The sequence below is a fragment of the Mobula hypostoma genome, chromosome 14 (genome assembly GCF_963921235.1).
Source record: "Mobula hypostoma chromosome 14, sMobHyp1.1, whole genome shotgun sequence".
NCBI classification, from domain to species: Eukaryota; Metazoa; Chordata; class Chondrichthyes; order Myliobatiformes; family Myliobatidae; genus Mobula; species Mobula hypostoma.
This window is the reverse complement of record NC_086110.1, coordinates 26,983,908-27,128,086: the sequence shown is the minus strand read 5'-3', so window position 1 is coordinate 27,128,086 and position 144,179 is coordinate 26,983,908. Positions and strand designations below refer to the sequence as shown.

The window sequence follows — 144,179 nt, the reverse complement described above, 5'->3', positions numbered from 1 at the left end:
TTTATGCAATGTTTGGTGCTAATCCACACTATTTTACACTAGAAATCCATTTTTTAAACTGCCATGCTACTTTGTCTCTTCCCAACCACCCCCACAATTAACATGGATATCCACTTAAAGATTATTGAGCCTTTTTTGGGTACAAGCATATCAAGAATCAGATTTTGAGCATACATTTTTTGAAAGCGATCAAATTGATTGCTATACCCTAACATCTCTTATAGTTGTTTAGCCTAGCCTTTTTAAAAATATGTTTTAGTTGTTTAAATCAAGGATGCCCACAGGTGAAGCAGATGAGAACAGGTAGAGCTACACTTGCAGTTTCAATTTAAATTTAATGTTTACGCCTTTTCACCTATATTAGCAAAACTGTGGCTGAATGATTCATTTGTTAGTTTTGATAATACTCTCTCTTTTGCGTCAGTAGGCTGTAAGTTCAAGTCTAACTCTAGAGATTTGAGCACAAAAATTATGCTGGCACCTCAGAGGTAATTCAGGGAGTGCTGCACTGTTGGAGATGCCATCTTTCAGATGAAATGTTAAGCTGGGGCCCCATTGGCCTCTGAAGTGTGTATACAAATCTTGCAGCATTATTTCGAAGTTGAGAAGAAACAGTCTTCCCTGGCCAATATGTACCTTCTCAATTGAATCATTAACATCTTCCAGTTTCTGGATACTTGCTGTGCACAAATTAGCTATCAAGTTTTCAAATGCAATATGATATTGATGGACGTTGTGCCACATAAACAGAGGCCTTAAAAAGACTACTTTTAAATATATGAAGGGTTTTTTCTAGTTTTTAAAATTTAAAATTAAAACACTATTCCATTGTATTGGCTAATGGAAGATGTTGTATTCTGTAATTCGCCAATGATGGTGATTGGCAATCTGAGCCTGAAAGAACAGCAAAGCTAGCAGATTCTTGGCTCCAAATTGCACCCAGATTTTTGATCCAGCCCAAAATAGATACACTTGGCATATCAGAATTCCAGAACTGTTCCATGGAGGAAGCACTCTTCATTGTAATATAAGAAAATAAATGCTGTGTGGGCTTGGAGGATTTATAAAAAGTTATCATCACATGGTTCACACGTTTTGTATTATTTTCTTGCAGATCAATTTTGTTATGAAATCGTCTACTTTCTAAATATGGGAAATTGTAGTAAAATATGCCAAATACAAATCAGTTAACTTTTCAGAATTAGCATATCTACTATAAATTACTTAATCTTATAAATAATGTAATAAAATCAAATGAAAGTGAAATTTTGAGAAGTCTTATATACTAAGGCTTGCTTCACCTTTAATGGAAAGCTTCCTGCAGAAAACATTTCATAGCTCAGCATCCAAAATGCTTTGTATGATTCTTTCTAAAATTGAAGTAACTGCAATCAAATGAAAATCCCACTTGAGCATTTTTTAATGACATTTGCAGTGAAGGTACCTTTTCTGTACAATTCTGTTCCATACCAATGGAACTCAGTAGTCTTCCACTTTAGACCAAATACATGTCTTTCTACTCCACATGGATATCCTTCAGAAATGAGTCACATGGCTTACTTGCATTGAATCAAAAATGTTTTCATTACAACAGTGAAAAATTGTTAAATACAACAGATTGTTCTCAACTGACATCACTAACTGCATTGCACAAAAGTAATGCATGTGCAGTATGCGAACTGTCAGTGTTTGAAATCTACAAACTGAAGTCTTCAAAGCCTTTAGCACCTAAACATAAAGGGCCTGAAATTCCACAGGGGTTCCCTCAATCTCCTGTTATAACTTCAGTAGCTACAGCAGGAGATCAAGACAGCCCCTGCAGAATTTCAGCACCAGATTATTATTTTTCATTCCTGCTGACTGCTTCTGTAACACTTCCTAAAATAACATGCTATATTTTTAGTATGCTCATTGAAAGCATATAAAACATATTCACCATAGCATACCACACATCTACTGTAGTTCACTTTACTCTTCTCATTAAGCGGTTTTGCCCTGATATCCGTCGAAGTCTTCCTTTAGTTCAGTGAGAGACCTACAGATCTCCCAAATAAAAATAAGAAAACAGTCATATTGGATCTCTGCCTCTTCCTTCAACATCTGATTTGATTTATAAGGGCAGAACCTCAATTTGGTTGCTTCAAATGACAAAGCAAATAATGTCCAATAGCAGTGACTCCCTGAGTAGGCAGATTCAACTGTTCGTTGTTGAACGGTTTCGGATATCTTCTGGGGAAGGTATGAGCTGTAAAAAAAAAGGATGGATTACACCTGAACCTGAGGGGGACCAATGCCCTTGTGGGCAGGTTTGCTAGAACTATTGGGGATAGTTTAAACTATTTTGGTTGGGAGATGGGAACTGGAGTGATTGGGCTGAGGATGGGACGGTTGGTATATAAGTTGATGCAATGTGTTGTCAGACTGTGAGGAAGGGCAGGCAGATGATAGAGCAAAATTACTTTCGGTCAGATAAGTTGAAGAGTAACATGCGGGCAAAATCAGCAGGGGTGATGAAAACAGGACTATTGTGTACATTTATATTTAAATGTACACAATATACAGAGTAAGGTAGATGATCTTGTAGCACAGTTAGAGATTGGCAGGTATGACATTGTGGTATCATCAAGTTGTGGGTGAAAGATCGAGGTGGGGTCTTAATATTCAAGGATGCACATTGTATCGAAAGGACAGGCAGGTAGGCAGTGGGAGTGGGGAGGATCAGTTGGTAGAAAATCAAATCAAATCCTTCAAAAGAGATGATATAGGATTGGAAGATGTAGAAACTTGGTGAGTAGATTTAAGGCACTGCAAGGGTAAAAAACCATGACGAGAGGTATATACGAGCCTCTGAACACTAGCCAGGATGTGGGAGACAAATTATAACAGGAGAAAGAAAAGGCATGTGAAAAAAAAAGGAAATGTTACAATAGTCATGGGGGACTTCCATATGCAGGTAGACTGGGAAAAATCAGATCGGTGCTGGATCCCAAGAATGGGTATATGTAGAGTGCGCATGAGATGGCTCTTTGGAGCAGCTTGTGGCTAAGCCCACTAGGGGAAAGGCAATTCTGGATTGGGTGTTGTGTAATGAACAAAATTTGATTACAGAGCTTAAGGTAAACAAACCCTTAGGAGGCAGTGATCAGAATATGTTAGAAATCATCCTGCAGTTTGAGAGGGAGAAGCTAAAGTCAGGTGTATCAGTATTACAGAAGAATAAAGGGAATTACAGAGGCATGAGAGAGGAGCTGGCCAAAATTGATTGGAATAGGGCACTAGCAGGGGTGACGGCAGAACAACAATGGCTGGAATTTCTGGGGGCAATTCGGAAGGCACAGGAAAGAAACATCCCAAAGATGAAGTAGTATTCTAAAAGGAGGATGAGACAACTATGGCTGAGAAGGGAAGAAAAAGCAGCATAAAAGCAAAATAGAGGACATATTGCTAAAATTAGTGGGTAGTTAGAGGATTGGAAAATTTTTAAACACTAACAGCAGGCAATTTAAAAACCCATAAGGAGAGAAAAGATGAAGTATAAAGTTAAGCTAGCCAATAATATAATAGAGGAAAAAAGTATTTTTTCAGATAAATAAAGAGTAAGGGAGGCAGACTACTGGAAAATGATTTTGGAGAAGTCGTAATGGGGGACAAAGAAATAGTGGATGAACTGAATAAATATCTTGCTTCAGTCTTCACTGTGTAAGACACTAGCAGTATGCCAGAAATTCGATGAGTGTCAGAGGGCAGAGGTGAGTGTAATTGTTGTTACTAAGGAGAAGGTGCTTGGGAAGCTGATAGGTCTGAAGGTAGAGAAGTCACCTGGACCAAATGGACTATACCACAGGTTTCTGAAGAGATTGTGGAGGCATTAGTAATGACCTTTCAAGAATCACTAAGTCTCCAGGCAACTAGAAGGTAAGAAATGTCACTCCACTCTTTAAGAAGGGAGGGAGGCAGAAGAAAGAAAATTATAGTATAGACCAATTAGTTTGATTTCAGCGGTTGGGAAGATTTGGAGTCCCATTTTTAGGGATGAGATTTTAGGGTACCTGGAGGTACATGACAAAATAGGCCAAAGTCCTTGAGGGGAAATTTTCCTGACAAATCTGTTAGAATGCTTTGAGGAAATAACAGGCAGGATAGGCAAATAGAGTCAGTGGATGTTGTTTAATTGGATTTCCAGAAGGCCTTTGACAAGGTGCCACACTTGAGGGTGCTGAACAAGGTAAGAGCCCGTATAACAGGAAAGATACGAGCATGGATAGAAGATTGGCTGACTGGCAAGAGGCAAAGAGTGTGAATAAAAGGGGCCCTTTCTGATTGACTGCCGGTGACAAGTGGTGTTCCACAGGATTCAATGTTAGAACCCTGTATTTCATATGTCAATGTTTGGATGGCAGAATTGATGGCGTTACAACCAAGTTTGTGGATTATACAAAGATAGATGAAGGAGCAGCTAGTGTTGAGGAAGCAGGAAGAGTGCAGAAGAATTTAGACAGATTGGGAGACTGGGCAAAGAAGTGGCAGATGGAATATAGCGAAGGGAAGTGTATGGTCATCACTTTGGCAGAAGGAATAAAGCCATTGATTATTTTCTAAATGGGGAGAAAATTCAAAAATCAGAGGTGCAAAGAGGCTTGGGAGTCCTTTTGGAGGATTCCCTAAAGGGTAACTTGCAGGTTGAGTTGGTGGTAAGCAAGGCAAATGCAATATTAGCATTCATTTTGAGAGGACTGGGATACAAGAGCAAGGGTGTAATGCTCAGACTTTATAAGGCATTGGTCAGACTGCACTTGGAGTATTCTGAGCAGTTTTTGTCCCCTTATGTAGGAAAGGATAAGCTGCCATTGGAGAATGTTGAGGGAAGGTTCATGAGAATTATCCAGGGAATGAAAGGGTTAACACATGTTGAGCATTTGACGGCTCTGAGCCTGTACTCACTGGAGTTTAGAAGAATAAGATGGGTTCTCATTGAAACCTGTTGAATATTGAAAGCCTAGATAGAGTGGATGTGGCAAGGATGTTATAGCAGGACTGGGGGCACAACCTCAGATTAGAGAGACATTCATCTAGAACAAAGAAGGGTCATGAATCTGTGAATTCTTGGCCATAGAACCCTGTGGAGGCCAAGTTATTGATTATGTTTAACGCAGAGGTTGATAGGTTCTTGATTAGACAGAATGTCAAAGGTTATGGAGAGAAGGCAGGAGAATGGGGTTGAGAAAGATAAAAATACAGCCATAACGGAATGGACACGATAGGCCAATAGGCCTAATTCTGCTCCTATGTCTTCAGATGTCAAGCAATGTAAATAAATTAAGATAATGTTTAAGCTTGTATCAGTTGGTAAAAGCATAAACAATATAATAAATTAGCAAAGGAGAGTAAGGTGGTTAGTTAACAAGAACCCTGTGAGTGCACTGGAAAGTTAAGCATTGTGACTATTGTTCAGTAGCCCAACTTGGAAGAACCTAGCTATTTGATCCAGCATGCGTGAAATAGGAAATGTATAACTGCATATCTCATCAGTCAGGATCAGGTATAAATGTTTGTAAACCTAGTAGCCAGGGAATGAAGGAACCTAGAATAGTCACTCAGCACACTCTAAATCAAAATCTAGGCAGTCAGTTTTCCTGTTCTGATCTGGAATTGTGGTATTTGCTCATGTAGTGTCTTGGCGCTGTGTAGCTGAAGTGCTGTGAACTAACTATTTCCAGTAACAGATTCCCTTACCAATATGATTGCCCTTGAAAATTTAGTAACTAATATTTTCTATTACCTATACTGTTAGCGTGATAACAAAGTGATCCCAAGTTACCTAAGCAATCAAACCCAGTTTTAGAAGACTGAATTATTCATAATTACTGGACTAAAGTTGAGTAAAGGATATTCTTTGGTATATTCTCATGTATTTGATGCATTCAAATTAGCCTCACGAATCAACTGGTTTACTTGTTGGAGAAGACAGCATGTTCAGACCACAAGGCGAATTAAGTCTTGCCGACAGTGAGGAGATGCATGTCCTTTTTTCTCTTGTTGGTTGATTTCACTCAAGCGATAAGAGGCAAAACAATTAAATGAGCAACAGTCTGCAATCAAATAGCAGAGAGGGATCATTTATCTTCATCTCTATTAGAACAATGGCTAGAAAGCCAAGACAAAGAAAATACTGTAATCATCTTAAGTCTGAGGTAGAAACCTGGAAATGTTGAACTGTGCCATTTTATTCATGAACACCAAAAGAACCTGCTGTGATACTAATGCTTCACTGCTCCATTTTCAAGAATAAAAGACCAGAAAAAATGAGATTTTCGAAGAATGGCAGGTATCACAGTGTTTGGAACATGCCCTGTTAATTTGGTCTGCTTTTGTGGAGACTTAACATGGGCCAATCCAAGGTGAAAACTGAAGGATGATGAACAGATTGTTCTGTAAGTAATAATCCTGTCCTTTAATGGTGAACAGTAGCTCAAGTACTCACTGGAAATAACCAGTCCAAGGGCAATCAACTGAAGTAAACTGCAAAAGCACTGAGCACTGGTAAGTCCCTACTGACCACCCAGTTACCTTTGGCAACCATTTGGCAAACCCAAAACCTATTTGGCCAGTGGACCAAACTTAGGTACAAAGAGTTGTGTATACAGATGCATTTTAGGGCTTCCAGTCATCGATCAAAACTGATCCAGGTGTGTCATCAAACTGAATGTGAATTCAGCATGAATTAATGTTAAGGACATAATCCTTAGGCCACCTATGACAATAAATTCTACAGATACAATCCACTCTGGCTAAAGATGTTCCTCCTCATCACTGGTCTAAAGGGGCGTCCTTCTTTTCTGAGGCAGTGCCCTCCAGTCACAGACTCTTCCACTATTGGAACCATCCTCTCCACGTCTGCTTATCTGGACCTTTCAATATTTCATATGTTTCATCCAGATCCTCCTTATTTGACTAAACCCCAGCAAGTGCAGGCTCAGAGACATCAAACACTGCTCATTGCTAGGATCATTCTTGTAAACTTCCAGCACATTCTTCCTTAGATATGGGCTCAAAATGCTGACAATACTCCAGAAGTGGTCTGACCAATCTCTTATATAGCCTCAGCATTGCATCCCCGCTTTTATATTCCAGTTCCCTCGAAATTAATGGTAACACTGAATTTGCCTTCCTTACTACTGACTCAACTCACCCTACAAGGTAACTTCTGGGAAATCCTGCATAAGGACTCCCAAGCCTCTTTCCACCTTCAATTTCTGAATATGCTTCTCATTTATAAAATAGTTTATGCTTCTTCCTCTCACTTAATGTCAGCAAGACCAAAGTGCTGATTATTGAAGGAGGAAACCAGAGATCCATGAGCCAGTCCTCTTCAGGGGATCAGAGGTAGAGAGAGTCAGGTTAAATTCATCAGCATTACCATTTCAGAGGATCTGACCTGCATCCAGCATGTAACTGCCATTACAAAGAAGACACGGCTGCGCCTCTAATTTCTTAGACATTTGCACATTTTCGGCATGCTTTGACAAACCTCTACGGGTGTGTGGCGGTGTGCATACTGACTGGTTGCATTAAGGCCTGGTATGGAAACACCGGTCTCCAAGGAGAAGAGAGCTTGGCCTTGACGGTAGTGTGCTTGATGATGGATGCTGCTTTCCTGCATCAGCACTCCATGTCGATGTGCTTAATGATGGGGAGGGCTCTACCCATGATGGACTGGGCTGTGTCCTACTTTTTGTAGGATTGTATGCTCAACGGCCTAAGTCGCATACCACCAAGTTCAGGAACGGGTATTTGTCATGTGTGGTGTTTCATTGATCCTATTCTGTTTCTTGCTATTTACTGTGAATGTCTGTAAGAAAATGAATCTCAGGGTAGTGAATGTACTTTGATAATAAATTTATTTTACACTTTGAATTTGATCCCTTCTACCAAAGTGTTATACTTCCCTACCTGACACTTCTTAGCCCATACTCCCAATCCGCTGAAGCCCTTCTGCAGGCTCTTTGTTTCCTCAACACTACCTGCCCCTTCACCTACCTTTGTATCATTTGCAAGCACAGCCACAACGCCATCAATTCTGTTAACCAGATCATTAACATATAACGTGAAAAGCACTGGACCCAACACCTACCCTTAGGAAAACCACTAGTCATCAGCAGTCGGACAGATAAAGCCCCCTTTATTCCCTTGCTTAGCCTTCTGCCAGTCAGCTAATCTTCTATCCATGCTACTAGCTATCCTCCAATACCATGGACTCCAAACTTATTTAGCAGCCTCATGTGTGGCATCTTGTTCAACAGCCTTCTAAAAGTGTCCTTTGGCTATTTTCCTGTACTTTCTCAAATAATTCCAAAAGATTTGTCAGGCAAAATCTCCCCTTTAGGAAACCATGCTGAATTTGGCCTATTTTATCATGTGCTTCCAAAAAGTCTGAAACCTTAAGCTTAATAATGGACTCTATATTGTTACCAACCACTGAAGTCAGGCTGACTGGCCTTTCATTTCCTGTCTTCTGCCTCCTGCCCTCCTTAAAGAGTGGACTAACATTCGCGATTTTTCAGTATTCTGACTCTAATGATTCTTGAAAGGTTACCGCTAATGCCTCCACAATCTCTTCAGCTCCCTCTGTCAGAACCCCGGAGTAAATCCAGTTCAGGTGGCTTATTCATCTTATGACCTTTCAGGTTCCCAAGCACCTTTTTCTTAATTATAGTGACTACATTCACATCTGCCCCCTAACTCTCTCGAGAACACTGTCATTATATCTGATTCCACCAGCAGCTTGTTTCAGATATGTAACCACCCTCTGTGTGAAAAAAACAACTTACCCATCCAGTATCCTATAAAATCCCTCCTGCTCATCTTAAACCTATGCCCTCTGGATTTTGATATTCCAGCTATTGACATTAACCAGGACTCCCTTGACCTTCCTCAAAGCCTTTGACTCTGGAACATAGGTCTTATCAAATGAGCCACATCTGCCACTTACAGCCACGATGGCTTTCTCCAAGCTCAAGGCTTTCTAATGAACCACTGCTGTTTGCCCTCTTTACAGCCATTGGCCAAATACTAATCATCTTTCCACCCTTAACCTTGGTCTCAGCATCCAAGTCACCCTGACTGCTTCATCCACTTCCCCTGTTCCCTCTTCCTGTCTCTCCCCAGAAACCTCAGGATAATGTGGAGCCAACCACCTAGGGCTGTTCATTGACAGGTTACAGTTTCTCAAAACACTGTTAGAGTTCATAATACTCCAGTTGACGGAGATGGATACCGCCTGTCATAGCAGGAACATCTCACTAGGCTATTATTATCAATTAACAGGGAGTGGCTGCAAGTTTTGGAGGGAGGAGAGAAGATATTAATAGTCGCTCTTCTTCACTTAATAATTGTGAGGGTGCAACTGGACACAGATCTAACTCATTCTTCCCCCTCCCCATCTCTTCATTAGTCCAATTATGGAACTATAGTATATATAGACAGAAAATTGCAATGATTGGCTAACAAAACAAATGCGCATCTGAATCGAGGACTAACCTGGATTTCGTGCTTTAGTTTTTTTTTCCTTTTTCTGAAACTTATCACTTAGCTGCTTCTCCACAATGTTGGTCAGAATATTTTTTTTAGACAATTATCAGTATTATGGAATGAGAAGGAACAAGGTATTCTACTATCCTCCTGCCGAAGGGTCAGCAGCTAACCCAAGGAATGGGGTTAAGTTCAGGGATGCGCTGCCTCATAGGGACAGCTGATAAGAAAACTACACATATTAAGAAGTCCAAGTGTGCAACTGTTTGTGAAATGTCTGTTCCAGTGTGTTTGCTAAATTGACATGTAATTCTGCGGTATGAAAATATGGAAATATAATAACGGATCACTTCTCTCAAAGGTTAAACATAATGCGTGACAGTATAATGGTGTAACTAGCAAAACTGCTGTTGTGCAGCTACAGCAGCACAGGTTTAATTCTGACCTTTGGTGCTGATTGGGTGGGGATTGCATGCTCTCCCTGTGATGAAATGGATTTCCTCTGAGTATTTTGGTATCGTTTCACATCCCAGAGAAGTGCAAGCTGATTGGCCACTGTGAATTTCCCCTGTTGTGTTAGTGTACAATAGAAACTAGGGGTGGTGGGGGTAGGGAGGGGGTTGACGAGACCATGGGGAGAATAAAAAAGTGTGATTCATGTAAGATTGGTGTAAATGGGTGGTTAAGGCCAGCTGGGCCGAAAGGCTTATTTATATACTAGATCTATGTTTCTATACAATGTACCAAGATGGAGTCGTCGCTATTTGTTTACAATGCTATCAACCCTGCTACAGGAAGACAAAGTTCATAAAACCAGTAAGGAGGTATTTGCCTGTTTTCTACTTTGTAATTTACTAATGAATCTGCTTCTATCAATCTTACAGGCATTGCATTTCATGTTATAATGCAAAGCAAACAATTATCTTTCTCTTACATTGTGGTTCTTTGTCTAATTACCTTAAGTCTTTGTCATCTAATTATTCATCCTTCTGCCGATGAAAATAACTTCTCTGTATTTACTTGAACGAAATTCATCATAATTTTGAACATCTTTGCCAATCTCCTCCTAACTTTTTCTGCTCTAAGAATACTGGTAATACTGAATGATCTGAGCCAGGTAATTCATGTATTAGTGCATCCTTTCTTTTCTAGCACATGGACTTATGTTCTGCACAATGAGCTTAGATGGAATGGTCTGACTTGTGCATAATCTCTCCCAAGGACTGTAGTACAGAACAGAGAGAAAGAGTCTGGAATGTTCCTCATCAATCCATTACAGGTGGCTGATTTTGACAGTTGGCAATATTAACATTAGAACAATACTGGAAGACTTTTTGTCTTATGGTGCTTGAAATGGTGCAAGATGCAGACTTATCCAGGGTCTACAATGCATCCTTAAAAAAATCCTCCTTTTTGGAGCTCCCACCGTGGCTGCTCCTAACGGAATTAGGAATTACTTTTTGAATCAGATTAAGTTTCAGTACTTTTAAAATGTTAAATGTTGCTTGGGTAAAATATGTTGACTTGGATCTACAAAGGTTTAGAAATTTTGAAATTAAGTTAGATTGGGATCACAAAGCTACCCGATTGCTACTGCAGTATTAGGATGGGACCGTAGATGATTCATTTTCTAACACATCTTAAAAAGATCATGAGTCTCAGTACTTCAAGTTATGAGATAAATCAGTTCCCAGTAGTGAGTACTAATCTATGAACCCTTGTCTGAACACTGACTGTATTTGGATATTGACTGAGAATACGATTGCATCTGGTTGCAATACTCTTCGTCCTTAGGATTTAGGTTGCCACTGCTTACTGTTTAGGCTCTTACTGATACTTAGCCTCTTGCATGAAACATAAGAAAATTGCTTAGTGTCTTGGAACTATTGTGTCAGCACTCGACTTTTTCAGGAAAGTTGCATTAGGATGTTTTCAAAGGGCATCTCATATTAATGGAATCCCAGGATTTACATTCTCCACTAAAATGAATTTTGCTGAGTTAAGTTGCTGAAAGGATATTTGACTTGCTATTAAATTCTGTTGAATGATACATTCTTCACATCCAAACCATTCGTTTTTTCCTACCTTTTCCTCCTGAATATAAATCTGAAAATAACTTCTAACATCAAATCTGCTTACAGATAAAGAAACTCAAGGTATATGGGGTTCTTGGGTTATATAAGGGGTCCATTCCTGAGAACTATCCATGAACTGAACTTGCAACTTGTCAGAAACAACTTCCCCCAAAATACTAATGTGAAATGTTTCCCCTTGATAGCCATTAGGGACTGATTTGCAAAGAGTAGACTGGAGAAATTCATCAGAGGTGATAAGGGTTGTTACCAACAAGTAAATTGCCACAGATGGCTGTGGAAGCCAAGTAATTGGACATATTTGAAGTGGAGGTTGATAGGTTCTTGGTTAGTAAGACACCAAAGGTTATGGGGATAAGGCAGGAGAATGGGGTTGAGAGGGAAAATAAATCAGCAATGATCAAATGGTGGAGCAGACTCGATTGGCTGAAATGCCCAAATCCATTCCTTTGTCTTATGGTTTTATGAGTTGTGGCAAACATTTGACTGACTACAGCCTGGGCGAAGTGAGTTGATCCACTGAAGAAAGAAAACTATCAGCATTTTAATCAAAGAAAGTGTGCATGAATGAGAATGACTGGGTTCTTAAAGTCTGATCCCACCTGACAGAGTTTGGAGAAGGCGTTGCCTTTCATTTCTTATGGTTGTTTCCTTATGAAGAGATTCAGGGACTATACCTGAAAGCAGGGTCTGGGAGATTTTGCATAAAGTTAGATTACCATGCATCAGGTCTTCTGTAACCTGGAGCTCCCTGTACTCCACGTGCTGGAAATCTGAAATAGGAACAAAGATTGCTGCAAACTCTCAGCAGGCCAGGCAGCTCCTATGGATTCCTTTACTTTCATTTGTATTACTTCCACAGATGCTGCCTATCTTGCTGAGAGTTGCCAAAATATTTTGTTTTTATTTCTGCTTATAGACACTCAATTTATGCACTCAGCCACACAGTATTAAATCATGTGGTATGGATGGTCACAACAAATCCTGATATATAGTACAATTCTTACCGGTGGTCTATTTCACAAACAAAGTCAACAGCATAGGAAACCACAGGAGAAAATATCATCCTCCTCCAAGTTTAATTTTCCAAAGCCATGTACTGATGTTGCCTTTTCTCAGAAACCCATTTTAAAGATTGCTACCTATCTGAAACTCACAGTAACCAACACCATACTGACCCTGATTAACCTGCAAGTAGTTTTACTGAAAGCCCATTGTAGACCACCCCCTGCTGCACCACACTCCATTGTTCTCACCATCCTCATTCCCTTCCATCGAGTATTAAAAGTTCACGATGAGACCCTGGAAAGCATAAATCACTTTCCATTTTCATAAGCCATCTCTCAGCAGAATCAGAATCAGGTTTAATATCATCAACATATGTTGTGAAATTTGTTAACTTTATGGCAGCAGTACAATGAAGTATTTGGTAAATAAATGTAGAGGAAAAACTGAATTACATTAAGTATATATATAGAGTGTGTGCCTTCAGGCTTCTGCACCTCCTTCCTGATTGTAACAATGAGAAGAGAGCATGTCTTGGGTGATGGGGGTCCTTAACGATGGATGCCGCCTTTCTAAGGTGCCACACCTTGAAGATGTCTTGAATACTAGGGAGGCTGGTAACCATGATGGAGCTGACTAATATTACAAGTTTCTGCAACTTACATCAATCTTCTGCAGATAGCAGAGATAAACTTCTCCAGTCTCCAGTGCACCATCACCAACCTTGAAATGGAGGAACAGTGTGTTTAAAGGTCCAGACCAAAAACCCAGCGCTGAACTCAAAGTCTACACAACAGTGATCACTTCAACTGCTTATTCTTCTGAGATGTGGAGTACTTATAGGAGGTATCTCAAAGCAAAGTTGGCTTTGCACAATCTTCCAAAACCATCAGCAGGAAAAGGGAACCAGCATCGATACCATTACCCAGACAAACATTAAATCTCTGATTATAGATCCAGTGGGAACGTCATATTCGATTATTAGATTATGAAGACACGCAGTCCTCTTTTATTGTTATTTAGTAATGCATGCATTAAGAAATGATACAATGTTCCTGCAGTATGATATCACAGAAACACAAGACAAACCAAGACTAAAAACTGACTGAAACCACATAATTATAACATATAGTTACAACAGTGCAAAGCAATACCGTAATTTGATAAAGAACAGACCATGGGCACGGTAAAAGAAAAGTCTCAAAGTCTCTCGAAAGTCCCATCATCTCACGCAGACGGTAGAAGGAAGAAAAACTCTCCTTGCTATGAACCTCCAGCGCCGCAAATTTGCCGATGCAGCACCCTGGAAGCACCCGACCACAGCTGACTCTTGAGTCTGTCCAAAGACTTTGAGCCTCCGACCAGCCCTCCGACACTGAGCACCGAGCACCATCTCTGCCGAGCGCTTCGACCCCGGCCCCGGCAACAGGCAATAGGCAAAGCCGAGGATTTGGGGCCTTCCCCTCCAGAGATTCTCGATCGCACAGTAGCAGCGGCAGTGAAGCAGGCATTTCAGAAGTTTCTCCAGATGTTCCTCCGTGCTTCGCACAGCTGTCTCCAACAAATCAGGATTGTGCACGGTACCTACTTAACAAATACCGATATCATTTCGGAGCAGCCGCGCGCACTGCGTCGTGCCGCCATCTTCTCCTCCCCTTTTGTCCTCCCCATATTGTGTGCATGCTCTATACTGGACTCCATAAACGGGCACTTTATTTCAAGCTCTGTCATGGCTAGACGCTGAAAATATTTCGAAGATGTTCTCAAAGTCTCCTTGAAAAGAAAATGTGACTCTCTTACCTCCCTGACCGGGGAGCCCAGCAATAAAATGGCAGAAGGAGCATTCTTGCTTCATCATGCACTTCCTGTCCAGCTTTGGCAGAACGTGCTGGTCTCACACTGACCTGACCTTATCAGTTACCTTAGAACCCACATGACTGAAATAGAAGCAGGCCACAAGGATATTCCAAAGAGACAATTACATGTCACTACAACTGAAGAGTTATCATAATAAAACTACAAACATATGCAAAACTGCAAAACCTGCGAAATATTTACACACAACCAAAATTAATATACCGATAAACACTATTCACCAACAACAGTTTTAGCAGGAGGTACAGATGTCTGAAATCCCACACCACCAGGTCCAAAAGCAGCTACTTCTCTTCAGCCAGTTGGTTCCTGAATCAACCAGCACAACCCTAATCACTTGAGTTTAGCAACACTGATCACTTTTATCACTCAAAATGAACTTGTTTTGTTCTAATTGGGTTCTTTCTCGTGTATCATGCAGGTTTTCCTTGTGAATGCTACTTATATGAGGTACGTGGCTGTGATGTTGTTACAGGTAGGTTTTTCTTTACACCTGTGCATACATGTACTTGAGTATATAACAATAAACTTGACTTTCACATGGTGTAACATATGAGTTGAAAGGGCTAGTTACTCGAGTTGTCACATAAATGGACCAACAGAAATAATAATTTGCTTTGGTAAGTAACATTTTCAGCCAGATCCTGTAGACTACTTCCAGTTGTTATGAACAGAAGCACAGACACTGAGGTGACACAACTGCACTAGTCCTAGCCATCCGCACATACACTGAAAATGGAACTGACATACTTACTGACCAATTCAGAGGGCAAAATCTTTTAGCTCAATACCCTGCTGATCAATCCTGTGCAGGGTCTGAGACCTACATTTCCACTGAGTTTCCACAGCAAAGGAGAAGGCATGCTTTATGTTAAAATTTATTTGGTTTTAACGTTTTTTAAAAATTATTTATGTGTTTTAAGGTGTTTTCAGTTAACTTTATTATTTTATTAGTTCTAAGTTATTCCGTTTACTAGATTTTAAATATATTTTGTTGTCAGAAATATTTGAACATTTATAAATCATTTATAACCTTAAAACAAGCAAAGCACTACCTACAGTTTTGCAAATTCAGGAGAAGAGCCTGTTATGCTTTGGGACAGACAGTGCTAGAGCAGTAGACCCGTTTCCTCCGCACCAGGCTAATGCAAGCATGGAAGGGCTGCCATTGGTGATTTCCAGCCCGTGGAAATTGAGCTAGCATCTACTTCTGATCTGCTTTTGAGCAAAAATTAATTTTGTAAAAGACAAAGGACTTCATACACTAACTGCGCATTTCCACCAATTTCTAGTCGTATTTTAGATTTTTTTTTGTGCTTTTCTTTCATATCTATTGGATACCTTTAGTTTATTCACTAATCTAAAAAGTTTTTCTCTACGAATGATAGTCAGGCAAGCAATACCGCTGTTGCAGTAGATACACATCATCCCATTACAAGTGTGTTCAAACAAGGGCTACATTTAAATTCGGAGTTGGTTCTATAGACTTTTAGAGGGTAAGAAAGATTTATGACGAATTGTACAATGTCTCATTAACTTGTTGCCAAAAACAATGAATTGCAAATATCTCATGAAATATCTTTTGGAATGTACTGTATAAAAATAGATCACGGCATTAATTCTATTAACATCTTTGCAAAGTCTGCTAGATTTGCTGATCGTTTCCTGTATTTTCTACTTTTATTTCTGATGACTTTTTTGCCTTTGAAAGAATCCACCATCCATTTAAATCTAAATTAGAATTCTAATTGATTAAGCTAACACATGGTTTATTCGAAAACCTATTGATGCAGGCAAAAGAATTTTTTTTAACGTTGTTCTTGAGGATAATATATTAAAGTTACATCTCTTTAACCACATTTTCATTTTAGTTTGATAATTTGACTGAGCCTTTATTAAACATGATCTTACGTATATGGATAAAAGTTGTAAAATAGAGAAAATTTGAGAAAGCACTCTATAGTCAATTGTATTTTCCTTGATTGAGCATTAGTTACATTTTCACTTTGAAACCCCCAGAAGATCATTTCCTCCCCCTAGAAAAGGTAGAAAGTTTCTTTCTACTAAATTCATAGATGAAATTGAAAATGCTTGCTGATTCATATTTAGTCAACATGTCTTGTCTTGTCCTGTTCATACTGCACCAACCGCCGCCGCTGGGCTATAAACGTGCAGGAGCAATGTGTGGTTAAGTGCCTTGCTCAAGGACACAACACGCTGCCTCGGCTGAGGCTCGAACTCACGACCTTCAGATCACTAGTCCAACACCTTAGCCATGCACCAACTACAACATGGCAACCTACAACAAGGAATCTAAAAATATAATTTTGTTAAAAATATAATAACTGTTACAATAATTTCCACTGTTGCAGTTCCATTTATATGATGCAAATTGTTATGAAAGAAAACTTTGATACATGCTATTTTTACTGTATTCTACAAGTTTTATATTTGACAGGTTTTTATATGTGAACAGAACCAATGACGTTTCTTTCTGCTTTTCCACCATTACTCTTACTATAACCCAGTGATTCATCCCTGGGGTTCTCCTCTTTCTTACCTCTAGTTAGCCCTCCACATCTGAAAGTATGGTGATAATTTTTAGATAAAGACTGTCTTGTTACTGTTTCTCTCAATCCTTTCAAAATGTCTAAACTATGAGATGGCATTTTGATGCTAACTAATTGGAAAATCCAGCAAAATATACAAAAGCCTTACCCTGTTCTTCTTCCTTGACAACAATCTGACACTCAACTGGACTATGGAATACTGCTGCATTTGGTGCTGAAATTAGTTTCTGGGGTCACTTAAGACTACTTAATTTCCAGTCCCATTTAGCTATTGCCCTGCTTTGATTTACATACTACTGATTCCCATACTTCTTTCCTTCAGGTGTCTGTGACAACACAATAGTAGCCAGCTTCCTTTTACACCATTTACAGATGCAAGGTATCTGAAACTGCCAACCACGTTTCAAGTTACAGAAGTCTTGATCGTTCATTTGTTGACCTACATTGGCAAGTAATGAAAGAATATAACAGAAAGTTTGACATCTAGGGGAAATTTTTAAAAGAACCAGATAGAGAGATTTAGGAAGGGAATTCTGGAGTTTAGGCCTTTGGCTGTAAGCTCTAGAAACCTTAACCTAAATCTCTAACCAGTTCCCTTAATTATTTTTTCTAAATGGCAAATTTACCATCATGACCAATCTTTTGGTCGTTTACCTTAATAGTTCCTTGTAAATTCTGTTTGTTATAATCTGAGGAAGCACCTCAGACATTTTACAGTATGGAAAGTGAGTGATAAACACAATTCATTGTTGTCATTGTTCTCCAGACTTTGAAACTGCTTAATAAAATAACAGTGTAAAAGACACTTCAGAAACTGCTTGATGTTTATGACTAACTGAACTGTTCTTCTGAATGGGGCAAGTAACCACATGGGTTGAGTTGTATATGGTGAGGAAGGTTGTCAAATGATCTCAGAATCCAGATCAGTTGAAAATTTGGGTAGATGAATGGCAGATATAATTTAATCCAGACAAGTGTGAGGTGTTGCAGTCTGAAAGGTCAAATGAGGAAGGTATACTGTAATTGGCAGGAACCTTAGGAACACTATATGCTGAGAGATCTTGCTGTACAAGTCTATTGTAGTAAAGGATCAAGCTTGCCTTCGTCAGTCAGGACACTGAGTATAAAAGCCTCTGCATCCGATACATCATTCTCCACAACTTTCACTATCTTCAATGGGATCCTATCACCAAACACATCCTTCCCACCCACCCCCACTTTCCACAGGGATCACTCCCTCCATGTTTCCCTTGTCCATTCATCCCTCCTGGGACATATCCCTGCAAGTGCCAGAAATGCTACATCTGTCCATTCACCTCCTCCCTTACCTTTACTCGGGGTGGCAAATAGTCCTCCCAGGAGAGACAACACTTCATCTGCAAATCTGTTGGGTCATCTCTAGATTGATGAGACATAAACTGGGGGATCGCTTTTTTGAGCACCCCTGCTCCATCTGCCAAAAGCAGAATTTCCCAGGGGCCAACCATTTTAATTCCCCATTCCCATTCCCATTCTGACATGTCGATCCATGGCCTCCTCATTTGCCACGATGAGGCCTCTTTCAGGGCAGAGAAGGAACACCTCATAGTCCATCTAGATAGACTCCAACCTGATGGTATGAACATTAATTTAATCTTCTGGTAATTTGTCCTTCCCCTTCTCTCTTCTATTCCCCAGTGTGGCCTTTTACCTCTTCTCCCCTTTCTCACATGGTGCACTCTTCTCTCGTATCACATTCCTTCTTCTCCAGCCCTTTACCTTCCCTACCCACATGGTTTCACCTATCACCATCTAGCAATTCCTCCTTCCCCGTTCCCACATTTTTATTCTGGCATCTTCCCTCTTCCTTCCCTGTCCTGGATCGAAACGTCGACTGTTTATTCATTTCCATAGATGCTGCCTGATCTGCTGAGTTCCTCCAGCATTTTGTGTGTGGTGCTCTGGATTTTCAACATCTGCAGAATCTCTTGTGTTACTCAGTACAAAATTTGGAAAGTTATGATCCAGCAGTAAGAAGCTTTAGTTAGGCCACATTTGCAGTACTGTGCACATTTTGGGTTATTGCAGTACAGGAAAGATGTGGAGGCTTTGGAGAGAGTACTGAAGATGTTTAACAGGATGTTGCCTGAAAAAGAGAGTATTACCTAAAGGAAAGGTTGGACAAACTTGGATTCTTTTAGTGGTACTATCAGAGGATGAAGGCTGACCTGATGTAAGTTTATAAAATTATGGGGGCAGAAACAGAGTGGGTAGTCAGTCTTCTTCCTCAAGAGTAGAAGGGTCGAATATTAGAGTCATAGATTTAAGGTGAGAGGAGAAAAGTTTAACGGAGATGTGTGAAGCAAATGTTTAAAATAGTGAATGGTAGGTGCCTGGAACACACAACAATGGGAGATGGTAGACACAATAGATGTGTTGAAGAGGAATTTAGACAGGTATATTAAATATTAAATATTCCTGGATTTTGTTGCTTCAGGTGTGATAGAATCAGAGGGACAAGAGAGGGAGGTGTTGCACTGCTTGTCAGAGAAAATATTACAGCGGTGCTTTGGCAGGATAGATTAGAGGACTCGTCTAGGGAGGCTATTTGGGTGGAATTGAGGAATGGGAATGGTGTAGTAACGCTTATAGGGATGTATTATAGACCACCTAATGGGGAGCGAAAATTGGAGGAGCAAATTTGTAAGGAGACAGCAGATATTTGTAGTAAGCACAAGGTTGTGACTGTGGGAGATTTTATGTTTCCACACATAGACTGGGAAACCCATTCTGTAAAAGGGCTGGATGGTTTGGAGTTGTAAAATGTGTGCAAGATGTTTTTTTTGAAGCAATACATGGAGGTACCAACTAGAGAAGGGGCAGTGTTGGATCTCCTGTTAGGGAATGAGATAGGTCAGGTAACGGAGGTATGTGTTGTGGAGCACTTTGGGTCCAGTGATCACAATGCCATTAGTTTCAATATAGTTATGGAGAAGGATAGGACTGGACCCAGGGTTGAGACTTTTGATTGGAGAAAGGCTAACTTTGAGGAGATGCGAAAGGATTTATAAGGAGTGGATTGGGACAAATTGTTTTATGGGAAGGACGTAATAGAGAAATGGAGGTCATTTAAAGGTGAAATTTTGAGGGTACAGAATCTTTATGTTCCTGTTAGGTTGAAAGAAAAAGTTAAAAGTTTGAGAGAACCATGGTTTTCAAGGGATATTGGAAACTTGGTTCAGAAAAAGAGAGAGATCTACAATAAATATAGGCAGCTTGGAGTAAATGAGGTGCTCGAGGAATATAAAGAATGAAAAAGAATCTTAAGAAAGAAATTAGAAAAGCTAAAAGAAGATATGAGGTTGCTTTGGCAAGTAAGGTGAAAATAAATCCAAAGGGTTTCTACAGTTATATTAATAGCAAAAGGATGGTGAGGGATAAAATTGGTCCCTTAGAGAATCACAGTGGACAGCTATGTGTGGAACCAAAAAGAGATGGGGGAGATTTTGAACAATTTCTTTTCTTCGGTATTCACTAAGGAGAAAGATATTGAATTGTGTAAGGTAAGGGAAACAGGTAGGGAAGTTATGGAAACTATGATGATTAAACAAGAGGAAGTATTGGCGCTTTTAAAGAATATAAAAGTGGATAAGTCTCCAGGTCCTGACAGGATATTCCCTCGGACCTTGAGGGAAGTTAGTGTAGAAATAGCAGGGGCTCTGACAGAAATATTTCAAATGTCATTAGAAACGGGGATGGTGCCAGAGGATTGGCGTATTTCTCATGTTGTTTCATTGTTTACGAAGGGTTCTAAGAGTAAACCTAGCAATTATCGGCCTGTAAGTTTGACTTCAGTGGTGGGCAAATTAATGGAAAGTATTCTTAGAGATGGCATATATAATTATCTGGATAGACAGGATCTGATTAGGAACAGTCAACATGGATTTGTGCGTGGAAGGTCATGTTTGAGAAATCTTATTGAATTTTTTGAAGAGGTTACTAGGAAAGTTGACGAGGGTAAAGCAATGGATGTTGTCTATTTGGACTTCAGTAAGGCCTTTGACAAGGTTCCACACGGAAGGTTAGTTAGGAAGGTTCAATCATTAGGTATTAATATTGAAATAGTAAAATGGATTCTTCAGTGGCTGGATGGGAGACGCCAGAGAGTGGTGGTGGATAACTGTTTGTCAGATTGGAGGCCGGTGTCTAGTGGTGTGCCTCAGGGATCTGTACTAGGTCCAATGTTGTTTGTCACATATATTAATGATCTAGATGATGGGGTGGTAAATTGGATTAGTAAGTATGCAGATGATACTAAGATAGGTGGAGTTGTGGAGCATGAAGTAGGTTTTCAAAACTTGCAGAGTGATTTAGGCCAGTTAGAAGAGTGGGCTGAAAGATGGCAGATGGAGTTTAATGCTGATAAATATGAGATGCTACATTTTGGTAGGACTAATCAAAATACGACATACATGGTAAACGGTAGGGCATTGAAGAATGCAGTAGAACAGAGGGATCTAGGAATAATGGTGCATAGTTCCCTGAAGGTGGAATCTTATGTGGATAGGGTGGTGAAGAACGCTTTTGGTATGCTGGCCTTTATAAATCAGAGCATTGAGTATAGGAGTTGGGATGTAATGTTGAAATTGTACAAGGCATTGGTAAGGCCAAATTTGGAGTATTGTGTACAGTTCTGGTCACCGAATTATAGGAAAGATGTCAACAAAATTGAGAGAGTACAGAGAAGATTTACTAGAATGTTATCTGGGTTTCATCTCCTAAGATACAGAGAAAGGTTAAACAAGTTGGGTCTTTATTCTTTGGAGTGTAGAAGGTTGAGGGGGGATTTGATAGAGGTATTTAAAATTATGAGGGGGATAGATAGAGTTGATGTGGATAGGCTTTTTCCATTGAGAGTAGGGGAGATTCAAACAAGAGGACAGGAGTTGAGAGTTAGGGGGCAAAAGTTTAGGGGTAACACGAGGGGGAACTTCTTTACTCAGAGAGTGGTAGCTGTGTGGAGCGAGATCCCAGCAGAAGTGGTTGAGGCAGGTTCGATATTGTCATTTAAAGTTAAATTGGATAGCCATATGGACAGGAAAGGAATGGAGGGTTATGGGCTGAGTGCAGGTTGGTGGGACTAGGTGAGAGGAAGAGTTCGTCACGGACTAGAAGGGCCAAGATGGCGTGTTTCTGTGCTGTAATTGTTATATGGTTATATGAACAGACAGTAAATAGAGAGATATAGACTTTCAGCAGGAAGATGAGATTATTTTAGTTTGACCTCATGCTCAATGCCAACATGGCGTACTGAAGGGCCTCTTGCTGCACTGTTCTATATTCTCCTTGTACATGACCTATCTCATTTAAGTTCACGGCCTTCACATTCTATGTAAAATAAAGTTTTCAGCATAGACTGAAAATAAAGACTGTCAAGAGCATATTTCAGAGGAACTTCTGATTGGCCAGCTTTTTAATCTGAACACTTGTAGAATAGGGGTAAGTAAGAGTCATTTTCCTTTTGCACAAAGTAATAAGAGCAGCAGTTATCGCCTGTAGCCTCCAGCAAATGGCAAAAGGAAATTAGAAAAGTCCAATGAAGCTAAGAAGTAATTAATCATTATACAGTGCAGCCTGTCAAAACCCAGGGTCTTTCAGCTGATAATGCTGCCCAGCACAATTTAGGCTCATAGAAATAATATTTTTTCTCCTCTGGCAAAACAAAATGACCACAGTTAGCACAAATGCTGCCAGCTATTTATATCTGTCTACTCATTGTGAACAACATATCAAATACTTCCTTATTTTCTAAAAATTTTAATAATAGTGGCAACTGGTAAAGGTAACCCCTTAATGTCAAGCTGCTTTGTGTAAAGGTGAAACAGACATGACCATTCAATTATTCTTATAATTTACTTGATGTGAAGACCAGTCAATCCCAAAAAAACTTTTCATTCTCATATCACAGAATAAAGTCACAACTGGGCAACATACCATATGTAATAAAGTCAAAACATCTTAGTGTATCGTCTTCCAGTTATGTAGGTACTAATTGACATTTATGTCATACTTAATACATTGAAGTCAAATTTCCTCAGCAAAATTTGATACTTATGCTATTTTTTTCAACACTGAGAACAGTTTTAGCTAATTTGTTTGCATATTGTGTGTAAAAGCTAAATAACTGGTTTTTAAAAATCCTCCAGCCACACCAAGGCTAGGATAAGCAAACATTACACTTACACATTTAAATGGAAGATGAAAGGCAGCCATCTGCCCTTTAGCAGTCAGGAACCCTTATCTACTGACCAGAGTTTTTTCTGATTTGAGAAAGTACAAGTGACCTGCACTAAGTGGCTTGTTCAAAGAATATTTTTAAGATAATACAATCAAAATGGCTGTCACTTAAATTATTCGGACAAATATGATATCTTGGTGATCCCAACACCTGAGCCCCCATCAAACACTAATCTAAAATACACCTTGTTTGTATGTTAGATTGTCACATGAAAAGAGTACCAACTTCACTCAACATGATATTGAAGAAATTCTTTTTCCATTTTGTATACAAACAACAAGCATAGCAAATTCAGTGTTTTATTTGTGCTATATAAAATGAAGATACAAGCCAAAAATCTCTGTCATATTAAAACAAACTGTAGTTTTGGTTACATGGTGTATTTTTAATGTCCAAGTGACATAAAATAGTACATTTTATGTTTCATCATTTTTCTAGTACTTACCAAAGATGAAAATAATTAACTTAATCACTTATCTGGGTTATGAAAAAATGGCAAGTCTTTGCTCCATTTTGTTGTCTGTGAATTTGTAATGGCCACGCACACACCAATATTATTTATTTATTTATTTATAATAAATGTTTTTTGCAGTTGTATAGTTTTTGCCTTCTGTTGACATTAGTTGTTTGTCAGTCTTTGTGTGTAGTTTTTTCATTGATTTTATTGTAGTTCTTTGTTCTACTAGGAATGCCTGCAAGAAAATGAATCTCAGGGTAGTGCATGGTGACATATGCATACTTTGGTAATAAATTTACTTTGAACTTTAACATTGACATTATATTCAATCATAACAGTTTTGTCCTAAACACATTCCTCATATAAATACTTATTGACTTTACATGGAATAATCCCTGTTTATTCAGGTTATCAGGATATAAAGGAAATATGGGATTAATAATGGCAGGGTTTATTCCTTGCATTAAAGAAAATATTGTGAAAACTGAGCTATTTATTTTCTCTAAGTTCAACACAAGTTTCATTAGGGCTGAGTTTCTTCAATGAAAGTTATAGACTCGTGAACAAGTGGCAAAATATACAGAAGTTGATATCAATGTAGGAAATGTTGAAAAAAGTATATTCTTTATTCATTCTGATAATATAATCTCCATAAACTACATTAATTATAATAAATAGGTTTGGCCCTTTTTGCTGGAAAATTTCTTAACTTGATCCAAAGTAAGAGTGCAAGTTTACTAGCTTGGTGAGAGTACTGGCTGATTGGTAGCAGGCAGTGAGTGGAAATAAAAGATCCTTTTCTGGTTGGCTGCCAGTGACCAGTGGTGTTCTGCAGGGGTGTTGGGGCCACTTCTTTTTATGCTGTATCTCAATGATTTAGATGATGGAGTAGATAGTTTTGTTGCCAAATTTGCAGATGATATGAAGATTAATGGAGAGGTTGGTAGTGTTGAGGAAATAGGAAGGCTGCAGAAGAACTTAGATAGATTAGGAGAATGGGCAAGAAAGTGGCAAATTAAATACAATGTTGGAAAATGCATGATCAAGCACTTTGGTAGAAGAAATAAATGTGTGGACAATTTTCTAAATGGGGAGAAAATTCAAAACTCCGAGATGCAAAGGGACTTGGGAGTCCTTGTGCAGAACACCCTAAAGGTTAACCTGCAGGTTGAGTCAGAAGGCAAATGCAATATTAGCATTCATTTCAAGAATTCTAGAATATAAGAGCAGGGATATGATGCTGAGGCTTTATAAGACACTGGTGAGGACTCATCTTAAGTACTGTGAACAGTTTGAGGCTCCTTATCTAAGAGAAGATGTGCTGGCATTGAAGAGGATTCAGAGGAGGTTCACAAGGATGATTCTGGGAATGAAAGGGTTATCATATGAGGAACGTTTGATAGCTCTGGGCCTGTACTTGCTGGAATTTAGAAGGATGAAGGGGGATCTCATTCAAACCTTTCAAATGTTGAAAGGCCTGGACAGAGTGGATGTGGAAAGGATGTTTCCCGCCTAGGACAAAAGTCTAGGTCGGGAGTCTCGGACAAGAGGGCGTAGACTCAGGATAGAGAGACGCCCATTTAAAACAGAGATGCCAAAAAATTTCTTTAGCCAGAGGGTGGTGAATTTGTGACCTCCGTTACCAAAGGCAGCTGTAGAGGCCAGGTCATTGGGTGTATTTAAGGCTGAGATTGATTGGTAACAGCATCAAAGGTAATGGTGAGAAGGCCGGGGAGTGGGGCTGGGGTTAAGGGAGGGGGAAGGATCAGCTTTGATTGAATGGTGGAGCAAACTTGATGGACCAAATGGCTTAATTCTGATCCTATGTCTTACGGTCTTCCAATAATTTATAATTCTTCAAATTAGAGAAAAAATAATATGCAATAATTAAAGAATTATCACCTTGACATCAAATATTATACCAATAGTCTGAAGGTACATTTTCATCAATACCATCTATGTATAAATCTTACGAATGCAAATACTTTTCTTGTTTCACATTTGCAAGGATTATTAATTTCAGTTGATATTTTAATTATCCTTTGCAAATTATATAGTAAACCATTTAAAATATTAACATACCTCACTTCCAAGACTTTAAAATAACTTTTAGACACTGACAAGAACTGATTGAATTTTCATTCCCTAAATCTTGCCTTTCGTGATGCGAGTGCTGTAATCTGAAGTAAAAGGATCGTCAGAACAGCTGTGTTTCTAATAGCAGTAAAGTGAATCCAATCATGTTCCAGTGGATCAAACTGTAAGCATTTGAAAGGGCTAGGGATTGGGAGCATGAAGTTTAAAGATTTAGGAGAAGTTGGAAGGTGACAAGAGTTAAGCCACTTAAAGATCAATGAAGTAAAAAAAGATGTAAACAGAATTCCAGCAAGAATGATAACAGCAGATGAAGAGGGAGAAGACAAGGGTGATAAATTTCTTCAAGACAGAATTTCATTGTTTCCAACTAAATAATTCTTTCATGTCTTCGAAGATGGATGTTAAAAATAGCATAACAGAAGGTTAAACCTACAAAAGACATAAGTTATAAAATACAACATGATCAAAGCCATGATTTTCAGACATATATGTTCACAAATGATGATAAATCAGTCCCAGAAGAACTGTAAGAAATGTACAAATGTAACTAGAAGAAGGAGAAAGTCAAGGGTTGGGAAAAGGAGAGGGAAGAAAAGAGTGGAAACAAATGTTGAAGTTAATTCTAATGATGCAGTGCACAGGTCAAATGATTTAGTCTTCCAGAAGAAAATCAGACAATAATGTAGAAAAACTCTGCAGCAACTGGAATAAGGAGGCAATTGTTGGTTTGACAGCAGGGAACTGCTGTGATAATTTGATCTGTGCTCTGTTAATAAATCACTGCACCATTTCTTCTAGTTTAGTATCTGTTTATGCTTCTACAAATTGAAACCCCACTGGCTATGCACTGCAGAACAACATTCAGCGCAATAACACATAGGCTTGTCGATTAGTTCAAGGTGGAGAAAGATTAGTCGACCATCCCAAATCTACAGTTACTCCTTCATATTTTGTCTTTCCCTGCTGAGGTAAAGGGGCTTAAACATATGTAAGTAATAAGGTAACAGCCCTCCATCTCCTAAGGGTTGACTCAAAGGAATGCAGAACAAAACCTATAAAAATATAATAGACAGCAAGGTAGAGTAGACTTGCAGAACACAAGACCACATCTGCACAGCTACTTGGTGATGCGAGAATGTAATGCTTCAATGAATGTTAGTTTTGATAAGTAGTAGTGCCCTTTTTTTGATCTCAAAATATATTGTTCGATATTACAACTTGCAATATATAGATGTGCCAAGAGATATAAAGCCTAAAAAATTAAGGGAGCATGGTTGATCTGACACTAAAATACCCTGAGCTGTTAAAATAGACAAAGTAATAATCATGTTTGAGAACAAATATTGAGAGTGCACATGTGTAAGCAGAGAGTTCGGACTAATATTTTTACAATCAATAAAATATCAGTAGACGTACATAAAAAAACTCATCTGAGTTTTTGCTTACTGCACTGATACCCCTTTCTCTTACACTAAGACTTCAGATCAAAAGATTTCCTCATCAATTGTTTCTCGGAATCAGAATCAGGTTTAAAATAACTGGCATATGTTGTGAAATTTGGTGCTTCGTGCTGGCAGGAGGTTGCAATACATGAGAACAAAAACTATACATTACAATAAGATACATAAACACAAATTAAATTAAGTAAGTTGTGCATTAAGAGAGCGAAAAATTACTGAGGTAGTGTAGTTGGGTTCGTTGTCCGTTCAGCAAACTGATGGCGGAGGGGAGGAAGCTGTTCCTGAAATGTTGTGTCTTCATGCTGTACCTCCTCCTTGATGGTAGCAATGAGATGAGGGTTTATAAAGGGTGTTGGGAGTCCTTAATGATCCTTTTTGAGGCATCGCCTTTGAAAGGTGTTCTGGATGCAGTGGAAGCTAATGCCCAAGATAAAGCTGACAGAGATAACATCTTTCTGCAGCTTTTCCCAATGTCTATAGAAATTTGCTACATACCAATTCCCCTCAAATTCCTAATGAAATCTAGTTGCTGTCATGCCTTCTATGTAGTTGCATCAATATGTTGGGCCCAGATAGGTCCTCAGAGATACTGACACCCAGGAACTTGAAACTTGATCTACAGTATCTTACTCCTCTACGCCTCCTCATCACCATCTGAAATTCTGCCAACAACAGTTGTGTTGTCAAATTTTTAGATGGTGCTTGAGCTGTGACTGGCCACACATTCATGGGTGCAGAGAAAGTAGAGCAGTGAGCTTAGCATGCATCTTTGAGGCGAGCCAGTGTTGATTGTCAGTTAGGAGGAGATATTAGTTCTGATCCGCACAGAATCCGCAAGATGTTATTTTGTCTCCTGGTGAGGAAGTCAAGGACCCAGTTGCAGAGGGAGATACAGAGGCCCAGGTTTTGAAGCTTGTTGATTAAAACTGAGGATATGATTGTGTTGACTGCTGAGCTGTAGTCAATGAAGAGCAGCCTGACGTAGGTAGTACAATTGCCCGGTGATCCAAGGCCGAGAGGAGAGCGAGTGAAATTGCATCCGCTGTAGATTTATTGTAGTGATAGGCAAATTGCATTGGGTCCAGATCCTTGCTTAGGCAGGAGTTGATTTTAGCTGTGGCCAATCTCTCAAAGTACTTCAACGCAATTGATGTGAGTGCCACTGGGTGATAGTTGTTGAGACAGATCACCCTGTTTTCTTGGGCACTGGTGTGATTATCACCTTTTTTTGAAGCAGATGGGAATGTCCGATTGCAGCAGTGAGAGATTGAAGATGTCAAGCTCGCCTGACCTGGAACAGCTAGTGGTCAAATGTCGTCCTTTTTATCTGCCAAGGGAGTTTTCCACCATCACCCTGGTAGCTGTGTACATTGCACCTCAGGCCAGCGTCAGACATGCACTAGAAGAGCTAAGCTCTGAAATCAGCAGGCCTGAACAGTGCACCCTGATGCTTACCCTATCATTGTGGGGGATTTCAAGCAGGCTAGCTTGAAGAAGTCTCTGAACAATAACCACCAACATATCATCAGTGGAATCAGAGGAGCCAACATACTTGACCACCATTATACAATCACCTGGCTATACTTCTACTCTCAGCATATAGGCAGAGACTAAAGTTTGCAGCACAACTGGTGAGAACCAAGGTGTGGTCAGGGGAGGCAGAGGAGTGCTTAAAGGATTGCTTTGAGTCGGTGGACTGGACCATATTCAGGGATTCATCTTCAAGTCTGAACAAATACACCACAGTTGTCACTGATTTCATCAAAACCTGTGTGTATAAGTATGTGCCTTCACAAGATATACCCAAATCAAAAGCCATGGATGAATCAATAGATTAGTTCCCTGCTGAGGGCTAAATCTGTGGCATGCAAGACTGGTGATCCAGTACCATACAAGTAGTTCAGGAATGACCTGTCGAAAGCTAACCTTAGAGAGTAAAACAATTCTGATTGAGGCTAGAGGTGGAATCAGATGCATGTCAGCGTTTGCAGGGTTTGAAGGCCATTACTTCCTACAAAGTAATACCTAACATTATGAATGGCTGTGTTACTTCACTCCCAGATGAGCTCAGCATCTTTTATGCACACTTTGAAAGGGAGAATAAAACTACATCTACATGAATCCCTGCAGCATCTGGTGATCATGTGATCTCTGTCTCAAAGGTTGACATCAGAACACCTTTCAAGAGGGTGAATCCTCACTAGGTGTCAGGGCCTGATGGTGTACCTGGTAGGGATCTGAAAACCTGTGCCAACCAACTGGTGAGAGTATTCCATAATATCTTCAATCTCTCACTGCTGTAGTCAGCACAGTTCAAATGCCATCTATAAATTTGCTGATGTGAAAGCTATTGTTGGTAGAATTTCAGACGGTGACAATAAGGCATACAATAACGAGGTAGATCAGCCGGCTGAGTGGTGTCACAGTAACAACCTTGCACTCAATGTCAGTAAGACCAAGATTGTGGGTTTCAGGCCATCTTCAAAAGGCAATGTTCAGTAATAATTCAGGCCAGCATCTAGGACATCTTCAAAAGGCAATGCCTCAAAATGGTGATATCCATGATTAAGCACCCCCATCATCCAGGACATGCCCCCTTCTCATTGCTCATATCAAGATGGTAGTACATGAGTTCAAAGACACACTCAACATTTCAGAAACAGTTTCTTCCCTTCTAAATGAACAATGAACCCATGAACATTTCCTCAGCATTTTGTTTACTCTTGCACTACTTATTTAATTTCAATTTTATATAGTCATTATAATTTATAGTTTTTATTACTATGTATTGCAATATACTCTTGCCGCAAAGCAACAAATTTCATGATATACTGTACGCTGGTGATATTAAATCTGATTCAGATTCTGATTTTGGTGTCCTTGGAACACTCCTGCCAATTAGTTGGCACAGGTTCTCAGAGCCCTACCAGGCCTGACGCCTTGCAAGGATTCATCCACTTGAAAGACGTTCTGACTTCAGCCTCTGAGACAGAGATCACATGCTCACCAGATGTGGTAGGAATTTGCATAGGTGTAGTCCTATTCTCTCTTTCAAAGTGTACATAAAAGGCGATGAGTTCATCTGAAGTGAAGCATCACAACCATTTGTGATGTTAGGTTTCAATTTGTGGGAAGTAATGGCTTGAAAAGTATGCCAAAGCTAATGTGCGTCCAACTCCGTCTCGACAAAAATCAGAATTTTTTCTTTTGCTCTTAAAATAGCCTTCCATAGGTTGTACCTGGACTTCTTGACTTCATCCATCTTGAATGCCACAGATCTAGTCCTCAGCAGACAACGAATTGTCTGGTTTATTCACAGCTGGTTTGGGTATGTCGGGTATGTCTGGTATGTTCTCAAAGGCACACACTCATCCACACAGGTCTTGGAGAAGTCAGTGACAACTGTGGCATTCAGACTCGAACCCCCGAATACAGTCTACCAACTCAAAGCAATCTTTTAAGTGCTTCTCTACCTTCCTTGACTAGACCTTCTTGGTCCTCACCACTGGTGCTGTGGTCTTTAGTCTCTGCCTATAGGCCGGGAGTACAAGTATAGTCAGGTGATTGGACTTTTCAAAATCCTGGTGTGGGATGACATAGTAAGTGTTCTTTATGGTGGTGTAGCTGTGGCCAAGTGCGTTTGCTCCTCTACAGGTGACATGTTGGTGGTAGTTGTTCAGAGACTTCTTCAAACCAGTCTGGTTGAAATCTCCCACAATGACAGGGAAAACATCAGGGTGCGCAGTTTCATTCCTGCTGATTCCATTGGCCAGCACCTCCAGTGCCTGACTAATTATGGCGTGAAGTGGAACGTACATCTCAATGGGATGATGGCTGAAAACTCCCTCGGCAGATAAAATGGATGACATTAGCCTGCTAGATGTTCCAGGTTGGGTGAGCAGCACTAAGACATGACAGATGCCACACTTGTGCACCATCATGAGTTAACCTTAAAGCATACTTCATCTCCTCTGCTTTTAAAAGACTTTGTCCTGTCTTTGTGGAGAATGGTGAAGCTATCAGGCTGCAGGTGTGAGCCATGATTTCATAAAACAGAGTACACAGCAGTCAATGATGCCTCTCTGGTACAGCAAACTTGCTCTGAGTTCTTCAATTTTATTTTCCAGAGGCTATACATTCACCAGCAGGATAGTCGGGAGTGGAAGTCTAAGGCCTCTACATTTCAATCATACTTGTAGATTGGCGTGACATCCCCACTTCCATTTTCTTAAAGAGGAACTGCTATCCAAAGTTCATTGACTTTGAGTATCAATATCTTAAAACAATGCTGCGTATGGAAGTACCCATGGAGGCTGTGGATTTCAGATGTAGTAGTCCTATATGGGAATACTTAATGACTCCCATCAGAGTGGCATGCAAAGAGTTGCCACTTAATGATATACAAATGGGTTTGTAATTATCTGATGCAATTACAAAGGATTCTAGTTAATTAGGCTATATCATCAGGGCAGCTGCTATTTGGGACAACTCTTAAACAATAACTAATCAGGAGAATAGCCAGGTTTCCCTTCATTTATTTGGGATAGTATGCTGCTTAATTGGGACAGGAGACTGTTGCCAAACAGTTTCTAACTTGTGAGGCCATTAGATACTACATTGTGCTTAAACTGAACAGATCTTAAATAGTGTCAGTTGTATGTGTTTGCATTCAAAAAGCATTGTTTTTTTTCACTGGTTGTTAGTGAGAAATAAATAGCAAGACAACTCAGAACTGTTTTCCTCACTATGGTTTCAAGCATTGAGGCTTGGAGATGCCAGAAATGGCCGAGATTGAAAATGAAATGATTTCACTACTTCAGCAAATTAGTAGCTATGAAAAATTTGAAGGTATTGGCAATTATCTTGAATGTTACAATGAAAACGAAGATTTAGGGGATGCAGTTGTTGAAGGCATTGTATGAAGGCAGACCATTATCTGCACTAGGTGTCTGCGCTGATTTTGTTCATTTACAGTCCATCAAAAGAACATGGCAATGCAGTATACCATCAATAACTATTAGAAACTAATACACTGTTTCATAGTACTGCAGTGTTTTGAAGTGTTCTAATTTGTTCTGTATTTCATTTAAATACATAATTTGTTATTCAGTTAAATGGTAGTGTGTCTTTTTTATATCTTTTTAACCATTTCCATGAAAATTCGGCTAATTGGGACAGCCACTAAATTGGGCCAAAATGTACTGGTCCTGATGTGTCCCAGTTAATGGGAATTGACTGTATTTTCAATGGTATATATTTAATAGACATGCATTTTCTGTATACATTGAATGAGTTTTCAAATGCTTTTATTAAAATAGAAGATGAAATATACATCATTTAGCTTCTACAACTCCATTGTAAAAAGTTCTTAGTCATTAAAACAAGTTACATGATAGAGATGTGAAATAGTCTAGACTATACAGTACTGATATTTAGAAGTGTTCTTTTACATAAATATGATGACATAGTACTTGAAAACATATCAATGAAGATAGCAGTCTATGTTGGACATCTTGACCATTTCCTGAAGAGTTAATTGCTATACTCCTGGCAATGAATGAAAGTTGTTGTATCTAGTGATTAATCTGTTTACTTAAGTCACTCTAGAAGCAATATAATCCAGACAAAATGATTTTCTTGTTGGAGCTTAATGAATTAATTTTGTCATCAAGAAACAAGAGGACTAATGATTTAATGGACAAGGTGTTAAATCAAATGCCTGCTAGGAGGAGAGCTCTTTGTTTTGTACCCTATTAGAACATACACGAAATAAACACTGACAACATGTTGCTAGGTAAACAAGCAGAACATGATTGATGGTGACAATATGTGGCAAAAATCAATAGAAAATATTGGTCTCCCTTTCAAACACTCCCCACGTGAAGAAACACAAGTAGGAAAACTTTTAACTGTAGCTGTGTTCCCTCAGTTCAGTACTAATTCTATCATCTGTTTAAGGATCAATTCCTTTCAAATGTGCGTTCCTCTAAATTGAATAGTTACCCCTTCTTAATGTTGACTGCATTCTTTGCAGTATTGGGAAACTGAATCCAAAGACAGTTTCACACACTAATGATGATAAATAGCGGAATTTTGAATTATATTACAAGGTCACTTTTTTCATCAGTGTTTCACTGTGAGATCAGTTTTCATAGGAGCAGGCACACAAAATTGAGTGAGCGATTCTATGTCATTAACAACCCAGAGAACTCTCAAGGCTATCATTGTTCCTGTACTCGATTTGTTGAATGATAAAGAACTGTTAATGAAAATTAAGCACACAAACACATCAATCCTGTCTGAGCCAAGAAAATCCTCAGGCATTTTGTTCTGAATGTATGTTTCAAACCCATTGAGCAGGTAAAGAAAAATTAGCTTAGAGTGGCTAGTTTTTTTGCATTATCAGTGGTCATTTTATTTTACTTTGTAACCTATGACAACATGCTCTCTGCAGCTTTCAAATGTTATTTTGCACGACAAAAAGATGTAGGAAGCTCACTTATGCTTAACAAATTGTTGTTATTGTAAACCACGTAGTAAATTTAAGTGTGCCTACGAAACAATACAGTGAAGTCACGCATAATGAATTTGGTATGAACAGGTTTAAAGTAAAACTAGTTGGTCATGGACTGGTAAATAATTACTATAAACATAGCTAAAATCAGGGTTCATTGTACATAATAAATAAATTGATAAAGCAGCATTCATTCAAGTTTATGTTGGAGGGATAAAACTTACTACATTTTGAATCTATCTTTTTTAGCTCTAATTCCGAACAGGACTAAGTTGATATATTCACACAATTACACTGATTATTGAATATCTTTTGCTATAAATTTCACCTAGGGACAAAAATATCTTAAAGTTATCAACTGTGCAGATATCACTGAGCTGCAAAATCTTTCTTCTCTTTGTGTATATGAATTTGTGCTTATTGCCATGTAGTTTTAAAATAACAAAAAGAGTTTAGAAAATTGTAAACACAGGAGATTCTTCAGATTCTGGAAACTGAAAAAATTCTGGAGAAACCCAGCAGCCCAGACTACATCTATGGAAAGGAATAAAGAGTTGATGTTTTGGGCGAGTCTGTGTATCTTTATTGAACTATTTGTATTCAATTGTAGGAGGTTATGTCTTTCTAATGCCTGAACAGAGGACAAGCTAGTATTATTCTTTAGTTAATATCCATTTGGTTAGGATAAAAGTTTGCATTCACTCATTTTCAGATAAGGTTCTTCATTAGTCTGGGTTGACCATCGATATTGTGTCCCAGCTGTCTATGTGATATGCAAGCTTGTATGAAAGATAGGGCAGTACGATATGGAAAACAAACTGTTGCCCATGCAGCAAGATCTCCCTCTCCATGCAACTGATAAAACCAAAGGAACAGCAGAGATCAATAAAGTTTGGCACCAGTGGCTTGCAGGAGTTGCTAGTCAGTGTTGAACTCAATGTAGGATTTCAGCTCTGGATTTTTCCTTGAGGTTTACTTCTGAAGCCTTCCCCATGAGTGGGTATAACCACAAGGCAGCAGAGTTTTCCTCCTCCTTGGTGAGCTGCCAACCATGGCTGACGGGTCATGTCAGCCCAAAGTGACTGAATTTAAGGCGCCAGCAATCCACCTATGCCCCTTCTCCTGTCAATAGTAACAGTTCCGCTGGGTTTCATACCTAAACCACATGTGAAGGCCAGGAGCTGAATTTGGTTGTCAGAGGTTATTGAGACACATGCCATTGGGAGTATTTAATAGGTACTGGGAACTTATCCCCACTACCTCCCCCATTTATGACAACCTTAAAGAACTGTTCTCAGATAAACACTCACGCATAGAGTTTCCTTTTTGCCCTTCTTGTACCATTTTGTTCTCTGGATCTAGCATAATTGGCTCAAATGTACTTAATTAAAAAGACATATATTTCTACTTTCACAAAACAGAAAAAAAAACAAATAAAATAAATTCCATTACATTTGTGCCACTGCTAACAGGAGTATTTTTATGCTTGTTTCACAAAAAGTAGGACTAATAAGTTCAGAAATTAACCCAAAACAATCTGTGTTAAAACTGCCAATTACAGGGAAGCACTGTAGCTCCTGCTGAGTTTTATTAGTCAAATGTAAAATTAACAACAGTTGAGAACTATAATAGTTAGTTAGATTGGTTCCAACACAAACTTCCAATTTGAGGTCAGGTGGATACTCAATAAAATTTTATTGCTAAGGTCATAAGTAGTACTGTGTGGATAACTGCAAGCAAACCTGGCTTTTAAAAATGTTTCATGTTATCAACAGACAAGATTGTATATGCCTTGATAATTTGTATAGAACTACAAATGAAACAAGCAGTCTATATATTTCAATATAAACGATGCTTGGGGCAACCAAACCTCGATTTAATATTTTGAATTAAGTAAGCATTATGAAATTAATTCTATGATGGAATTTGATCTGCTATACTAATTGTCACGGGGAATAATAAATGTTTAATTTTCAAAATGGTATGCAACCAACTGGAAGAGTTTATAAAGATTTTAAGTTATACTCTAGTAAAATTTACCCTGCAGATCTACAAACTTTTTTGAAAAACTCTTTTAGCACAACTTCAGAGGTGCTTTAGAGCAGATCAAGAGGAGATTAGGTTATACTATCAGAGATTAGCTTTATTTTTCTACATAACAGAGGCTTTTGGGTTTTGTTATTCAATTTGCCCCTCAGGCCTGGGGATAATGCCATTAGAACCATTTTGCAGGCAGCAGGGTCCTGTAAATGAGGCCCTGATTTAAGTAGCTTCAAGCTGTGTGAGTGTCAAAGTTCTTGCCTGTTTACAGGTGACATCATAAGAACCTCGAATTGTAGCATGCCCTTATAGTGATCATCAATGCATTCATTAAAATAAACCCTTATTTTTGGACAATCATTCTACATTTCATTTATTACAGTACATACTGTCAGTACTTCTTTTCCTGCTGTAGTATGCAACCAAGGAGAAAAAAATGAGGGTTTTAAAACAGGAGGCCAGGAGCTACCCCTGAAATTATCAATTCTATTTATGCTTTGACAATAGGCTGGATATTTATACTAATAAAATGACAGAAGTTGGAATGTTTGTTAGACATCAGAAGTAATTTTAAACATGATCAGGAGTGTTTATTTCCTTTAGAAGAGTTTAAAAGCAATGGCAAAATTAGGCAATAGTAAGAATGTATATTTACAAGATTTTTAAATAGCATCTTGTTCATTTGATGTGAGTTCAAAATTTGAAGTTTAGTACTTAGATTTCTAGTTTAATACTCTGCCCAATGTTGCAAATTAAAAACAAAATCAATCACGTTTCCACAAATAAAGACCATCAACAAGAAAAAAAATCATGACCTCACATTTCTGGTCATCACATTAAAGCTACTCAATGGGCAAACAACTAATTCTGTCTATTCACAAATGGGAGAAGTTACACGTATTTGCTGATTTGCTGCCAAGTACAAGATATGCTTAGCACATAGCTTGTTGCTGCATTTTAATAAAAATCACATACATAATTCATGGCCATTTAACGCATGCAAGCATCGGAAGCTGGGAATCCTCTGTTGTCATTCCAGAAGTCACAAGTTCCTTACAGTATAAACTAAGGAGCAGACAGCCTGAATAGACCTCCTAACAGTCTTGTTTGTGTAAGCAATCTGACCATCCTGACCATCCTTCCCTTCCTCAACCTTTCACAGTAAAGGCTTCTATTCTTGAGACAGCTTTTCAAACCACCAGCTTTATTCTTGGAGAAATGCTACTTTTGTGTTCTTAGTTGTGTTAATAGGCAGATTTGAATTGGCTCCTGTAGACTCATAAGGAGTGAAGCAATGAAAACTACCCACCCTATGGATACCCATGTTCCCTGACAGATAAAATGTGATGTGCTGCTATGGGTGTCTAACAGAAGGTCTTTGTCCCACAAATGCAAATGAATTGGAGGAAAAAAGTAATCTCAGACAATGAGCAGCATGAAGAATCCATAGAGACTAGACAGCCTTTTAACCGACTGTGGCTATATTGTTTGGCTATGTTTCTTACATTCCTTCTAGTATACATAATACTTCACTTTGACAACAGCTGCATATTGTAAACCCATTTATTTATTAGGCATTCAATTTAAAGCATTTACATTTTGTCAGTTGATACACTTTGTATCCTTCAGCATCAAACACTTGGCTTCAATGGTTAGAACTTTCACACATTTGATCAAACCAAAAGCCTGGAAGTGAAAAGCATATTGGCAGCAAGGATATAAAAATAAAGATAAAACTCCATAAATAAGGCTCCACCAAGAAATGTAGTTAAACCAGTTTTTAACTTCCATTATGTAATTAATGTAGATACATTTTGGATCGAAATAAACATTAATTAATTGGATCGAAGTGTGACTTTTATCCATTGCTCTCAAATGCTAATAAAATTATATGTTGTTGTTAGTTATATTAGAAAATATATCACAGAACTTTCATGCTCTTTCTTCTGGGTTGCTAGGACATTTGATTTAAAAAAGACACTTAGTTTAGCACCATCAAGCAAAATCCAATAGGTTACACTCCTAATCCCTAACTATGATCATGTATTATCAATGATGATAGCTTCATAAAAGATTGTGGCTATTTACTTAGCTTGGCCTAGATCAACCTTTAAAGTGCTAAATATTTATTTGTAATTCTTTAGCCAAATTGGTTCCATTTTTTAAGTCAATTTAGAAATCTTGACTTTGTCATCCCCAGTCCCACCACTCCCAAATTATACCAAATTGATATACGTCACTTTTTAACTCTGCAAACATTGCTCTTTATTAAACTTTATCTCTACTACTAAATTACTCTTTGAAATCCATCTCACTCATAAAGCTTTTCCAGCCCAAACCACTTGGTCATGCTCTCCAATGTTATGAATTAATGTTACGATCCAGATGCCTTTTAAAATTATTAATAAGTTGTGTAAAGTAATTAATACTTTTTAAATTATTTTTAAACTAGCCTACATAACTAAGGCTGAAATATGAGAATGTGAGTACCCTTTGACCTCCAAATTGGTATTTGTGACATTTGCATCCACACTTGTAAACAGATCACATTAGATATTGTAACAGTAGACATCATATTGCAAGATGACTTAATACACAAGCAGTGACCGCAAACTAGAATTTTGCATGTGACTAGGGCAGAGTTAATGCCAATCAGCAAGAAAGGGCCATTTATAGTGATCTTTGAATACTACCTGGTTAGTTGCTTTTAATCTTTCCTGGCTGTCCTGCTAAGGACTTGGCTCTATCTATTGTTGTGCTACATTAATCAAGTCTAGATGAAGTAAAGTGGCAGATGTTGAAAGGCATTTGGATAAACGGAAGTCATCTCCTCCCAGGCAGGACTGCATAGTGGGCATATATCTGCAATGTGCCATCTGCTCCAGCTATGTATTAAATCTGGGAGCAGATTAAGGGCAACATTGCTACCAACTACCAAAGATGAAGATCAACATTAACATGAAGATGAACTTTTGTGTGTTTGGCTCCTTCAAGTTGAAGCAAGAGTTATTGGAGTTTTCTTGGAGTTTGTCAACATCTATTATGCAAGACAGGGAGTTGAAACATTCATTTTAAAGAACAAATTACATTTTGTCTTTTTCTATATAACAGCCTCTAAAGCATAGAGAATGAATTGTTTTGTTGAGATGACAGACATTTCCATAGCATTTCCCCATACTGTTGTTGCATGCACGCACACAGCTCTATATGGGCACCATATCTCAAATCTGCCATAAATCAAATCAAAATGGCTTCCTCTTTTTCAACGGAAACACGAGGAATTCTGCAGATGCTGGAAACTCAAGCAACACACATCAAAGTTGCTGGTGAACGCAGCAGGTCAGGCAGCATCTCTAGGAAGAGGTACAGTCGACGTTTCAGGCCGAGACCCTTCGTCAGGACTAACTGAAGGAAGAGTTAGTAAGAGATTTGAAAGTGAGAGGGGGAGGGAGAGATCCAAAATGATAGGAGAAGACAGGAGGGGGAGGGATGGAGCCAAGAGCTGGACAGGTGATTGGCAAAAGGGATATGAGAAGATCATGGGACAGGAGGCCCAGGGAGAAGGAAAAAGGGGGGGGGGACCCAAAGGATGGGCAAGGGGTATAGTCAGAGGGACAGAGGGAGAAAAAGGAGAGTGAGAGAAAGAATGTGTGTATATAAATAACGGATGGGGTACGAGGAGGAGGTGGGCATTAGTGGAAGTTAGAGAAGTCAATGTTCATGCCATCAGGTTGGAGGCTACCCAGACGGAACATAAGGTGTTGTTCCTCCAACCTGAGTGTGGCTTCAACCCTGGCACTTATCCTTGTAAGCAGAACAAGTGCTACATGTGCCCTTACACTTCCTCCCTTACCACCATTCAGGGCCCCAGACAGTCCTTCCAGGTGAGGCAACACTTCACCTGTGAGTCGGCTGGGGTGATATACTGCGTCCGGTGCTCCCGGTGTGGCCTTCTATATATTGGCGAGACCCGACGCAGACTGGGAGACGGCTTTGCTGAACACCTACGCTCTGTCCGCCAGAGAAAGCAGGATCTCCCAATGGCCACACATTTTAATTCCACATCCCATTCCCATGTCTATCCACGGCCTCCTCTACTGTAAAGATGAAGCCACACTCAGCTTGGAGGAACTCTCACACTCCTTTTTCTCCCTCTGTCCCTCTCACTATACCCCTTGCCCATCCTCTGGGTTTTTCCCCCCTCCCACTTTTTCCTTCTCCCTGGGCCTCCTGTCCCATGATCCTCTCATATCCCTTTTGCCAATCACCTGTCCAGCTCTTGGCTCCATCCCTCCCCCTCCTGTCTTCTCCTATCATTTTGGATCTCCCCCTCCCCCTCCCACTTTCAAATGTCTTACTAGCTCTTCCTTCAGTTAGTCCTGACGAAGGGTCTTGGCCTGAAACGTCGACTGTACCTCTTCCTAGAGATACTGCCTGACCTGCTGCGTTCACCAGCAACTTTGATGTGTGTTGCTCCTCTTTTTCAATGTATGTATGTAATAATTTATAGATATAACACAAACTAGGCTCCTCTGGCCCTGTGATCCACACCGCCCAGCAACCCCCGACAATCCTCGATTACACCCTAATGTAATCACGGGGCAATTAACAATAACCAATTAACCTACTAACTGTTACGTCTTTGGACTGTGGGAGCACTAAGAGACAACCCACGCATTCCATAGGGAGGTCATACAGACGCCTTACAGAGGACTCTGGGATTGAATTCTGAACTCTGATGCCCCCAGCTGTAATACCGTTGCGCTATCCACTATGCTACCATGGCACCGTTGCACTCTTCCCTGACCTGGAATGTTCCAATCATTATTCTATTGGTACATGACAATATACAGTGAACTTTGTGAATGAAAGGCCAGTATCTATGCAGCAGCCAAACTGCTTTCACTTCCCAAGCCTGATAGCCTTTGAGCCATCACAAAAAACCAGTGTGTTTACTGGGCTATCTGCTGATGATGCGACAAGTCATTCTGATGCACATTTGTGACATAAGCATCATGAAAACCCTACTGCTGCCTCATATCTGATCGAACAAACACTTCTGTAGCCTGTTCCATATGGCAGTTCTTGGCAGAGATAGATAACAGGATTTAGGGTGGTCTGCTGGTTTGCACTCGCTCACTCTAGCTACACAATGAGCAGGTGGAGGTCAAAAGCACGAGGAAAAGAAGAATGCGGAAGAAAACAAAGAGGCCGCAGCTTGGACGACCTTTCCTTACTAAAGTTCTCTCAAATTAATTCAATTGTAGAACTTAATTATAATCCACATTTCTATTTACCATTAATTTCATAGTTTATTCACCCTCTGTTATGGACCACCAAAATATCCATAAACACAATTTAAAAAGACAACACTAAATAATCATTAAAACCAAATATGCCAAACACACAATTACTAAAGGCTCTTCTGCACTCCAGTGCCTGTCTTCTGTCTGTCAGGAGGACATATGAAAAGTGCTATATGGCTTATGGAAGCTTTTGACTTGGCGGTGGAGTAGCTTTGCAGGGTGATCTTGACAAGCAAACTTGCGAGTTTAGAAGGCTGAGCATGGACTGGACATCACAGCACAGGCAGCAGCAGTCTGAGCCAGTGAACAGACATTGGCTACAGGACTAGAGGAGTGGTACTGGTGTATTCTTAATGCTTGTCATCCTGAAGACCTTTCCAATTGGCATGACACTTTCCAAATATAGTACCTAATTAGGATTCAAGATTTTTTAATGTCATTTCATGTACACAGGTGTAAAGGAGAACAAAATAATTGTTACCCCAGATCCGATTCCACACAAAAAAAATGCAAAAAAGATAAAGAATACAGAATATTGTTTTAAAAAGCACAACAAATATCAATACATAAGATAGCTTATATACATAGATTGATTGTATGTCCATAAAGTGACATTAGGCTGTACATAAGGTGAATGACAAGAAATAATCAAGTCATGGTGGAGTCTGTGGATGGAGGTGTTGAACGGCCTTACTGCTTTGGGACAGTAACTGTTTTTGAGTCTGGTGATCTGGGCATGGATGTTACAGAGCCTCCTGCCTGATGGGAGTAATGCGAGTAAGGACATGTTGTTAGATGCTAGAAAATTGACCCTGCGTCATGGTTGGGTCTACATGTGGTTAAAGGAGTTAGTCAGCAATTCTACAATCGGAGGGATAGAGGGATAATTACACAAACTATAAACATCACGAAGACTACCTACTTCCCTAACTCTGAAATATCAACCATCCCCATATTTATCTCAATCCATTTAGAACCTTCATCACCTACAGACATACTTACACCAAAGGTCTGCTTTCTCAGTTACCCAGAAATGTTTGCAATTTCAAAACCATCACTGCTGTTATTCTCAAACAAGAGAAAATCGGCAGAAGCGGGAAACCCAAGCAACACAAAATGCTGGAGGAACTCAGCATCTACGGAAAAGAGTAAACAGTTGACGTTTTGGGCTGAGACCCTTTATCAGAACTGCTGTTATTCGAACCATTTCCCAATCCAATTTATCCATTATTCTCAGATTTGGGTGACCTTTGCCACTTCGTTGTCACGCAGTGGAAGTAATTCAAAATTCTCCGTTTTATTTTCAGTTCTTTCATTGCTTTCCATTACTGTATCTTTTATCTCTCTCACAAAGACCATTCTTATGACAACAATTGTCACAACCTTGGACTCTGCTGCAAGGACTGCGCACCCTTTCAGGTGGGGTACAGAACAGGTTTAGCAATCACACTCGTAGGTATGCACATTCCAGCCAATTAGTGTTTCATAATGGTGCTATTTAACTCCCTTCCTCTTGTTCTTGTCTGTCAAGGCTTGACCAAAAGCAGAGCAAGATCTACTCTCCCTGCTTACCTTCATCCTTGTTCCAGGAAAGAAGACAACAGTTTCAACTGACATTGTAAAGGAGCAGTATTCGTTTAGTAATATTTTACTGCTTCCTAGCCACGGTGTTGGTGTTAGCTTTCAGTTTGAGAGTTTTAGTTAAAAGTCCTGTTCACCTAGTGTTCATTGTTTTTCTTTTCTCTTGCACAGTTCTTACTAAAAGTCCATAAAACTGTTCACCTGCTTCAGTGTCCTTCCCTCTGTATTTGGGCCTTAATCACACACTTGCATCAGCAAGTCTTCACCAACTAAAATGGAGTCAGCAGAAACATGACAGCTCATCTCGGCCCTGAATTTTGTTGTGTAGGTGAGAAAGAGGTGAAAGTCAGTAGAGGCTGGTTTGACTGACGTGGCTTTTATGGTCCGACAACTACTCAAGAGAGCAGCAAGTCCCATCCAAACCAAAGTTTGTTGGTCATGTGGAGGAGAAGTTAAAGTCAATGCAGTCTGGGTTGGCTGAAATAGCTCACGCAGTACAACTGCCCAGTCCAAACAGGAAGAACAGGTCTCAACACTCGCAGTGACAGTTCACAAGCTCACTACAGACAGCCAGAATCAGGTGGCAGATATTACCGCTCTCACAGCCACAATTCAGAAGCAGCAGTCTTTAACCAGGACAGCCCCACTCCCAGCATCTCTTCTACCTTCTCCAGTTACAGTCTCATCATTCTCAGCCACTAATGCCCTGATTCCCATAGCATCTTCTGGATCAGAGCTGAGTATTCCTCCACAAGGCAGATACTCTGGTGACCCCGATGGCTACAAGAACTTTATTCCCAACGTGAGCTGACTTTCCGAGCTTAGCAAGTTGGTTCAGGGGCGATACGTGTAAACTGGCTTACATGATGAATCTCCCACTCAGCCTGTCCAATGCATCTCAGGAGGAACGAGATTGGCACGGGAGGACAAGCTCCTGCCCCTACTGTAGCAATCCACAACACCTCGAGGTATCATGTCCCAAGCGCCCAGTTAAAGAAGACGTGTGTTAGCAGGAAAGAGAATTCTGATGAGTTGATGGTCCCTGCAAGCATCCTTCCCTAATCACATAATGCTCCCGGTTTCCTTGTTATGGGGTTCCCAGACCCATCAGCTTCGGGCATTTATTGACTCCGGGGCAGCCAGGAACCCCATAGATATCTCTCTGGTACAAAGATGGAGAGTCTAACTTCACAATTGAGAGAGAATATCAATGTCGAGGCTCTGGATTGCCAGCCTCTGGGGACTGACAAGATCCACCTTTCCACTTGTAGAGGGCAACCATAGAGAATAACTTTCCTTCTACCTTGTTGATTCGGCTGAACTGTTGCTGGTGATTGGCTTTTCTTGGTTATCTCAACACAATCTGTGGGTTGATTGGTCCTTAATGGCATCCAAAAGTGGGGCCCAGTACTAGTTCTCCCTGGGGCAAGCTCTTTTCCCTCTCTCGTCCAGAAACACTGGCTATGGAGGAATATATCAAGGAGGCATTGGCCTTGGGATATAGCCATCCATCAATCTCACCAGCAGGCACAGGCTTCTTTTTTGTGAGCAAGAACAATGGCAAACTCCATCCCTGCATTGATTATAGGCTCCTCAATATCATAGTGAAGAACCACTACCCTATTCCACTGCTTTCCTCTGCATCTTGACATCCCCGAGGAGCAACCATATTCTCCAAGACAGATGGAGAATCTATCTCCATCTGAGATAGCGTAATGCTTACAACCTGGTTTGTAGCTGAGAAAGGGATGAGTGGAAGACAGTTTTCAACACCTCCACTGCCCACTCTGAGTACCTTGTACTGCCATCTGGCCTGGCCAACACTCCTGCAGTTTTTCAGGCCGTGGTCACTGATGTGCTCCAGGACATGTTGAATCAGTTTGTTTCTGCATATTTGGATGACACTCTGGTCCATTTCTGCTCTTGCCAGGAACACGTTCAGCATGTCTAGAGAGTTCTCAGGCGGCTCTTCGAGAATAGCCTTTACGCTAAGCTAGAGAAGTGTGAGTTCCATAAAGAGCAGGTGTAGCTTTTGGGCTATATCCACACACCTTCATTTTTAAATGGACCTGTGTAAACTTCAGGCTGTCAATGAGTGGCCCAAACCATCTACGGTCAAGAAGGTGCAGCGCTTCATGGGGTCTGCTTCATCAGAAACTACAGTTCCATCACGGCCCCCATAAATACGCTCACCAATAAGGCCTCTGCATGATTCCAATGGACAAGTGAAGCAGACCAAGTATTCTTGAAACTAATGTGACGCGTTGCCACTGCCCCAGTGCTGCAACACCCAGACTCATTCCGGCCATTCATCTTCAAGGTGGATGCAGCAGATGTGGGAATTGGAGCTGTATTTTCCCAGCACTCTTCCGCAGATAACTGGCTACATCCTTGTCCCTTTCTCCCCCCATCGCTCGTCTCCGGCTGAGCGCAACTACGATGTTGGGAACCAAGAACTTGGAAGTGTGGCGACACTGGCTGGCAGGGGCAGATCACTCCTCTTTGGTTTTCCCAACCTGGTTTAATTTCACCGTCACCTATCATCCCAGCAGCAAGAATACCAATACCATTTGGGGATAGAGGCAGAAGTGAGTGCCGTCCAACAGTTTGATCCAGGCCCAGGTAGAAAACCTCCCAACTGGTTGTTCATCCATGCCACAGTGCATCCTAGAGTGTTGGAATGGGGTTACTCTTCCTGGCTGGGTCATCCAGGAATTCATTAGACCCTGGAACTTATCAAGAGTCAATTCTAGTGGCCATAAATGTTCCAGGATGTCCACAAGTTCACCTACCCTGCACATCTGCTATGTCCACCGCATGTGCTTCATCACCCCTGGTCCCACCTCTTGTTAGTTTTCATCACTGATCTGCCCCTGTCTGAGGTAAACATTACCATTCTTGTAGTTGTGGACCGATTCTCCAAGGCTGCCTACTTCATTGCTCTCCCCAGGCTCCTTTGATTGCCACCCTCATAGTTCAGCATGTGTTCAGGCTACATGGCTTCCCTCAGGACATAGTGCCTGATTGAGGAGCACAGTTCACATACCACTGTTGGAAGGCCTGCTGTTCTCTTGTAGGAGCCACAGCCAGCCTCCCATCTGGTTTCTCCCCCAATCTAACAGCCAGAATGAGGGAATACATCAGGAGCTGGAGACAACCCTGTATTGCTTTGCCTCTTCCAACCCCATGTGCCGGAGCTCCCAAATGGTTTGGGTAGAGATTGTCCACAATAACCTCCAGTTATCGTCCACTGGCATGCCCCTATTTGAGTGCCAGAAGGGTTTTCAGTCACTACTCTTCCTTGACCAGAAGATTGACGTGAGAGTTCCTGCTGCTGAACAGTTGCTTCAATGCTACAAGCACATGTGGAGATGGGCCAGAAGCAACATTGCCCAGCAGGCTGATTGGCTCCACTGACATGTGAAGCCTCTCAAGCCAGGGGAGAAAGTCTGGCTGGTATCTAGGGATCTTCCCTTGAAAGCTGAGAGCTGCAAGTTGGCCCCATGCTACCTGGCACTACTTGTAGTGGAGGCTATCAACAAGGTCTCATATAGATTGTGCCTACTGTCATCAATGAAGATCCACCCAGTGTTCCATGTTTCCAAGCTCAAGCTGGTGACTTCCTCCCCCCCCCCACCCCTTGCTACCCACTTGATGGATGGGTTCCTGGCATCTCACTGGGTGCAGGGCAGTACCCAGTATCTTGAGGATTTGGGAGAGGTATGGCCCCAAGGAACATTCTTCGGTTCCGGCCCATGACATTCTGGAAGAATCTCTCATCTGGGATTTCCGGCAGGCACAGGTCTCAGGTACCTCGGGAGTGGCGCCTGGGAAGGAGGGGGGCCCTGTCACAACGTTGGACTGCCACAGGGTCAGTGCGCCCTTGCAGCCGGGTTGCAGAACCGGCTCGGTAATCACGCTCATGAGTATGCACATTGCAGCCAATTAGTGTTCTATTGTGCTGGCATTTAACTCCCTTCCTCTCATTCTACTCGTGTCAAGACTTGACAAAAAGCACAGCAACATCTATGCTCCCTGCTTACCTTCACCCTTGTTCTGGAAAAGGAGACTACCGTTTCAACTGACACTGTAAAGGAGCGATATTCATTTAGTAATAAGTTACTGCTTCGTAGCCACAAGAGTTGGCATTAGCTTTCGGTATGAGAGTTTTAGTTAATGATCCTGTTGGCCTAGTGTTTATTGTTTTTTTCCTTTTTCCTGCACAGTTATGATTAAAAGTCAGTGAACTGTTCATCCGCTTCAGTGTCTCTCCTGCTGCACTTGGGGAATAACCACACACTTGTGTCAACAATCTCCAATCTCCTGTTGACTATTGACAATTGTTCCTTCAGCAAGCAGGACCCAAGACATGCAGTTTCCCCCAAGAAATTCCCAATCTCAGTCTCTCCCTTTCCTTAAAACTCACCACCTTGACTGAATTTTCAGTTACATGCATGTAAGGCTTCATATCCCCATACAAATTTTTCTCTGATTCCTTGTCGCCAAAACATTTTACTACATCAAAGGTGCTTTAAAAATACAAGTTGTCTTTTAAAACTGTATTTATGGATCTTCCCACCAATTCAAACAATTTTCTTTACTTAAAATAAATGAAGTAGATTTTGTTTTCAATTCTGGAGCAGAATTTAAGTTAAGAGTGCTGATCTCTTTGGGGAATTCCATGCCTATTTGCGTGCTAACCACATAGAAATATGAATAGCTAACTGCAAGTAAGGGAAAATTATAAAGAAAAGTGGTAAAACTGGAGGAAAGAAAGCTTTATAGTACATCACGAGGAGCATGCTGTGATTTATCTGATCTAATGAGATTCCAGTTCCATAGCAGGCTGTGTTTCAAGTTCTTAAGGGTCTTGTGACCTTAAGACAAATAATTAAGGCTTTGAAAATACAAAAAGAAAGTTAGTTCATTAACTCCAGCTCAACAATAACCACTTCTACTGCCAAGCTTTCAGAGACAAGGCTGGTTTCCTTTTAAGTAATTGATGTAGACTTTCTTTAGTGGCCAGGCGAGACAACTTCTCAAATGTCAGTCAGGAAATCGGACCGTCAAAGGAAAACGATGCATTCCTTCCACCCGGTCTGGGTCAGATCAGCAAAAGACTGAATTTATGTCGTTTCTTGCAAGTGCTTACATTTTCATTCCCCCCTGTTGCTTAGATAAAGAAAACGTTTCTTCAGCTATGTAAGGCTTTGTCGTATATAACTCCAACTAAATTTGTGACAAAATCTGTCCTGTGCTTCTGAATTGAGAAAATGAATCCGTGTTTTACAGTTTGAAAGCTGAAAGGGTTATTGGATATCACCTGGGGAGCACAAAGCGAACAAGTTCTCATTTCTTATCCTGACCTTGTATGCATTTCCCCTTGCAAACTGTCTAGGCCTTCAGCCTTCATTTCTCATTCTCTCTGTGGTAGCACAGGAAGGACAGCTAAGGCTTTCTGTCCAGGCTTAAACAGATTGGTTTTTGTTAAAAAGATTCTTTAACCAGAAACAGAGTGGAATACTGTGAGCAAACTGGAATCTGGCAGAGCTATTACTTTTCATGGTTCACAATTCAGTGTCAATATGCAAAAATTCTTCTTATTCCTGGCACTGAAAATGACACTTGGTGCACTGTTACACATTTTCCCACAGTTAGTCTTAGGCAATGTCCAAAGGTCAAAGGAAACAACTTTGGTTTTAAAAATACAAAAGAGGTCACTTGGTGAAGCAGAACTGGCTCTGTTAAGACAGCAAACGTATCCATCCAGCTTAAAGAGATTCATTCCCTTTCTGACAGTTTACTTAGGCTATGTTTCAGAAACAGCAGAAATAGAAAACTCATTGTCCTCAAAGTTGAATCCCTGCTTTGTTTCACTGCATTCCCTTAACTGTTTCTTCAACCTACTCCTTGATTTGAAAAAAAACCCCTTAATGGATTCATTTAGTGCAAATGAGAGCTATTCACTGTACCCTTACAGCCCAGCCAGCCATACCTGAGATCAGTGCATTTTTTAGGATCAAGTCTAGTTAAATATGCATAATATGTCTTTAAATGCAATATTCCATCTTAAATGTCCCTCAAGGAAATGTACGAAAAGAGTGCCTAGGGTGCTCCTTCGCCAGTTCATAAACAGTAAACCACTGAGAATGAAAAGATAGCAGCAGTCTATAATATTGCTAACACTATCAACCAAATAAGTACTGCCCATGAAACTCCTGTACCTCATGTATTGCAAAGTATGCATGCCACAAAGAATTTTCCCCACTCTGTAAATCCAGTATTTGGAACGTCCATAGTAAATGCTGATTCTGTAGTAGAGCTCAATGTTGCATTTACTGTACATAACTTGTAAACTCAATAACCTTAAAAGGTTTCACTCAAAATTAACTTTAATAATATCAGCAGTGGGATTAAATTCATCATACACATGTATTCATTACACTTCTCTGTAGGAACCGTTATTTCTCATCTGGCTGGGGTGCCTAATGAAGGACCAGAGTCTCAGGTTACAGGACAAGATATTTAGGACTGAGATGAGGAGAACTTCTTCACCCAGAGGAAGGTGAGCCTGTGGAATTCAGTACCACAGAGGGTTGTGGAGGTACAGTCACTGAATATTGTAAGGAGATATTTCTCATTGCTAAAGGCATCAGGGAGTATGGGAGGAGAACAGGAATATTATATTGGTACAGATGATTTAGCCATGTTTGCACTGAATAGCAGAACTGACTTAAACATCTAAATGACCACTCCTGCTCCTATTTTCAAAGTTTCTATGTCTTTATGCTATCTTTATTGTTTATTGACTTTACAAATCAAAAACAGAATGAGGAGATCTTTAACATGCTTTGAAGGAGTCAATTTAGAAATCATTGCAAGAGAAGCATGGGGGGGGGGGGTGGTGTGGGGTGGAAAGGAAGAGAAACATGGTGAAGATAAGTGTATGCTCCCAGCTCAGATCCAGTGCCACCCTTGTGTGGAGAGCATTGGGTTCTTGCACAGTGGAACATCATTTAGAATAGGACAGTCAAGAAAATGCCCATTTATTGTGGCAGTCAACTCGCAAATAAACTTTTACCGTGAAACATAGAACGTATGGTAGGCATCGACGTGACACATTCTCTTCCCAGAGTCATGGCAACACCAACAATTTAAAAGTAACAGTTGCACAATGGTTAGTTGCATGGATCACTAATCCCCTGAGATAATACAAATAGTGCAGGTGTGTTTGGCACTTCCCACATGACTGTTCCACATATTAGGATAGCTCAGGGGTAACCTTCTCAGAACTATAGTAGCAGTTCTTCGATTCTGTCTCAGTTTCACCCTGGCTTGCCTCCTGCTTGCTCAACAGAATGTTTCTGCAACTCAAAGATCTGATCATCATCAGTTTTACATTCACTTAAACTCTGGCTGACACAGTTATGCCTTTGGTTTCTTATGGGTAAACCTGCACAGTAACTGCAATCCTTGCCCCTTTCTGGGCTGCAGAATTCATTGACACTTATATTCTTTTCACCAAATCCTCTTGCTTTTTTTTTGCTACTTCATGGCCTTTATCTTCACTAGAGCTCTTCAAAGCAGGTTCTGAAACTGCCTGGTGTATGCTGATCGGACACAATTGCAAATATTACTACCTCAATACCCATGCAATAATCCACCTGTAGCTTCCATAATACTTAGCCTGGCCAATAGGCTGGTTGGAAGTCAATTGCTCTAAAGATTTCAAGATACTTTGAACCTTACATTTTACATAGCCTTGTTTTGAACTTGCCATTTAACCTCTGTTGTGGAATTTATCTCCCATAGGGTCATCAGGCCTACAATTGTTTATTTAGCATGGTGGATCTAGCCAATCCCATGCAGTTTATTTTTCTTTATCCTGTCTCTCCAGATCATTTGTCCAATATAGAAATATTTTTACTATTGTCATAAAACAAAGAACAGCACAGCATAGTACAGGCCATTCGGCCTGCAAAGTTGTGCCAAACATTTTTCTTTCATTCATTGCCTATCTAAAAGTCTCTTAAATGTTCCTGATATACCTGCCTCTACCACCACCCGGCAGTCCATTCCATGCACTATAACTCTATAAAAAATCTAGCCCTGACATCCCCCTACACTTCCCTTTAATCACCTTAAAATTATGCCCTCTCATATTAGTCATTGCCACCCACATTGATTGTCTATTTGATCTATGCTTCTTGTCATCCTATATACCACTATCAACTCACTTCTCATCCTCCTTTGCTCCAAGGAGAAAAGCCCAAGCTCATTCAACCTTTCCTCAGAAGACATACTCTCTAGTCCAGGCCCTCTCTAAAACTTCCATATTCTTCTTATAATAAGGCGACCAGAACTGAACACAATATTCTAATTGTGGTCTAACCAGAATTTTATAGAGCTGCAACATTACTTCACAGCTATTGAACTCAATCTCCTGACTAATGAAGGCTTACACACCATATGCCTTCTTAAGCAGCCCATCAATTTGCATGGCAACTTGAGGGATTTATGGACATGTACCCCAAGATTCTGCTGTTCCTCCACACTGCTAAGAATCCTGCCATTAACCCTGAACTCTGCCTTCAGGTTCCAATTGCCAAAGTGAATTACTTCACACTTTTCTGGATTGAACTCCATCTGCCATTTCTCAGCCCAGCTCTACATCCTATCAATGGCCGACTGTAATGTAAGACAATCTCCTGCACTATCCAAAACACCATAACCTTTGTGTCATCTGTAAACTTACTTCGCAACCTTCCACTTCTTTATCTGGTCTTCATAAAAATCACAACGAGCATGGATCTCAGAACAGATTCCTGTGGAACACCAGTAGCTACCAACCTCTCAGCAGAGTATACTTCATCTACTACTACCCTCTGCCTTCTGTGGGCAAACCAATTCTAAACCTATGCAATCAGGTTTCCCTGGATCCCATGCCTCCTGACTTTCTGAATGAGCCTACTATGGGAAACCTTGTTGAACACCTTACTAAACTCCATATAAATAACATGCACCACTTTACCTTCAATTTGTTTTGTCACTTCCTCGAATAAGTCAATCAGTCTCATGAAGCACAACCTGCCCCTCACAAAGCCATTCCTACTATCCTTAATCAGACTATGCTTCTTCAAATGCTTGTAAGTTCTATTGCTAAGAATCCTCTACAATAGTTTACCCACTACTGATGTAAGACTCACTGGTCTAAAACTCCTATGATTATTCCTATTACTGTTCTGGAACAAAGGAATAATATTTGCCACCCTCTGATCTTCTGGTACTACTCCTGTGGTCAGTAAGAATATAAAGGTCATTACAAAAGGCACAGCAATTTCTTCTCTCACTTCCCATAATAACTTGGGGTATACCCCATCTATCCCCAGGGACATATCTATCCTAATGTTTTTAAAAGTTTCAGCACATCCTCCTCCTTAATGTTGACATGTTCAAGTACATTAGCCTGTTCTACACTGGCCTCACATTTGTCAAGGTCCTTCTGGCTAATGAATACTGAAGCAAAGTGTTCATTAAGGGACTCCCCTACCCCCTCTGACTCCAGGCACGTTTCCTCTTCTGTTCCTGATTGATCCTACCCTCACTATAGCCATCCTCCTATTCTTCACATTGTGTAGAATGCCTTGAGGTTTTCCTTAATCCTCCTCACTAACGCCTTCTCATGTCTGCTTCTAGCTCTTCTAAGTCCCTGGGTACGTTATAGCTCTCAAGAGCCCTGTTTGATCCTTGCTTCCGAAACATTAAAAGTGCTTTCTTCTTTTTCTCAATTAGATGTTGCACCTCTCTTCATCCTACCATCCTTTCAGAGTCTTAATGGGATAAACCTATCCAGAATCCTAAGCAAGTGCTCCCACATTACCATTGTATATATTTCTGACTTTACGCTCCCATGTTTCTGACTAATAGCATCATAATTCTCCCTCCCCCAAGTATATATTTTCCTATACCATATGTGCCTATCCTCGCCCATGGCTGTGCTAAATGTCAGGGCCTTGTGGTCACTGTCTCCAAAACGCTCAATTACTGAGAGATCTGCCACCAGACCAGGTTCAATGCCAAGTACTAGATCTAGTATAGCCTCTCCTCTGATCAGCCTGTCTACATATTGTGACAGGAGTCCTTCCTGACCCTCCTAACAAATTCTGCCCCATTTAAACCTTTTGCACTAAAGAGGTGCCAATCAAGTTGAAGTCATCCATTACAACAATCCTGTTATTTGTGCATCTTTTCAAAATCTGCCTACCGATCTGCTCCTCAGTATCACTTTGGGGGGTGGCTGGGGAGGGGTCTATTGAATACTCCAAATAGAGTGATTGCTCCTTTCCTACTTCTGACTTCTACTCACAAAGACTCAGCAGACAATCTTTCCAAGATGCCCTTAATGCAGCTATACCATCCTTGATTAACAATGCCACAACCTTTTACTTACCTCCCTGACCCTTTTTGAAACATCTAAACCCTGGAGCATCCAGCAGCCACTCCTACTCTTGTGACAACCAAGTCTCTGTGATGGCCACAATATCATAGTTCCATGTACTGATCATGCACTAAGTTCATCACTCTTGTTTCTCATTTGTCTTGCATTAAAGGCAGCACATTTTAACCCATCCAAATAGTTGCTCTTATACTTTATTCACTGCCTATCCTTCCTCACAGTCTCTCTACCTTTACACCAGCTGTTCCATTCTCTGACTTATGACTCTGGTTCCCATCCCCTGCCACCCAGTTTAAACCCTCTTGAGTAGCTCTAGAAAACCTGCCCACAAGTATATCGGTTCCCCTTGAGTTCAGGTGTAGCCTGTTCCTTTTGTACTGTTCATACATTCCCCGCAGATATACATGATCCACAGATCTGAAACTCTGCACCAATTATTTAGCCACACACTCATCTGCCATTTCATTCTATTTTTACCCCTACTGGCACGTGGCACAGGTAACTACCTTTGAGGTCTTGCTGTTCAGCTTCCTACCTAGCAACCTATATTCTCTCTTCAGAACCCCTTCTCTTTTCATGACAGTTTTTCATAAACCACCGCCCTGCCTCCTCTCTCTCACCCAAACTGTCCTGCTCGCTCCCCTCCAAGTCCCACACCACCATCACATTGCCCCAGCCACAAGACTGGAGATTTTCCTCAGTGCCTTGAGTAAAGCCAAACTCAGCGACTAAGACATTCAAATACAAGGACACATTTGTATAAGGTGTTGGAGGAAATTCAGCAGGTAGGGCAGCATCCATGGAGGGAAATGGACAGTCATTGTTTCCATTCGAGCCCCTTCATCCGGACTCAGACAAATCGGTTTAAAGCTGAGTCTCTCTATTGCTTTGTGCATTGCTCCAGATTCCAACATTTGCAGTCTTCTCTGTCTCTATATTAGCATAGTATTGATTTCTAAACTACAATCCAATCACAGAACACAATTCCATACTTACTGCACATAACTTGTAATGTAGCATTCAAAGGCTCCACATGGAATGCCTTCTACCTCTGTGCCCCGCTGTAAACCAGAAGCAGGAAATGTAGTTAACAGTCCGGGAAAACAAGTCCAGTCTCAGGGGTACTTTGTGCACTTTCATCATCTTATATGTTATTCCTCTCCACACCTTGTGGCACACTGGGCAGCAACCTTGCCATTTCTTTAGCACTTTGTCTGCTTTTTACGAGGCCGAGTTGCTAGCTCGATTCTCATCCCAACACGGATGGAACGTGTGCAAGGAGCTGGATGGATTCAAACCCGGAACCACTGGCCTCAAAGTCTGGTGCTGATGCCACTACACCACTGCTTTGATCATTTTAGTGGATCGACAATTCATTGGGACTCAGGTGGTGCCAAGCCCACTGCATTTCATGGACTGTATTTGGAAGTTGAGTAGCGCAAGAGAAGGCTTTTGAAAACTTTCAATAAAATTTTAAGTAGAAATACAGCACTGTGCAAGTCCTAGGCACATATATATATACTGTAGCTAGAATGCCTAAGACTTTTGCACAGTACTGTAGCAATTTTATGTACTGCACTGTACTGCTGCAAAAAAACCCACAGATTTTATGACATATGTGAGTGATGACAAACCCGATTCTGATATGAGTTTCTATTATGAACTGAAAGTGGGAAGGGGTTAGGGAGTGGGGAATCAGAGGGACGGAAGCGGGAGGCAAAAGACCTTGCCTGGTGTCTCAGGGATGGATGGATGTGTCTGCATCCGCACCACCCCCTGCCCTGGCACTCCTTATCTGCCATCTGTCCCATAGATAGAGAGAGGTAGGGTGTGGGTGGGTGGGTAAGTGTGTGTGTGTGTGTGTGTGTGTGTGTGTGTGTGTGTGTGTGTGTGTGTGTGTCCTGAACTAGTCTGGGACTTGCTTCCATTCAACAATTAACCAGCAGCAGACCCCTTTAAAGCCACAGCCACATAAGGCTCTATATAAAATGCTTCCACATTCATGTTTACCTTAATAATGCTTTCCAAACCCCATCGGGGCTAATTTGAAGAAGCTACCTTACTCAGGTACCCACGATTTCCAGTGCTAAAAACAAATGAAAGTATTGAGTCACTGCATGATCAAGGAATTATGAAAAGTGTTTTAGCATGTTTATATCTAAAAATTGGTTGCTGACAGTTGTGCAGGAGGAAATGGTAGAAGTAATTGTAACAAAAGCATGTTACTGTATCGTTTTAGTTAGAGACGTAAGCATGACGCCAAACTGACCTTTCACTGTACCTGCCTCGGCTCTGTTTAGATAATCTGGATGCTCAAGTGTCTCAGGTTAAAGGAGGATCTATTTTACATGGCTATTGTAGATGTGATGTTGTTTTTACTACAAGATATATAGTTCTGTAATGGCTGAGAAAAATACTTTCAATTATATTTGAGATCTTATTTTTTTCTAAAATAAAGTTAATTCAAGATATTTGCTGTTTACAAAAAAGATTAAAATCAAAATTAAAATCAAAACTTCTTTAGTTTCTATGAAATTCCAAATTAATGACTTCAAATAAATTCACTGATTCTTGAGACTTCGACGAAAACATATCCCACTAAGAAAAGTGCTAATTCCGTTGAAAATGAGTAACATTTTCTTATTTAAAATAATCAGGATTGATCATCTGAGGCTCTTTTGCACAAATGTAACATTTTTTCATATGTTTGTTTTTAATTTTATAAATTAAATGATTACATGATAGCCCAGTACCCACAAAATCCGTTGTCCTCAGACAAGAGATTGTCATTTCAATATGATAAAAAAAGTGTGGAAAAATAATTTAAAATGTATAATATACATGCCAGATGAAAGAATAGAGTGAAAAACCTCTTTAATCATCCTATTAAAAGAAAAAAAGTTTTTAAAGTGTTCCGGAGACTTAAAGCACAAATTTTATTTTTACAAGAGACCCATGTACGGAGGGGGGACAGACTACGTTTTTTCAAATTCTGGAAGGGACAACAATTTCATTCGAACTCCAATGCTAAGATTCGAGGCGTCTCTATTTTTATAGATTCCTCAGTTACTTTTATACAACAGGATATTATCTCTGATCCGAATGGTAGATTTTTATTGGTTAGTGGTTTACTATTTAATAAAAAAGTAGTTTTGGTTAATGTTTATGCTCCTAATATGGATTGTCCGGAATTTTATAAATCATTGTTTGATCAGTTTCCGAATTTGAACGAGTTTTCATTGATTTGGGGCGGAGATCTTAATACCTGTTTATCTCCAGCTTTGGACCGTTCGGCTCCTTTATGGACTTTACCTAATAAATCTGCAAATTTGATTAATTTTTTTCTTTCTGATTCTGGGTCGACGGACATTTGGCGTTTTCTGCATCCTCAGGAAAAAGATTTTTCCTTTTTTTCACATGTTCATCATTCCTATTCAAGAATTGATTATTTTTTTATTGACTCTCGTCTCATTCCTTCAGTGATTAAATGTGATTATGATTCTATAACCATTTCGGATCATGCTCCACTTAAGCTTTCTATTAAAATTATGGCCAATATACCAAACAATAGACAATGGCGTTTTAATTCGCTGTTGCTTCAGGACTCGGACTTTGTTAATTTTATGAATGAACAGATTGAGCTTTTTTTTACAATTAACCATACAGAAGATATTTCGGTTAACACTCTTTGGGACACTTTTAAAGCCTATATTCGGGGTCAGATTATTTCATATTCCGTTGCTTTGAGGAAGAAACAGAAGCAGGAGGAGATGGCAATTGTGGACAAGATTAAAGAAATTGATAAGAAATATGTTATGGCTCCTTCTGAGGAGCTATACAAACAAAGAACTGAACTTCAAATGGAACACAGTTTACTACTCTCGTCCTCGATTGTAAACCAATTAAAGAAAACAAGAAGTGATTTTTATGTTCATAGTGATAAAATTGGCAAGCTGCTGGCTAATCAATTGAAATCTAATTATGTTAAATCTCAAATCAATCAGATTTATAACCAAAATGATCGATTGATATTGGATCATGTGGGGATTAATCAAACCTTTTGTGATTTTTATTCTTCTTTATATCAATCAGAGTCTCCTCGAGATTCTAAATATATGAATGATTTTTTAGATAAGTTAGACTTCCCTCAGATTTCACAGGATATGTCTTCTTTATTAGATACTTCCATTACAATGGATGAGATTAAGAATGTTATTTTTTCTATGAATCTGGGGAAAGCTCCTGGCCCTGATGGGTTTACCGTTGAATTTTATAAATGTTTTGCTTCTTTATTGATTCCTTGGCTCTATAAGGTTTTTGAGGCTTCTTTGAAACTTGGTAAACTTCCGGAATCTTTTAATAGAGCATCAATTTCTTTAATACTAAAGAAGGATAAAGACCCTGCTCAATGTGCATCTTATAGACCAATATCTTTATTAAATGTTGATTCTAAAGTTTTTTCTAAGTTATTAGCAAATAGACTAGAAAAAGTACTTCCTTCTATTATTTCGGAAGACCAAATGGGTTTTATTAAAGGTCGTTACTCTTTTTATAATATTCGTACATTGTTAAATATCGTTTATACTCCCTCACAAAATGTTCCTGAGTGTGTTATTTCTTTAGATGCCGAGAAAGCTTTTGATGGAGTAGAATGGCCTTATTTATTTAAGGTGCTTGAAATGTTTAATTTTAGCTTGAAATTTATATCCTGGATTAAACTGTTATATCACTCCCCTGTAGCCTCGGTTCGTACTAACTCTTTAAACTCACCTTTTTTTCCTCTCTTTCGTGGTACTCGACAAGGCTGTCCTCTTAGTCCCCTATTATTTGATATTGCATTAGAACCTCTTGCAATTGCTATTCGAGAATCTTCAAATATTACTGGGATAACTCGGGGATTAAAGTCCCATAAATTATCACTCTATGCTGATGATTTACTTTTATATATTTCTAATCCTGAGAGATCTATTCCTGCTGTTTTAGAGTTATTAGCACAATTTGGTCTTTTCTCAGGTTATAAATTAAATCTTAGTAAGAGTGAACTTTTTCCGATTAATAAACATCTTCCCTTATATTATAAATTTCCATTTAAATTGATTAATAATTACCTTTCATATCTTGGGATTAAAATTACTTGTAAACATAAAGATTTATTTAAGACTAACTTTTTACCATTAATAGACCATATTACTCAACTTTCACCTAAATGGTTTCCCTTATATTTAACTTTGATTGGTCGTATTAATGCAGTTAAGATGTTTTTTTTGCCAAAATTTTTATATGTGTTTCAGGCATTACCAATTTTCGTTCCTAAATCTTTTTTTGATAAAGTCGACTCTAAAATTTCTTCATTTATTTGGCAGAATAAGAATCCGAGACTGGGTAAAATACATTTACAGAAAGCTAAGAGAGATGGAGGTTTAGCATTACCTAACTTTAGATTTTATTATTGGGCTATTAATATTCGACATATGAAATTTTGGTTACTTGACCGGGACATACTATCTATTCCTAAATGGGTAGCATTGGAATTACAATCTGTTCAGGGTTATACACTTGGTTCTATTTTAGGTTCATCTCTTCCCTTTGATTCGAAACGCCTTAAGCAGGTCTCTAACCCGATCGTTAAATATGCTTTGCGTATTTGGTTTCAATTCAGAAAATTTTTTGATCTTAATCAATTCGGGTTAGCGATTCCTATTTTAGGTAACATATTTTTTCCTCCCTCTTTTACGGATTGCGCTTTTCAAACTTGGAAGACTAAGGGTATTTTACGGTTTTTGGATTTATTTTTAGATGGTTCCCTTATGTCTTTTGAACAATTATCTAATAAATATAACTTATCAAGAATACATTTTTTTAGATATTTACAAGTTAGAAATTTCCTAAGTACTATACTTTCTTCCTTTCCAATGCTTCCTCCTATATATATTTTAGATTCGATAATTAACCTTAATCCATGTCAGAAAGGTGCATCGGCTATGATTTATAATATTATTATGAAACTTAGGAAAGCTCCATTTGATAAGATTAGGGTAGATTGGGAACAGGAATTGGGGCTTACCATTTCTGTGGATGATTGGGGGCAGATTTTACAATTAGTTAATACTTCCTCTATTTGTGCTAAACATTCCCTAATTCAATTTAAAGTGGTTCATAGAGCACATATGTCCAAAGATAAGTTAGCGCGTTTTTACACGCATATTAATCCTTTCTGTGATAGATGTTCGGGGCAGATAGCCTCTTTAACTCATATGTTTTGGTCTTGCCCTACTTTGGAAACTTTTTGGAGAGATATTTTCAATATTATTTCTAAGGTATTAAATATAGATATCTCTCCTCACCCTATTACTGCTATCTTTGGACTACCTAAAATTTCTAGTAATCTTTCCCCTTCAGCCCGTAGAATGATTGCATTTCTTACTTTGATGGCGAAAAGATGTATTTTACAACATTGGAAAGAGCTTAATGCTCCAACTACCTTTTTTTGGTTTTCTCAGACGATTTTATGTTTGAATCTGGAGAAAATTAGAAGTAACCTTTATGATTCTTCATTTAAATTTGAACAGATTTGGGGACCTTTTATTCGATATTTTCATTTAATGTAATATTTACCCTTCTTGTTCTTTTCTCACTGTTTTAATGGAGGTCGGGATTGAGGACGTGATTTTAAGTTTAACTCTGTTTGGTTTCAAGTTAGCCCATTGCTTTGCTTTGCTTTTAGTTAGTTGCACGGTGGGTTTTTTTTTTGGGGGTTTTTTTTTTCTTTTTTTTCCATTGATATATATAAAATCTAGTATACTATTATGTTATCTTGGTTTCTTATGCTTAAATTACATTGTTTGTAGTATTTTCTTTTTGGTATTGTTATCTTTTGGAATTTTATTATACTTTAACATTGTATTAATGTTTATATGGCTTACCTTTTTTGTATACTTAATAAAAAGATTTAAAAAGAAAGAAAGAAAAACCTCTTTAAAACTAAAAGCAGTGAATTTTCAACAATATTTACTCTTATTTTGTGGTTGCTCAAAATGTGTCCCAAGGTTTTGTCAGCAGCGTCAGATATTTATAAAAAAAAAGCAATAAAATCAGGCCACCACATGGTCAACTATATTCCTGAGGACCCCCTTTCCACCCTCCGCATCTGCTAAATGCAACAAGGTCAAACAAGCTCCTGTAAGTTTGCTATTTTTTTCAATAATTTTTATACGTTTATTGATGTTGCTACTGTCACAATCATGACGTGTCAACACTGTCTCTTTAGTATAGAAAGAATTATTTTAAGTTATGACATAGAGGCCAGAGGCAGCTAGCAACAGAGGGAAAACAAGATGGCTCCTGTATACAACTCATGCATGTCATGCAAAAAAGTGTGTTTTTGTCACTACCATCAGACGTCAATGCTGTCAGGTTTTCTGTCTGACGGTGTTGACAAAAACATCCAAATCATCCTCAGTGGAGGCTTGAATATAATTTATGATCACAATAAATAGTAATATGGCTTGTAATGTTTCATTAACCTCTTTATTTATAATATACATAATTTCCCCTTTATTCCTTCCACACACAGGCCTACATTTCCTTACTATATGTATCCCCAGTGACTAAAACCATAAATGAATTTAGTTGTACCATTTCATAATCATTTTATAAAATGTCACCAAATTAAACATAATTAAATTCATAGTAATTTTGCACAATTTCATAGTAATTCCATTAAATTCCTTTTATGTATTTTAGGAAGTTATGGCTAGGCAGCAGCTATCACTGGAGGAGCGAAGGAGAAGAAACAGGGAATACCAAAAAAAGGGGAGAGAGAAAATATATAGTGAGCCAGAGTTAAAGGAGGACTACCTGAGGAAGGAAAAGCAAAGATGAAAGAAGAGAGTAGAGGATGGGAAGATAAAAATTATCAGTGATTTGAATGAAAGGGAAAAGAGGAGTAAGAGAAAGGTGTGGAAATGTAGACAGGAAGAGTCAAGAGAGCGTAAGAGAAAGGGCCCAGAACGCCCAGAAACTCCCCCAGATAGTCCATTGGATCAGACTATACAGGAGCCAGCTCGCAGCAGGCAGTCTATAGTAGGGAAATAAAGAAAACAAGAGCAAGATACTTGAGAGAGATGAAACCTTTGAAAAATAAACTTCAAGGGATATTAAAAGATAGAAACAAACTGAAAAAGTGTTGGCGACGAGAGCAAACTAGCAATACGACAGATATATCTGCTGGTGTCATTCTGGAGATCGGCTTGCAGTCATTTATGACCAAAATTGTAGGTAGCAAAGGCTGTCACTGTGGATGCTCATCATTAAGATGTTCAAGTTTTCCACCCTCATGGGCCCAACACGCACTTCCATCCAAAAACCAGGTGGAAAGGATACGTGCTTCATACCATTTGAAGACATTCTGGTCAAACTGATGGAGCCATCATTACCGGGTCGTGCAAGCAGGACGAGGGAGATCTATCACCTGTCTGCTGAAGTCATGTACATAGAAGGAGAAGCATATTAATTGTCTATTTCGTGATAAAGCTGACTGAACGTTTTTGAAGATTTTCAAGCCCAGAAATGGATGGAATTGTTTCTTAGTTCCTGGTGTGTTTTCTGATGTTTATGCTTAAACATTGCAGTTGTACTGCAGTTTTTATTTTGCTCTTTACCTTTGTTGTTAATATTTACAGAAGGATAAAATGTACATGACAAATTGTTATTTGTTGTACCAAATTGTTAAATAAAGTTGTTAAGCAAGGAAGCATTGACTTGAGTGGTGAAAAGGTTGGAATTGTTTGTTGCAATTAGGCCACTGTCACCACCGTCAGGTCTCAGTCACCACCGTCAGATGGAACTTTCTTTGTTTTAAATTGATATGCTTACAATCTGTTTCTCCGAAACAGTTGATTTATTAAAGTAATTGGCTTTTTAAAATTAAAAGTGAGTGTTTTATGTCCAAAATTGTCATTTTGTATATTTAATGTCAATGATAAAAGTTACATGATGTAAGAGTTTTTAAAGGAGTGCACGTGAAATAGTATAAAAAATGAACAAAATTGAATATTCAACAGTTAACAGCATATATGTGTACCTACGGTGTAGACACAATGATTTAAAAGCTCTAAATCTATATAAGACTAAATAAATAGGAATAATTAGCTTTTTATTGTGTCTGACTGTGTTGACAAAAACCAAGTAATGACAGGAAAAACACATTTTATGAAAAAAATTACAAAACCAGGAGGTTGCACCAAAATATTGCTTGATTGCTGAGACCTTGTTCTATAAACATATAAGTCTAGATTTCTTAACATTTAAAATTTTGTCTTTTCAAAATTAAAACCTGTTTTATCCAAATTCTCAAGAATCAGTGAATTATCACGATATGAGCATAATTTGTAAAGAAACACTTTCCATGGCTGTCATAAAACACAATCAAGTAATTATCTGAATAAATTTCTGCTTCGCTCTACTTACCTGTTCAAAGGTTTTCAGATGACTTGGCATTTTCTTGGTTGTGTTCATAAAAATGCAACTAAATAAAAATCCAGCCTAGAATTTATTACCTTGTTACTAATGAAAAGAATGGACATGAAGGAAAACTTAAAACAACGTTATGTTTTTCTTTGGAAAACACCCAATTTAAGTAATTATATACTCTCTCCATCTAACTTAGTATGAAGCAGAATGAACAATGATGAGTTTTCTTTTTAAACATTTACCCCTTCAATACATTCAAGATGCAGTTTTCCTATACATTTGCCATAAATTGCTAAAAACACTTGTAGAAATCTAGAAAGTGCAAGGATAATTTATGTAATTGAGGTACATATGCCACACTCTGATCTGTTTTATCACTTCCTTCAGAGCTACCAACAATCCACATGGGTGATATCATGTGCTTATTCCCACATACATTTAGAGCCATTAACTTGACAAGAAATTTCAACTTAATGCCTTCATTCAAGTCAATCATAAAGATGATAAAGTGCTCCTTTCTTACAAATTGCAGACATCATTAAGCTAGTGGTGAAGCTGGGCAGCAATGATGGTTTTGGATGTTAGTCCACTGCATTAAATTTGTGCTATGCCTGAGGACTGGTCATTGCATTTTCTTGTAGCCAAAAAATGTGTGCACAATCCTCCTTTTCACAGGTGAGACTTGGAAGCTTTTCAGCTATAGACCCAGGGGCATTAGAAACTTGTAGTTCAAGGGAAGGGAGTTAGGAGGATTTTTGGGAGCAGGAGGCCAATAGAATGTTAGATGAAATCAGAGGAGCAAGAGGGATAGCAAATGTGGGAGACCATAATATCAGGGGTAGGTGGCAGCAGATTGAGAGGTCAGACTGGAAGGTGAGGAATTAAGGTTGTCGTTTTAATCAGAACAGGGTGGGGAGGTGAATGAATAAAAGTGATTGCTTCCCTTGTAGACAGCCCAGCTCTGCGTGTTGAAGATCATGTAATCCCGGGAATGGTCAATGATGTGTCCTGCCAGGATGTGGAAATCCAAACCCTGCAATGCTCCAGAAGGAATACCTCACAGCAAATGATGGCATCCTGTGGAAATGGTTGGAAAAGTGTTCAGTTTTCAAGGATGCTTGACAATAGAAGGGCCTCGTTAAATGATCCAGAAACAGTTCCTGTCTCGTTTCACTCCAAAAAAAAAATAAGTGTTCAATTGAATAATATGGATGGAAAAAAAACAGCTTTACGCAATTAATTTTCTAGGCTACCCTATTAATTCTGCCCTCAGGACTCCCAGAGTAGCATAGATCTATTCAAGCTATTATTATAGTAACTATCCTGGCCTACCCAAAAGCAAGCTATTCACTATCCAGTTTACAATCTGACCACCAATTCAATCAGATGCAAAATAATTTAGAAGCCTACTCTAAGCCACCTTCCAGGTGAGGCGACACTTCACCTGTGAGTCGGCTGGGGTGATATACTGCATCCGGTGCTTCCGATGTGGCCTTTTATATATTGGCGAAACCCGACACAGACTGGGAGACTGTTTTGCTGAACAACCTATGCTCTGTCCGCCAGAGAAAGCAGGATCTCCCAGTGGCCACACATTTTAATTCCACATCCCATTCCAATTCTGATATGTCTATCCACGGCCTCCTTTACAGTAAAGATGAAGCCACACTCAGGTTGGAGGAACAACACCTTATATTCTGTCTGGGTAGCCTCCAACCTGATGGCATGAACATTGACTTTTCTAACTTCCGCTAATGCCCCACCTCCCCCTCGTACCCCATCCGTTATTTATTTATCTACACACATTCTTTCTCCCTCTCTCCTTTTTCTCCCTCTGACTATACCTGTTGCCCATCCTCTGGGTTTTCCCCCCTCCCCCTTTTCCTTCTCCCTGGGCCTCCTGTCCCATGATCCTCTCATATCCCTTTTGCCAATCACCTGTCCAGATCTTGACTCCATCCCTCCCCCTCCTGTCTTCTCCTATCATTTTGGATCTCCCCCTCCCCCTTTCAAATCTCTTACTAGCTCTTCCTTCAGTTAGTCCTGACGAAGGGTCTCGGCCCGAAACGTCAACTGCACCTCTTTCTAGAGATGCTGCCTGGCCTGCTGCGTTCACCAGTAACTTTGATGTGTGCTGCTAGAAGCCTACTCTATCTCCTTTTGCAAAAAAGAACTTTTGATGCACCGAAGTCCTCCAGGTCTTTGATTTCAGCAGTCATCTGACAGAATGTTTGGAAGTGATGGCTATATTCTTAATTTAAAGATTCTAAGCCAACACCCATACTATTAAGAGTGTCTGGCATCTGAATCCTTAAGAGACAAAAAATTCGAAGTGAAAGTGCTTGGTTTAGGTTGGAGAGGGGGAAAACAGAAAGCCTCAAGGTTCTCCCTCAAAAAAGAACAAGTTACTCAGTGTAACTTACCTATTCTGACAGAAGTTAATCAAAATGGTCTAGTGTTTTCTTTTTGAGCAAACCAAGAAAATGCAACCATCTGGTTGCATACAATCTTTTTGCAAATACCATTGCACTATGCTTGAACCTAAATGAATATAAATTACCGGAAACAATTTAAGCCTAGGAAAGCATAGAACACACTGTGAAAACTATTTATAAACTAGAGCACAACAAATTACAGTAAGCCAATCAGGGTGAGACTTTTAAGCACAAGAGATTCTGCAGACCCTGGAAATCTTGAGCAACATCCTCAAAACAGTTGTTTATTCCCCTTCGTAGACACTGCCTGGCCCGCTAAGTCCTGCCAGCATTTTGTATATGTTGTTTAAAGTGAGAGTTTGAAAGTTATTCATAGGGACCAAGGTGTTCTTGTACATAAATCAGCAGAAGTTGACATCCTGCAGTGTTAGAACACAGAACACAGAGAAGTACAGCACTAGACAAGCCATTCACCTCATTATGTTGCACTGATCTTGATACCAAATCAAGCTGTTATTATTAACAATATTTAGAAAGTTGAATGGCATGTTGGCCTTAATGGCAGGGTGAATGAGTGCAAGATGTCCCTCAGTTATAAGGTGAGACGGGAGAAGTCGGGAGTGCTTTCCATAAAGCAAAGAAAGTTGAGCAGAGATTTGATGGAAGTATACAGTACCACAACAGGTTTAGATCAATTGATTGTAAGGAAAGCTGTTACTCTTATTTTGTAGTTAACACCCAGAGATCATAGGTTTTTGGCAAGAGACAGAAGAAGGATATGACGAACATCCAGATGTGCCCTGTTCAAAAAATGCAGAGCAAGCCAATCCAGCTAATTACCTGCCAAATCAATCAGCAAACTGACGAAAGGCATCTTTGACAGTGCTATCAAGCAGCACTTACACTCCAATAACCTACTTACTGATCTACAATTTACAATTCACCAAGACCACTTTATCAGACTCGTCACAGCCTCAGTCCACACTCAATGCAAAGAGATGAATTTCAAAGGAAGTGAGGTGGCTTTCCCCAATGTCAAGGCAGCATTAGAATCTCCTGCGAAACTGAAGTGAATAAGTGTCAAGAGGAAAACACTCCAGTGAATGAAATCAAACTCTGCACTAAGAAAGATGATTGTGATTGTCACGGGTCTATCATCAGAGACCCACAACACCTTTAGCTAATTCATCATTAATAATAATAATTATAATAAATACTTTATTGATAGTTAGAATTAAAGATGTGTGTTGACGATTGCATAATATTTGACCCCATTCACTGCTCCTTAGGAAATGAGGCATCTCATGCAGAAAGACCTAGACAACATTCTAGTATGAGCTGATAAATGACATGTAAGCACCGGGAACCAAGTGCCAGGCAATCATTATTTCCAAAAAGAGAAGAGCTAACAACCTACTCTTGTCATTCAATCGCATTATCCTTGCTGAATCCACCACCATTAATATTTCTTAGGGTTTCCTTTGACCTGAAACTTAATGGGATCATCCAAGTAAGTACCAGGACTACAAGAGCATTTCAGAGGCTGTGACAAAAAATTCATTTCTAACACCTTGAACCCCTTCCAGCATCCACAAGTATAAATGATGATTGTGATGGAATACACTCCACTTGTCTGAATGAGTGTGGCTTCAACATCTCTCGAGCAGCTCAACACCATCCAGGACAAAGTAGTCCAATCACAAACAAGAGAAAATCTGCAGATGCTGGAAATCCAAGCAACACACAGACAAAATACTGGAGGAACTTAGCAGGCCAGGCGTGATGAGTTCCGCCAGCATTTTGCCTGTGTTGCCTGGACAAAGTAGCCTGCTTTACCCACCAATTGTCCTGAAACAATAAACATAAAAAACAAGATGGAAATCCATAATATTATAAAACATAATTAAAATAATTATTATAATATCATTAATATTTTTCATATTAAGGGTATCAGCAGAAACAGAGTTTGATCAAGATGGCAGAGTGCAGAGTGATACAGCCACTGCCTCACAGTGCCAGACAACTGGATTCTATCCTGAACTCAGGCCATGTGTATATAGAGTTCTCCCAGCAAATGTATGGGTTCCCTCCCAGGACAGTGTGGGCGAGAGGTAGGATCTGGGTGTGGGGGTGGGGGGGGGGGGAAACAGAAAGGGAGTTGGGGGAGGAAGGAAGTTGAAGAAAATCTGGAGAGAACAAAAAAAAAACAGGACTAATGCAGTTTTGGTGTAGAAAGGGAGCACGATGTTCAGTACATGCTTGATGGGCTGAAGAACTGTTTGCATGCTGTAACTCTCAGTGATTCTAGTATTAACCATAATTATATTGGATGGCAGTGTAGGCGTGAGGAGCAGGATGACCCACTCATGCTTCTCTTTCTTAAATTCTTCTGTTAAAAGTGGTAAGTTTCCTGATGGATCTGAAAGTCCTGTGGCAAAATTAAAATCTACGACCTCTTGCCCGTGAAACATTCACTAATAGGAACAGCTTTATGCAGTCTAGGACCATCACTACCTTGCATGTCTCTACCAAACATCCCATCAACCTACATCACTCTGCAGAGAAAACTTCCATTCTCACCACTGTAACCTCATAGGCAGAATCTCCCATTCTTGCAGTCACTCCATTGAATCTTTCCTGCGGCTTATTTCAGGACTTCATGTCCTTCCTACAGTTGTGAACAGGATTGAATGCTGTGCTCCAGATAGGCACAAGACGGTGCAACGTTTCAGCCATTGCAAATAAGCAGATGAAGAAGAGCCTGGCAACACACACACAACGCTGGAGGAATTCAGCAGGCCAGTTAGCATCTATGGAAAAGAGTACAGTCGACAGAGGTCTCGGCCCAAAATGTCGACTGTAGTTTCCATAGATGCTGCTTGTCCTGCTCAGTTCCTCCAGCATTTTGTGTGTGTTGCTTGCATTTCCAGCATCAGATTTTCTCTTGTTTGTAACGAAAAGCCTTGATTTTCCTTGTGTCACACACACTAGGGAGACCACTCTTTAGTTACCTTGGAGAGGCTCATGGGTGAACCAAATTGGTAAGGGTGCTGAGGAAGAGGATTTCTTGGAATGTATGCGGGATGGTTTTTTGAACCAACATGTTGAGGAACCAACTGGAGAGCAGGCTATTCTAGACTAGGTTTTGAGCAATGAGGAAGGGTTAATTAGCAATCTTGTCGTGAGAGGTCCCTTGGGTAAGAGTGACCATAATATGGTGGAATTCTTCATTAAGATGGAGAGTGACATAGTTAATTCAGAAACAAAGGTTCTGAACTTAAAGAGGGGTAACTTTGAAGGTATGAGAGGTGAATTAGCTAAGATAGACTGGCAAATGACACTTAAAGGATTGACGGTGGATATGCAATGGCAAGCATTTAAAGATTGCATGGATGAACTACAACAATTGTTCATCCCAGTTTGGCAAAAGAATAATTCAAGGAAGGTAGTGCACCCGTGGCTGACAAGAGAAATTAGGGATAGTATCAATTCCAAAGAAGAAGCATACAAATTAGCCAGAAAAAGTGGCTCACCTGAGGACTGGGAGAAATTCAGAGTTCAGCAGAGGAGGGCAAAGGGCTTAATTAGGAAGGGGAAAAAGATTATGAGAGAAAACTGGCAGGGAACATAAAAACTGACTGTAAAAGCTTTTATAGATATGTAAAAAGGGACTGGTAAAGACAAATGTAGGTCCCCTACAGACAGAAACAGGTGAATTGATTATGGGGAGCAAGGACATGCCAGACCAATTGAATAATTACTTTGGTCCTGTCTTCACTAAGGAGGACATAAATAATCTTCCGGAAATAGTAGGGGACAGAGGGTCCAGTGAGATGGAGGAACTGAGCGAAATACATGTTAGTAGGGAAGTGGTGTTAGGTAAATTGAAGGGATTAAAGGCAGATAAATCCCCAGGGCCAGATGGTCTGCATCCCAGAGTGCTTAAGGAAGTAGCCCAAGAAATAGTGGATGCATTAGTGGTAATTTTTCAAAACTCGTTAGTTTCTGGACTAGTTCCTGAGAATTGGAGGGTGGCTAATGTAACCCCACTTTTTAAAAAAGATGGGAGAGAGAAACCGGGGAATTATAGACCAGTTAGCCTAACGTCGGTGGTGGGGAAACTGCTGGAGTCAGTTATCAAAGATGTGATAACAGCACATTTGGAAAGCGGTGAAATCATCGGACAAAGTCAGCATGGATTTGTGAAAGGAAAATCATGTCTGACGAATCTCATAGAATTTTTTGAGGATGTAACTAGTAGAGTGGATAGGGGAGAAACAGTGGATGTGGTATATTTGGATTTTCAAAAGGCTTTTGACAAGGTCCCACACAGGAGATTAGTGTGCAAACTTAAAGGACACGGTATTGGGGGTAAGGTATTGATGTGGATAGAGAATTGGTTAGCAGAAAGGAAGCAAAGAGTGGGAATAAACGGGACCTTTTCAGAATGGCAGGCAGTGACTAGTGGGGTACCGCAAGGCTCAGTGCTGGGACCCCAGTTGTTTACAATATATATTAATGACTTGGATGAGGGAATTAAATGCAGCATCCCCAAGTTTGCGGATGACACGAAGCTGGGCGGCAGTGTTAGCTATGAGGAGAATGCTAAGAGGATGCAGGGTGACTTGGATAGGTTGGGTGAGTGGGCAAATTCATGGCAGATGCAATTTAATGTGGATAAATGTGAAGTTATCCACTTTGGTGGCAAAAATGGGAAAACAGATTATTATCTGAATGATGGCTGATCAGGAAAAGGGGAGGTGCAACGAGACCTGGGTGTCATTATACACCAGTCATTGAAAGTGGGCATGCAGGTACAGCAGGCGGTGAAAAAGGCGAATGGTATGCTGGCATTTATAGCAAGAGGATTCGAGTACAGGCGCAGGGAGGTACTACTGCAGTTGTACAAGGCCTTGGTGAGACCACACCTGGAGTATTGTGTGCAGTGTTGGTCCCCTAATCTGAGGAAAGACATCCTTGCCATAGAGGGAGTACAAAGAAGGTTCACCAGATTGATTCCTGGGATGGCAGGACTTTCATATGAAGGAAAACTGGATGAACTAGGCTTGTACTCATTGGAATTTAGAAGATTGAGGGGGGATCTGATTGAAACGTATAAAATCCTAAAGGGATTGGACAGGCTAGATGCAGGAAGATTGTTCCCGATGTTGGGGAAGTCCAGAACGAGGGGTCACGGTTTGAGGATAAAGGCGAAGCGTTTTAGGACTGAGATTAGGAAAAACATCTTCACACAGAGAGTGGTGAATCTGTGGAATTCTCTGCCACAGGAAACAGTTGACCAGTTCATTGGCTATATTTAAGAGGGAGTTAGATATGGCCCTTGTGGCTAGGGGGATCAGAGGGTATGGAGGGAAGGCTGGTGCAGGGTTCTGAGTTGGATGATTAGCCATGATCATAATAAATGGCGATGCAGGCTCGAAGGGCTGAATGGCCTACTCCTGCATCTATTTTCTATGTTTCTATGAAGATGGTCATGAATACATAAATTATGCAATTCCTTGGAATATCCTCCTTCTCCCATATGTTCTCCTATACGTGCACATCAAGGGCGCAGGTTTGTGACTGAGGTTTCTCACCACTAAGGTTAGGATTTCAGTGGGGATGCTATCCGATCCTGAGGCTTATCTGTTTCATTATGACATTCGTGACACTGGAAGACATTGAGGTGGTGAACATTGCAAGCTGCTCCTTGAATCCCAGAGCGGATTCTGTTCCTGCAGAGGCACAGTTGACATGATCTTCACTGTGGAACCACTGTAAGAAAAATGCAAGGAGCATCACCAACATCCTTTTGACATCACCAAAACCTTTGAGTTGAGAAAGAGGGTACAATTTCCTTAAAATGGCCATCTACAGGTATTTGCCTCCTTATACTTGCTCCATGATAGTATATGATATTCACAAACACAAAAGCAACACACCCAAGTCCTGAAGAAGGGTCTCAGCCCGAATATTACCTGTTTATTCCTGTCTCCATAGATGCTGCCTGATCTGCTGAGTTCCTCCAGCATTTTGTGTATACATGATACTAACCAATGAGTCTACAATAGTGAAGTTAGGTATTGGTCAAAACTGCGAATTTGTTCCAACACTTTTCACTTTCCTTTATGCCACATTGTTGTCTCTCACCTCCAATAAACTTCCCCAGGGAGTGGAGTTAATCTCCAGAACAGTGATTACAGTAACTTCAGATTTAGAATCTCCATGGAAATAGGCAAGGTACAAAGGGCAATATGTGAGTGAAAATACTTAACTAAAAGAGGATTAACTTCAGTGTGTTGAAATAGGATCTGACTCAAGTGGATTGAAATGAAAAATTGGTGGCAATACAGTATTTGAACAATGGGAACGACTTAAGGATGACACGGTTCAGAGAAGATACATTCCAAAGTCAAAGAGTTTTCTGGCTAAAATGGGACTAGACAAGGTCTTGTGACAAATTAATAATAACAGTCCTAAAGAAAACTAATATAGAAAATGCAGAGAAAATCTAAAACACGTGATCAAGAGAAGCAAAGAGCTTTAGAATGAATTAGTAGCAACATAAAAAGGAATCAAATATCTCTTTTTTGTATAAAGCAGGTAAAATGACATTATAGATTAATAGTATTAGGTTGAAAAAGAAGCAAAGTAGAGAATATCTTTTGGAAGCAGATGGTACAGATAAAGTGTCAAATCAAAACTTTGAAAATGCTTTTACTAAAGAAGTGGATAACATGGTAGTAAAGGAAGATACAGTATCAGATAGGACAAAAATAAAGAGTCCTTAAAACACTGGCTGTCCTCAGTGAAACATGTCACTCAATCTATATAGAATGCATCCAATTATCACTGAAAACTTGAGAGTGCATAATGACTGAAAAGTTGTAAATGTTCAATCCTTATTTCTGTGATGAGGAGAAAAATAGAGGTTATCCTTTGGCACTTATTAAAGTATGGGCTTTTAAGCAAAAGTTAACCCAGTTTTATTGAAGGCAAATTATATTTGACAAATGTAATAGTACTCCTTTGAAAAAGTAAATGCTGAAGAGTGTTGATGCTGATTGTGTTATGGGCATATGGACAGTGAAAAGGCATCTTCCAAAGTATCACAGAACATACAGCAGCAAAACTGAAGTCCACGTGATGAAGTGGACATGGCAGTAAGCATATGTTATAAGCTAATGGACAATAGTAATGGATAGATGCATCTCCAATCAGAAGATGGTATACTTTAGTGTCTACAGGAGGATGGTATGATGACCCTTCAACTTGTTGAAATGTTCTGTGGGCAGTACAATGGCGCAGCAGTTAACATTCTCTGTCATAGACCCAGAGATTTAAGTTTAATCCTGATGTCAAAGCTGTCTACAGGAAGTTTGTATGTTCTCACATGGGTTTCTTCAAATGATCCTGTTTCCTCCTACATGCCAAAGATGTGCTGGTTTGCAAGTTAATCGATTTCAAAATCTTGTTCCTCATTTAAGTAGTGGTAGGAGAAATGGGTAAAGTTGATGGGGATGCAAGAAGGAAAACAGGATTAGTTTAGATAGGTGCCTGATGCTCATTGTAGACATGGTGGACCAAAGATCCATTTTCATGCAGTATGATTCTGTAACTGAGCAGAATGCTGTCAGTGACTGAACAAAATAGATTCAAGATCATTGGCAAAAGGCCTACAGGAAAAATGAGGATATGTTTTCTTCTAAAAGCAAAAAACTATTGTGATGGAAGGCACAGACTGAGGTGGTGGTGGAAGTGGATCAATAGCAGCAGTCAAAAGTGAATTGGATGAATAACTCGGAGACTTCTTAAAACAATGGGACAGCTAGTGAAATCAATTAGGCTGCTGTATCAAAAAGCTTAAAATCACTGGCATATGTTGTGAAATTCTGCAGCAGCAGTGCAGTGCAATCCATAATAAAAAACTACAAATTACAAAAAATATATATTTATATGTAAATTAATTAAAATAAGTAGTGCAAAAACAAAGCAAAAAAGAAAAATATAGAGAGGTTGTGTACGTGGATTCATGGTCCACTCTGGAAATCTAATGGTGGAGGGGAAGAAGCTGCTCCTCAAATATTGAGTGGGTGACTTCAAGCTCCTTTACCTCCTCCTCCTCGATGAGGGTATTGTCCTAGGTGACTGGGGTCCTTAATGTTGGATGCAGCCCTTTTGAGGCTTTGCTGTTTGAAGATGTCCTCGATGCTCATGATGGAATCGACAGAGTATCCAACTTCCTGCATCTTTTTCCGAACCTGTGCAGTGGCCCCTCCATATCAGATGGCAAAGCTACCAGATAGAATGCTCTTTATGGTACACCTGTAGAAACTTGCTAGAGTCTTTGCAGACAGACCAAATCTCCTCAAACTCCTAAACAAATATAGCCTCTGCTGTGCCTTCTTTGTAACTGCATCAATATGTTGGGTCCAGGACAGATCTTCAGAGACATTGACACCCAGGAACTTGAAACTGCTCATTCTTTTCACTGCTGATGCCTGATAAAGGCTGGTGTGTTTTCCCTCAAATTCCCCTCCCTGAAGTCTACAATCAATTCCTTGGTTTTTCTGCAGTTGAGTGCAAGGTATTTGCTGTGGCACCACTCAACCAGGTGGTCTATCTCAGTCCTGTACACCTTCATGTGTCACCTTCTGAAATTCTGCCAACAATAGTTGGGTCATTGGCAAAATAATAGCATTTGAGCTGTGCCTAGCCACACAGTCATGGGTGTAGAGAGAGTAGAGCAGTGGGGTGGTGTAAAATAGACAGCATTGATAAAACAATGTAATTATTTGAAATTTAAAATATAGTTCTTTAATTTAAAAATTCAGGTGTATATTGATGCTGTTGCTATTCATAGAATTGCATTTTATCATGCATACATCACTCAACAAAAATGAAAAATAGCAGATTATGACTGACCAGAAATCTTTAGAATAAAAAATGAGAAGTAATTTAAGAGTAAAAATAAAAAGAAAAAAATTTCCAAGAAATAAGTAAGAAGCAAATAGACAAGTGGTGCACATAGGTCAAATAATAATGTAAGAAATGTCACAATATAGATGAAAGTGAATAGATAAAGGTATTCAGACACTTGGGTTTTCAAACCTTTTTCATAGGATTAATGATTGTGCCATTCATTCTGAAGCCCAGTATGAAAGTGTTTTCTCTAAATTCATTTAGCTGTGCAATATACAGTATATTAAAAAGATGAAATTTTCTACAACAGCCAAACAATTTTTGAATGCTGTTAATAAGGAGATTAAGAAACACCGTTTGACAATGACCACATTTAAATTTATCAGATAATTTGCTTGCTATGTAAACGTTAAAATAGGAAACAAATGTTTGAATAAAATACATGCATATATGTCACGCACTAAGGGATAAATATCAAGTATGAAGCACTACTTTTCATTAAACTTGCTTTGTCTGAGATATTTAAATTGATGGGGCAGATTTACAATAAAAATCTCCTTTCTATGTCACAAAGATCTGAAGTGACAAAAATAAATTGCCCCAAATGTGATATCGGAATATACTTAGACTATACTGCTTTATTACTATAGTTCAATTATTGGCAGTTTCGCATCCAAATAATGTAAGTATATGTACATATCACTAGGCTATAGTTTTATAATGACTGTGCTTTATAAATAATGCATACAGAATTTACAATTATATTGTAGGGAAGCAAATACTGCAGCCTGAAATAGCATTCCATAATTGGTATTTAGTAGAAAACTGTTCTTTCATATAATAATGAGCCATATTATCATAAAGCACAAAATAATTGACATTGTAACACTGGGCAGTTCAGTATTTTGATTACATCGATTTTTAGTGCAGCCCTATTCATCTGGTTTTCAAGCACACTCATCGGTCTTTGTTGACCAGCCTTTGGCATGAGCTGAGCTGGGCTGATAACAATGACAAGATGAAATTAACAGCCTTCATTTTCCATTGGCAATTCCATGCAGCCAATTCACAAACATTTTCATATCAATATTGAGCAATTTCCCTACATTATAATCCATCAAAGTGGGCCATTAATCCTCTCTGCACTGTTCTCTTTTCAAATGCAAACAATTTCTTCTCACAAGCTAAAACATTTGTCCTACAGCCCTTCACACAAAGACACTGCACTGTCAGCAATGATTGATCAGAGGCTTAATATAAATGAGGAAAGAAATGTACATCATATATCAATGATGCTGTACATCTGTGGCAAAGGCACTTATTTTTAGAGTTGATTTAAATGTATAAGATAATGAAACCTTTTGTACAGGAAGCCTTTCATTTGTGTTATTTGTTCTTCACATGTTCATAGAGGAGAAATTGTTCCCACAGTAAGTAATTATAAAATCCATAATAACTTTGATTGAAGGCAGTGAAAACAGAAAATTTTGTTGCTTAACATTCAGACCTAATGCTTCTGACATTTTGAAGTCATCAGTCAACAGTACAGGCATCCCAGAATCCCCTGAGAACTGACTGTCATGGTTGGAGGCTCAGTGGGTGGATAATTATCTAAGATCAAGCTTCCTAGTTAGCACGCAGGAAAGAAGGCAAATGCCAAGGAACCAGCTGATACTTCAGAAACACTTGTTCAAGGATATCCTAATTACTGTAAGTGGTTACTTCAGCACTTCAGAGGCCGCTTCATTCATAGTATCATTAGTTTAAACTTTCCAATATACCACCAATAACTAAATGAATTACAATAAGATATCAGTGCAAAGAAGAAGAAAATGTCACTTTCTGATAAGGCCTCATTATATTTTGATTTAAACCCATTATACAAACAAAAATACCAAAGTTAGATTATTTTTCCTTCAGAGAAGAATTCCAAGAACAGAATATGTTATTGAAGTGCATTGTTACTATTATCAGAAATTTGCAAATGGCTACCATGCCTTGTCCCTTAGCGGAAAGATAACGATAAAATAAAATTATATTTTAGTTTCATTTTGTCAATGGATCTGTCTAACTTCTATAATGTCACTCTTAGCATAACAATGCCCATTTTTATACCCGACTAATGGTTCTCTAACACTAATGCTGAGAACTATTATTATTGCTCAGCCCTTTCATACAATCCTTTCAAACAGAACTATTTCACTTAATTCTTTTACCTCCTTCAGTTCAGATGCAATAAAAACCTTTCAAGGTCTGACAACTAAAAGGCAGAACAGCTTCCAACTGCTGTATAATTCAGGAGGTTCTTTCTCATTTTAATTGGCTGCCTAATTGGAATGTTTATGGCTTCTGTGATAGCTAGGATGAAAAGGCAGGCCAAGCGATTATGTGCTGAGCATTCCTATCGGTGGAGTTAATCGTCAAAAAGTTAAAAGTTCAGTGCAATGTATTGTAGTCATTCTCCCTAAAATACCTTGTTCTAAAACAATGTAATCCCCAAGCTAGAAATTACGTCAGCTGCATTTATCCAGAGATAGTTGCAGCTTCTAGAAACCTCTTTGTTCCCCTTTGATGTTGGCATAACGTGAAGGACAGGAGGCTATCTGGTGGCTGTCAAGTTTCTAACTGCTCACTCTCTCACTAGCTAAAGATAAGGCTGTAAAGCAGGGCACTTGATGGACTTGATTAATTCCCTGCAACGAAGGTTTGTCTTCCTTAGCTCAGTGAATGACTTCATTCGAGTAGATGAGGTCACACAAGTCAAGGCAATAAAGTAGCTGATATTCACATTAAAGCCACTTTTCAAAGCTGTCAGTTTATAGAAAGAGAATTCTGAGTTATTCTCAGTTAATATTAGAGAAAAGGAAAATATGATTACATAACAATAAATAAGCAAATGCTGAGTGCCTGTAGAATCAAAGAAATTAAAGTTCAATGAGGTGAACAAAAAAAATTAAGTGCTTCTAAAATCCATCAAAAAATAAAGATTCAAACTTAAATTCCTATTACAGAAGATTAGATGCAACTTGTAGGCTTATTACTGTATCTAACACATCCTCTAACCCTCTTTCATACAGTTTACACAGATTGTAGCAAAAATGTCAAAATGTTTTTAGTGCAAGTGTATAGATTGTTAATATTTACTTTAAATATTTGGCAGAAAGATAGTTTTCAATAAAATTGCTAGACAGTTCAATCACTTGAAATAATCTTTTAGTAAACATCACTAATCTTTAGATTATAATGCTGCAAACTAAAAGATTTTGGAGGTTTTCTTTGAATTAACTCCCTACACTACATTTTCAGGTGATTACTGTTCTGTGTGAAGAAAATAAGAAACAAATGATGATTCGTACATAGATTATGCAAGATATTAAATGTTAATGTACAGTATAGAGCTAATATACATATTTTAATGCCGTTGCACACCAAATAGGATAAAGAAATGAACGCCAAAATGCTTCCATTCTCAAATTATTTCAAAACATTGAAATAGCATTTTCCAATATTTGATGAATTTTGTTTGCTGAACTGCAGATCCTATTTTATCATGACAGTTTCTTTATCTACATAGTCCACTGAAATCTAGTCACTTCATATAATCTGAATTCACAAATCAACTGTCGTATTCACTCCACTGATTCATTGTTGATGGGCTTTTCACAACATAAGAAATCCCTTACCAGTTGACAGGGATAATAAATGGAGAGGTGAGTGGCGTTTATCCATCCTGCTGTTCAGTGGTTCTGCCTGCAGTGATACATGGCAGAATAAGCTCATAAACTAACCTTGTCCTCTGACCTTTGCAGAAACAGTGGAAACACAAGGGTGTTGACGATAATCGTTGCATTTGATGGTCAATATCAGCTGAATTGGTCAATCTTTAAATCTTATAAACAAATGTTAACCTAACTAAGAGCTTATTAGTAAATATCGGGTATGCATTCATTTTCTAATGCAGTTACACATTTTGAGAAAGGAACCACAAGGAATAAACAGATTTTTGTTTTAAAAATTCATAATTTTCTACCAACTATTATCAGGCTTCTATATGAGGGAAAAAATAGCTTCAAGCATGGTGGAAATATTCACAATTTATAAATGAGGAGAAATTAATTTTAATGGTAAATTTTAATACCTTAAGCAAAAGCATTACCTTTAATCACATTATATATAAAAATAAACATTTTTCTTATATGCAATTTTTAGCTCTTTGGGATTTCAGCAATATCAATTGAGCATATTTTTGAGCATATGCTTTGCTTTATTAAGTGTTACTGCTTTTAGTGCTTTTTTTAAGCATTGGAATTGAAAATATTTAAATGGATTGAAGTTTTATGCAATAGCTTTCTTTGTAGTTGATGTCTTGGGCACTAACTTCTCACTACTTTATGAAAAAGGATAAAAATCATTAAAGTGTTTAACCGTGTTTTTTTTTCTTTCTCTCTTTTTCTCTCCCCCTCTATATTTCCAGTATTTCCTGTTTTTACTTTAATTTTCAGCATCAGCAATAATCTACTTTTGGAGACCCTCAAAATAACTCAGTAGGTAACAATGGCACCTACTGTACTGGTCTAGGTTCTGTTAGCTAACTTTAGCTAGAGTATTGGAGCATGATGCTTATAGCTCCGGAAAGAGGATACTTAACTGGGGTTACCACTCTTGGTTATAATCCATTAACTCCTATCAATATCTGCTGAGAATATGACTGGGCTTCCACCATAATCCCGTCAATTTATACTGTAAAGAGTCACATATAAAAACTGGCGAGCTAGGAAAGAAACTGTGGATTTACCTGCTCCTGAGGAATCATAAGTAAGATCAACCAGCACTTTCATTGAAGAGCGGTTGGGTGGAAAAGGAAATCAAAAGTATAAATGTAGAATATTCTAGTGAAGGAAGGAAGACCAAGACAAATAGAAAATAGGCATCTGTTAATCTCGTGAGACCATGGATTTGCGCCTTGGAAGGTTTCCAGGGCGCAGGCCTGGGCAAGGTTGTATGGAAGACTGGCAGTTGCCCATGCAGCAAGTCTCCCCTCTCCACACCACTGATGTCATCCAAGGGAAGGGCACTAGGGCCGATACAGCTTGGCACTGGTGTCGTCACAGCAATGTGTGGTTAAGTGCCTTGCTCAAGGACACAACATGCTGCCTCAGCTGAGGCTCGAACTAGCGACCTTCAGATGACTAGACCAACGCCTTAACCACTTGGCCACGTGCCAACGCACCAAGACAAATAGTGCTATACATTCAAGAGGTGACATAAAATTCTTGAAGCTTTCTCCCTCTAGAAATGTGCTAATTTGTTTTTACAAACTTAGATTTATCTGAACATCGACAGTATATTGAACTGTGCATTTATGCTGGCATTTAATCTTTGGAACAGACTTAAGAGTTCCATGTTCCATGAAGTTCATGTTTCCAGATTGTGATATACTGGGCAAAGAGTTCATAGTTGATGCACACGCTGAAACCATATTTACCAGCCTGAAAATTGTTTGTTATGAGGATCATTTGGGGGGGAAGAACTGATGATGTGTCCTCAAACGCTGAATATTTATACAATTCCAATCCCCCTTACAAAGAAGGGCAAGGAACAATTAAATATACTTTACCAATGAAACCACAATGCCAGATAACCTGCTGACTTCTTGAATTGGAGTTAAAATAATAGAATCACACATTTTAAAGAATTGGCGGCAAAGTCAATGTTTATTTGGGCACAAAGACAGACAGATGAAAGCAAGTGTTCTCTGCAAGACCATAACAGTTACTTATTTACTGTTTTGGCACCATTTACTTTGGAGTACTTTGATTTTTTTCTTCTCTGCTTTCACTACATTTAAAAAGTATCACACAAATATAGTGAATATCTTTACTAACTTCATAAGAAAAAGTTACTGTATTTCAGTAGAGGTTAAATACAGTATCAATTTAAAATAATCACAAGTTTTCACCTGAAGTCCTCGCATAAACAGCTGCATATAAAATATATAAGGGAGTAACTGAATTCAGTAAATTACACTAGAAAACCAAATCAGCCAGGGTGTGAAACAGTCTGAAGATATATTATTTGCTGTTTTTCATTTTCATCCCCAATAATATTTGTTAAAATATATCAAAAATACCAATAATCATAAGTGAGCAAAGTGAATGACCTAATGCTATTCTGGGAATCCAAAATCATGAGAACTTTCTTTGAAAAATGCAAACAACTACAGTATTACGACTAACAAGAAGGTAAAGTAAATGAAAAAAAGCTGTGGTCAATATTTCTACAATAGTTAGCCAAATGCTGCTTCTAGCACATTAGTTTAAGTTACATAGTAGAAATAAACATGCTACCTGATTTTATATAGAATTGATAGTAACATTTTGATCAGAAGTGTTCCATTAAATATTGTTGTTGTAACAAATTAATCTGTCATGAATGTGGATAGTTGCAGTGGTTAGACAGCCTTGGGTGGAAACATTAGAAAACATTGTAGGTATTTGCAGAAATTTATCAACATTTAATGGAATTGTGAAGATGAAACAGAACACCAGCTACAAAAGATCAGCATGTGTAAAATCCGTGGATATACTTGGAATAAGTGGACAGTTACGTACGTCTTTAGCTGCATGAGGTGTTCCTAAATTGTTGTGCTCGACAAGGACATTAGAAAGATGCAGCTAGTAAGAAATTTGTGTTTCTTTAATAATTACAGATCATTACGCTAGCTCTCCCTCATAAAAGAAAACACTTAATGAGATTGTATAGCATGGTGCACTATCCGAGACACTATATATTTTGCATCTCATTTCTTTTGTCAGATAGCTACGAAAAACTCCAGTTTGTCAAAGACACATAAGACAGAGCAAGCTGAAAAGCATCCGAATGATGGAGAATTGATGGAGTAAACAAAGTAACAGTATTTGAATTTGAATAATTTGAAAGATAGGATGACTACTGTACCTACACAAATGCTTCACCTGAAGGGATCAGTCAGAAATAAATATTGACCAATTGCCTTTCCCTCCAGTGAACATGATTGACATTTATGAAGCTGTGCCACTGGGTTGCTGTGCTTCATCCAAACTGTTCTGCTTTATGCTTCAGAATCATCTATTTCATAAATATTCCCTCAGACATGAGGAAGGCTTGCTTCCATTTCAGTTGTGAAGAAGGGAAGATGCCCATGTGTGAGCTCTATAAAGAGTGGATGGCTACCATACAGCAGATGCCACATGTGGTCTTGCCAGAGCAAGATCTTGGTCTTATGGCACACAGGTCAAAGACAACAGTACCCTACAAAATCAGTGATATTCACTCTGGCCACTTTATTAGGTATCTCCTGTACCAAATAATGTGGCCAAGAGTGTGGTTGTCATCTACTGCAAGGTTTGACGTATTGTGCATTCAGAGATGCTCTTCTTCACACCACTGTTGTAACATGTGGTTATTTGAGTTACTGTCACCTTCCTATGAGCTTGAACCAGTCAGGCCATTCTCGTCTGACCTCTCTCATTAATGAGGTGTCTTTGCCAAAAGACCTACCACTCACTCAATTTTTTTTTCCTTTTTGCACCATTCTCTGTAAACTCTAGGGATTGTTGCTTGTCAAAATCGCAGGAGATCAGCAGTTTCTGAGACACTCAAACCACCCATCTGGCACCATCAATCATTCCACGGACAAAGTCACTTAGATCACATTTCTTCTTCATTCTGATGTTTGGTCTGAACCATAACTGAACATCTTGATCACTACATGCGCTTATACCACAAGATTAGCTGATTAGATACTTGCATTATTGAGCAGTTCAAACCTGCCCTAACTGCCTCCCTTTAAAACTCTCCCATCAACTAACCACACTTTCAGCTCCCTGCCCCATTCACTCACTACCCTCATCTCAGCCCCATCACCTTCACTATCCAGCCACAGGTGGATCAAGTGCAAATTTTGCCATCTGAACAAGTGGAATTACTGTGGCAGCACCTCATCAACATTAGACTTTGGTGCTGTAGTGCAGAAAACATGGGTGACAATCCATGTTTGGCAAGATATGACAACTAATAAAGATAATATGGCCAGATGAGATTACCTTTTGGACAGAGAAAGATTATAGAATGCCCTCAAAGCTTTCTTGAAGAAATACATCCGATTTGATTCCTGGGAACCAATGACCACTCACAATGAAGAAATATTCCAAATGTTATTCAGCTCTTGATGTCATATATCGAGAGCATGCAGAAAGAAGTCTTGCATATGTCAATGCCTCACAAGTTACCCATACCCTACCCCAACAGCTATTAACTTCCCTATCTATCTGTAATTCCCACACTAGTTTCATTAACCATCACAGAACCCACAATACCAGAGCGGAATCTAGTCATCTTGCATTCCAAGTGACAGTTAGAATTGAAAGGGTTAAAAAAAAGTCAAGGACTTGATTTTTTCCCCTAGATCCTTCACTCATATATTTGTTTGTTACGACTTGTTAGTAGTTCAAGTTCAGAAATGGAATGCAAAGGCATTGGGACATTTAGGATCTCAGGGAATGGTGCAATCAACCTTGAGATTTCAGGATTGAAAGGAAAAGAAATGCAGAGTAGTTAAGTCAGGTATACAATATTAATGTATCCCAAGTATTGGCCTGGTCCAGAAAGAAATAATTTAAATTAGTTTGCTTCATTCTCATTCCTAATCACCAGTGATATTTTTCAAACATTTTTTTTACCTCTCTGCTTCTATCTATATTTTTACCAGATGATATTTCTTTCTGTACTTGATTTGACTTATTTGATCTGACAAAGGATCAGAGTCTGAGGAATTATTAATTAACACTCAATTAACATGGAAAGAACACCATCCAATTAGTCAGAGACAGAGCTTGGTGTAAGATTATGTCCAGAAGGCCATAAGATAGAGGAGCAGAATTAGGCCTTTTGGCCCATCGAGTCTGCTCTGCCATTTCATCATGGCTGATCCAATTTTCCTCTCAACCCCAATCTCCTGTCTTCTCCCCATATCCCTTCATGCCCTGGCCAATCAAGAATCTATCAATCTCTGCCTTAAATATATAAAAAGACTTGGCTTTCATAGCTGCCAATGGCAAAGAACTCCACAGATTCACCACTCTCTGGCTAAAGAAATTCCTCTTCATCTCCGTTCTAAAAGGATGGCCTTCTAGTCTGAGGTTGTGACCTCTAGAGTTAGACTCTCCCACTATAGGAAACATCCTCTCCACTAAACCCTGTCAAGGCCTTTCACCACTCAATAGGCTTCAATGAGGTCACCGCTCATTCTTCTGAATTCCAGTGAATACAGGCCCAGAGCCATCAAATGCTCTTCATATGACAAGCCATTCAATCTTGAAATCATTTTTATGAACCTCCTTTGAACCCTCTCCAGTTTCAGCAACCTTTCTAAGGGGCCCAAGCCTGCTCACAATACTCCAAGTAAGGCCTCACCAGTACTTTAAGCCTCACCATTGCACCCTTGGTTGTATGTTCTAGTCCTCCTGAAATGAATGCTAACATTGCATTTGATTCCTCACCACAGACCCAACCTGCAAAATAACCTTTAGGAAATCCTGCACAAGGACTCCCAAGTCCCTTTGTACCTCAGATTTTGTATTTTCTCTCCACTTAGAAAATAGTTATCCCCTTTATTTCTTCTACCAAAGTGTGTGACTATACACTTCCCAGCACTGTATTTCATCTGCTATTTCTTTGCCCATTCTCCTAATCTGTCTAAGTGTTTCTGTAGCCTCTCTACTTCCTCAAAACTACCTGCCCCTCCAACTATCTTCATATCACCTGCAAACATTTGAACAAAGCCATCAATTCCATCATCCAGTTCATTGACAAATGACCTAAAAAGAATCGGTCCCAACACAGACCCCTGTGGAACACCACCAGTCATCAGCAGCCAGCCAGAAAAGGCTCCCTTTATTCCCACTCTTTGCCTCTTGTCAATCAGCCTCTGATTTATCCATCCTAGAATCTTTCCTGTAATACCATGGGCGTGCAGCCTGTCAAGCGGCCTCATGTGTGGCACCTTGTCAAAAGCCTTCGGAAGGTCCAAGTATACCACATTAACTGATACTCCTTTGTCCATCCTGCTTGTTACTTCTTCAAAAGATTCCAACAGATTAGTCAGGAAAGACATTCTCTTGAGGAAACTATGCTGACTATGGCCTATTTTATCATGTGCCTGCAAGTACTCTGAGACCCCATCCTTATAATCGACTTCAACATCTTTCCAACCACTGAGGTCAGACTAACTTGCCTATAGTTTACGTTCCTCAGCCTCTCTCCCTTCTTGGAGTGACATTGCAATTTTCTACTCTTCCAGAATCATTCCAGAATCTCATGATTCTTGAAAGATCATTACTAATGCCTCCATGATCTCTTCAGCCACCTCTTTCAGAACCCTGCTGTGTTCACCATCTGGTCCAGGTGATTTATCTACCTTCAGAACTTTCAGTTTCCCAAGAACCTTCTCTCTAGTTATGGTAACTTCACACACTTCATGACCCCGACACCTGGAGCTTCCACCATACTGCTAATGAAATATGAAGTAAGGTGCCACACGAGGCTGCGTAACAAGTTACAAGCCCATGGTATTACAGGAAAGATTCTAGCATGGATAAAGCAGTGGCTGATTGGCAAGAGACAAAGAGTGGGAATAAAGGGAGCCTTTTCTGGCTGGCTACTGGTGACTGGTGGTGTTCCACAGGGTCCATGTTGGGATCGATTCTTTTTAGGTTATTTGTCAATGTTTTGGATGATGGAATCGCACAGTGAAGACTGATGCAAAATACTTATACAGTTTGTTCACCATTTTGTTGTCCTCCATTATCATCTCTCCAGCAGCGTTTTCCAGCAGTTGAACATCCACTCTCGCCTCTTTTACTTTATGTATCTGAAAAAAAACTTTTGGTATCCTCTTTAATATTTTTGGCTAACTTACTTTCATATTCCATCTTTACCTTCTAATGACTCTTTAGTTGCCTTGTATTGGTATTTGAAAGCTTCCCAATCCTCTAACTTCTCAATAATTTTTTCTCTATTATATGCCCTCTCTTTGGCTTTTATGTTGGCTTTGACTTCTCTTGTTAGCTATTGTGTCATCTTTCCTTTAGAATACTTCTTCCACTTTGGGATGTATATATCCTGTGCCTTCTGAATTCCAGCCATTGCTGGTCTGCCGTCTTTCCTGCCAGAGTTCTTTTCCAATCTATTCTGGCCAACTCCTCTCCCATGCCTCTGTAATTCCCTTTACTCCACTGTCATACAGATACATCTGACTTTAGCTTCTCCTTCTCAAACTTCAGGGCAAATTTGATCCTATTATGATCACTTTTCCCTAAAGGTTCTTTTATCTTAAGGTCTCTAATCAATTCTGTTCCATTGCACAACACATAATCCAGCATAGCTGATCCTCTGGTGCAGGGGTCCCCAACATTTTGCACACTGCAGACCGGTTTAATATCGACAATAATCTTGCGGACCTCGCGTGCGTTCAAGTTCAACAGTGGGCATGGCAGGGAATGAGGAAAGGTGCAGCTGACTCATAAGGGTTCATATCACCAAATCATATCGTTTCCTCGTGGTCTGGTGGTTGGGGATCACTGCTCTAGTGGACTCAACCACGAGCTGCTCTAAAAAGCCATATCATAGGCATTCTAGAAATTTCACCCTCCTGTAATCCAGCACCAACCTGATTTTACCAATCTACCTGAAAATGAAGGCCCCCATGACTATTGTTAACATTGCCCTTTTGGCATGCATTTTCTACCTCCCATTGTAATTTGTAGGCCACATCCTTAATAATGTCTGGGGGCTGTTTTCAATTCCCATCAGGGTCTTTCTTCCCTTGCATTTCTTTAGTTCTATCCACAATGATTCAACACCTTCCAACCCTATGTCACCTCTTTCTAATGATTTGATTTCATTTTTTTTTTAACCAACAGAGCAATACCGCCCTCTCTGCTTTCCTGCCTATCCTTTCGATACAATGTGTATCCTTGGACATTAAGCTCCCAGCTATAATCTTTCAGCCATGATTCAGTGATGCCTACAACATCTAACCTGCCAATCTGCAACTGTGCTGCAAGTTCATCTACCTTATTCCATATACTGTGTGCATTCAGATACAACATCTTCAGTCCTGTATTCACCCTTTTCAATTTTGTCTGCTTTTATATTGTAACTCATCCTGTTGACTGCAATTTTGTCCCATCTACAGCCTCTCCTCACTACACATTGCCTTTGTTTGTAAACCAGCTACCTCACCTTACCCAGGCCCCCCTACCACAGCCACGTATCCTTCCTGGGAATCTTCACAGCCAGCTTGTCCTTCTGTCCTCTCCTGTCAGACTCACCCTTCTCCAGCCCTGTATCTCTTTCACTAATCAACTTCCCAGCTCTTTTCTTCATCCCTCCTGGCTTCACCTATCACCTTGTGTTTCTCCTCCCCTGCCCCCACCTTTTAACTCTACTTCTCATCATTTTCTCCAGTCCTGCTGATGGGTCCTGGGCCAAAAAGTTGACTGTATTCTTTTCCATGGACGCTGGCTGGCCTGTTGAGTTCCTCCGGCATTTTGTATGTGTTACCTCATCTTCAGCACTATTATCCGTCTTTCCTATGATACTTCTTGCATTGAAATTTAGGTAACTTAGGACACGAGTCACACCATGCTCAACCTTTTGATTCCTAATTTTGTCTGAGGTCTTACCAATATCTGTCTCCACAACCTCTCCACTAACTGTTCTGGCACTGTGGTTCCCATCCCCCTGCAACTCTAGTTTAAACTCCCACTATACAACATTAACAAACCTTCCCGTTAGGATATTAGTCCCCCTCACTGGGTACTCAACTATAACTCATTGCTGTTTTGGTTTATTATACTTTGGTTCCTATACAACATTGACAGTACTACAGACAGCCTTGAAAAAAATGGTAAACAACAGGAATTCTGCAGATGCTGGAAATTCAAGCAACATACATCAAAGTTGCTGGTGAACGCAGCAGGCCAAGCAGCATCTATAGGAAGAGGTGCAGTTGACGTTTCAGGCCGAGACCCTTCGTCAGGACTAACTGAAGGAAGAGTGAGTAAGGGATTTGAAAGTTGGAGGGGGAGGGGGAGATCCAAAATGATAGGATGTCCTCCATCCCTCCCCCTCCTGTCTTCTCCTATCATTTTGGATCTCCCCCTCCCCCTCCAACTTTCAAATCCCTTACTCACTCTTCCTTCAGTTAGTCCTGACGAAGGGTCTCGGCCTGAAACGTCGACTGCACCTCTTCCTATAGATGCTGCTTGAAAAAAATGGTGATTAGTAACATTTTACCTCAGAACAACTCTGAAATAGGTGGAGTTGAAATAGAAGTCATGAGTCACTTCAAAATGCAGGCTGGGTGACAGTGGTGAGCATTAATCAAAGGTGATATCCTGAGAAACATTTATCTTCCTCTGTATGTTGTTACACCTATAAATCAAAAAATGCTGGTACAACAAATCAAACGGCCACCAGGCTGCGAGGAAATGATATGATTTAGTAATCCGGGAAATTATAGGCTAGTAAGTTTGACATCAGTAGTAGATAATTTATTGGAATGAGTACTAAGAAATAGGATCTACAAGTATTTGGATAGACAGGGACTTATTAGGGAGAGTCAACATGGCTTTGTGCATAGTAGATCATGTTTAACAAATCTATTAGAGTTTTTTGAGGAGGTTACCAGGAAAGTGTATGAAGGGAAGGCAGTGGATGTTGTCTACATGGACATCACTAAGGCCTTTGACAAAATTCCGCATGGGAGGTTAGTTAGGAAGATTCAGTCGCATGGTATACACGGACAGGTAGTAAATTGGATTAGACGTTGGCTCAATGAAAGACGCCAGAGAGTGGTAGTGGAGGATTGCTTCTCTGAGTGGAGGCCTGTGACTAGTGATGTGCCAAAGGGATCAGTGCTGGGTCCATTGTCATTTGTCATCTATATCAATGATCTGGATGATAATGTGGTAAATTGGATCAGCAGATTTGCTGATGATACAAAGATTGGAGGTGTAGTGGACAGTGAGGAAGGTTTTCAAAGCTTGCAGAGGGATTTGGACCAGCTGGAAAAATGGGCTGAAAAATGGCAGATGGAGTTTAATTCAGACAAGTGTGAGATACAGATTTCCCCCGCCATCCGATGGTAGAGGGTTCCTATGAAACGGTTCGTAAGCTGGAATGTCGTAAAACGAAGAAGCAATTACCATTTATTTATATGGGGAAAATTTGTGAGCATTCGCAGACCTAAAAATAACCTACCAAATCATGCCAAATAACACATAAAACCTAAAATAACAGTAACATATAGTAAAAGCAGGAATGATATGATGAATACACAGCCTATATAAAGTAGAAATACTTTTCCACAATAATTGCCTGCACTGTTCTCTGTAGCAAAAATCTCATGCAAGCTCTCTTGGCAAAAACACAGCGCAAGCGCTCTCCAGTAACCTTTAAGCTATGAAGCTGCCAAATCATACCAAATAACACGTAAAAATACACAGCCGATATAAAGTAGAAATAATGTATGTACGGTGTAGTATAACTTACTGGAATCAGGAAGACACCGAGCACACTGATGATGGTGTGTTAGGCTGAGGTGGTGCAGTAGCCCCCACCCTCCAGGCAGCGAATTGATACTGATCCGCGAAGCGTGCAGCAGTAGCCGGGAGGCACCCAGCACATCTTTAAGAAAAAAGCCGAAATAAACAAGCTAATTAATTAGGTGCCGCCCAGCATGTAAATGTCGGCCCAGATCAGAGGCGATGCAATTGGCAATCACCTCTGATCTGGGCTGACGTTTACATGCCGGGCGGCACCTAATTAATTAGCTTGTTTATTTCGACTTTTTTTCTTAAAGATGAGCTGGGTGCCTCCCAGCCACCACTGCATTCTCTGCGAATTGGTATCTGTTCGGGGCCCGGGGTTTAGGGTGGTGGGACACTGGGGTGTCATCTCATCGTCTGCTTCCATGAGGGTAGGCAGCTCATCTTCTTCTATGTCTGCCTGCCTCGATGTCGAAGGTCGAGGTTCATTGTCTGTTGTGGCTGATGTGGAAGGCTTGCTTGACTGCTTAGCCTCGCGCATTTTTCTATCATACAGTTCTTTGTAAGCACTCAAACCATCCTGCAAATATGTCCTAAACTGATGTACCCTTTCAAAATTAAAGTCGTACTTTATCATTGCAGCGAAAATCTCACGCAGTTGCCTCACGTTCAGTCCCTGGACAACTTTGCTACTGCATTCGGTTTTGATTGTTATCCTTTCCTCATGCAGTTCTTGATCATGGGATGCCAAAACCTCTTCAACATCATTTTTGTCAACTTCCACAAGCCAAACTCACTTTGTCCTTACTTCGTTCACCTTGATCGACACGCTTAGTTATGTCTAGTTTTACGCTAAGTGTAACACCCTTACGAGCTCTTTCAGGCTTTTCCAATACCTTAGAACTCATCTTGCAAACGGCTGCTCATAGGCACGTGTTTAAGCAATGCCGGCGGGAATGCCGTTCCGCATCCGGGGGAGAGCGGCTGCTCGGGGCGTGCTGTTTTTTATCGCGCGCTGCTTTTTTTCGTAACAGTGAAAGCACCTTCTGTTAGCGAAAACAGGGAACTAATGTAGGTCTTTCGTAACAGTGAGGTTTTGTAAAGCGAACGTTCAAAAAGTGGGGGACACCTGTATTGCACTTTGGAAGGACAAACCAAGGTAGAACATACAGGGTTAATGGTAAGGCACTGAGGAGTGCAGTAGAACAGAGGGATCTGGGAATACAGACACAAAATTCCCTAAAAGTGGTGTGAGAGCTTCTGGTACATTGGCCTTTATAAATCAAAGTACTGAGTATAAGAGTTGGAATGTTATGGTGAGGTTGTATAAGGCATTGGTGAGGCTGAATTTGGAGTATTGTGTGCAGCTTTGGTCACCAAATTACAGGAAGGATATTAATAAGGTTGAAAGAGTGCAGAGAAGGTTTACAAGGATGTTGCCGGGACTTGAGAAACTGAGTTACAGAGAAAGGTTGAATAGGTTAGGACTTTATTCCCTGGAGCGTAGAAGGAGGGGAGATTTGATAGAGGTGTATAAAATTATGATGGGTATAGATAGAGTGAATGCAAGCAGGCTTTTCCCACTGAGGTTGGGGGAGAAAAAAACCAGAGGACATGGGTTAAGGGTGAGGGGGGAAAAGTTTAAAGGGAACATTGGAGGGGCTTCTTCACACAGAGAGTGGCAGGAGTGTGGAATGAGCTGCTAGATGAAGTGGTAAATGCGGGCTCACTTTTAACATTTATGAAAAACTTGGACAGGTACATGGATGGGAGGTGTATGGAGGGATATGGTCCGGGTGCAGGTCAGTGGGACTAGGCAGAAAAATGGTTCGGCACAGCCAAGAAGGGCCAAAAGGTCTGTTTCTGTGCTGTAATGTTCTATGGTTCTATGGTATTTTAGAAATAAAATATATGTGCTCTATTATATTCCACTAAAGAAGGCTGAGACTCTTTTCATCTTTACTGTTGAAGCATTAAACATCAGTTATATTGAGAGCAAAGAAGGATCACAGGCCAGTTATCAAAGTCAAAGTCAAATTTATCAATTCACATATATGTTACCATACTACTTTGAGATGCATGTCCTTACAAGCATTCACAAGAAAATAATGAAATACAATAGAACTTATTTAAAAGAAACTATGTACAAGCAAAGATCAACAAACAACCAATGTGCCAAAGAAGATAAACTGTGCAAAGTTTAAAAAAATACTGAGAACAACAATTGAATACTGAAAAAAATAATACTTAAAAGTCCTTGGAAGTGAGCTTATAGTTTGCTGAAACAGTCTTGCGTTGTGGTGAATGAAGTGCAGTTATGCATTCCAGTTGGGAAAAACTCTAACATTACAATAAGTTCTTTCACACAGCATTGAAGTATCGTATATGTCAGCGGTCCCCAACCACCGGGCCGCAGACCGGTACCAGGCCACAAAGTATGTGCTACCGGGCTGCAAGGAAACGATAAGGTTTGGCGATATGAGTCAGCTGCACCTTTTCTCATTCCCTGTCACGCACTGTTGAAGTTGAACGCACGCGAGGTCATTACCCACGTGTCATCCCCCACACGTCATCCATGTCAGCGCAGGAAGATCAACTCCTCGAGCTTGCAAATGACGACGGGCTGAAAAGTATGTTTGACATAACATCTCTGCCAGCATTCTGGATCAAAGTCAAGGCTAAATATCCTGAGATAGCCACAAAATCACTGAAAACGTTGCTTCCATTTCCAACATCATAACTCTGCGAAGCAGGCTTTTCTGCAATGAATGCAATGAAAGCTAAATTGCTGAATAGACTGGACATAAGGAACCCCCTTCGAGTATCGCTGTCTCCCATCACCCCTCAATGGCACCGTCTCGTTGCAGGGAAACAAGCCCAGGGCTCCCACTGATTCAGCGATATTGGTGTGTTGCAATGATTTTATATGTTCATACGGAGAAAATATGTGCTGTGTGTTTAATATCCAAACGTTACTTAAAATGTTATGATGCTATTGACTTAGAAGTGACTTATAATTGACTTATCACTATATTCATGCACGTGTTACATAAAACCTAAAATAACACTAACATATAGTAAAAGCAAGAATGATATGATAAATACACAGCCTATATAAAGTAGAAATAATGTATGTACAGTGTAGTTTCACTGAACAGAATTGTCAAACACGATTTGTAGAAAAAAATGGGCACATACATGCATGCGACACGCACATAGGTGCCCGTGCAAGGCTTCATGGTCATGGTAGTCTTTTTCGGGGTAAACACAACGTATCTGACTGATACTCTTGTCTGTTGGTAACCCTACCCCTACACCCCCCCCCCCCACCCAGTCAGCTGGTCCGCAAGAATATTGTCAATATTAAACTGGTCCGCAGTGCAAAAAAGGTTGGGGACCCCGATATATGATATATGGGCCAAGTAGGACTCGAAGCCTCACCCCATTAATTCAAAAAGTGAGTGCTTATCCACTGGCTGATATGCGTACAGGTACGTATGATTTCTTTGGATTTATTAGATCATTATTGTCAAAGATTTTTCAAAAAAAGTTTGTTTCTTTTCATCCAGTCTTTCTTGATCTCAAATTATTTCACTGCCGCTCAGAAGATACAGAATTGAATATGCCAGCAACTGCTTCCTTCTTGGACTTCTAAGTAATATTCAATGTGGCCTCCCTCCCTTGGGATCCTCAACCTAGTCATAACTGATATCATCTCCCTGCTTACTACACTCAGCTTACAAGACCCTCCCCTACAATCTATCAGATGAGCCCCTATGTCATATGGTACAGGGGTTCCCAACCAGAGTTTCATTCCACTTGACTGACCTCTTAACTGGATATTTTATCTGATTCTCTGCAACTTCTCCTCACCATGAAGTTTCTACACAACTCCATCAGCTGATACTTACCTGCTCCTTCCATTAATCCTTACCAAGCCATCTTGAAACCCAACTCTCTGCACAAAAAATCTAACTAAGTCTCTAGATTCTGACGGCCTGAATGGATAGGTAACACTCTTTTCTGCAATTACCACCCCAGTCCCCTGCTCTTCTCTTCATAACTTTCTTCCCATTGCAACCAATTCCTCACCCAGTTTGGATATGGACTAGCATAATTTTTATCCTGTGCTTCTCAAAGGCTAAGGGCAGAGGAAATATCTTTGAGAATGGGAAGTTTAATTGGTAGTAGACAATATTGTGTGTGCTCTCAAGGAAAACATATATTTTCTTTTGTGCATTGACTCTTTATCATAAATAGACACCATTTGTAGCATAAAATGTACTAATTGAATTTACAAGTTATAGGCAACTTCTCCCCAAGAATAGAAGAGCTGCTGTATCTACCTAATTCAAGAAGGAATCGCCACTTATACATGCCTATAAACCAGATATAAATAATTATAGCAAACAGAAGGATGTTAATCAAACAGCTTTGTAGTTTCAGTACATGAATATTCAGTTTTATCCATTTGATACCTAAAAATTCCATATTCTGCATCGTTTCCACAAAAGGATTGATCAATCACCAACAAATATGCAATTTACATGCAGATTCCCTTCAGCAATAAATCATTTAATATCACTATGTATCCTCAAGAAAAGGTAGAAACATTCTGAGAACTCTGCCAGCAACCAACTCTTTGAACTCTTTTTAATTACTGTTTGTAAATTAAATATATTCCCTACAGCAAGATTTCTACAATTAGCAATGCTACTCAAAAATTCCAAATTAATACACAACAAATCCAGATCACAGTTTCTTATAATATGTTTTGAGTAACTGAAACAGGTTACTCAATACAAATTATTTAAAATCTGCTATTTATGAGATACTGGGCCCAATGTTATTAACTCACACAACAGATTTCAAGGATGTACAATGCAAGGAAAAGCTGTAGCACTGCTTTGTTGGAACTATAAACTTAGCTACAGATCACAATACATACATACTCTGGAAGGACATGTCTTGAGGTTATACTTTAAGACAACACCTTTAGTTGTTTTGAGGGAAATAAGATAGTTTTCGGTTGTTCAAAACTACAAATGATATTGACATGCTATCACTACCTTAGCATGACATTATTCCAGGAAAGAAAAGTGTCTTCAGTTTGTTATTGACATAAATGGACCAGTGTCTTGTAATCTTATATCTCTTTACATTCACCTTCTTGGAAATCAGATACCAAATGCTCCCTGTGTCTTTTTTCTTCCTTGTTATTGTAAACTTCTGAGGTTTACATAATGTCACAAGACAATAACAAATGTATTGACAGTGAGTCTGAGAGCTCCGGCTCCCTAGAGGTAATTTAAAGACAAAACCTCATCTCAATACCACAATGTGTGCCAATGTGGTGAAAGTATTGTTGAATGGCTAGACATGGTGCTGTTTGCCTTGAATGAAATTTCCTACAGTTACAAAGAAAAGGGCAAATATAATGTTTTGCAGTAGACATTACTTTACAACTATGCTATTCAATCAGTAGAAGTGTGAAATCAGGAAAAAAATTAAGAAGTTAAGCATATTTCTCAGTGCCATCTGCAGCCCAGCAGACTTGTAATACAATCCTACTTAACCTCAATATGATTGCTGACTGCTGGATTTGCACAGGCCAGGCTTTGGCATTTACACAAGCCAAAAATCTATGTTTGTTTAAAATGCTGGGATGTGCTCTTCCTCTAAATGTGAATTAAAATATTTATCATTCTCCAATAAACAATTTTCTGGTGACCTCAGTCTCTGGTGGAGCTACTTGGACCCCCCCAAACGAAGAAAGGTATGATTTTCAATGTCTATGCTAATCACTCAATTCATTTGGGGTCTCAATGTGGCAGGAACTGGTATTATAGTGCATTCCTACTCCACCCTTTAAACTTTTACAGGGAAAGCTACCATTTTACAAGAGACTGCAGATGTTGGAATTTGGAGTAATTTTAGGTAACACAGTGCCCGTGTCCCTTTCCAACACTTATGAGTCCACCTGAGTTCTAAATGGATTGTACGTGGTCAATCAGCAGCATCAACAGAGCTCTAGCAAGAGGCATTCCTCGCAGGTCAGCAGCAGTTATTTAAAAAGGGAGCTTCGAGAGCATTTGTCCATTGTACGTGATCTATCAGTGGCATCAGCGGAGCTCTATGAATTTAAAAAAAAGTACAGAAGGATAAGCAAAGCGGCCATTGTCGGGAGTAGAAGCGACGGACTTTGGCTCGGAGGAAACGTCAGCTGTGTAAAGCACCTGTTAAGGTTTCTTTTTTCTCCCCCTCTCTTACTGTGCCATTTAAATGGCTGTGGTGTGCTCTTCGTGCCAGATGTTGGAGAACTGGGAGACCCAGAGTCTCCCGGGGAACTATATCTGCGTGAAATGCATTCGGCAGCAGCTCCTTGAAGACTGGCAGTTAGAACAGAGCACTCCTGTGGCCATTTCCCTCAAAAATAAGTATACAGCTTTGGATACTTTCGTGGGGGGGGGGGCGACCTCCTGGGAGAATGCCACGGCGACCGGGTTAAAGGCACTGAGCACGGGTCCGTGGTGCAGAAGGGAAAGAGAGAGAGAAGAAGGGAGCGGTAGTGATAGGGGACTCGATAGTGAGGGGAACAGACAGGAAATTCTGTGGACATGAACAGGACACCCAGATGTATGTTGCCTCCCAGGTGCCAGGGTTAGGGATGTCTCAGATTGTGCCCACAACATTTTGGAGAGAGAGGAGGAGCAGCCAGATGTCTTGGTACATATTGGTACCAATGACATAGGAAGGAAAAGCAAAGAGTTCCTGAAAAGAGAACTTAAGAGAGCTAGCTAGAAAGCTGAGAAGCAGGACCACCTGGGTAGTAATTTCTGGATTGCTGCCTGTGTCACGTGCCAGTGAGGGTAGAAACAGGATGACTTGGCAGATAAATGAGTGGCTGAGAAACTGGTGCGGGGGGCAAGGCTTCAGGTTCTTGGGTAATTGGGGATCTCTTCAGGGAGAGGTATGACCTGTTCAAAAGTGATGGATTGCCCCTGAACCCGAGGGGGACCAATATTCTCATGGGCAGGTTTGTTAGAGCTGTTGGGGAGGGTTTAAACTAATTTGGCAGGGGGTGGGAACTGGAGTAAAGGGACTCAGGAAAGGACGGATGGTAAAAAAGTGAAGATAGGATGCTGCCAGATTGTCAGGAAGGGCAGGCAGGTGATGGGACTTCGTTGCAGCCAACAGGTTGAGTCTCAAATCATTAGGGATACAGAGTCAGAAAGGACAGTAAATAGAGTACTCACAAGTGCTGTATCTAAATGCAAGTAGTATAAGAAATAAGGTGGATGATCTTGTTGTAATATTACAGATTGCCAGGTATGATGTTGGGGCCATCACTGAATCGTGGCTGAAGGATGGTTGTAGTTGGGAGCTGAATGTCCAAGGTTACACATTATATCGGAGGGATAGGAAGGTAGGCAGAGGGGGTGGCGTGGCTCTACTGGTAAAGAATGGCATCAAATCAGTAGAAATATGTAACATAGGATCAGAAGATGTTAACATAGAAACAGAGAAAACCTACAGCACAATACAGGCCCTTTGGCCCACAAAGTTCACAAAGTTGTGCCGAACATGTGCCTACTTTAGAAATTACTAGGATTACCCATAGTCCTCTACTTTTCTAAGCTCCACGTACCTATCCAGAAGTCTCTTAAAGGACCCTATCGTATCCGCCTCCACCACCATTGCCGGCAGCCCATTCCACGCACTCACCACTCTCTGCATAAAAATCTTACCCCTGACATCTCCTCTGTACCTACTCCCAAGCACCTTAGACCTGTGCCCTCTTGTGGCAGCCATTTCAGCCTTGGGAAAAAGCCTCTGACTATCCACACAATCAATGCCTCTCATCATCTTATACACCTCTATCAGATCACCTCTCATCCTCCATCACTCCAAGGAGAAAGAGCTGAGTTCACTCAACCCATTTCCATAAGGCATGCTCCCCAATCTAGGCAACATCCTTGCAAATCTCCTCTGCACCCTTTCTATGGTTTCCACATTCTTCCTGTAGTGAGGTGACCAGAACTGAGCACAGTACTCCAAATGGGGTCTGACCAGGTTCCTATATAGCTGCAACATTACCTCTCAGCTCCTAAATTCAATTCCATGATTGATGAAGGCCAATACACCGTACGGCTTCTTAACCACAGAGTCAACCTGCACAGCTGCTTTGAGCGTCCTATGGACTCAGACCCCAAGATCCCTCTGATCCTCCACACTGTCAAGAGTCTTACCATTAACACTATATTCTGCCATCATATTTGACCTACCAAAATGAACCACTTCACACTTATCTGGGTTGAACGCCATCTGCCACTTCTCAGCCCAGTTTTGCATCCTGTCAATGTCCCGCTGCAACCTCTGACAGCCCTCCACACTATCCACAACACCCCCAACCTTTGTGTCATCAGCAAACTTACTAATCCATCCCTCCACTTTCTCATTCAGGTCATTTATAAAAATCACGAAGAGTAAGGGTCCCAGAAGAGTTCCCTGAGGCACACCACTGGTCACCATGCAGAATATGACCCATCTACAACCACTCTTTGCCTTCTGTGGGCAAGCCAGTTCTGGATCCACAAAGCAATGTCCCCTTGGATCCCATGCCTCCTTACTTTCTCAATAAGCCTTGTATGGGGTACCTTATCAAATGCCTTGCTGAAATCCATATACACTACATCTACTGCTCTAACTTCATCAACGTGTTTTGTCACATCCTCAAAAAATTCATTCAGGCTCATAAGGCACAACCTGCCCTTGACAAAGCCATGCTGACTATTCCTAATCATATTATACCTCTCCAAATGTTTGTAAATCCTGCCTCTCAGGATCTTCTCCATCAACTTACCAACCACTGAAGTAAGACTCACTGGCCTATAATTTCCTGGGCTATCTCTACTCTCTTTCCTGAATAAGGGAACAATATCTGTTGGCCTTATAACCTTCTAGATCTTTAACATTACCTAGCTCTCTGAACCTTTCATAAGCTTTTCTTTTCTTCTTGACTAGATTTATTACAGCCTTTGCACATCACGGTTCCTGTACCCTACCATAAATTCCCTGTCTCATTGGAACGTACCTATGCAGATTTCCACTCAAATATCCCCTGAACATTTGCCACATTTCTTCCATACCTTTCCCTGAGAACATCTGTTCCCAATTTAAGCTTCCAAGTTCCTGCCTGATAGCCTCATAATCCCCCTTACTCCAGTTAAACGCTTTTCTAACTTGTCTGTTCCTATCTCTGTTCAATGCTATTGTAAAGGAGATAGAATTATGATCACTATCTCCAAAATGCTCTCCCACTGAGAGATCTGACACCTGACCGGGTTCATTTCCCAATACCAAATCAAGTACAATCACTCTTGAATCCTTGTGGGTTGAGTTAAGAAACTGCAAGGATTAAAGGATGTTGATGGCAGTTACATACAGGCCTTTCAACAGTGGCTGGGAGGTGGACCACAGGTTGCAACAGGAAATAAAAAAGGCGAGTCAAAAGATCAATGTTGTGGTAGCCATGGAAGATTTTAACATAAAGGTCGATTGGGAAAATCAGGCTGATAATGGATCTCAAGAGAGTGAGTTTGTCGACTGGCTAAGAGATAGCTTTTTAGTGCAATTTGTCACTGAGCCTACTAGGGGATCAGCTGGATTGGGTGTTATGTAATGAACCGGAGGCGATTAGGGAGCTTAAGGTAAAACAACCCTTAGGAACCAGTGATCACAATATGATTGTGTTCAACTTGAAATTTGACAGGGAGAAAATAAAGTCTGATACAGTATAGCAGTGGAGTAAGGGAAATTACAGTGGTACGAGAGAGGAATTGGCCAGAGTAAATTGGAAGGAGCTGCTGGCAGGGCAGCGGAGCAGCAATGGCGTGCGTTTGTGGGAAAAATGAGGAAGGCGCAGGACATGTGTATTCCAAAAATGAAGAAATACTCAAATGGAAAAATAGTACAACCATGGCTGACAAGGGAAGTCAAAGCTATTGTAAAAGCAAAAGAAAGGGCATACAACAAAGCAAAAATTAGTGGGAAGGTAGAGGATTGGGAAGTTTTTAAAAACCTACAGAGAGCAACTAAAAAAAAATCATTACAAGGGAAAAGATGAAATAAGAATGTAGGCTAGCAAATAATATCAAAGTGGATAGTAAAAGTTTTTTCAAATATAGTAAAAATAAAAGAGAAATGAGAGTGGATATAGGACTGCTAGAAAATGAGGGAGGAGAACTAATAATGGGGGATAAGGAGATGGCTGCTGAACTAAATGAGTATTTTGCATCAGTCTTCACTGTGGAAGACACTCGCAATATGCCTGATGTTGTAGTGTGTGAAGGAAGAGAAGTAGGTGCAGTTACTGTTGCAAGAGAGAAGGTACTCAAAAAGCTGGAAGACCTAAAGATACTTAAGTCACCAGACCAGATAAACTGCCCCCTAGGGTTCTGAAAGAGGTAGCGTTAGAGATTGTGGCGGCATTAAAATGATCTTTCAAAAATCATTTGACTCTGGCACGGTGCCAGAGTACTGGAAAATTGCAAATGTCACTCCACTCTTTAAGAAAGGAAGAAGGCAGCAGCAAGGAAAATATAGACCAGTTAGGCTGACCTTAGTGGTTGGGAAGATGTTAGGGTCAATTGCTAAGGATGAGGTGATGAGTACTTGGTGACACAGACAAGATAGTGCAAAGTCAGCATGGTTTCCTTCAGGGAAAATCCTGCCTGATGAACCTGTTGGAATTCTTTCAGGAGATAACAAGTAGGATAGATAAAGGGGATGCAGTGTTGTATATTTAGACTTTCAGAAGGCTTTTGACAAGGTGTCACACGTGAGGCTGCTTACCAAGTTAAGAGCCCATGGTATTACAGGAAAGTTACTGATATGGATAGAGCATTGGCTGATTGGAAGGAGGCAGCAAGTGGGAATAAAAGGATCCTTTTCTGGTTGGCTGTCAGTGAGCAGTGGTGTTCCGCAGGGGTCGGTGTTGGGACCATTTCTTTTTATGCTGTATATCAATGATTTAGATGATGGAATAGATGGCTTTGTTGTCAAGTTTGCAGATGATATGAAGATTGGTGGAGGGGCAGGTTGTGTTGAGGAAACAGGTAGGATGCAGAAGGACTTAGATTAGGAGAATGGGCAAGAAAATTGCAAATGAAATACAATGTTGGAAAATGCATGGTCATGTACTTTGGTAGTAGAAATAAATGTGCAGACTATTTTCTAAACGGGGAGAAAATCGAGGAATCTGAGATGTAGAGGGACTTGGGAGTCCTTGTGCAGAACACCCTGAATGTTAACTTGTAGGTTGAGTCAGTGGCGAGGAAGGCAAATGCCATGTTAGCATTCATTTCAAGAGGACTAGAATACAAGAGCAGGGATGTGATGCTGAGGCTTTATAAGCACTGGTGAGGCCTCACTTTGAGTATTATGAACAGTTTTAGGCTCCTCATCATAGAAAAAATGTGCTGGCATTGGAGAGGGTCCAGAGGAGGTTTTCAAGGATCATTCCAGGAATGAAAGTGTTATTGTACAAGGAATGTTTGATGGCTCTGGGTCTGTACTCGCTGGAATTCAGAAGGATGAGGAGGGATCTCATTGAAACCTTTCGAATGTTGAAAGGCCTAGACAGAGCAGATGTGGAAAGGATGTTTCCCATGGTGGGAGAGTCTAGGACAAGAGGGCACAGCTTCAGGGTAGAGGGCCGACCTTTCAAAATAAAGAGTGGAGAAATTTCTTTAGCCAAAGGGTGGTGAATTTGTGGAATTTGTTGCCATATGCAGCTGTGGAGACCAGGTCGTTGGGTGTATTTAAGGCAGAGATTGATAGGTTCTTGATTGGACATTATGGGGTAATGAAAGGTTATGGGGAGAAGGCTGGGAACTGGGGTTGAGGAGGAGATACAAAAAAAGGATCAGCCATGATTAAATGGTGGAGCAGACCCAATGGGCCAGATGGCCTCATTCTGCTCCTATGTCTTATGATCTTATGGGTTCTCCCTCCTTTTGCTCATATTTCCAGTCTCCATCTGCCATCACCCACACATCAATTCATGTAGGTCTCTTCTCCCCCATCTGTTTCCACCTGCCTATTAACTTTCAGCTATATGGTTCAACTTATTACTATCCAGTCTATAAACACCCTTTCCCCCTTCTGGCTCTTTCTGCCAATCTTTCTTTCCTTCACATAGTTCCATCTATCATCTACCAGCCCTTGTCTCAACCTTCCCCCCTCACCTCTTTGTACTGACTCTTCCTTTTGTGCCCTCAGTCCTGATGCAGGGTTTCAACCCAAAATGCTGATGATCCCTTTGTCTCCACATACTACACTGAACCCACTAGGTTCCTCTATAGTTTGCCTTTTGCTACATTTTAAATGAAGACTTTAGTTGGTACAACCACTGTATCTCTCTTTTCTAGGATAAATGCTTAATAATCCTTCTGAATGTGTGTGGAAAATGCATGAAGAGACATGGATATAGGCTTACATTATCTTGCTGGGTGATTTTTTAAAATGTAAACTATACTATAAAATTAAGTCAATTATCATATGATACATCCCACAAGAATAAATACTGATCAACTGTACACTAATGACAGAATTACAAGTGACGCCTGTGCAGGAGAAAATGGGGCCTCCGGGTAAATTAACAGAGACACGTTTAACAACAATTAGTCTGCAAAGATCCAACATACTTCGCAAGATGTTATTTAAGCATTTGTTCTGGGTTTTGACCTAAGCTACTGAACTTGATCCTGTAGATGAAAATTCCCCTGCCAAGCATCGCCATCTGCAGTTCCTCCACACCTGTACATAGTTGCTCTGAATGCACGGGGCCTGTCTGGCTGGGCTGTAGCATGACAGCTTCAAGAGGTGTGATCAGTTTGGTGGCAGAATTTTTGGCAATAATGATTCAATCCACCCCAAAGCAACCCTGAAGAGCTTAACAGCCACGCAAACCCCATCAACTGTAAACACTGTGAGGGGTTTTAACATACTAAGATATCTTTAACAGTATTGATACAATACAAAAGTACTGACAGTACACCAGTAGTGGAAAGAAGGGAGCTGTTCCAGTTGGATGGGCTCCTCCTGATGCCTGGTGAATCGCATAACTAGTGCTGTGGATAGGGCTTTAAATTAAGTAGTAGAGGGGAGATGGGATCAACAGAATGGAAAAATACAAATAAAGTAAAAAGGGAAGGAGTGCAGCAGAGGTTACTGAGGTGTCCAGAATTATGGATTTATTTATTAAGCGTGGGGTGGGGGGGGGTGGAGGTTAGTTCAACAGACTAGGAAAAAAATGTTTCAAGTAAAAGGGATGGAGAGTGCAGCAAAGGTGATTGAAGCTGAGTTCTCCAGAGGTTGGTGTTGGGTTTGCAACATTTCACATTATACATTCATGATCTGGATGATAGATCTGATGGCTTTGTGGCAAGTTTGCACACGATACAAAGATAGATCACGGGGCAGGAAGTGTTGTGGAAGCAGGCAGTCAGCAGAATGGCTTGCACAGGTTGAGAAATGGGCAATGAAATGGAAGACGGACAACAGAGTAGGAAAGTTTATGGTCATTCACTTTAGTTGAAGGAATAAAGGCATAGCCCATGTTCTAAATGGAAGGAGAATTCAGAAATCAAAGACATAAGGGAATTGGAAGTCTTAATACCCTAGAAGCTAACTTTCAGGTTGATTCAGTAGTAAAGAAAGCAAATACAATGTCAGCATTCATTCTGAGAAGACTAAAATATAAATGGATGTAATCCTGAGGCTTCATAAGGCCTTATTCTTACCACATTTGGAGTATTGTGAGTAGTGGGTCTCACACCAAAGGGAGGATGTGCTGACACTGGAGAGGGTCCAGAACAGGTTTACAAGAAAGATCTTGGGGTTGAAAGAGTTATCGTATTAGGAGCATTTGCTGGTTCCGGGTCTATACTCACTGGCTTACACATGGTACTTACTGTACTTCTGCCCTTACGTCTTATGGTCTTAACAGCACTGGAGGAGAGTGACAGATTTAGCATGCCACGTCAATCAAGGAAGAAACACAAGGTGATAAGTGAAACCGGGAGTGAGGGAGGGCTGGAGCGGCCATGGAAGGAAGAAAAGTGGGTGGAGCACCAGAGGGAGGTGATGGGCAGGTAAGGTGATAAGGTGTGAGAGGGAAGTGGGGATGGGGAATGGAGAAGCGGGGGGCGGGGGGTAGATGCATAACCAGAATTTCAAGAAATCCGTGTTCATGCTATCAGGATGGAGGCTACCCAGACAGAATATAAGGTGTTGTTCCTCTAACCTGAGTGTAGCCTCACCACAACAGTAGGGGAGGCCATGGTCTGACATGTCTGAATAGGAATTGAAGTGGAATTAAAATGGATGGCCACTGGGAGATCCCGGTTTTCTGATGGGTGGAGCATAGGTGCTTGGCGAAGTGGTCTTCCAATCTATATTGGGTCTCATCGATTTTTAGTAGGCCACACCAGGACCATCTTATACAGTAGATGACCCCCAACAGACTCACAGGTGAAGCTTTGCCTCACCTGGAAGGACTGTTTGAATCAGTCTTATATTTATATTTATTCAAGGAGCACTGGGATACTTTACTAAAAGTTTTTATTGTTTTTATTTGGTGTCTTTGGTGCAATCAGTTGTCAACCTGTGCTGCTTCAAATTTACCTGATCATATCACATATTGGTAACTGTTTAATGATGTAAAAGAAAACACTATTCATCATACACTTATTCTTATCTATATTAAATGTATTCATTTATGCATATAAGAGATTCTGCAATGTTAGGAATCATCTTTAAAAAGTGAAATATATTAATCACTTTTCAAAAATCAACTTCATTAACTTTATTTAACTTCAAATTCCTAATACATTTATTACAATACACATATTAGGAACTTGTTGTTGATGTGACATGCAACAAAAAATAACAACATGAAACAATTATACGGAATAAAGAATTATATAAAATTAGAGATTAAAGTATGGATATTAAATAAAATCTGCATAAATACCAGCTTGTAATTTCAATGTAAACAGCACTTACATAATTTTAATGACAACATTTTGAACATGAGTGATAAACATGGTTAGTACACATTTTGTAATAAGTAAATTTGAGAACTGAGGCAACAATTTACTCATATAGACATTGGTAATTTACTCTCATGGACACAAATGGTCTGTATGTCAGTATACAACAATGTAATAATTTTCTGCCTGTGAATTTGCAGCCTGATGCCATTCGAGAGGACATGGAAAATAAAAGCATATCATCGGACAGTCAGCAGTTGTAGTGCAAGACACAAAGCCTACTTTTCAGGTCAATGACCATCTTAACCTTTTATCAATGCAGGACAAAAAAAATTGATCTAAGACTTCCATTTTCTTAAGTTAAATTATAACTTAATTTATAGTTATATTAATGATAAAAATTGCATATTTTTATTAATGTAAAGGGCATGACATTTCCTGTTTCTTGTTGTATTTACATTATGTCTAACATAGGTACAGTCTAACTTGATAGCTTACTGAATCCCATTATAATATGTACATAATAATAAATAGGGTACAATCAAGATATTAGGTATTTGTTGCGTTGTACTATTTATTTTTATATTTGTTCTAAAACTACATTTTTGTCTAAGACATTTTAGCTAAGACAAAAACTAAAATGTAGTATCACAGCAAATATAAAAATCAATGGAACAACTAACACTTAATATTTTGACTGCCCATTCTTTATTTTGCTATACATCGTATAATGCTTCAGAAAATTACCAAACTACACACTATATTTTGCCAATTCCTTGCTACTGCTGATGCCTTTCACTTACGACACTGGGACTACAAACGGAGTGTAGGAGTCATAGAACATAGAATAGTACAGCACAGTACAGGCCCTTCGGCCCACAATGTTGTGTCGACCCTCAAACCCTGCCTCCCATACAACCCCCCACCTTAAATTCCTCCATATACCTGTCTAGTAGTCTCTTAAACATCACTAGTGTATCTGCCTCCACCACTGACTCAGGCAGTGCATTCCACGCACCAACCACTCTCTGAGTAAAAAACCTTCCTCTAATATCCCCCTTGAACTTCCCACCCCTTACCTTAAAGCCATGTCCTCTTATATTGAGCAGTGGTGCCCTGGGGAAGAGGCGCTGGCTATCCACTTTATCTATTTCTCTTAATATCTTGTACACCTCTATCATGTCTCCTTTAATCCTCCTTCTCTCCAAAGAGTAAAGCCCTAGCTCCCTTAATCTCTGATCATGATCCATACTCTCTAAACCAGGCAGCATCCTGGTAAATCTCCTCTGTACCCTTTCCAATGCTTCCACATCCTTCCTATAGTGAGGTGACCAGAACTGGACACAGTACTCCAAAAGTGTGGCCTAACCAGAGTTTTATAGAGATGCATCATTACATCGCGACTCTTAAACTCTATCCCTCGACTTATGAAAAAGCTAACACCCCATAAGCTTTCTTAACTACCCTATCTACCTGTGAGGCAACTTTCAGAGATCTGTGGACATGTACCCCAAGATCCCTCTGCTCCTCCACACTGCCAAGTATCCTGCCATTTACTTTGTACTCTGCCTTGGAGTTTGTTCTTCCAAAGTGTACCACCTCACACTTCTCTGGGTTGAACTCCATCTGCCACTTCTCAGCCCACTTCTTCATCCTATCAATGTCTCTCTGCAATCTTCGGCAATCCTCTACACTATCTACAACACCACCAACCTTTGTGTCGTCTGCAAACTTGCCAACCCACCCTTCTACCCCCACATCCAGGTTGTTAATAAAAATCACGAAAAGTAGAGGTCCCAGAACAGATCCTTGTGGGACACTACTAGTCACAGCCCTCCAATCTGAATGTACTCCCTCCACCATGACCCTCTGCCTTCTGCAGGCAAGCCAATTCTGAATCCACCTGGCCAAACTTCCCTGGATCCCATGCCTTCTGACTTTCTGAATAAGCTTACCGTGTGGAACCTTGTCAAATGCCTTACTAAAATCCATATAGATCACATCCACTGCACTACCCTCATCTATATGCCTGGTCACCTCCTCAAAGAACTCTATCAGGCTTGTTAGACATGATCTGCCCTTCACAAAGCCGTGCTGACTGTCCCTGATTAGACCATGATTCTCTAAATGCCCACAGATCCTATCTCTAAGAATCTTTTCCAACAGTTTTCCCACCACAGATGTAAGGCTTACTGGTCTATAATTACCAGTAGGGGACAGAGGGTCCAGTGAGATGGAGGAACTGAGGGAATACATGTTAGTAGGGAAGTGGTGTTAGGTAAATTGAAGGGATTAAAGGCAGATAAATCCCCAGGGCCAGATGGTCTGCATCCCAGAGTGCTTAAGGAAGTAGCCCAAGAAATAGTGGATGCATTAGTGATAATTTTTCAGAACTCTTTAGATTCTGGACTAGTTCCTGAGGATTGGAGAGTGGCTAATGTAACCCCACTTTTTAAAAAAGGAGGGAGAGAGAAACCGGGGAATTATAGACCGGTTAGCCTGACATCGGTGGTGGGGAAAATGCTAGAGTCAGTTATCAAAGATGTGATAACAGCACATATGGAAAGTGGTGAAATCATCGGACAAAGTCAGCATGGATTTGTGAAAGGAAAATCATGTCTGACGAATCTCATAGAATTTTTTGAGGATGTAACTAGTAGAGTGGATAGGGGAGAACCAGTGGATGTGGTATATTTGGATTTTCAAAAGGCTTTTGACAAGGTCCCACACAGGAGATTAGTGTGCAAACTTAAAGCACATGGTATTGAGGGTAAGGTATTGATGTGGATAGAGAATTGGTTGGCAGACAGGAAGCAAAGAGTGGGAATAAACGGGACCTTTTCAGAATGGCAGGCAGTGACTAGTGGGGTACTGCAAGGCTCAGTGCTGGGACCCCAGTTGTTTACAATATATATATTAATGACTTAGATGAGGGAATTAAATGCAGCATCTCTAAGTTTGCGGATCACACGACGCTGGGCGGCAGTGTTAGCTGTGAGGAGGATGCTAAGAGGATGCAGGGTGACTTGGATAGGTTGGGTGAGTGGGCAAATTCATATGGCAGATGCAATTTAATGTGGATAAATGTGAAGTTATCCACTTTGGTGGCAAAAATAGGAAAACAGATTATTATCTGAATGGTGGCCGATTAGGCAAAGGGGAGGTGCAACGAGACCTGGGTGTCATTATACACCAGTCATTGAAAGTGGGCATGCAGGTACAGCAGGCGGTGAAAAAGGTGAATGGTATGCTGGCATTCATAGCAAGAGGATTCGAGTACAGGAGCAGGGAGGTACTACTGCAGTTGTACAAGGCCTTGGTAAGACCACACCTGGAGTATTGTGTGCAGTTTTGGTCCCCTAATCTGAGGAAAGACATCCTTGCCATAGAGGGAGTACAAAGAAGGTTCACCAGATTGATTCCTGGGATGGCAGGACTTTCATATGATGAAAGACTGGATCGACTAGGCTTATACTCGTTGGAATTTAGAAGATTGAGGGGGGATCTTATTGAAACATATAAAATCCTAAAGGGATTGGACAGGCTAGAGGCAGGAAGATTGTTCCCGATGTTGGAGAAGTCCAGAACGAGGGGTCACAGTTTGAGGATAAAGGGGAAGCCTTTTAGGACCGAGATTAGGAAAAACTTCTTCACACAGAGAGTGGTGAATCTGTGGAATTCTCTGCCACAGGAAACAGTTGAGGCCAGTTCATTGGCTATATTTAAGAGGGAGTTAGATATGGCCCTTGTGGCTAAAGGGATCAGGGGGTATGGGGGGAAGGCTGGTACACGGTTCTGAGTTGGATGATCAGCCATGGTCGTACTCAATGGCGGTGCAGGCTCGAAGGGCCGAATGGCCTACTCCTGCACCTATTTTCTATGTTTCTATGTTACCTGGACTATCCCTACTACCTTTTTTGAACAAGTGGACAACATTCACCTCCCTCCAATCCTCCAGTACCATTCCCCTGGACAACGAGGACATAAAGACTCACAACACTAGCAGAACTTCTGAGAGTTAATCCCTCCATTGCCATGTTCAAGTAAGATAATATCATTATACATGCCAGTAGGAAGATCCATGACTTTGGGAGATATGTCGAAGAGGAACCGTGGCCCTACTAGAGATCCTCAGGTGAACCATAAATATATTTAATATTAGTCCAAAGAAGAGCAGGAGATCTATAACTCATACAGTGAACTCTTAACCAAGAAAGCTTATCTGACCAGTATCATGTTGCAACTTATAGATATTAAATTGTCATTCAATTTTCCAACAGTGCTATATAGTGATCCCACTTCAGAGTTATTTAATTAGCTGTAAAGTACTTTGGGATCCCAAGCTCATGAAAGCTACCTTAAAAATGTAAGCAATTCTTTTCTTCATTGTAAAGATATACATTATGAATGTAATTTGTTGTGCCAAATCTACTTTTTAATTTAATTCCATAATCAGTTCAATAACTCCAGGCAAGATGCAATACAACAAATTAATATTAAAATGTTTTAATCGATAATAAAATGATATACGAGTTATTTTGAAAATATAAGATTCAGGACAGATAGATGTTAATACTGAACTGCAAAAGTCCTTTAATTTTATTACAATGCCATTTTAAAATAAATTAGTTAATTTAGCACATTCAAATTCTTTTGAAGCAATGAGAAAACAGCCTTTGACAAGATTGCATTAATTGACTAGCTCAAATTTATTATTAGTACAGTACTCAAAAGCTTTTTTTTTTACAGATCAAAGGACTCACAGTAGACAGTAAGGCAGTTGTTTCAGTTTCCTTGTTTTCTTAAAACTTTTATGAAAAATATTTTTATAATCATTATCTCTAAGCTGCCTTCATTTTCAAGTCAATTCAATGGTGAGAATAACTGGCTTAGCACAAATTGTGTTCAATTGTCAATAAATTTACCTGAGAGAATTTCACCTGAAAGAATCTCACATTTTTCTAGAAAGCATATTTCATTACAAAACATCTGTCTAACTGTGAAATGCAATGTAAAGAATTCAACAGCCACATCAGATTACAACATCTTAAATTAGAAGCACCAGAGATTCTGCAGGTACTGGAAAATTTCCAGCGCAATATACACAAAATGCAGGAGCAATTCAGGAGGTAAGGCAGCATCCATGGAAATAAATAAACAGTTGACATTTTGGGCAGAGACCTTTCATCAGGACTGGAAAGGAAGGGGGAAGATACCAGAATAAAAAGCTGGGGGAAAGGAAGGAGGACAAGGTAGAAGGTGATAGGTAAAGCCAGGTGGTTGGGAAAGGTAAAGGACTGGAGAATAAGAGATCTGACAGGAGAGGAGAGTGGACTACGGGAGAAAGGGAAGAAGAAGGGGCACCATGGGAGGTTAATAGGCAGGCGAGAAGAGACCAGAGGCCAGAGTGGGGTAAAAGAGAAGAGGCAATGAGGAGGGGGATAAATTACCAGAAGGAGAAATCGATGTTCATGCCATCAGGTTGGAGGTTACCGACAAAATATGAGGTGTTGCTCCTCCACCCTGAGGGTGGCCTCATCATGGCAAAAAGACCAATATATCAGAATGCGAATGAGGATAGAAATTAAAATGTTTGGCCACCAGGAAATTCTGCTTTTGGTGGACAGAGCCAAGGTGTTTAAATTATATCTGCTGTCCTTTCAAAAATGATCTTTACAAATACTATTTAACCAGAGTAGTTAACTACTTCCAGAGAACAACCACATGCAAACAAGACTGCAACACGATACTAGATTTAGACAAAGCTATTTGAAAACAGAAATTAAAATTGTGTCACTGGGAACCAAACTTCAAATATTTAAATACTAAATATTGCCTAACTTTAAGAAAGCTACCTTGAAGATTTAGCCATCTCAGTAGTGTAGATTACATTTCCCTCAATGTCAGTTGCAACCAGAAGTCAAGATGATCTTTGGAATTCTTACTGACAGCAAACCATGAGGTAAAAAGCTCAACATGTTTTAACTTTGTAATCATCACTAAAGAACCATGTATCATTCACAGCACCTTATGGATTCTTCATTTAATTGTGTACAAGCTTAACCCAGAAAATGAATGTTCTCCATTCTTCCAACAATACAAATCCACACCCTTTCCTCTATTCCCCATTCTGCCCTTTTACCTCTTCTCACCTGTCTATTACTTCTCCCTGGGTTCCCTCCACTTTCCTTCTCTCCAATGGACCACTCTCCTCTTTTATTAGAGCCCTTCTTCTCTAGCTTTTGATCTTTCCCATGCACTTGACTTCACTTATCACTACCCCCCACCTTTCAATTCTGGCACCTTGCCTCTTCCTTCTCAGTCCTGAAGAAGGGTCTTGGCTCAAAACGTTGACTGTTTATTCATTCCTTAGATGCTGCCCGACCCGCTGAGTTCCTTCAGCATTTTGTGTGCATTAACAATTGAAAGTTATTTCTTCCCAGTTTCTGTGGGAATATTAGCAAATAAAATTGATTATTATTGATTTCCTAATCACTTTTTTGATTGACTTTTCACAAAGGTGTTTGGACTGGAGGGCTTCAGTTATGAGGAGAGACTAGCCTGGCTGGGGCTGTTTTCCCTGGAACAAGGAAGGCTGAGGATTGGCCTTAGAGAGTGTTCTAACCTCATGAGGAGCATAAATTAGGTGAGCAGACACAATCTTCTTCCTAGGGCCAGAGAATCTAAAATCAAAGGGCATAGATTTAAAGTGAGAGGGGAAAAGAGGATCTGGGAGGAATATCTTTTCCAGGCAGAGGGTGGTGAGTATACAGAATGAGGAGCCAGAAAACATGCAGAGCTCAGTATAACTGCAACATTTTAAAAAACAATTTGACAGATTCATGATTAGGAAAGGTTAAGAGTTAAATGTGTCAATTGCAGACAAATGGAACTAGCTCAGAAAGAAATCTTGGTCGGCGTGGACATGGTGGACCAAAGGGCCTATATTCATGCTGAATAACTATGACTTTATGAAATAAGAGGTAAGTGGTTTCTTTGGATCAAATGTATTAGGAAAGAAAGCAAAAAAAAAGGATTAAATGCAAAATTAGAATCTGGAATGCAATTAACAATTAGTTTAGGAAACCATCACAAAAGTACAAGTGCTAAACTTCGTACTTATCAGCTTGATTATCTTAAATATGTGATTTGACAGTGCCTAGTACAAAAATTTCACACAGAATTCAGACTGAATATGAAATGAAAAGAAAGAAAACACCTTTTATGATCTTAGAACACATCAAAACATTTTACAGCCAATCAAATACTTTAAAATGTAGCTACTGTTGTCATTTAGAAACTAAAAAGCCATTGTTAGCACAGTCAACATCAAAAGCAGCAATGTGCCAATGACTAGATATTCTGTTTTAATGATATTTGTTCTAAAGATACCTGCTTATCATAAGAACTGTCTACCTCTGAGGGCATGTGAACCTTGGCTTAATATCTCAACTGAAACATAGCACTACCAACGCTTCAGCTGTCTCTCAACATTGTAGTAACCTAGATTTTGTGTTCAAGTCTCGGCTGTGAGATTTGAATGCACAATTATTTGACACTGACACGAGACTACTTCCAAGTAAACTAAAAAGGGTAAAATTTCACAAACCCTGCACAGAAAATGTAAATGTTATTCTATCTCTTTTAAATAACAAATATTCATCAAAGATATATGGTATTGAAAGATACTGTCAGCAACATAAGGATGCATGTATAGATTGCCTTCAAAGTACAAAGTACAACAAAGCACTTTACAGAGCAGAAGCAGATGCTCAATAGGAGCAAAAGACTTCAGAATGACAGCCAAGCTCAAGGCTGCAAAGCCATGTTTTGAGCAGCATTTTAAATGCAGTGCAATAAATTGTAAAATGGGCAGGCTTAGAGTGGGAATTTCAAAAAGGAGGTTTAAGACTGATGAAAGCTTTGTCAATGGAAGACTGAACAGCAAAGGCCAAGAGAAAGGGTTGGGACAGTTTGCAAGTACAGGATAATGCAATATTTAAGAGTAGGTGCAAACTTTCAATCTATTATTTTCGGAGACAGGTATCAATGCACGTCTATCATTCAGTACCAGATGAACAGAAGTTTCCTCCAACATCATGAAGATCAAATTCCTTGTTTTCCACTCTACCAAAATGTGTTACCTAACAAGTGACTCCAATTTACTCCCTAACAACTAAGTTAAATTAGTCTTCTTCTAACACTGGTGTTGCATGCAAAATTGAGATGAGTATTTGATTATATATCTGCTTCATTACCCAGATGAGCTTCTTTAACCTCGATGATTTGGCTCAATTTCAACCCAGCCTTAGACCATTTGCTTCTGAAATTTAAACATTTTAGTACTGCTAACTTTGACTATTCCAGTCCTCTCCTCACCAGCCTCTCACCTCCTATCCTACATAAACTGGAGCTCCTCCATAACTCTGCAACCTGTGCTGGCTGGCCTGCATGGGCTTCCAACCTATCTGTGCTCAATCTTAAAATGTGCATGCTTATTTTCAAATTTCACTGCAATCTCACTGCTCTCTATCTCTTCGACCTCCTCTAGCTTTACTTTCTTTCAAGATTACAGTTCACCAATTCCATCTTCTTGAATATCTGTCTTGAACATCTGCTCATTACTGAGAACTACCTAGGCTCTAAGGTTTTGAATTTCCTCCATACACTAGTCTGCTTCTACACTTCTCTCCCTTCTGTTAAGTTTCTTTAAAAACTCTCTTTCACCATCTACAGGTGGCCCTCGTTTTCCGAACGTTCGCTTTACGACACCTCGCTGTTACAAAAGACCTACATTAGTTACCTGTTTTCACTAACAGCAGGTGTTTTCACTGTTATGAAAAAAGGCAGCGTGTGAAAAAGTGAAAAAAAGCGAAAAAAAGCAGCACGTGATAAAAGGCAGCGCGTGGCTGAACGGCCAAGCTCCTCCCCCGGAACTGCATTCTAGCCAGCATTGCTTAAACACGTGCTTTATCTCGATTTATTTTGTGCATCCGTTAGCAAGATGAGTTCTAAGGTATCGGAAAAGCCTAAAAGAGCTCGTAAGGGTACTACACTTAGCGTAAAACTAGACATAATTAAGCATTTCGATCGTGGTGAACGAAGTAAGGACATTGTCTGCGCGTTCAACTCGCCTGCGTCCACCACTTGCACTATTTATACACAGAGAGAAAGAATTTTGAAAGCTGCTGATGTTACTGTTGGTTTTGCTCATAGCAAAGTGGTCTCTCTTGGTCGGAATCCAATAATAGATAAAATGGAAAGTCTATTGATTGAGTGGATTGATGGGTGTACAAAGCGTGGTGTTCCGTTAAGTTTTCTTATACTTAAGGTTAAATCAGTCAGTCTTTTTAATAAGCTGAAACAGAAAGCACTGGATGATGGTGATGAAAGTGGAATTTAAAAGTAGTCATGGGTGGTTTGATCGGTTTCTGAGGCGAGGGCAGCTTCATAGTTTAAGCAGTGGTCCCCAACCTCCGGGCTGCGGACTGATACACTGCCGTGAAGAATGCAGCGGTAGTCGGAACGCACCCAGCACATCTTTAAGAAAGCCAAAATAAACAAGCTAATTAATTAGGTGCCGCCCGGCACGTAAATGTTGGCCCAGATCAGAGGCGATTGCCGATTGCGTCAGGTGGTTATTTGTATAAGCAAGTGTTTAACTGTGACAAAACTGCAACTTATTGGAGTCTTCCCGATTCCAGTAAGTGAAACTACACTGTACATACATTATTTCTACTTTATATAGGCTGTGTATTTTTATGTGTTATTTGGTATGATTTGGCAGCTTCATTGCTTAAAGGTTACTGGAGAGAGTGTTTCTGCTGAGAGCGCTTCCGCGAGATTTTCGCTGTGCTAGACAGTGCTGCAGGAAAGTATTTCAACTTTATATAGGCTGTGTATTTATCATATCATTCCTGCTTTTACTGTATGTTACTGTTATTTTAGGTTTTATGTGTTATTTGGCATGATTTTGTAGATTTTTTTTGGTCTGGGAACGCTCAAAAATTTTTCCAATATTAATAAATGGTAATTGCTTATTCACTTTACGACATTCCGGCTTACGAACCGTTTCATAGGAACATTCTACCTTCGGATAGCGGGGTAAACCTGTATTCTGTTATCTCTACTTAATTTGACATCAAAGTTTGTTTTGATAATGCTCTTTTGAAATGCCCTAGGACAGTTTACTCTGCTTTAGATGTTCAATAAAAAAACTGAAGATTGAAGACAAGTGAGTTTACTACCAAGAAACAAAATTTAGGATAAACGTTATTATATTTGGTGGGAATTTTAAATGAGTTTGACAGATTTAATTATTGAAACCAGTAATATATAAAATTGCACCAGAAATTCATTCACGTAATTCCAAAAAGAGTGATATTGTCTTGCTGAAAATGGACAAAAACTAAAAAAAATTTAGTTCAGAAATATTTTACCAGTAAATTTATCTCCTCCTTTTATAGAATGCGTTTAAAATCTTTTCTAGTATTCCTCATGGTCTCCCTCAATTGATATCAACAACTGTGCAGAACACAAAATTAATCTGCAGTTGGATGCTCCACCTGAAGAAGAATTCGCACTAATACAAGTTTTACTAATCCCATTTCCTCAGAAATGATGCTATGTTAAACAATCACACTGCATTTTTTGCCCGGACTGCAACCTTTGAAATCCTACATTTCTAATTACAACCTCCCATGTTTCTTAACTGCTTTGTCATGGAATTCCAGGAAACCTTGATTATCACCTTGATTTTCAGCTCGTTCATTCCGGCCAGCCAATGCTGATCTATTCCATATTTGACAGTTAGCTGTTCATCACTGCATTAAGAAGATTGTGTGATCTCTATACTCAAGGAGAGAAGACCAAAATTTATTTCAGCATACAGGAGCAGGAAGAATGGGGACAAGGAATTTTCTGCATTGAGGTTTTCTAGTTTACAGGTATTCAGAAACTGTACAATGATATCTTCAAAGGCTGTGCTAGTTCTTTACAGGTAGAACATGTCTCCTACATGCACTATTATCTGTTATTCAGTTCTGATCGCTTTGAATCCCTCTTCCCCATCGCCTAAGAACATGTTTCCATCCTCACTGCAACCCATCATTGCAATATCTGGAGTGTTCTGGTGTTGTGCAATGATCAGGAGGTGATGAGAGAGCTTAAGGTTAAGGAACCCTTAGGGAACAGTGATCACAATATCAGCGAGTTCACTTTGAAATTTGAGAAGGAGATACTAGATTCCAATGTGTTGGTCCTTCAGTGGAATAAAGGAAATTACAATGGCATGAGAAGGGAACTGGTCAAAGTTGACTAGAAAGGGACACGAGCAGGAAGGACAGCAGAGCAGCAATGCCTGGAGTTCCTGCGAAAAATGAGGGAAATGCCAGACAGATATATTCCAAATAAGAAGAAATTTTCGAATGGCAGAAGGACACTACTGTGTCAAGTGAAGTCAGAGCCAAAGTAAAAGCAAAAGAGAAGGCATACAAGGAAGATAAAACTATTGGGAAGACAGAGGATTGGGAAGCTTTTAAAAACCTGCAGAAGGAAACTAAGAAGGTCATGAGGAAGAAAAAAAGATGAATTATGAAAGAAAGCTGGTGACAAGTATCAAAGAAGATACTAAAAGCTTTTTTAAGTATATAAAGGGTAAATTAGAGTTGAGGGTAGATATAAGACCAATAGAAAATGACACTGGAGATATTGTAATGAGAGACACAGAGATGGCAGAGCAACTGAATGAGTATTTCGCATTGTCTTCACAGTGGAAGATATCTGCAGTATACCGGACATTCAAGAGTGTCAGGGAAGTGAAGTATGTGCGGTGAAAATTACGACTGAGAAGGTGCTCAGGAAGCTTAATGGTCTGAGGGTGGATAAATCTCCTGGACCTGATGGAGTGCACCCTCGTGTTCTGAAGGAATTAGCCAGAGAGATTGCGGAGGCATTAACAATGATCTTTTGAGAATCGATAGATTCTGGCATTGTACTGGATAACTGGAAAATTGCAAATGTTACTTCGGTACTAAATAAGGGTGGGAGGCAGCAGAAAGGAAACTGACCTGTTAGCCTGATATCAGTGATTGGGAAGTTGTTGGAATCGATCGTTAGGGATGAGATTATGGAATACCTGGAGGCACATGACAAGATAGGCCAAAGCCAGCATGGTTTCCTGGAAGGAAGGTCCTTCCTGACTAACCTACTGCAATTTTTTTGAGGAAATTACAAGTACAGTAGACAAAGGAGATGTAGTACGTGTGGTGTACTTGGCTCTTCAGAAGGCCTTTGACAAGGTGTCGTACATGAGGCTGCTTAGCAAGGTAAGAGACCATGGAATTATAGGGAAGTTACTAGCATGGGTGGAGCATTGGCTGATCGGCAGAAACCAGAGAGTGGGAATAAAGGGATCCTATTCTGGCTGGTTGCCGGTTACCAGTGGAGTTCCACAGGGGTCGGCGTTGAGACCACTGCTTTCTACGATATATGTCAATTATTTGGACTATCGGATTAATGGATTTGTGGCTAAATTTGCCAATGATACTAAGGTAGTGGAGGAGCGGGTAGTGTTGAAGAAACAGGGAACCTGCAGAGAAACTTCGATAGTTTAGGGGAATGGGCAAAGAAGTGGCAAATGAAACACAATGTTGGAAAGTGTATGGTCATGCATTTTGAAGTAAACAGAAGAAGTAAACGGGCAGACTATTATTCAGATGGGGACAGAATTCAAAATGCAGAGATGAAAAGGGACTTGGGAGTTCTTGTGCAGGATACCCTAAAGGTTACCCTCCAGGTTGAGTCTGTGGTGAAGAAGGCGAATGCAATGTTGGCATTTATTTCTAGAGGTATAGATTATAAGAGAAAGGATGTGATGTTGAGGCTGTATAAGGCACTCATGAGACCACACTTAGACTATTGTGTGCAGTTTTGGACTCCTTATTTTAGAAACGATAGACTGACATTGGAGAGGGTTCAGAGAAGATTCACAAGAATGATTCCAGGAATGAAAGGGTTACTGCATGAGGAATGTTTGGCAGCTCTTGGGCTGTATTCCCTGGAGTTCAGGAGAATGAGGGGGGGATCTCATAGAAACATTCCGAATGTTAAAAGGCCATATTAGATATGGCAAAGTTATTTCCCATGGTAGGGGAGTCTAGGACAAGAGGGCACAACTTCATGATTGAAGGATGTCCATTTAGAACAGAGATGCGGGAAATTACTTCAGTAAGAGGGTGGTAAATTTGAGGAATTTGTTGCCACGAGCGGCTGTGGAGGCCAAGTCATTGGGTGCATCTAAGGCAGAGATAGATAGGTTCTTGATTATCGAGGGCATCAAAGGGTATGGGGAGAAGGCAGGGGAGTGAGGATAATTGGAAGAATTGGATCAGCCTATTGAATGGCAGAACAGACTCAATGGGCTGAATGGCCTACTTCTGCTCCCATATCATATGGTCTTATCGATTAATTCAGGATCAATAACACTCCTATAGCTGGAAATGTGCTGTTTGTGTTATGTGATGTCCCATTAGAACAAGCTACAATGATTGTACCTGCTATGCTACATGCTGACCACTGTGGAACTTGTAACCAACATTTCCTCTGATTTGTTTTACAGCTGCATGGACCAACAGGAAATCTGATCAGCAAACTTTTTTACATGTTCTGAAAACTGTGTATCAATTTAAATGTTTTTTTTGTAATATGCATACTAGAAATACTTGCTGCGCGGCAACAAAAGGCTACGTGCGCGGGAACATTTCAGTTATTTGACGGCCGCGCACCCACTTCTGACACATCCATAGGAAGCAGCATGCTGAAACTGACAATGAACCTGAACAACATTGCTTTCAAAATTTTGCAACTGAAGTTCTGACTCTTCATATGACTTTCACTAAGAGTATCATGATGATCGACAATACTGCTTTAATTCTAAAGAAATGACAAGGACTAACTTATAACACAAAGATTGAAGTGAAATTAAGGATAAGATAAATGTAGAGATTGGTGATGCTTTGTAGTAAAGTAGATATTGTGATGTAGGGTTAAAATTCAATAAAGATGATAAAATTATAAGGTGGTGAGCAGTTGATGTATCTCAAGTGAACAAGTAGGAAAGGGGAGGGAGTTATTCCACACAAATGAATTCCCAGAAACTGAGGTATGCTTATCTCGAGCTTCACACCAACTCTATAATATCAAACCATCTCTAAATTGAAAATCTGTATAAAACAATATGGTTGCTGACAAGTCGTACTCTGCACAATGATTCCGTGTTGGGCTTGCCTATCTTCTTCCTATCACATATGGGAAACTTCAGACTAACTTTCTGGCTATGCTGGCAACTTTACAAAATCCATTATTAATTGTGCAGCCCAGAATTGTTTCATTTATTCTGAGGTAATGTACTGTATCCAACATATTTCAACAACTAGACAGGACACATAGATAGCCCTTACAGGAAGGGTTATCACTTGTATCAATGGTTCCTTACTCCTTTGGGATCAAGTTGAACATGGGGATTTCCAGATATTCAAAGTCCAAATATCGGTAAGATCCTGGGCCTTAACTATATTAACCTCACCCAATTCTGCCAGTGACTCAGGCTTCAAGGCAGACATTTTCTGCCACTCAAATCCTGTTAGTAAGTAAACTATATTTTCTGTATGTTTCACAGCGTATTTTTTTTCTAATATGCAGTGACTAATTACCATATTGGTCTGCCTGAATAATATTAGCCTTGACACTTTCCAAGAGATAGTGACTTTATCACTGTGTGCAATATGATACATTCAGTATTTCCACCTAAGTTTAACTTAATAACGTCTGGTGAAATTGCTTGGTTAAAGTATAGAAACATAGAAACACAGAAAATAGGTGCAGGAGTAGGCCATTCGGCCCTTCGAGCCTGCACCGCCATTTATTATGATCATGGCTGATCATCCAACTCAGAACCCTGCACCAGCCTTCCCTCCATACCCCCTGATCCCCGTAGCCACAAGGGCTATATCTAACTCCCTCTTAAATATAGCCAATGAACTGGCCTCAACTGTTTCCTGTGGCAGAGAATTCCACAGATTCACCACTCTCTGTGTGAAGAAGTTTTTCCTAATCTCAGTCCTAAAAGGCTTCCCCTTTATCCTCAAACTATGACCCCTCGTTCTGGACTTCCCCAACATCGGGAACAATCTTCCTGCATCTAGCCTGTCCAATCCCTTTAGGATTTTATACGTTTCAATCAGATCCCCCCTCAATCTTCTAAATTCCAACAAGTACAAGCCTAGTTCATCCAGTCTTTCTTCATATGAAAGTCCTACCATCCCAGGAATCAATCTGGTGAACCTTCTTTGTACTCCCTCTATGGCAAGAATGTCTTTCCTCAGATTAGGGGACCAAAACTGCACACAATACTCCAGGTGTGGTCTCACCAAGGCCTTGTACAACTGCAGTAGTACCTCCCTGCTCCTGTACTCGAATCCTCTTGCTATAAATGCCAGCATACCATTCGCCTTTTTCACCACCTGCTGTACCTGCATGCCCACTTTCAATGACTGGTGTATAATGACACCCAGGTCTCGTTGCACCTCCCCTTTTCCTAATCGGCCACCATTCAGATAATAATCTGTTTTCCTATTTTTGCCACCAAAGTGGATAACTTCACATTTATCCACATTAAATTGCATCTGCCATATGAATTTGCCCACTCACCCAACCTACCCAAGTCACCCTGCATCCTCTTAGCATCCTCCTCACAGCTAACACTGCCGCCCAGCTTCGTGTCATCCGCAAACTTGGAGATGCTGCATTTAATTCCCTCGTCTAAGTTATTAATATATATATTATAAACAACTGGGGTCCCAGCACTGAGCCTTGTGGTACCCCACTAGTCACTGCCTGCCATTCAGAAAAGGTCCCGTTTATTCCCACTCTTTGCTTCCTATCTGCTAACCAATTCTCTATCCACATCAATACCTTACCCCCAATACCGTGTGCTTTAAGTTTGCACACTAATCTCCTGTGTGGGACCTTGTCAAAAGCCTTTTGAAAATCCAAATATACCACATCCACTGGTTCTCCCCTATCCACTCTACTAGTTACATCCTCAAAAAATTCTATGAGATTCATCAGACATGATTTTCCTTTCACAAATCCATGCTGACTTTGTCCGATGATTTCACCGCTTTCCAAATGTGCTGTTATCACATCTTTGATAACTGACTCCCACAGTTTCCCCACCACCGACGTTAGGCTAACCGGTCTATAATTCCCCAGTTTCTCTCTCCCTCCTTTTTTAAGAAGTGGGGTTACATTAGCCACCCTACAATCCTCAGGAACTAGTCCAGAATCTAACGAGTTTTGAAAAATTATCACTAATGCATCCACTACTTCTTGGGCTACTTCCTTAAGCACTCTGGGATGCAGACCATCTGGCCCTGGGGATTTATCTGCCTTTAATCCCTTCAATTTACCTAACACCACTTCCCTACTAACATGTATTTCGCTCAGTTCCTCCATCTCACTGGACCCTCTGTCCCCTACTATTTCTGGAAGATTATTTATGTCCTCCTTGCCATCAAAAAGCGAAAAGTGTCTCACCGGCCTAAACATGGAGCTAGAGGGTACAAGAATACTGAAAGACAAGAAATTCTGCAGATGCTGGAACTCCAGAGTAACACACACAAAACGCTGGAGGAACTCAGTAGGTCAGGCTGCATCGACGGAAAGGAATAAACAGTAGACTTTCCAGGCCGAGACCCATCATAAACTTTCCCTGACTTCTTGTCCCCACACTCACCATGAAGGACTGATGTAGTTGTCTCCACTCCAAAATTGTTCTTCTTCTTCATGACAGGCATGCTGCTTCTTTGGGTCTTCTGATTTATCAGATCTGGTATGACTTCTTGAGCTTGTGTCAAGATTCATGCTCTAAAAGGAACACACAACAATTTCTAGGTGGCAAGAAGAGACAGATAAATTCACCATACCTTTCATGTGCCTTTCAGCTCTCATATGCTGTTTTACTATCTTTCATTTTTATCATACCTTCTATAAGGGAAAACATTTTATTTCAAATTTGTAACATAATTAAAACAATGTTCTTATAAAAAAGATACCCATGCAGACACATGGATGGGATCCACTAATGTTGAAATTTCTTTCCATAGATTTTCATTTTATTGCTTTGACATGGAATTGAAAACAGTAAGATTCCAACTTCAAGTTCAGTTTATTTTCATTCAACTATACACATGTATACCACCAAATAAACCAACATTCCTCTGGACCAAGGCGCATAACACAGTACATATATCTCATACACTGAACACAAAGTAATATCACCACAAGTAATTTAACAAATAATAAGGCACATTTACGACACAAGTTAAACAGTAAACGTATAACAGTTTACTTATGGCACTTCATGAATGATGAGGCCTGGGGTGGTGGCAGGAAATCCAGTAGTCCTAAGGCCAGGGTGAGAAGCTGTTTTCCCTAACAGTTCTTGTCCTAATGCTACAGCACCTTCTGCTTGATGAGAGGGAGTCAAAGAGATTGTTGTGTAGATGGGAGGAATCATTGACAATGCTGAGGGCCCTGAGTACCTAGAGCTTCTGATAAATATCTCTGAAGGATGGAAGAGAGACCCCGATGATCCTCCCAGCAGTCCTTGCAAACCTTTGTAGGGACTTGCGGTTAAATGCCTTGTAATTCCCGTACCAGATTGTGGTGCAGCTGGTCAGGACGCTCTTGATGGTACTCCTGTAAAAGTTGGTTAGAATGGGGGAGGAGTGCCTCACTCACCCCATGCCTCACTCACCCCAATCTCCTCAGGAAGTAAGATTTTAAAACAGTCAGCTTTTACATCTGATAGCGGATTATCAAACCTAGTGCTTTATGATCAGATTATCTGAGGATCAGTTGAACTAGAATGGAGATGAAACCGTTCGTCTGCTACTCCAAAGGAATACAAAAACAAGAATAGGTCATTCAGACTTCCTACTTACTCTTTTCTTTCAAGTTCTTTCTATGAAAGCCGTCTTCTCATTTTCTATGATCTTGGATTACCAAGGTTCTTCTGTAGCATTGAATCGAAAATACACAGTCCTTCTGAGTTCCTCCAGCAAATTGTCTGCTGTTGCACAGTTTTTTCTTTCTGCAACAATGACAGAACATAAGAGATAAAAAGGAATATTAAGGATATATCAACTTTGGGAAATTATGTATTTTTTGACTTTCAAAGTCCAGTGGTTCACATCAGTTGAGACATGATTTGAAACTTACTCAAATCCTTTTAAATTCCTAATTTGTTTTAAGTAGGAACAAAAAACAATCAGCACAGAGGGGATCCACTTCCTTCCTGCTTGATCAATTGGGAATGAAAAAAGCTAAAAAAAAACAAAATTTCTGTGGGGCATTCTTCCAGATTCTTCCAGAGTGACATGGCATAAATCTAATGATCAGCTGACAATGTGGCTGGAATCACTGTTCCTGCCCAACACAGACAAAATGCCTCCCCGGCCAATGGCCATCTCTTGGACTGGCACAGAATCTCCAATTTGAAACACTTGTGCCAGTGAATTGGACAGGGCAGGAATGTCAAGTTTCAGGTTTTATTTAACAGATTCTTTCTGTCTAGGATTAGGTGAAAGAGCTTGTATTTATTTTTATTTTTACACCCTTAAGATGTTTATTATACATTTAACAACCAACAAATTGTCTTTGAAATGTAATCACTGTTGTTCCATAGACAAATCCAACAATAAATTTGAACACAGTAATATACCACAAATAGTTCATGAGACAACTGACTGGTTAATCTCTTTTGCTACTGTTGGCCATGGAAAATTCCCTTATTGTGCCACAGGATCCTTTACATCCAACCATGCTTACAAAAAGTTTAAAAAAGGTCTTTTCAACTTAGCTTTTTGGTTGATTGTTAATGCAAATTGCTTGCTCAGCCCATTTTGAGTCTTATGCATTTGATGGAAAGTTATATTCATTACCACAAAACACCTGCATTTTGAAATGTGGTGTTAGCTCTGCCATAGTGACACAGTTTGTTATATTGTTATATTATAATAACACAGCAAACAAACATTGACACCACCCATGTTTTGCAAAATTGTTTTTATTTGAAAGTTGATTATCCAGTTTAATCATAGCTCATTGAGTCACAAAACCATAAAAGGATGAAAATATCGCTTGAATCTCATTAGCTGCTTTTCCCATCGAAAAGTTATCCAATTATCCAATAGGCAAGTAACTTAATCTGTTGCAATAATTTAATTATGATGTGTTTTAGTTTTGTATCTACTATAGGTTCAAATTTAAATCAAATCTCACAATTTTACCTACAAGATAGAAACAGCCAAAATCAATCTACTAAAACATTTTAATACAACTATTATAAAAACAATGTCCTTAATAAATGAAAGTGACTATGGTTAGTAACATTCTATTTTGTGATCCATTGTAGTTAACTGCTTTTTATCCTTTCAATGCATGAGTAACCACAGGACTGACCTCCAGCGAGCTTTGGCACTTGTTTTATCAACCTGGTAGATTTCCTTACAGAAAATAAATTAAAAAGGTGTGACCTTGCTGAAGGCTTCAAGTGAAAATGAGGTACATCTTGTCAGAAGCTGAAGAGCTTTTTGAAACAAGGTTTGTTCAATTTGAAAGGCTGCTGCTTCACTTAGATCAGAAGTTGAGATAAAGCAGCAGAATGAAAAGGGGCGAAACATTTTCACCAAGTGAAATTAAAAAAGGACACCAAGAACCCACTCAGCGAAACACTAGTCTTTTTGTATATTTATCTGGGCCACATCTGCCACACCTTGTCCTTATGCTTCAAGCATTGCCCCCTGCTGAATATATAAAGGTTGTCATGTCAGGGAAATGATGAGGATTGCTTACAGATATAAATAGCTGGACATATTTGCCTGACAAATACTACACCCCTTCCTCTCAGCAGGTCACCTGAGAGACATCTCATCCACCCTTATTTGACACATATAATAGAAGAGATTGACACATCTCTTGATCTATGCAGCTGGACTATCAGCAATAGACTGTTAAAACTTTCTGGGGATTGTAGTGAAAGAAAGGGATTTATCTTCTGCATGACTATTTCAAAATAAATTATTCAGTTTTAAAATAAGGCAAAATATTTCATCCACTTTAAGACTCAAATTATAATCTGTGCATCACTTCATTAAATTGTGTATTTATTTAACTTAATGGATAGCATAATGCCTCTCCTGTGAGACGAACAATAAATTCCCTCATTGACGCACAACTAAAAATACTGCTGACTACATTACTGAAATATTAACAATATTTTTCCCTTTTTGGATTTTTTGCAACAAGCACAAGCAGATTACACTCTTGGTAGCAATAATTCAATATTTCAAATGCAAGTATACTTTTATAAACAATGGATGCAGAAATGTAGTCCAAATCATAGAATGACATGACTTCAGGATACAGTCATTTACTGTAACTATTTCAGTTTTCAGATTATTTCCATCAAGTAGCTTAAGATCTCTTAAATAAAGTATAAACAAAAATAAAGGAATTGTTTTAGATTAAATAACCTTCAATAATGGCTGTACTGCCATATTACATTTTTGACGAAAAATTAGCTTTTATTTAGTATTTACAATATACATTAAGGTTTTACCAGCTTGATTTCATTATAGAAACAGTTCACTTCAGAGGTATGATACAAAATTTCAAATAAAATGAAAAATTAGTTTACACAGCACACAACCAGACAACTAGACATGGGGTAAATTTCAACTCTCAGATTAGATAGCGGCCCAGTGAAGGGCCAGCCCATTTGTGAATAGCAGGGATAACCGATCCTCTTTGATAAGCTGCTGGCCAAATATCTTTCCAGGTTCTGTCCCCTCCTGATCTTACATGAACCCACCTTAAAACAGCAGTCGGCTTACAAGTCAATTACCACCCAAGTTACTAACTTAACAAAGAATAACATCAGCTTTTGATATGCTCACTCTCTACAACTTAAAACTGGAGCCAACATGATCTGAATGTGAAATCAGCTTTTAAAACATCACTTTAATTATTGCTTTCATGCTTTTCTCTAGATAAGATGATAACACTTCCAATATACCAGTAAATGGAATTAGCATCTGAATTGTGTTTTGTTGTGCTTGTGGAGTGATAATTAATTGCTGATTATATTATTAGATGACCTTCTTGCAAGCACCTCAGCAATTTAAGAAATACTAACCAAGCATAGGTTCCTTGAGGTTGTTATAGCTGGCGGTAGCAGTGGGGATAAGCTCCCACTATCTATTAGATGCTTCTAATACATGCGTCTCAAATGGCCTCTGACAAGTAAGTCCAGCTCCTGGTCTTCACGTATTACTTAGATACTAAGCCTGCCAAAAATGTTTCTACTGACAGCAGAAGGGACAAAGACAGGTTACTGGCACTTTAATTGCAGTTACTTTGGGCAGGTGGGCTTGTCAGCTGTGGTTGGCAGCTTAACTTGGAGAAGAAAAACTCTGATCTCAAACCTCTGCTGCCTCACGGCTATACCCACTCATTGGAAATGCTTTGGGAGTAAATCCAGAGCTGGAATGCCTAAGGTGGTCCTACACTGACTGGCAACTCCTTTGACGCTGCTGGTGCTGAACTGTATTGGTCTCTGCGATACCTTTGGATTCATCAACCACATGGAAAGGGGGAGCCTGCTAAATAGGCAACAGCTTGCATTCCATTTTATACTGCCCAGGCTTGCGTATCATGTAGACAATTAGGACACAACATCCATGGTCGACCCTGACCAACGGAGGGCCTCAAACCAAGCATAGTGATGATCAATTGCAAGGGGAAAATCAGAACGTACAGGGTAGATACATCCCAAAGATGAGGAAGTATTCTAAAGGGAGTACGGGGCAACCGTAGCTGACTAGAGGTCTAAACAGCATAAAAGCAAGAATGCACATAATATAGTAAAAATTAGAGGGAAGTTAGTGGAGTGGGAAGCTTTTAAAAACCAACAGAAGACAATTATAAATTATGAGAGAAAAGATGAAATATGAAGGTAAGCCAGCCAATAACATAAAAGATACCAAAAGGTTTTTCAGATATATAAAGAGTAAAAGAGAGGCGAGACTGGATATTGGACCTCAGAAAATGACGTTGGAGAAATATTAATGAGGGATAAAGAAATGGTGGACGAACTTGATAGATATTTTGCGTCAAAGTTCACAGTGGAAGACACTAGCAGTATGCCAGAAATTCGAGGGTGTCAGGGTGCAGAAGTAAGTGCAGTTACTATTACTAATGAGAGGATGCTGATTGGTCTATAGACAGATAAGTCACCTAGATCAGATGGACTACATCCAGGATTCTGAAAGAGGTCGCTGAAGAGATTGTGGAGGCCTTAGTAATGATCTTATCACATGGTAGCGTCATGATGTATGCAGTTCACGTATTGTTACATATAACCTGTAATTAATTATTTAAACAAAGAATGCTTAATAAAACAATATATTTATAATATTACTCAGATATTACTGAAATATTAAATACACAACACTCCTCCCTGCTTCAGTATAAACTCATATTTATTAAAGAGCACGTCTCAACTATATACACAGAATAAAATACAACTGCTATATACGGACATCCATAGCATATTAGAGGAGAAGATGGCAGCGCGACGCAGAGCGCAGCAGCCACTCCGATGATGAATATCTGTTATCTGTCAAGTAGGGTGCTGTGCACAATCCTGATCTGATGGAGACAGACATGAGAGCACGGAGGAACATCTGGTGAAACTTCTGAAATGCCTGTTTCACTGCCGCTGCTACTGTGTGATCCAGAATCTCCAGAGGGGACGGCCCCGAATCCTTGGCTTTGCCTGTTGCTTGGTGGCCGGGGCGGGGTCAAACTGCTCGGCAGAGATGGTGCTCGGTGCTCGGTGTCGGAGGCTCGAAGTTTTCGGACGGACTCAGAGTCGGCTGTGGTCGGGTGCTTCCAGGGTGCTGCATTGGCAAGTTTGTGGCACTGGAGGTTCATGGCAGGGAGAGTTTCTCCCTTCTATTGTCTGCATGAGATGATGGGGCTATCGGGACTTCGAGACTTTTTTTTTACCATGCCCATGGTTTGCTCTTTAGCAGTATTGCTTTGCACAGTTGTAACTATATGTTATAATTATGCGGTTTTTGTCAGTTTTTAGTCTTGGTCTGTCCTGTGTTTCTGTGATATCATACTGGAGGAACATTGTATCATTTCTTAATGCATGCATTTCTAAATGACAATAAACAAGGACTGAGTGTCCTCATAATCTAATCTAATCTAATCTAGTAAATTTTTAGAATGTCCCACTCAGGCCTAAAGATTTAATCACTGTGGAAGATGTTTTACTCTTGTGAGATAATATCTTTCCTGACAAGGGGGAATCACCCTGCTTGGCAGGTGAGACTTGTTGCTGTGAAACAATCTCAGGTTCTAGGGCCTTCTCAATGGTGATTGTAGCAGTTAACTCTGGGACTGCAGGAAGTGGTTCTAACAGTGGTAGCCACCTTTCTACTCTACAATTGACTGTGCTGTGATCAATGTGTTACCTCCAGATGATTTCAGATGCAATCTCCACTGTGCAGGAGACTGATTCAGTTCTGTACTTAATATTTCCAAGTACCCACTTATGATCACCTCTGTTGTCCCTTTGCAGGCCTGTTTGTCCAGGAATGAAACATTGAACCTCCAGGTTTGAGGAGACTTCAATCTGTCTCAGCTGCTTGTCCTGCATCTGAGAAAATCCAAGCGTGAGTGCAAGGGACAAGCAAGGAACAGCATAGTTGGAGAGTTGTTGGTTGTGGAGTGTGCTTCATTGTGATATGCAAGCAGGAAATTTGCGAGCTTCCGATTCAGTGTCAGTGCAGTGTCTTCCACTAACATTGTTTGCAGTGCATTCTTTAGACTCTGGACAGACCTTTGCACCAAGCCATTTACAGCTGTGCGATACAATTGTAATGGCCTGGTTCACATTTTTACTGTTATGCCACAGGTATTCCATTTAGCAGTCCTGTAAGAGCAGTCTGTTCCGCTTTCAGCCTGTTTGAGTTATTGTTGAAGATAAGGGATGATGAGGAATGTGTGCCATCCAATTAGACTGGTGGAATGGGTGGGAGGTTTTTGGTGAGGGACACGAAGGCTGGTCTTGGGGCTTTTGTTCAGCGTGAGAGGAAGCGAGAAAATGCTGGAGAGAACTGGTCCTAGAATTCGACCCGGTGCGGGACCGTGATTCGATGCAGCCAGGTGCCAAGATCAACTGAGGATCGGTGAATATTGGTGAAGCACTGAGCTCCAACTTGTGCATGCTTGATGGTTTAATTAAAATGGTCCCTTTTGATTTTCTTTTTCTTTACTAACTCTTTAGTTAAGTTAAAGTTCATAAATATAATTCCTTTAATTGTATGCAGTGTACTGACTGTTACTTTGTGGCACAAATTTGTAACAGGGTAGCAGATTACACAGCATCCACACAAACCGAGGTTTGGGGTGGAACAGCTGTCTCAATTTCATGGGTTTGGCGAGACTGGAGTGTGCCTTCCCTAGACTACGCAGTCAAGGAAACCAGGGGGGTTTCACAGTGAGATGTAATATGCCTTATTCCATCCATTTTTAGGAATGACTGAAACTATTCCACCACAAACTGTGGTCAATTGTCACTGACTGGAAACCAGTCCTTGAAAAGAGGCTTCTCAACACATCAACAGTGTGTGAGGCTGTAGTGGAGGTGACTGGGAATGCACCTGGCCACTTTGTAGCTGCATCCACTACTACCAAGAAATCTGTGCTTGGCAAAACCTACATGAATCTACTGCCAGTATACTTGTGTAATCCTTGTGCTTCAATAGTGTGACTGCAGTAAGTGATTCTTGTTTTAAAGAATTTAAACTTATTGCTTTGTGCTCTGAGCCCATAATCTTCTCATCTTTTTAACACTGTCTTGAGGTTTTGGAGATGCTCCTTGTCATCCTTACCCATTACAATAATCTCATCCACATAACACCGAATGCTTGGGCAGCTTTGCAGTGCCTGGTCCATAGCTTTGTGCCAGAGTGCAGGTACCGATGCTACTCCAAAGCTTGTTATAGTGATAAGGTCCTTTGTCAGTGTTTGTGTTGAGAAATATTTTGGATTCCTCCCCATCTCCATCTGTGGATAGGAGTCAGCTAAGTCCATGTTACTGAAGTGTTTCCCTCCAGAAACAGTTGCAAAGATATCCTCTATCCTGAGCAGAGGGGATTGATCTACTCTCAGTACTGGGTTGATGGTACCCTTAAAATCACCACAGGTCCTGATTGGTCTACTCTTCTTGGCTGCTGGGACCAACGGTGTTGCCCATAGGCTCTACTCAATCTTGGAAAGATTTCCTTCAGCCTTTATGGGAACTAGTTCACTTTATCACACATGCTATAAAGAATCATCCTTATAGCATCATCCAGTACCTTTCTTAATTTGCTATCAGTTGGCTTCATTGCAGGGGAAGTGACATGCAAATGGTGGATGGGTCTCCAATCAAGTTGTAGTTGTCTCAGCCAATTACATACCCACAATGCTGATCCTCCTGCTTTTAACTTCATACAAGCTCATTGTGGCTTGTTGGTTGTTGTATTTCGCTGACACGAATGTCATTCACACGGAAGTTATCTCTTCTCCAATATAAATTTGAAGTTGGTTGTCTGCAGGCTTCAGTTCAGCATTTTTGAAATACTGTTCAAACTAATCTTGTGGAATGACTGAAACAACCAAACCAGTGTCCAAGTCCATTTTAACTAATTTGTCATTTACTTCTGGTGTAAGCCATATTGCTTGTCTATTGTTAGTTTTCACATTGTAAATATCAAAGGTATTGTGTCTCAAAGGTATAAAGTCCTGTGTCACTCTCATCATTATCAGATTTTTCACCTACATGCAGATTAGAGCTCTACTTGAAACTGCAACTTAACTTTTTATCTTTATCTCTTCCCTGTGCAGTCCATTTAGTTTTGTCTGTCCAACATGCTCTTTGTATGTGTCGTACTTTGTTGCATTTTCTGAAGTTTCAACTTTAAATCTGTATTGGTCTGGTGAATGTGAGTCCCTGCCACAACAGTAACACTATTTGTTCGGCCAGACCAGTTTCTGTTTGGATATTACAATTTTGTTCATGCTCACTCATTCCTGAGTACAACTCAATTGTGTCTCTGTCAGCTGTTTCCATTGATACAGCAATTTCAACTGCTCTTTTAAATTTAAGTTGTGCTTCAGTTAGGAGCCATTTATGAATGCTTTCTTAAAAGGTTCTACAAAATAAATGAACTCTCAGTGCATCAGTAAGCCTATCGTTGAACTGACAATGCTCAGGTAATCTCAATTCAGCCAAATTCACTAAAATGGACTCACTTTCCTTTTGACTCCCCTTATGTGTTCTGCAATCAACAATGGTTTTCGTTCTAAGTGTTCCTATATTATCTTCATGATATTAGCAAAGCTCATTTCTGTGGGCTTGGTTGAAGCAGTTAAATTTCAAAGTGAACTGTATGCCTTAAAACCCAATGCATTCTGCAAAATTGATACTTATTTCTCATTGGCTAATGTGCTTGCTTCAAAATACTGTTCAATTAGTCAAGTATACATGAGCCAGTTACCCATTGCACAATTGAATGCAAGCCATTTCTACTTCTATATATGATTATTATCACCCAATACTCACTGTTTATGAACCCATGAATTTTTCTGTTTTTTGATACCTCTGCACGTGCTGCTTTTTTTTTACTCGGTAATTTCTCGCTGCACTTTTTTTCATCTTGAACATCAACATGTCAGTAGCCAGCTCAGTTTCATTTTAAAAGTACCTCATTGCTTCAAAACATAAAACTAATTCAAAGGAAACACAAGAGAGTCAGGAATGCAAATCTAACTTCATTCTTTACTTTAAACGAGGCACGCACCTATTATGTGGTAGAATCATGATGCATGCAATTCATGTATTTATACATATAACCTGTAATGAATTATTTAAATGAACAAGAATGCTTAATCAAACAATATATTTACAACATCACTCAAATCTTACTGAAATACTGAATACACAACAGTTTCCTTAAGGAAAACATCTTGCCTGACAAATCTGTTGGAATTCTTTGAGGAAATAACAGGCAGGATAGACAAAGGAGAGTCAGTGGATGTTGTTTACTTGAATTTTCAAAAGGCTTTTGACAGGTGCACACATAAGGTAAGAGCCCATGGTATTACAGGGAAGATGCGAGCATGGATAGAAGATTGGCTGATGGCAGGAGGCAAAGAGTGGGAATGAAGGGAGCCTATTTTGGTTGGCTGCCGGTGACTAGAGGTGATCCACAAGGGTCGGTGTTGGGACTGCTTTTTTTGCATAATATGTCAATGATTTGGATGGTGGAATTGATGGCTTTGGGGCTACGTTTTCAGACAACACAAAGGTCTTGAGGGGCAGGTAGTGTTGAGAAAGCAGAGAGTCTGTAGAAGGACTTTGACAGATTGGGAGAATGGGTAAAGAAGAGGCAGATGAAATACAGTGTTGGGAAACATGTGGTCAAGCATTTTGGTGTACTATATTTAGAATTTCAGTAATATTTGAGCAATATTGTAAATATATTGTTCAAGCATTCTTTGTTTACATAATTCATTATAGGTTATAGGTACGAAGTCCGTGGATGGCATACTTTGTAATGTCACCACATCATATGTGAATGCCTCAGTAAAGTAAAACAAAGTAAACACATCATCCTGGGCTCCTGTGTTTTTCTTTTGATAATTTCTGGAGTTACAAAACATAACATTTGGTAGCAGAAATAAAGATGTGGACTATTTTCTGAATGAGGAGGAAATTCAAAAATCAGAAGTGCAAAGGGACTTGGGAGTCCTTGTGCAGGATTTTCTAAAGTTTAACTTGCAAGTTGAGTTAGTGGTAAGGAAGGAAAATGCAATGTATTGCATTTGGAGTATTGTGAGCAGTTTGGGCCCCTTATCTAAGAAAAGATGTGCTGGCATTGGAGAGTGTGCAGAGCAACTTCGGGAATGAAAGCACTTGCTGGCTCTGGGCCTGTACTCAATGGAATTCAAAAAGATTTATTGGTGGGGGTGGGGGAAGGGGAAATCTCATTGAAACCTATCGAATATTGAAAGGTCGAGATAGAGTGATGTGGAGGGGATGTTTCCTATAGTTGGTGAGTGTAAAACCAGAGGGCAGCAAATAGAAGGACCTCTCTTTAGAACAGAGATGAGGAGGAATTCCTTTAGCCAAAGGGTGACGAATCTGTGGAATTCATTGCTACAGACAGTGGTGGAGGCCAAGTCATTGTGCATATCTAAAGCAGAGATTGATAGGTTCTTGATTAGTCAGGGCATCAAATGTTATGGGCAGAAGGCAGGAGAAGAGGGTTGAGAGGGATAATAAATCAGCCATGACAGAATACAGATTCAATGGGGTGAATGGTTAAATTCTGCTTCTATGTCTTCTGGGCTAATAAAGATTGCATTGACCATGCAGGAATCATTACCATTACCAAAAGACTGAGGGAAACTACCTTTAAAATTTCAAACAGAATTAGTCAAACATGCAGACTGGTTAATGGAAAAAATAGCTATCATATAACCCTTTTTCTGAATTTAAATCTAGAATAGCAATAATCAACATTAAAACACCAGTCAAGCAATACAGTAATAAAATTATGAAGTAATTTACATCAAATACCAACAAAGGTAGAAAAGTATTCTGTAAAAAAATATTGACTGATGTGCATTTTGAGACCATCCAATTCAGCTTTTGAGGAATAAAAGAATGCAGACTGTATCCAGTTCATTTAGTGCAGTGGCTGACCTCTACAACAGGCTAGAACGGTCTCTGTTTTGGGAAAGCAACAAGATCCTGGTATACATTCTGCTGATTGCTACATAGTTTCTGATAGCACTTACAGGTGGACTGTGAGTAGGTAGGGCGTCAGTCACCACTGTCAGCTGTAAACAATCCATCAGCACCCTGAAAGTCTATTCTCCTGCGTAAGATACTGTAGTTATAAATCAAGATATAGTAAAAGATTTAAACATTCTTACTTGTTTCTATATTCTTTCCAATTCCCCACAATCACTCTGAGGAGGATGGAGTAATAAACTTACAGGCAAATTTCTGAGAAGTACATACATATGAAGGGATTCTGTAAATAGTGAAAGACACCGCAATACCTCCACCCACTAACAACCCCACCATTACTATATATCTTTCCTGACCATCACCTCATGTACAGACACTCTTGTGTCTAATGTCACTTTATGTACATAGAATCAATCTAAGAATATAAGCTACCTTATGTACTTATATTTATTGTGTTCTTTATCTCAGTGTGTTGCTTTGGATCGAGAGTAACAATTATCTTGTTCTCCTTGTGCAATGGAAATTACATTACACACTCTTGAATCTTGAAGTGCGAGATTTTTATCTGCCAATTTCCTTTATGTGGCTTTCACTGTGTATTGGTAGCATAAATGTGGTCAAATGTGTGTTGTGTTTTAAGTTCATGACAACATTAACTTAATGGGGGATTTCAATTACCCCAATATTAACTTTGGAGCGGTAGGGTGGAGATACATCGCTACCAAATGAAGTGTAAGTCATTCCTTCCCTCTGCTAGTCTGCAGATCACCCTTGGGCAAGGTGTAGTACCTGCTTAGCTCCCCCACAATCGTATGTGGATGGTTGTATGAGCAGGTGGTTCATATCAGAAGTCCTGGTTATGTGACCACTGACGCCAGGCAGACAATCTCTGAAGAGTATTGATAATGGCTGAGGTCACCTATCTCGTAAACCACTGCACAGAAGGTAATGGCAAACTACCTCTGTAGTAAAATTTGCCAAGAGCAATCATGATCATGGAAACCATAATTGCCCATGTCACATGACACAGCACATAATGATGATAATGAATATTAGCTTGGAGACATTCAATGTAAAAAGTATAGAAGACGCAAGATTCTCAAGTTACATGCCATCTTGGACAATGTCTCCCATCCACTACATAATGGACTGGTTGGGCACAGGAGTACATTCAGCCAGAGACTCATTCCACCGGGATGCAACACTGAGCGTCATAGGAAGTCATTCCTTCCTGTGGCCATCAAACTTTACAACTCCTCCTTTGGGCATAATTTACACATTACTATTTAATTATTTATGGTTTTATTACTATTTAATTATTTATGGTGCAACTGTAACAAAAACCAATTTCCCTCGGGATCAATAAAGTATGACTATGACTACATACTTTTTAGCCAGTGTATATGAAGCAAGTACAATAAGGGGGGTGGGGCGGGGGAGGTGTTACTATGATTTGTAATTCTGGATTTAGCTTTACAGAACGACACTCACCTAATGGGAAAACGGAAGAATCCAGTGGGAGAATATTTTTGAGGAAGTGATTTGGCCACCTCATAACAGTAGGAAGACCAACAAATTTTGATGGCAATCAAATCAGAGGTGGTTAAGGCCTGACACTTAATGAACTTCAAGAATTCGTGAACAAGCAGAGAAGCAAAAGCTCATGGTAATGAGGCAATATCAATCACATAAATGTGGAGAAGATGCTAGCATTCTGGGGAAGAGTTCAGACTCTTGTAGTTAAGTGAATTCCTGAAAAAGCTAAACAAGTGCAGATTTATTTGAATGCTTTGAGGGAGGACTGATAGCAATGTGGAATCAAGTTCTGAATATTGTATGTCACAATAAACAGAATTACTAATGACCGCCCAACATAACGAGAATACAAGAAGAGGGACTGAGAACAGTCTTCTCTGTAAAAGACTTGGAAAGAATTCAAAAGGTCCAAGGAGAAGACATTTTAACCATAAAAGAGGAAGGGTTCCTGGTTTACAGAAAGGAAGCTTGGGTGTCAAGATAGAGGATAGAAAGTGTTAAGAAGCAAATAAAGTATTGATTGTTTCAACTGAGGTCAAGGTATCAACTATTGTATCAAATAACATGTACATCTGTAACTACAATAGTTATTGATTATTAGTTCTAGGTACTTTAGTGATACTAAACTGATGTCATGAGAATGCAAATAGTTGGTTCAACATAATTGACTTCACAGTTATGAAGTCAATTATGTTGAACCAACTATTCCAGAACAGGATGTGTGACCAGGTGTGTATGAGGATTATTGGAGAATCCTCATTATTGCATTATTGGAGAAACAAAACAAGGGAATATGAAGCCGATGTCTTTGAGATGTGCTCTTTGAACAAAGATACCAAGTGAATTCATAATTGATTGAATTTGTAGCAATAAATAGTTAAATGTGAATAGCTAACTGTATAATGTTACTTGAGTAAGTAATTTATTTACTAGTATGAATTTTTTCCTCTTTTAAAGGAGAAGTAACATATTTTACATTTAAGAACTGTTTGCATCATAAACAGTGTCTATAAAAAGTATTCACTCCCCAGAAATTTTCATGTTTTATTGTTTTACAACATTGATTCACAGTGGATTTAATTTGACTTTATTTTGACACTGATCAACATAAAAAGACTCTTTCATGTCAAAGCAAAAACAGATCTCAACAAACTGATCTGAATTAATTACAAATATAAAACATAAAATAATTGATTGCATAAGTATTCACCCCTTTAATATGACATCTCAAATCATCACTGGTGCAGCCAATTGGTTTTGGAAGTCACAATATTCGTTAAATAGAGATCACTGTGTGCAGTCAAGGTGTTTCACTTGATTATAGTAAAAATACACCTGTATCTGTAAGGTTCAACTGCTGGTGAGTGAGTATCCTGGCAGAAACTACACCATGAAAACAAAAGAACACTCTAAGCAACTCTGCGAAAAGGTTATTGAAAAGCTCAAGTCAAGAGATGGATACAAGAAAATTTCCGAGTCACTGAATATCCCTTGGGGCATAGTTTAGGCAATCATCAAGAAATGGAAAGAAAGGGAAAGAATATGGCACAGCTGGCGTAGATGAGGCTGTCCTCAAAAGCTGAGTGATCGTGCAAGAACGGGACAGGTGAGGAAGGCTGCCAAGACCTATGACAGCTCTGGAGAAGTCACAGGCTTCAGTGGCTGAGTTGGAAGTGACTGCACATACAACAACTGTTGCCCAGGTGCTTCACCAGTCACAGCTTTCTAGGAGAGTGGCCAAGAGAAAGCCACTGTTAAAAAAAAATCTCAGTTAGAGTTTGCCAGAAGGCATGTGGGAGATTCTCAAGTCAGCTGGAAGAAGGTTCTATGGTCTGATGAAACCAAAATTGAACTTTTTGGCCATCAGACTAAACACTATGTTTGGCATAAGCCAAACACCACACGTCATTAAAAACACACCATCCTTACCATGAAGCATGGTGGTGGCTGCATCATGGTGTGGGGATACTTCACTGCAGAAGAGGTTTGTGAGGGTAGAGGGTAAAATGAATACAGCAAAATACAGGGAAATCCTGAAGGAAAACCTCATGCAGTCTGCAAGAGAACCGTGACTTGGGAGAAGATTTGTTTTCCAGCAAGACAATGACTCCAAACATAAAGCCAAAGCTACACAGGAATTGCTTAAAAACAGCAAAGTTATGTTCTGGAGTGGCCAAATCCGAGTCTAGACCTCAATCCAATTGAGAATTTGGGGCTGAAGTTGAAAATGGCTGTTCACTCACAATCCCCATGCAAACAGGCAGAGTGTAAGCAGTTTTGAAAAGACTGGGAAAAATTGCAGTGTCCAGATGTGCAAAGCTGATAGAGACCTATCCACACAGATTCAAGGGTGTAATTGCTGACAAAGCTGCATCCACTAAATACTGACTTTGAAGGGGGTGAGTAATTATGCTATCAATTATTTTGTGTTTTATAATTGTAATAAATTTAGACCAATTTGTAGAAACTTGTTTTCATTTTGATACGGAAGGGTCTTTTCTGTTGATTAGCGTCAATAAAGCCAGATTAAATGCTGTGATCCAATGTTGTAAAACAATAAAACATGAGAACTTCCAAGGAGGGTGAATACTTTTTATAGGCACTCTAGATTATATTTCATGCCTATCTGCACCATAACACAATTCTGTTCAGTTGAGAGTTTACTGCTTTCAGTTTAGGATGTTCTGTTGATAGCTCTCTTCTCTGTTATTTGTCTGTGCTGCCCCCTCTCTTGTCCGGCTTGCTCTGTATTGGTGAAATAAGTGTTTCTTCTTGAATGCATTTAAAGAATTCTGTGCCTTCAATGTCAATTACTCCTCTTTATTTGTGCCTCCTCAGAAAGCTGCTAACACATTTGCTCTACTGAAAATCTCTCCAACTAGGGACCTAGTGGATATGCCCAGCAGTGCTATTTAACATTTTCTACTCCTCAGTTAAATCTATACTGCTTCATTTGTTGACCTTTCTGGCATTTAACACTCTCCACTCTATCTAGGTATTTCAATATTTAATGGGTTTCAGTGAGATCTGCCTCATTCTTCTAAACTCCAGAAAGTATAGGCCTAGAGATATCAAACACCCCTCATACATTAACCCTTTTATTCCTGGAATCATTCTCATGAGCCTCCTCTGAAACCCCACCAATGCCAGCATATCCTTTGTTAGATATGGGGCACAAAACTGCTCACAGGTGTGGTCTGACCAATGTCTTATAAAGCCTCAACATCACATCCTCGCTCTCATATTCTAATCCTCCTGAAATGAATGCTAATGTTACATTTGCCCTCCTTATCACCCACTCAAACTGAAGTTAATCTTTAGGGAGCCCTGCACAAGTAATACCTCGTCCCTTTGCACCTCTGATTTTAGAATTTTCTCCCTGGTTGCAAAATAGTTTATGCCTTTATTTCTTATGCCAAAGTGCCTGCCCATACACCTTCCTACACTATATTCCATCTGCCACTTCTTCATCCATTCACCAAATCTAAGTCCCTCTGCAAACACCCTGCTTCCCCAACACTACCTGCCCCCAACCCAACTTTGTATCGTCTGCAAACTTGGCAACAAAACTATCAATTCTGTCATCCAAATTGCTGAGATGTAACGTGAAAAGAAGCAGTCCCAATATTGACTCCTGGGGAACATCATTAGACATCGGCAGCCAACCAGGTAAGGCCCGCTTTATTCCCACTCTGTCTTCTGACAATCAGCCAATCTCCTATCCATGCTAACATAGTTCCTGTTATAAAATGGGCTCTCATCTTGTTAAAGCAGCCTCATGTGTGGTACCTTATCAAAGGCCTTCTGAGAATCTAAGGAAACAACATCCACTGACTCTCCATTGATATTTTTCCTGTTATTTCCTCAAAGAACTATAACAGATTTCCAAGGCAAGATTTCTTCTTAAGGAAACCATGCTGACTTTGGCCTTTTTATCATGTGCCTCCAAGTAAGCAGAAACATCATCTTTAATAATGGGTTCCAACATCTTACCAACCACCGAAATCAGGCTAACTGGCCTATAATTTCCTTTCTTCTGTCGCACTCCTTTCTTAAAGAGTGGAGTGACATTTGCAATTCTCCAGTCCTTTGGAACCATTCCAGAATCTAGTGATTCTTTAAAAATTATTACTAATACCTACACAATCTTCTTAGCTACCTTTTTACGAACCCTGCACTGTAGTCCATCTCATCCAGGTAACTTGTCTACCTTCAGAGCTTTCAGCTTTCCAAGCACCCTCTCCTTAATAAAAGCAGCTACACTCACTTCTGCCCCATGACACACTCGAATTTCTAGCATATTGCTAGTGTCTTCAACAGTGAAGATTGATGCAAAATACTTATTAAGTTTGTTTGCCATTTTTTGTTCCACATTTCTGCCTCTCCAGCATCATTATCCAGTGGTCTAATATCCACTCTCCCTTCTCTTTTACCCTTTATATATCTGAAAAAACTTTTGGCGTCTTCGTTTATATTACTGGCAAGCTTATGTTCATATTTAATCTTTTCTCTCCTTGTGTTTTTTTTCATTGCCTCTGTTGGTTTTTAAAATCTTCCCAATCCTTTACCTTCCCACTATTTTTTCTACATGTCCTCTCTCTCTCGCTTTTATGCTGTCTTTGACTTCCCTTGCCAGTCATGGCTGCCTCAACCTCCCTCTAGAATATTTCTTCATCTTTGTGGTGTATCTATTCTGCGCCATCCAAATTGCCCCAGAATCTCCAGTTATTGCTGTCCTGCTGTCATCCCTGCTTGTGTCCCCTTCCAAACAACTTTAGCCAGCTCCTCTCTTGGGCCTCTGTAATTCCCTTTACTCTGTTGTAATACTAATACATCTGACGTTATCTTCTCCCTCTCAAACTTCAGGATCCTCTCCCATGCCAACACAACATTATTGCAAGTGCAGTTTGACCAATGCCTTATAAAGCCCCAGTATTACATTCTTGCTCTTTTATTCCAGTACTCTCAAAATGAATGCTAACATTGCATTTGCCTTCCCTGCCACCAACTCAACCTTCAAGTTAACCTTAAGGGTATACTGTACAAAGACTCCCAAGTCCCTTTGTACCTCTGATTTTTGAATTTCTTGTCATTTAAAAAATCATCTACCAAAGCTCAAGACCATACACTTCCCTACATTATATTCCTTCTGCCATTGTTTCCCATTCTCCCAATCTGTCTCAGTCCTTTTGCAGACTTCCTGTTTCCTTAACATACTCTGCCCTTCTACCCATCTTGGTATCAGCTGCAAACTTGGCCACAAAACAATCAATTTTATAATGCAACTCATTGACAAATAACATGAAAAGAAGTGGTCCCAGCACCAACCCCTGTGGTACACCACTAGTCAGTAACAGCCAACCAGAAAAGGCCCCCTTTATTCCCACTCTTTGCCTTCTGCTAGGCAGACAATCTTCTATCTTTAGAATATTTTCAATATTCTTGAAAAATCTTTACTAATGTCTCCACAATCTCTACAGCTACCACTTTCAGAACCCTGGAGTATAATCCATCTGGTCCAGGTGACTTATCTACCTTTAGATTTTTCAGCCTCCCAACTAACTTCTCCTTAGTAACAGCAATTACACTCACTTCTGCCCCCTGACACACTCAAATTTCTGGCATTCCATCTTCTCTCAATAGTTTTTTTTAGTTGCCTCTGTTGGTTTTCTAAAGCTTCCCAGTCCTCTAACTTCCCATTAATTTTTATTACATTATATTCCTTCTCTTTTCCTTCCCTTGCCAACCATGTGGCAATTCCAATTGATATGTCCCAATCGCTCTACATTCCTCTTCCTGCTAAAAGTTCCAATCCTAACATTGTGAAACATGAAGGTTAACATGTTTCTCTTTCTGCAGCTGCCGTTTGATCTGCTGAATATTTCTAACACTTTCTGCCTTTATTACAGATTGATTAGCTAATCATTTATAAAACATTTGTGAAATATCAGGGACATTGTACTTGTCCATTTTCTTTTAATCACATGGGTGAAAAAGCAAATAAAATAACTTTTACTTTCATTTGACCAATCATATAGGATAACCAATCTGCAACAATACCCAAAATCATGTGTATGATTTTGACAGAAACATGAAATATACTCTATAGAGTGTAAGCAGAAGGCTAAAGAAATGGGAATGACTACTTGATGAAAGGACAGAAAAATAAACTTTTTTACGAAATGCCATATTGATATTGGTATTGCTTTATTAATGCCACATGTAGCAAGATACAGTGAAAAACTTGTCATACTGTTGATACAGGTCAAACCATTATATGGTGCATTGAGCTAGAATCAGGTAAAACAATACCAAGGGTTCCAACCTTGGGTCCATGGACTCCTTGGTTAATGGTAGGGATGCATGGCATAAATAAGTTGGGAACCCCTAAACTTAAACCCCTAAATAGGCATCGGGACCCTGAAGCCCCTCAGCTTCAACCTGACCAGCAGCCCAGCTCTTTTCCCACACTTCCTCGGTAAATTTGGCCTGTCCCCTAAAACCCTCACTAATTTTTATAGATGCACCGTAGAAAGCATTCTTCTAGGGTGCATCACAACCTGGTACGGAAGTTGTCCTGTCCACGACCGGAAGAAGCTGCAGAAGATCGTGAACACGGCGCAGCACATCACAAAATCCAATCTTCCGTCCTTGGCCTCACTTTACACCGCACGCTGTCGGAGCAGTGTTGCCAAGATAATCAAGGGCACGACCCACCCAGCCAACACACTGTTCGTCCCTCTTCCCTCCGACAGAAGGCTCAGGAGCTTGAAGACTCGTACGGCCAGATTTGGGAACAGCTTCTTTCCAACTGTGATAAGACTGCTGAAAGGATCCTGACCCGGATCTGGGCCGTACCCTCCAAATATCCGGACCTGCCTCTCGGTTTTTTTTTGCACTACCTTACTTTCCATTTTTGTATTTTCTATTTATGATTTATAATTTTAAATTTTAATATTTACTATCGATTTGTAATCCAGGGAGCAGGAAGCACAGAATCAAATATCACTGTGATGATTGTACGTTCTAGTACCAATTGTTTGGCGACAATAAAGTATAAACAATAGCAATGTAGAATAAAGCGTAAAAGCTACTAAACAGGACAACAATAATGTGCAAGATTATAATGAGGTAGATTATGAGGTTAAGAATCCACTTTATCATACAAGAGTGTGATAACACTGGGATTGTAGCTGTCGTCAAGCCTGGTGGTACATGCTTTTAGGCATCTGCACATGGGAGAGGGGGTAAGAGAGAATGTCTGGGGTGGGTGAGGACTTTGATTATACTGGGTACTTTACTGAGGCAATGAGAAGTATAGACAGAGTCCATTGAGGGAAGGCCAGTTCCTGTCATGTGTTTGACTGAGTCCAGAACTCCCTGGTGGTCACGTGCAGAGCAGCTAAAATACTAAGTTCTAATGCATCCAGACAGAATATTTTGTATGGTGCGTTGATAAAAATGTGTAATGATCAACAGGGATATGCCAAATTTATTTAGCCTCCTGAGGAAGTAGAGGAATCCATGAGGTTTGTTGTCCATGATCTCACCGTAGTTGGACCAGGACATGCTTGCTGTTGGTCATGTTCACAGCTAGGAACATAAAGCTTTCAACCCCCTCAACCTCAACCCCATTGACAGAGACAGGAACACATGTACCACCCTCTTCACTGAAATCAATGATTAGTTCGTCTGTTTTGTTGACATTGAGGGAATGGTTGCTGTCATGACACCATGTCACGAAGCTCTGTCTCCTTTCTGTACACCGACACATTGTTACTTGAAATGTGCCTACTACATCTGTGAACTTGTAGATGGGATTAGAGCAGAATTTGGTCACACAATCATGGGGGTGCAGGGAGTTCAGTATGGGGCTGAGGATGTAACCTCGTTCTATTTTGGTGGCTACACCTTTGTGTTTTGTTGATGAAAAGAGAAGTCAAGTTATCTATGTATACTCCTGTAGTATCCATGTCACTTTATACGTATATCCAAGAGGATGAAAGGATGAAGTCGGAAACTTTGGCAAATCTTAGCTCAGCACAGCCCTGCCAGAGGAGACAATGGAGGCAAGAACAGTAACAACATTTAAGAGGTACCTGGACACATACTTAAAGAAGCAAACCATCGGTGGGGGGGGGGGAAATATCTAATTAACACAAACGAATGGGATTACTATAAATATGCAAGATAGTCAGTGTTGATGTGGTGACTGAAGGGGCTGTTGCACAAGCCTATTTGTCAAGATCTCTTACCTTCCTGAATTTTAAACAGGAATCGTCACAACTAGAAAACTCCATGTCAAATAGTCACTAAAGGGTCAATTCTGAGTCCCAATCAGAGCAAGATGATAAATAAAATACTGAAAGGTTGCTGACACCCACCCCCTTGACAATCAATAAAAATCACTGTTGAAGTTCTTAATTGCAACATGACTCCATTTTTTTTCACTTAGGAAATGGATAGCAAACATATACACTATTATCTGATCTGTATGCAAATTAATCTTAACCTGATCTATTTTATTGAATGACCTGACATTTCTTAGCCTGAAATCTATTTAAAAATATGAGGCATACCACGTCAAGAAGTAAAGTACTTTGGGAATTTGAGTTTTTGAGATCATGACTTACGATTTTAATGTTTACTCAAGTCATTATAAATCAACTACTGAGTGCCTCAAGCTTATTGTTACAAGGCAGTTAATAAAAATGCACTCATCTCTTGGGGAACAGTGTTCCAGATTTTGAATATTCTTTGCATAAACCAGTTGCTTGAAAATTCCAATGCATGAAAATGGCATAGAAGCTAGAAGCCATAAAATGTTTCAGTTGTTCCCCTGTCAGTACACAAAAACAATTCGTCTGGTCTTCTCTTTATTGCAGACTCAGAAGGGTGACCACAAAAGGCTCATTTGGGTCTGCACTGTGGTTGTAGGATGTGCAGTGATATTGGAGCAAAGGGTGGTGTCAGATCGCAGTATTGATAGAATGTCCTTGGAATCAGTGAAAGGGTTTGGTTAGACCAATCTCTCATTATAGAGGATGTAATTAGGTTTAAACGATCCTGATGGGGGAATCCTACAAATAGCGTGTGAATAGTCCTACAAAATTAGTGAATTAGGGTGGGAGAAAATCAGGGCGGTTGTGGTGGATATTTACTTTACAGGGCCCGAGAGACTTATTGCTAAACTCAATTTTCCAACACAGCTGCATAACCTTTCTAAAGTATCAGAGCTGTTGGTGATAAAGTTAAACATTTATCAAATTTCTTGTTGGATGCACAGCTTTGCGAAGCAAAGTGACCAGGTGACTTCTCTCCGTTAGCCAAGTACAAGACAATGGGGTTGTGTCACTTAGCACATCAAACATAGCTACGAATTGGGTTGTTTGTGTATTTAAGGGCTGAGTCCTCACAGCACGACAAAGAAAATGAGAGAAAGAAAGGATTACAGATAGAACTATTCATTCCTCAGCCTCCAGTTTCTGCAACATACGACTTATTTGTCTGCCACTCATTGGTATGTTCTTCTAGTTCGTAAATATTTTACCTACGTTTGTAAATCCTTTGTAGTTTGTAAGTCTTTTGTATTCGGAACCTTGATAAATTAGAAATCAGCTGTGCATGGTAAGAATTATTTGTCTGAATTTAAACGTATATTATTAAAAATAAAATATCTGTGTTTAAACTACTCCAATAGCTAGAAGTACCTCCTCAGTAGGCAGGGGGGACTCACCACTCAAGCAGTGGGTATTGGCAGCTAAAACTTTCCGCAGAGGCTAGTCCTTGAAGAGTACGCTGATACAGAATAACCTTCTTATTGTGAGGGTACCTGTAGATTTCTGTATCAGATAGGGCTTAAAATTTTCTTCTGAGTTTTATGCTTTGCAAACAGGGAACACAATAACATCACACTCAGCCTGTAGGGAAACAGCCCCAAAAATCATAGGCGAGTATTTACTTCCTTTGC

The 144,179-nt window shown here is 39.8% G+C and overlaps 2 long non-coding RNA genes across 3 annotated transcripts; both read right to left on the bottom strand.

Moving 5' to 3' along the window:
* Positions 1 to 23,935: 23,935 nt before the first annotated feature.
* LOC134356483 (uncharacterized) lies at positions 23,936 to 132,749 on the bottom strand. 2 transcript variants are annotated; one of them, XR_010020360.1, is made up of 4 exons: positions 132,718 to 132,749; positions 121,740 to 121,888; positions 120,530 to 120,660; positions 23,936 to 24,040 (listed from the first exon to the last, which is right to left on the bottom strand). It is a non-coding gene; the product is annotated as an uncharacterized LOC134356483 (long non-coding RNA). The 2 variants fall into 2 exon arrangements; XR_010020361.1 differs by lacking the exon at positions 23,936 to 24,040 and adding an exon at positions 103,702 to 103,935.
* LOC134356484 (uncharacterized) lies at positions 40,404 to 55,300 on the bottom strand. The gene is made up of 3 exons (XR_010020362.1): positions 55,270 to 55,300; positions 54,256 to 54,320; positions 40,404 to 41,631 (listed from the first exon to the last, which is right to left on the bottom strand). It is a non-coding gene; the product is annotated as an uncharacterized LOC134356484 (long non-coding RNA).
* Positions 132,750 to 144,179: the final 11,430 nt, after the last annotated feature.